The sequence below is a fragment of the Quercus lobata genome, chromosome 1 (assembly GCF_001633185.2).
Source record: "Quercus lobata isolate SW786 chromosome 1, ValleyOak3.0 Primary Assembly, whole genome shotgun sequence".
Taxonomy (NCBI): domain Eukaryota; kingdom Viridiplantae; phylum Streptophyta; class Magnoliopsida; order Fagales; family Fagaceae; genus Quercus; species Quercus lobata.
Genome location: NC_044904.1, coordinates 31,070,057 through 31,180,898, shown reverse-complemented (window position 1 = coordinate 31,180,898; position 110,842 = coordinate 31,070,057). Strand labels below are relative to the sequence as shown.

The window sequence follows — 110,842 nt, the reverse complement described above, 5'->3', positions numbered from 1 at the left end:
ATTTATTATTCTCCTAACGACTATCAAATGAATAATAAATCTCACGACTTCTATTTACATCAACTCTAAATCTTAAGAGAATAATGGACCTGATCATGAGGTGTAGGTTGCTTTGATATATCAAGAGTGAGATCTAAAAGATACAATCAAAATCTCAGTATGTTGAGCAGCCGCATTTAATGTTAATGGAACATATATTCTCAAGATAGAATTCATAATCTCTTAACGGAGATATAAAATATTCTCTTAAGATAAGTTTAATGGATTTGGTTATTTAGAGTATTGGGTCCAACCACTTTAATAAGGAGTTACTAAAGTATATATTTATGAAAATTGGATTTTATAAATATATTATGAATAACATAAAGGGTTAAACCGGGTATTCAAGGATTAAGATGCAGTAATCTTCAAAGTGGTAGTCAACATTTATGACTTTGTATTACTACGAATATTTTAATGAAGGGGCTGAATGTATAATAAAGTCTTGGGATATAATTTATTAATTAGATTTTATTTAATAAGATTTATTAAATAAGTAACTACTAAGGTAGTTATAAAGTATGTATGATAAAAAGAAAAGAAATCAATTTTTCTCCACAAGTAGAAGAAGAAGGATTTTTCCTTGAGAATCTATGTACAAAAGACTAATTAAGAGACCACACATCTTGGGCACCATGTGGAATTGAGATGAAGATTAAAGGTATTCTCATATGTTGGTTTTGAATTTCACTGCATCAAAGTACGCTTCCTATTCTTTGTTCTAGAATTCAAGGTTACATGTTATCTTTCATGAATGAAGTAGATCCGTGATTGTTGCTTCCACTGTGTGTTTTGTATGAGATACAAAACCAGATTTTCCAACAGTTGGGACCTAGATATTTTCTCCTCAAGTTATCTCTTTAGTATGAATATTCTAAAAATCATTAGAGCATTAGCATCCGAGTGGCCAAAAAAATTATATTTTACCACCTCAAAAGTTACTTTATCTATTATACCAACTCACTTTACAATACACCTAACATCCCAGTTTCTATATTTATACCATCTCATTTAAATATTCATTTTTATTCTTTCTTTATTATTTTTTTAATTCCAACGGTCATATTTTCAAATAATCGTTATACTAACAGTCATATTTTTTAAAACTCGACTCGACTTTTCTTAATAGAGATTTTTTTTTTTTTAATCGAACAATCATATTTTTGGAAATCCATATTTCTATGACAAAAATTTTTTTGGAAAAAAAAATGTGTTTAAATTCATTTATGCAAAACACACTATATATTGAACCTATCAATATCCATTTACGTAAAACACATTTTCTTGTAGGTCTATGGTTCCTTGTTCTCTCTGTTCCCTCTATGTCAATTTTCTGTTTGTCTCCGATTAAGTCTTTTTTGGCTTTTTATGCCCTTTGACAATCGTGTCAAAAATGGGCAGAAATTTGAGTTTTGAATGTCATTCATCAGGGGGAATAATAGATTTAGGGGGAGAACTTCATGTTAAAGGGAGGAAAATCTTTGACGTAACTAACTTAGGGGGAGAGTTGGTTTGATACACTATGATATTGATATATTTTGTGTTTTGCATCTTTTGGTTTTGTAACCATTTTCTTACATCATGTGGTGTTTCTATATATGATGATGATGCATGTATTTCACCCTTTGTCTCTCATGTGTTGTTTCTTTTCTATCTTTATAAACATGTTTCTTCTTGTATACAGCTTGTCTATGTTTCACACTTGATGCCTTGATGAATTTCGTTTAAGTGTTTCAGTTAAGATAGGTTGCAAGTCTACCATTTCATGATCTCTCTTCTTGCAAAGTTTTTCAAGAGTTCGTGTTAAGGTTAGATTTATGTACTTTTGTATGTTATGGGATAGTTGTGTTAGACTTCTCTCATAATTTTTTTTTTTTTTTGCCGTTTTGTCACAAATTGCCAAAGGAGGAGATTGTTAGGGTCATATTTTGTTTGTAATTGGCTAATCCTTTGACAAAATGCACTTTACTTGAAATTAAAAATATCTAAGATGAGTTTAGTACTTCAAGAAACATGTTTTTCAAGTAAAGTATTAAAAGCATGAAGATTGGTCCAAGAAACAAGTGAAGAAAAACTGTTCATTAAGTCTCAACAGATAGCTCAACAGATGTCTACTATCGAGACTTAATGTGAATCTCAAATAAATAGCTCGACAACAGCTCGATCTATCGAGAATTATGATTACAGAATTTCTAGATCTGAAATTCAGCCTTGTTTGGGGTTCCTTTTCTCACAATCCTAGACATATATGAGGCTTATTTTAAAGGTCGTCACACATGGATAAAGAGACTAAGAGACTTATATTCCCTATGTGAAGCTACTGCATTTGTATGCCATAGGGTTTTGTAACTGAGTGCTTCCAGATCTTCATTGTTGATGAAGTGAAGAACTTTGTAACCAACAACATATGTTCAAGTTGCTGGAGTTAGTCACATACTTGGGATCCATGCAAAGGGTTAGTCACAAATTAGAGGTTTGTGCATCAAAGGGAAAGAAGGCTACCACAAGATCAAGTCTAATTGGGTATTGGAGTAAGGTTCAACTATAGGTTGGTATTTCGGGATAGGCCAAGGTAGTTGATAAGATTCTTTATACTTGTAACCGCTTGATTGTTGATTAGTGGATTCTTGGGAGTGGTGACCTTAAAATCACCTAGTGGGATTTTTGCCTTGCAAGATTTTCCCCATTTATCAACAAATCACCGTATCTAATTTATTTTCCACTACACTTAGTTTTTTTGGTGATTTTGTTAGTGCCTTCACATTTTGCATGCAAATTGAACTTAATTAATCAATTTGGGTAATTGAATAATTAATCAGGGTCAAGCTATCTTAACCCAACACATCAATATAAAAATCAACCTGCCAAGAAGTTGTTTCAGTTGAACATTACTACCAATGTAGTCTATAGAATACTTACATACATATTATATCAAATTACAATAAAAAGTCACATACATAATGTCTCACATTCAAGTTCCTACAAATCGCCTTGTCTTTGCCATAAATGCTCAATGATGTCGGATTGGAGCTGAGAATAAATTTCTTGGTCTCGAATGCGCTGATAACTTTGGATGAATGTAGTAAATTCATTTGTCTATTCACGTGACACTTGATCTAAGGAGTTTCATCGAGCTGTTCATAATCGAAGTCAACTGCTTCATTTTCATCTCGCTCATCTTCAATGATCATGTTATGGAGAATTATACACGCTTTCATTATGTCTTGGAGTGTTTTAGGGAAGAAAAATCTTGCTAGTCCACGTACAATTGCGAATCTTGCTTAAAGTACTCCAAATGCACGCTCTACATCCTTCCTATACGCCTCTTGGGCTTTTGCAAATAATTTTCTATTTTCTCCTTGTGTTGCTAAAATTGTTTTCACAAATGTTGACCATTTTGATATATGTCATCGGCAAGATAGTATTCCATTGTGTAATCATTGTCATTGATTGAGTAATCAACAGTCAGAGCACGTCCTTCTTCCAGCTCAGAAAATATATTAGACCTTTCTAAGACATTGATGTCATTCTTTGACCCAGGTAACCCAAAAAATGCATGCCATATACAAAAATCATATGATGCCACTGCTTCCAAAATAATGGTTGGCTCACGAATATAACCACTAAACTGACCTTTATATGCAATTGGACAATTTTTCTATTTCCAATGCATGCAATCAATACTTCCTAGCATCCCTGGAAATCCACGGCTTTCACCATGGGCCAACAATTTAGCAATGTCTTCATTATTTGGCGACCTCAAGTATTCCTCAGAGAAAATATCAACCACTGTTGCAACAAATTTTTTTCAAACTTTCCATTGCAACGCTTTCTCCAATCTGCACATATTCATCCATTAAATCAATCATTACCCCATATGCAAGCATTCTAACTGCAGCGGTCATCTTTTGAAATGAAGATAAACCAAGCCTTTGGGCATTATCTTTTTTGGATAAAGTGAGTTTCATAAGCTTCTACCTTAAATTGAATACAGAGAAAAAGAGAACGACTCATTCTAAATCTCCTCCGATATAAATTAGGAGGATATATTGGTGATTCAGCAAAGTAATCAAGATAAAGTCTTTCATTACCTGCCAAATGATTTCGTCTGATATATCGACGATGTTTACGTTGTGATATTGAACTCTTGAGACGTCTATTCATTATCTCATCCTCATCTGAGTCATCAAAAAGCAATTTGCGAAACAGAGAGCAACCCATGGACACAACCTTCAAGAAAAAATTGTTAAAGAATTATCAATATAAATGAAAGAAAGATAAGCAAAACAAGTTCTATAATATTCGTTTGGGGGCACTGAAACTACTTAGTTTATGAAATATAATATAACAGCAAAACTCCCAGAAGCATTTACCAAAATAACATTGAAACAAGACATAAGTATAAGATTGAACATAGACATAAGTATAGAAGATATGACATCAATCATAGAAAATACATAAGCATTTCATAAAATAAAAAAATGTTGTGATTACATAAGTGGCATAATAGAAAATACCAAGGAATCACATAAGAGTCCAGACCTTTTTTGGTACATAATAAAATACCAAAAAAAAAAAAAAAAGCTAGTACCAAAAATTAGGTTGGAATAAGACATCATTTGCATGTGCCAAACCTAGGCCTAAAATAAGCTAGTACAAAAAAATTAGGTTGGAACAAAGACTTCATCAATATGTGCCAAACCTAGGCCTAAATAAGCTAGTACAAAAAACAAGAACAAGACATCATCTACATGTCAAACCCAACTATTTACCACCAGTTAGTCTTGCAATGATTTCCTCTTGGCAATTTTAAAAAAAAAAGGTTCTTTGAATTTCGGTTATGCCACTTGTATCCATCATCATTATTTTTTGGTCCCCCTTTTTCATTTCAATACAAGCCTTTCCTTTTCAATCCCAATTCTTTCATCCTCTTTAAGCATTTGAATCTGAAGCCTTTCCATTTCAAAACTAATTCTTTCTTCATCTACTCAAACCCATTCCTTTTCAAAACCAATTCTTTCTTCATCTACTCGAACCCTTTCTGCTTTGATTCGAAGAGCCTCTTTTTCTTGTTCATGTGCTTCATCAATGTAGTGCAATTTCATTGCCAAATATTGCCCAAACTATTTATCACCATCCTTTCTCTTTCAATTAGCCTTTTTGGCTTTTCTACCAATCAGTCTCTCGAACTCTGTTGTGTTATCACCCCCCCCCCCCCAAACTTCACCTATTGAACTTGAAGTTTGAGGTAACCCTTTTGATCTTTCCTTAGGCGTACTCCATTTTGGTTGGTTCTTCAACAATGTTCAAATTGGAAACATGTATTGTTGGGTGATGTAGCTTTATACAAAGCCTTTGCTTGATCAAGCTAAATTACCCCCAAAAAAAATTAACAAAATTAGTATCTTCAAACTATTGCTAAAAGTTAATATTTTGACATTGCAATATAATTTATACCTTGCCTTTGTCAGTCGCACCACTTTGATTCTTTGCTTCAATTTTAGCCATGACCCCACAAACTTGTCTCCCTGTTAATTATAGACCATCGACTTTTTAGGGAGGAAGAAGAATGCTTTGTTCCATAGGTATTGTGCATGCAAAAGTATTGCCAAACTTTAGCAATAAATGTCTCTTGCTTTTGCTCATTACCACGCATGGGATCCACGCTAGTGTTAAGCCATGCTGAGACAAGGAGGACGTCTTCCTCCACACTAAAGATGCCACCCCGTGTTGCTGTCTTGGGGGTGACAATTTCAAGTTCTGGAGAAGAATCTTGAATAGACATTGCAGTATATTGAGATTTTTCTAAAAATTCTGCCTCAAAGTTGGAATCAGATTGTAAGATATTAGCATATAGGGATATGTTATTTTGTGAATCTATCCCTTTTAAATAAGTGATGTAAACAATGACACAACCTACTTATAGACACTTCTACAAAGCACCCAAAATATCAAGATTATGAGATGACAAAATAAGTCAACCAACTTAAGCAAGCATTTTGAATTTCTATCACAACTAAATTCCTAAATGTAAAGAAGACAACCAACTAAAGCATTTATGTAGAATTTCTCCCCATACTAACAAGGCAAAAATGCACTTTTGGTCCCAAAATTGATTTCGTTGCAAAATTCATCCCTAAAAAAAGAAAATCATTTTTAAAATGGTCTCTGCCGTCAACCCACTGACAGAAACCTCCTACGTGGCAGACAGAGTGCCTTGCTTGCTAATGTGGCGCAGATGTGGCCATTAAATTAATATTAAAAATAATTATTTGGCATTTTTTTTAATGCCACATCAAATTTAAATTAATAAAACATTAAAAAAAAAGGACAGATCAGAAAATTCAAAAAAAAAAATTTAATTCCTCAATTTTAGTTTTAATTAAAAACAAACAAAAAAAAATTACCTTTTTTTAGATTAAAGATTGAGGCAGAAGAATTACCGAGCGAAGAGAGCTAAGAGGGGATAATGTCAGAGAGGGAGAGAGACTTGATATGCTGAATCTAAATCTGATCAAGCACAATGGATTTGATCTGATCGGCCTTCTTGGAAGCCTCAGCAGCAAGCTCCTTGGATTTCTTGGTGGTTTTGGTGACCAAATCGGAAATGTTGACGGAACTTGTGAGAGTTTGAGATCTCCTCGCCGCTTCTTCTACCAAGCCTTTCGATCTCTTCCAAATGTCCTCCATTGTTGTTGATTTTTCTGAATCTCAAAATCTCAAATCTGAAATTCTTTGTTTGTTTATTTGTTTGTGTTACTTTTTTTAGTGGGTTCAACTTGTTGGATTGCTGGGTTTGACTTGGTGGGATTTACTAGGTTCTAAGGTGGATTTCTTGGTTTGACTTTCTGGGTTTTAAGGTGGGATTGCTAGATTTGATGGGTTCAACTTGCCTGAGATGGGTTTTTCTGGGTTTAAGATTTTTTTTTTTGGTTTGGGTTGGTTATGTTGTATTTTTGGATTAATTTGGTACTTTGGGGCTTTGGGATTTGATGATTTTGTTGGTGTTTGAAAAAATGGTGGGTTTGAGATTTATGATTTATGATTTTGTTTTTAAGCTGAATTTTTTGGGTTTTTTTGTATGTTTGTTTCTTAAAAAAAAAAATTGGGTTTGCTAGTTTGTTTGCTGGGGAAGAACATGACATTCATGTTTTGGAAAAGAAGAAATGTTCTTACGAAAAAAAAAATGTAAAAAATAAAATAAAATTTAATTATATTAATGTTTATTTTTTTAAAAAATTTGAATTTTCTGATCTGGCCTTTTTTTTAATGTTTTATTAATTTAAATCTGACGTGGCATTAAAAAAATGCCAAATAATTATTTTTAATAATATTTTAATGGCCACATCTGCGCCACGTCAGCAAGCAAGGCACTCCGTCTACCACGTAGGAGGTTTCCGTTAGTGGGTTAAAGGCAGGGACCATTTTAAAAACGATTTTCTATTTTTAGGGATGAAATTTGCAACGAAATCAATTTTGGGACCAAAATGGAAATTGACCCAAAATATAGGAACCAAAAGTGCATTTTTGCCTACTAACAATGGTTGAAACTCCAAAATGGTACCAACTAACAACTAACAATAGTTTAAATGATACCATTGGGTTGGATTGGGATACAATGCAATATTAAAGAATTAAGCTATTAAAGAAGGCTAACTACAATAAAATAAGATAGATAAATTTTCAAAACATTTAAGAACTCAAACTCTCAAAAACTTCTTTCTTTCTTAAAAAGTTTGATATGCAATTCCAAGTAAACATTATAATCATTGCTTTACATTTCAAAATCAAGATGGAACACACATCATTGAAGTATAAACATATTATCACCACACTATAGCTTACTTGAGGGATCTCATAAGTTCACTAGTACTAGAAAAGAGGGAGAGCATATTTATAGTGTTCCATAATAATCATAGATTGTCATATAAAGATAGGAAAACATCTCTTTTACAAATCCTGTTAGATGACAAATACATCCAATCAAACAAGTTATACATCAATGTAGCAAGAATCATAGTACTAATAATAAAAGTTTTTTATTTTATTTTTTGGGACAAAATTGTTAGAAAATTTATTGATGTAAAACTATAGTATTACCAAAAAAAAAAAAAAAACCTTTGGCCTTAAGCATCTTGGGTAGCACAGGAAGGCCACAGCAAGTTACATTACAACCCACCATTACTTTGCCAAGACCAAACAATGAAATAAAAAACAAGGAAAAAAAGAACCCATTCTTGCCACCTAGACAGTGAGCAAATGAGGCAAAAACAATAAAAGAATTAAAACCATAGCAGTACTGAGCATGTTTTCATAAATCTAGATATCCGAAAATGCTAGCAAACATCAAATTATAAACCAATGATCAAATAATTCAAACATCTCAAAAGAGATGTATCTTACTTGTCTACCCTTAACTATCCAATCTTAATATCTGAATCAAAAGATCAACACTTAGAGTCTACAAAATCATAACCTTTCTCTGACAATTACAGAGCTAATTTCAAACGATTACAGAGGAAGAAGAAAATAACATACCTCTGTATCAAAAGCCCAATCAAACTGGAGCTGAGAAACTAATCCGACGACCCAAACGGTGAGAGATGAAACCCACCGATTCTTCATGGTTTTGAAACCCAGACCGTTCATTGAACCGTAAAAGAGAAAGGTTCAAGATTTTTGAGGTCAAATCGTGATGATATCATAATTAATTTAATAATTAATTAAAGCCTAAATATAGATATTAAATTTATAAAACTAGCAAAATTGACTAATATATCTATATATGTGAGGGAAATTTAATGATTTTCAAGCATATATTTAATAATTAAATAAGAAAGTTAATAAAATAAAATAATAACCATGAAAATATTAAAATTTATGATTAATTTTTGAAGTAAAGTTGAATATCTTGGAATGATTTTAATTATAATTTTTTTTTTTTATTCCTTGTAAGAGATGGATAATTTAATTAAGTAAAATAAAATTATGTTAAGTTGTTTTTATTATAAAAAAATAAAAATAAAAATTGCTAAGGGGTTGGACCGCACGGTTCTTGCCACCGGTTTTGCATGAACCGTGCAGTCCAACCCCGCTTTTAGGGGTTCACAGAATTGCCACATATGCCCGGTTCTCTATGCTTAAAAAACCGGATTTCAATCCGATTCTCGGTTTTCATGGTCCGACCTCCTAATCCGGTTTGGGTCTGAAAACAATGCGATTCTTACCCAAACAATTGATGATTCCATCAAAGCGAGATGACCTAAACAATTGATGAAATTGTCGAAGCAAGATGACCCAAACAAAACCCCAAAACCGATGGAGCTTCAGTCAATCCCAGATCCAAACGAAACTCATATTTAAACCAACCAACAAACCAAATCAATCTGCGATCTGGGGATGGATCAATGCAGTGAAGAGAAAAACATGTGGAGGGAAAGAGAGTGATTGAGCAGCATAGGGAGAGCAATGGAGTTTCGGTGCTGCACGGATCCAAACGAAACCCAAATTTAAACCAATGTTTCAAACCCTAGAATTCTCGATCTGGGGAGAGAGCAACACCAAAAAAAAAAAAGTGGTAGAGGGAAAGAGAGTGATTGACATGAGCGACATGGGGAGAGTGTTGGGCTTCTACAATTGGGAGAGAGAGGGAGAGGAGTGAGACTAAGATGAGGAGCGTTGCCGTGTAGTGTGAATTGAAGAGAGAGAATGTCAGATATTTCAATTATAATAATAATAATATTTATTTTGAATCCAAGTGAACAGTTGGTTCTATATATAAGAACCAACTGTTTACAGGTTGCAAAATTTTTTTGAAACCCATACCCAGATTAGGGGTGTTTTTTGAAGTTTTGGTTGTAAAATATCAACTAGGGGGTGTTTACATCCCCAATGCTAGTGCTCTTAACAAAGTATATGCCAAATCATTTGTAGATGTCCTCACTTCATGTGCTAACTTGGATTTTACACCTCACCCATGCAATGCGTTCAATTCAGTTGCAAATTCCTCATTTAAGTTTCAACACTTGGTAGTACAGCTCAAGCAAGCACACCAAGAAGGAAATCATTGCACATACTTTTCGGGTAAGATAAGAAATAATTATAGCGATCCTCTTGTGTTGTATTTGGATCCTCCTAATTTTGTTGTAAACCAATTGCTAGCTGATGCATAGGTTGTTAGCATGGTCTAGGTACTTAAATTCTCTGTCATAATCCATTTTCACCCGAAAAAAAAGTTCAATAAATTGCGAAAGTAAAATCTGGTCATCAATAAATTTATCGACCACCATACATAATGATTTCTTTCATTCTCTTTCTATCCTGCATCCCCATATATGATAGAAACTTAAATTCTCTGAAACCTATGGCTGCATTTTGTGCAAAGATACTCCATTCTCTGAAAACTTATGGCTTCATTGGTGCAACGGTAAAATGTAGTCTACCCTTCATCCGCTTATCTCTTCTGTAGAGAGAAAATGATGCAATCAATGAGCTTTTTGGAAGAAAGAAATGTGGGGTAGGTTACTTGCATTGAGTGGTAGAATACCTGCAAAGATACTTAATTCTCCGAAAACTTATGGCTGCATTTGGTGCAACGGTAAAATGTAGTCTGTCCTTCATCTGCTGATCTCATCTGTAGAGAAAATGATGCAATCAATGAGCTTTTGGAAGAAAGAAATGGGGGTAGGTTACTTGCATTGAGTGGTAGAATACCTGCATCGTCCAATACTCAGCCTCTTCATTATCACATTTTTCACATTTCTTTTTTACCTGTCATGATAAAATCAATATTAGAACAAGTGAGAGCAGACTCCTAGGAAAGCACCATGACTGTAGATCAATATTGAAATGCAGTTACCTTTGATAACTGCACTTCCTGGTCATTAATCAAAGTTATACCCAGTTCCCTTCTGATATCCTGCAACACAACAAGGGTACATATGGAAATAAAGTTGGTGATACTTTAATTGAAAAAAAGATCAGAAGTTTGGTGCATATATATGAACTAAATCCATTACAGATGCTGCTATCAGGTCCTGAACCAAAGTCAACATTTTCATTTTTATTCCAATTATATGTGATTTATGTTTTGAAGTTATTGCTTAAATCTATGAGATGGCACTCATATTCTAAAAAGTGCGTGTGAAGTGTAAACAAGAAAAATGTGGACACCATATAAAACTGTAATTTAAACAAGGCAAGAAGCAAACAAGGCAACACCTATCAGTACAGAAGATCCTCCCTCAGGCATCACCTCTAAGATAAAAGTCCAACTTTAGACTGTGACACAGCCCCTGGGGTTTGGGCACGGTGAAACACTAGATCCAGTTATTTTTAAATGGAATGTGTCACATGTGTGAACACAAGTAAGTTGAATGGTGGATTTATTTTTCCCCAAAACTCAAACCATCCAAACAGCCTGCCTCTTTCTCTTCAATCTGAGATGTAGAACCTTCAAATATTGGCTGTTTGAGAGGTTCTTAATTTTGCCAGAAACCTCAGTTGCAGAGGAGGTTGTCAATTGCAGAGTGAGGGCCTCTTATCGCTTGACGACACCAGTTTTGCCTCACTGACTTTCAGTATTTGTGTTCCAGCCAGTGTCTAAACTTTGAAAAGGATTGTTTTGTGATTACCTGTTTATTTTTGGGGATAGATTTGGATTTTTTTTTTTTTTTTTTAAATAATCTGGTTCAGTTTTATAGTTTCACATTTAAATTATCCATATTGGTTGAACATTCATAATTTCTTCGTTCATTTGGGATTTATCCAATTGTCTTTTTTTTAAAAAAAAAATACAAGAAAAGAACAGAACAGTTGTCATTATGTCCTGTGCATGTTTCTTGCCAGTGTAGATGGCTTGTTTTAACTGAAAATTCTAGTTAAAAGTACATTTTCATTGCAATCCTCACCAAGTGACAAGGGCAAATAAATATGTTAACAAGTGGGGCACAACAAAAGGTCATGCAAGAGACCATTTCATCCAGACTCAAAGTTATTAAAGAAAATGCAAGTGACGATGTCTTGCCCTTTTCTGGACAATTTGGTTAAGATGTTAGTGACTTTTACATTTATTACACTAGTTTAGTTATGATGTGTTGCTTTTTTTGCAATTTTCAGAAAGGGTCATCTCCACCAGTGGCTCTCAGTCAGCAGCTCCACAAGTAGCTCAATCAGCAGCTGCACCAGCAACTCAAAAGGACAATGAGAAGGGAAAGGGAAGGGCAAAGACAAGGTTCAATGTTTAGTGTTATATAACTTGTTTACTGTTAAAAGGTAAAGATGGTTATTGTTTTATGATTGGGTGACTTTCTTTTCACACTATTGCAGTTGGTTACTCAAATTTCAACTCAAGCATCAAGTGTGGCCACTCAATCAACTTCCATTAATGCACAAAGGTGCCAGTGAGGAGAAGTCTTAGGAAAAGGCAGCAAGTTGAAGTGTCATTGGGGATGACTGGCAGCATCTAGTTTTGAAGGAAGTGAGGAGTCCAAATAGCATTTATTTTGTAGATTGGCAACTGCTTTTCTTTTGTGACTATAAAGTTGTTCTTTCTTGATAGTTCAATAGTTACAATGAGTAAGGGAGAATTTAAACCTAGATGTCTCCATTGGATACACCAGGAGGTGCCAGTTGAGCTCTAAGGCTCTTGGCCTTTTGTGACCAGAAAGATGAAAAAAAATTAGGTGATATGTTGCATTTTTTGTGAACAGAAACATGTAAAAGCTTTAAGCAAAAGACTTTTTTGTGATAAAAAAACATTTAAGTGTTATCTGTACTTGCTGCTCTTTTTATTTATAAATATTTTTATATTATTAACTAAAGTGAGATACGCAAACAGACTGGCAGCAACACTACTTTTTGAGAAACGAAAATAGCATATCAAATTTGGCATGTTTGTATAAGCAGATTGTGAAATTGTTTGAAATTATAGGTGTTGGAACAGCACCAGATTGTAAAATTGTGAATTTGTTTGAAGACCAGTACAGGTTTTTTGGAATAGCATTAAATTGTGAGATTCACCAGTTATAGTGTTAAGTATTTTGAAATTGTAGGGTATGTAAAATTGTACCAAAAATGTAACAAACAACTGGTTAAATAATTTTTGTTAATATTTCATTCAATTGTTAACAATGCATAAGTGTTAACAGTACATCCTTTACAATCATATCCCTTAAAATTCATTACAAATTTTACATCCTTTAAAATGAATGCAAATGAACAAGTATTTTGATATGAAAATTGCTAAAAAGGAGGAGAAAAACTCTAATAACTGGTGTGAACCCTTCAAATTTGCCCAAGGAAAGAGGCGGGAAAATATCCCATTGGTAGTGTGCAATGCAATACAAAACTTTTAATTTTAACAGAGAACTAACATATTTATACTTATAACAAAACCCCAGGTGGGTTATATGTCACAGTCTAATGTTCAGGGGGTTTTTGGTACTAATGGCAAACCACAGGGGGTTATATTTATTTTTCCCAAAATTGTAATATTTATTTTTTTGAGAGTTAAAAAGTTTAACGTTATAGAAAAAATTTTCTTACAAAGATTTATATGGGATTACAGAAAAGAAAGAATTTCAAGTACTTGGAGCATTGGAGAGGCCATGGGTAAAACCAAGCCATTTGTTGGTAAATGCGGCATAGATAATTATTATATCCTATTATTAGTTCCTATCACATAATCAAGCCTCAGCCATTATGAAAGACATGATAACTTGACAACAAAACAAAATGCAAGAGCAGATCAGTTTGAGGCATACCTCTGCTGTGACCATGTAAGAAGTTTCTCTTTCAGCTACCTCTGAAGACAACAGCAACCAATTAGGAATGAACAAAATCAAATAAAAGAATTGCATTAATTTAAGAAATATTTTGCAGGGCCTAAAATATTGTAAAAAGTAAAACCACTGCCTTCAAGCAGCAGATAACACATAGGATGCTATGCCATTATTCTACAGCTACAACATCACAAACAATGGCAGCAAAATGGGGATAGGAAAGGAATGCCACTATGGAAATACAGAGAGGTTCCAGAATGCTGAGGTAGTTCTGCTCAGTATGAAATTGGCTATATATGCGTAATTGATCAATCAAGTGAATCATATACACCAGCAAAAAAAAAAAAAAAATCTATATGCACATCCATGATTTCCCAGAATGTGTAAAAGTTAGATCAGATAAATAGTATGTAAAAATATATTGATTTTTTTTTTGGGGGGGGTGGGGGGGGTGGGTGGGAGTGGAATTCTTAATAAGGAACTTTTTTTTTTTAATTATACAAGATAGAAATTTTACTTAACCTAATCTAAGTGATTATGTATGTGAAGCCCTTCCTTGAAAACTTAAATCCCGACTCTTACTCCACCCCCACCACACTAAAGGCGCGTGGCAGCAATAAGGAATTTCACTGCTAAAAATACTATTAGTAGACAATAGATGTAAATAAATATGCAAAAAACCTACTTGATTAAAGCAAATATTTATTAACAAATATACAAAACTCTTTTCCACTACTCTTTAAGTGATTTATTGAAAACAGAATCATAAAAATCTGACTGATAAGATACATACCATCTACTAAGCTAATAACAATGTAAAACCTCTCACCTTTCATACTGCGCTTAAACTTGCACAGTGGGCATTGAACATACTTGGTTGTTCTCATAGATAGTACTGTCCCACATAAGTCGCAGAACATAAAATCACGTGCATGAGAATACGCCATCAGCTCTCCTTGCTTTTCTATACAACTAATAAGAAGAAGAAGAAGAAGAAAAAATGTATCATTATTTCTACCAAAAATTAAAAAAATAAATAAAAATAAAAAGCTTCTTGTTGGAATTCTTTTACAGGCCCCCCGAATTTCTTCCATATGACACGGACACGGCAATTTGCCTGCCGTGCCCGTGTCGTGTTGCACGCGTACGGGCACGGCGTACGCAGGGGACACGGCTGTCCGCGTATCCTTCCCTTTTTTTTTATAGTCGGACACGGGGAGGAGAGGAAAAAAAAAAAAAAAAAAGAGTAAAAATCCTAACCTGAAACGCTGCCTTTTGTGAGTATCCCAAAATCAGTTTCCCCACTCTCTCTCTCGATCTCTCTCCTTCTCTCAGTCTCGCGCCGATCTTCTCTGGCTCTTCTTCTTCTTCTTCTTCTTCTTTCTGTGGGAGAGCTGATCGGCCGATCACTTCCCTCTTCTTCTTTTTATCCTTCTTCTAAATATGCCCTTACATATTTTACAGTTTTCCCCTTTTGCCCCACTTGGGAATTGGGTACTTTGGGAGACGTAAACCTAGCATGCCAGACAGGTGTTTTAATTTTTATTTATTTAGGAGTTTTTTTTTTTTTTTGGGAGAAGGAGTGTATGTTAATACTTAATATAGATTAATAAAAGACTAAAATATATATATATATATATATAATATATAGATTTTAATTCTTTTATTTTTATAAGCTTTGAATTTAATTAATATAACTGTTTTATTTACTTAGAGCATTAGCATTGGGAAATTCTTTTTCTACTTTATCTTACCATTTCAAAAAGTCACTTTTTTTGAAAAAATAAAAATGGGAATGTTTATGGTTATATTAAACCCCCGGCAGAGCACACACACTTAGGGATGTGATGCCCACCAATGGACTCCTGCTGGTAACGGGAATCGAACTTGAGCGTGTTAGGCAGAGCGAACGAACCATACCCAGCTGAGCCAAGCCCCCGTTGGCTTCCAAAAAGTCACTTTATCATTATACCATACCATTTTACAATACCTCAGCATCCTAAAACTCTATTTTTATTAAAATATTATTTTTTTTATCTTTCTTTATTATTTCTTTCCATCCATTTTTCAGTCACATTTTCCTGGCTTTCCAACAGTATTTTTTTTCCTCTCTTTCTCCCTCAACCTCTAGCACCGGTTCAACACACAAAGCCCCACACACACAGACCCATGATACACCGATCAACCTATCCAAACCCATCACCACACACACAGAGCCACACACACAAAAACATAAACCATCAAACCATCAACAAAACCACACACACACAAACATAAACCATCAACAGAGCCACACACACACAAACCATTAAACCAATTGGAGCCAACAACGGCCACCACACCCACCACCCAAGCCGCCGATTTGAAACCCAAGCCACCGATCAAAAAAATCATCACTAGAGCAAACCCATTCAAAAAAAATCATCACCTCTGCAAACATCAACAATAATTCTTTGATCAAAACCCAAACACAAACACAAGTTGAATCCCTCTTTTTCTTGCAGAGAGAGAAAAGAAACACAAACACAAAAACTCTAATACATTGATCACAACCCACCTTACAGTCAGCACCAACACTGACGGAGCTTCGTTTTTGCAAAATCTTAACCCAAACCCAAAAACTCTTGAGAATGGGTGAGGGTGAGGGTGAATTGGTTAAGATGGGTGAGGGTGTATTGGGTGAGAAATTTCGGAGATGGAGATGGGTGAGAAATTTCGGAGATGGCGATGAAGCTTCAGAGATGAGAGAGCAGATGGAGAAACAGAGAAGGAAAAGAGAGAAGAGACCATGCAAAATGTGTAAATGAGAGAGAAGTTTCGGGGAAAACATCATAAAATATTATTATTATTTTTACAATACATGCTACAGTGCAATTCTATGTTTAGAATTGCACTGTAGCAATATTACAAAAAAAATTTGCAATACTACTGTTTACAATTCTCTGATGCAAGAGTTTTTGGGGCTGCAAAAGTCAAATGACCCTTACATTTGGCATTAGCATTCCCCAATGCTAATGCTCTTACAGAAGATTTTAAAAACATGAAATTTCTTAACCAGTTAACCTTCTACTCAATTGAGCGTAATAACTAAATAAATGGATATACTGACTAAATAATAGATGAGACTTTCATTCTTTATTCAAATTTAGAAAGGGGAGGGGTTTAATTAACTAAATAAATAAACTAGACCTAGATCCTTTAATTTTGCTATATATATTTTATGGGCATCCAAACAGAAGAATTAAAAAAAAAAAAAAAAAAGTGGGATACCTTGATCTTTAGAGATTGAGCTTGGTTCTTCCATTGAAGAATATAGGAAAGATGATTTGCTTTTCAGTTAGTAAATGTAGTTTGGGGAAAGTAAGGTTTAAATACTGAATGTACATTAGAGTTTTGGGTTTGAAATTTTTTTTTTTTAATACAAGATAGAATTCTACATTAGCCTAATTTAAGTGTATATATGTGTGAAACTCCCTCCTAGAGACTTGATCATTGGCCCTTGCCCCCCACACCCCACACCCCACAAGCACTTATACTTGTAAAGTGACCATTGCACCAAGGGCGTGTAGTGGTTGAAATTTAAATATAGCTTAACGACACCTCTCTTCTTTTTTTTTAGAGATAATTACAACATGCTGTTAACCATGCAGCTCAAGAAATGAGTTTTCAAAGAAGGATTTTTCAACCCGCCAAATATTTCACAACTTCTTTACTATTTCTGTTTCAACTTTTTTTATAGGAATGTTGTTTTATAAGTCTTGTGACTTGTCTTGTGAGTATCACACATTTGGAACATCTAGCTTGGGTTCCCCCCCCCCCCTTTAAATGTAAAGTTAAACTATTAAAGTATTATTTATAGGAATGGCAACTGGCACGAATTTGGAGTAGGTATAATTATCCTTGCCCTCACCCCATCACCCAAATCCACCCTGTTAACTAAATAGAGGGAATTCTTTGCCCCATACCTACCCCTACGTGCCCCCGCCCCGGCCCTAAAGGCCCTGAACTAAGGCTCAATCTTAAAAAAAAAAAAAAAAAATCAAATTTCTGTTTTCCTGAAGCCTAAAGGCCCCAAATTAGGGCCCAATTCTAAAATCCAACCTATACAAAACAAATAAAACATAAACTAAGTAATAAATAATAAACATTCATTTTTTTAATCATAAAACAAATAAATACTCTGTTTCATTCCAGCTTCGAGCCAATGTTTTTCAATAAGCAAATAAATAACAAACCTAACCACTGTTTTTCAATCATAAACGTTCATTTTGATAATAAAAATAAATAAATAAACATAAGTTAAGTTCACATTATAAACATAAAATTAAACTAGTAACCTAGTAGTCCAATGGGTTATAGTTAGCTCAACTAGTAAAGTCTCTGATAGTGGAATAAGAGATTTAGGATTCAATCCCCGCCTATACCAAAAACTAATTAGTGTCCTGATTTGATGATAAAAAGCTATCATCATAAGCAAACGCCATAAGTTGAAACTCTCTTAAAAAAATATAACTTAGTAGTCCAAATACAAAATAAATCACACAAGTCCAAGTCTGGGACCAAAATAAATCACATAAGTCCAAGTCTGGGACCATTATAGCAAGTTCAAAAAGCTACTAAATTAATCCAACAAGTTTAGGAAATTATAATAGTTTAAAAACTACTAAATTAATCCAACAAGTCTAGGAAATTATGATAGCCAAAAAGATGTTAGACATCAACATCATCAAAAACAAAAGCGAGAACTTTAAGTCTTCAACATTAAACTAATCCCCCGTAGCTGTGACACAACTTCCATCATCTTCATTAGGATCAACATCATTAAGAATTGTTTGTATTGTACAAACTCTTGGAATAGTTGAAGGACCTACAACAAAAAAGAATTAAAAAAAAGGAATAAATTTCATCAAATTATAACTAGAAAATATAAAAATACAATTTTGATTTCATTTTATAAATACAATTGCTAACCTTTGATTTCACTTCATAACCAATTTTGAGCACACATTAGTGCCTCTATAGTCTTAGGATGAAGTTGACTTCGGTTTGGATTTAACAATCTCCCACTAATGCTAAAGATAGAATCTGAAGTAACAACTATGACAGGAATGACTAAAATATCCCTTAAAATTCTTTGTAAAGTAGGATACTTGAGACCATTACTTTTCCACCATGGCAAAATATCACAGTTCTTATTCCTTTTCAACACTCCCTCATCAATGTAATGATCAAACTCCATTCAAACACTATCATGTTTTCTTGAAGTATTGTTGACAAACAAATCAAAAGATGCAAGAGAGTTTTGGAACCTATATTTAATTTGTCCCACATCATTTAAAATAGTTGTAGGCATATGAAAACTTCCTTTAATATCTATAGGGGCCACATCTGCTTCTTCATACTCATTAGCAATTCATAACAAATATTCTTAATATTTTCTATTTTCAAATCATAATTTCTATCATAAATATCAGGATAGTAAAACTCCAACAACTTTATCTTATATCTTGAATCAAAGATGGCAACAATACCCATAACAACATCAACATCAACCCAATAAGAATGACATTCTACTTATCATCTCATTTGAGAAAAAGTTCCATTCATTCAATGCTATTTTCAACTCACACACCAAAGTGAAATGCACATTAGCTATGACTAGAGAATAACTAAGTCACACTATAGAACAACTCCAACCTCCCACAAATGTCATTGGCTACATCCTTATCCTTATCAAGTGGCAAACAAGAATAAGATGTTTCAGGTTTAGCCAAATGAGAGAAAACATCTTTATAATGCAAAGCAGTAAAAAGCATTAAGTAAGTTAAATTCTAACGTGTCTTACAATCTAAGACCAATTCTTTGGTGCATTGAACATGTAATATTTGACGTGTATTTTCATCAAATTTTTGCCTCCTTTTTGGTGATTTAGTCCAATAAATCACATTATCACGAATTTTTTTAATACCATCACCAGTAAAAGACAACCCATCTTGAACAACCAAATTCAAGATATGTGCAGTACACCTCATATGTAACATAGACCAATACAACATAAGAGAACTAATGTCAAGCTTGTTCAAGAGAAGTTTTATTATGATATCATTAGTACTACAATTATTAACAATTATTGTGGATAACTTCCTATAAATGTTCCACCTTTAAAAAAAAAAAAAACTCTACTAGGACATCAACAAGAACATCTTTTGTGTGTAGAAAAAGGACGTAGACAAACCTTGAAAATTAATAGAAATAATTGTAACATGACTCAATAAACACTATAATCAATGACATATGGGTCCGGTTTGGATTGCGCGTCTGCATCTAGCGTCTAGCGTTTTGGTTCTTTTTTTTTTTTTTTTTTCAAGCCGCTTATGTTGACTTTTAGAGACAAAATTTACTGTTCATGAACAGTGCATGCACTGTTCACGCACACATGCACTGTTCACGTATTTAAAAATATAAAAAAATGAGTCCCACGGTACTATTTACACATTTTAAAATTATTTTGCTACAGTATTTTTAGTTTTCAGTTTCAGCAAAAATAAGTTCAATCCAAACGGACCCATGGTACAATTCATATGGCTTAATAAATCATATATTCGTACTGTAAAACAAATAGTAACAGAGAATTACCTTAAAACCCGACTTTGCAAGGTCCAAGTTTGATCGATAAAGTAAGCAGTAATAATCATGAGCCTCTCTTTTTGTTAATTGAAGTTCACATATCAGTTGTGAATGCTATTCTACTTTCATTCTTTTCCATCATCTTCAAAGTCTTCTCCCTCTCATTATCATAAATGTTAAGAATGTTACTCTTTAATGTATTTCTTGAAACAACTTTAAATATGGGTTGAAGAGAATTCATAAATTCTCTAAACCCAATGTGCTCAACCACTGAAAGTGAGTATTTATGTAGGATGACCATGATAGCAAGATTACACTCCTCACTTTAACTTGATCAAAATGGTAAGTATTTAATCTCATCTTTCCATCCATCTTTTTTTGTTAATTAAGTAACACTTACTGTCGCATATTCCCTTTATCTTTAAACTTCAGCCGTGAACGTCTCACTAGATGACCATGCAAATGGCTTGTGCCCTGCTTAGGATCACCCAAGTAATACCTGCGACAGTATTGACATTGAACTCTAAGTTTCTCATTAACTTTATTTCTATTAAAATGATCACCTTAGCTTTTAGGTTAAGTATTATGAATGAGTTACTTTTCTCACTTGGCACCTAAGAAAATTAAAATGAACATTTGGTGTAAATTAGACTATAATTAGAAGCTAATTTAAATTCAGTTTATATTGCGATGGTGATTTGACTTTAATATATTATCATATATGATTTAAGGCTCAAGATAGAGATAAGAAGGAAAAGATTCAACCTAGCTAGATGGGATGAATCTTGTCCATCATAATCCACCTCCAACACAAAGGATAACTTTTAGTTGACATCAAAATAAAGTCGATTGATTAGTATCGTTTTATACACTTTAGTGTTGTGCTTTTTGATAGCTAATGCTGGCCAGCAGCCATCCATTTTGTCAATAACATATTATCATTGGAGGCTATTTTCCGGTTTTGGAGGCTGTAAACAAATATTACTATACATTTTATTCTAAATCCGGATCCAAAAGTGGATATACTGGTTGTATGGGGTGCTCTTTTTATTTTTACTTTTTAAGTTTTTGTCCTTTGTTGGTATGCTACTCCATTCAGTTTTGTACTAAACAGAAATGGGCAAAAAAATGTAGTCTATAACTAAGGTTAAGATAATCCATTAAAAAAAAAAGGTTAAGATAATCGGTTTAAGATCATGTTTTATGAAGCCAAAGTTATAAGCTGGAATCATTCCTATTTTTCCATTTTGTGGCTAAAACTTGATCACTTAAAAAAAAATTATTATGTAGTACAAATTTTTTACTAGTCAAACTTTTAACTTGGCACCATTTTATCAACAATAAGGTTTACATGGTATAGGAAATATCATAATATCTTAGCACTGTAGTGAAAATGCATATTCAGCCATAAAAAATATATATATATATATACACACACATGGGCGGCTCTACAACCAGCCCAAGGGGTTCTGGCTTGGCCTCCCAAAAAAAAATTATATATAAAATTTTTAATTTTTTTTTTGACCCTTAAAATAAAATTTTGAATACCCTGACCCTAAATTTTGTTTAAACCCAATTCAAATAAACTTAAAATATGATCATATTAGTGCTATTTTCACAATATTTTTACAATAAAAGTTAAGTGACAAGTTGTAATTGGCTTTTTATCTAAACCCATAACTGACATCACTTTTTTATATGCTTCTAACAACTTGCCATCTACATTTTATTGCATAAATGTTTTGTTAGTAGCACTACTCTTAAAATTGCTCCATTGTTAAAAAAAAAAATTTCGCTCTGGACTCTGGCTTACTTTACTATTGATGGTAGAATGAAACTCTTTTTTCCTACACTTTTCTTCTTCATCAACAAAAAATTACACCACTTGTACAATCAACTGATCTGTATTTAAATCTATAATTATTTTCTCATTCTCTCTTTCTCCCTTCTACATTTTCTTTCTATCTCATCAAGTAGTTTAATAAGTGTTCTACAGTTTTTTGAGTCCAAAAAGTCTTTTAGTGCTTACTCCAATTCCAAGAGAATGACCACATGTGTGGTTAAAAATCCATACACTTCAAAAGCAAAATCTTATATAAGTTACTATTTATTTTCTTTAGTTTAACGTTTACTCTCAAACCTACTCTTAGGTGTGTTACTATTCTTCTTTATCATATATTTTTATTTAATTGATATTATATATGATTATTATTAATTTTACAAATATTATGATTAGTTATTTATTTATATTTATTTATTTATATGCATTCTATTGTTGTTTTCTTACCGATCTTTAAACTATTAATAATTTTTTTAGACTATTTTATAGTATAGTTGTATTGTATACTATTTAGAATATTATGTTAGATTATTGTGTGTAATATGACAATTGTATATACAAAAAAAAAAATAAATAAATAAATAAAATAATCATTCTATTTTTTACTCCCAACAACAAATTCCTATATATATATATATATATATATTGTAGTGGAAATACATAATGGGGACCGAAAATCTTCCCTTTCAATTAGAGGGAACCCGTAATTCGTCACTTTAGTGATTATGAATGATGAAGACTAATAGGGAATATTTCCATGAAACTAATGAAAGGAAACCTATAAAAACAATAATGAAGTGTGTGTTTGGCTCCAACTTATAAAGGCAACTTATTTTACTATTACAACTTATTTTTGCTACTATTTATAGCCCCACTACACTTTTTGGTATTATTCATGCGTCCTACTATATTATTTTAACTAACTTTTATCTTTATCTACAATACTTTCAGAAAATGTTTTCAGTTTCAGCAAAATAAATGAATCCCAAACGAACCCAAAGACAAACAAATTAAAATGATGTGAATACTACCGTATAAAAGAAAAAATCATAATTGCCATAAAAGGTGTTTTTTATAGGATTTACCAGAATTTTTTTTTTTTTTTTCATAACTAGTATTTTGTCTCTTTTTTTCCTATGATGGATCTATTTATGATTAGTGTAATATCATTTTATATGAGGGTAGACCTCACAAATATGAGACCCATCTCCATATAAAAATATATGAATCATATAAATGCAAAAAAACTCAATATATATCATGTCGACCGAAAAGTGTTATTTTTTTATCACTATTTTTTTATGTGATGACTGAAAATTATTCGCATTATTTTGATATTTTAACTTTTTTCATTTCTTTTATAGAGAAAAGTAAATTCAATATATATATATATATATATTTATATACATATCACTCAATATATTCCAAAATCTTCCTTTTGTTTGGATTTTTCATAAATTTTTACTCTATATAAATTTTTTTTATATACATTCAATATTTGACTGATACTTTTCAAATATGTCGGTGAAATATTTTTAATAATATTTTAAAATATTCATGGCATTTCTTATTAGAAAAGCAAAGATATTGCGAATTCTCTGAATATCTCTGCAAAGATAAACCGTGCCAATGGAGAAATTAATTGGGAAACCAAAAAAAACAAAGTCTTGATTGAGGAGCGTCAAGATAAAAAGCAGTCCTGACCGACAAAAAGAAATACAAATACCAGCAGCTCCTAGAGGCAATTTAAGGTTGTACAACCCAAACTTTCAACCATCTAACATGATTAGGTACAGGACTTTTACAAGTTTACTAGTTAGGGTGGCACATACCTTGCATGTGCTACCTCTTAAGTGAGAAAATTAAGGTAAAATTTTTATTTCAAGAAGTATGAAATTATATACATATATAAAAAATGTATGTCATACAAAGTTAATCTCATTTGTATAAGAATTTTGATAGTTAATCACATACAAAGTTATGGTAGCTATTTAACATATGGCATTTATGTTAAAACCCCTTTTCCTCTCCCTTGTGTGTGTGTGTGTTTGTTTCTCAAGAAAAAGAATAGGTAATTGTCCCACATTGTTTAAGAGAGAGTGTTGTGTGTAGTATAACTTGTCTCACCCTCCCTTAAAAGTTATCATGGCTTTTGAGTGGAGTTATGGTATGCCTTTGTATTAGAACCCCTTTCCCTCTCCCTTGTGTGTGTGTGTGTGTTTGTTTCTCAAAAAAAAAAAAAAAAGCTCATCATCAAATACCTTTAACCATACATAATGAAAATTTTGTCATTCTTACTTTCTTCTTTATCATTCTACATGAGTCTAAGTGCAATGTTTAGCTTACTTTGTTTTTAATGAACACCCATTTTAGGCAAGAAAAGGAAAAAGAAAAAGAAAAAGAAAAAGAAAATGCATGTGTCATTGAATTTTCCATTAGATAAATTTGAAGTTTCAAAGGATTAAACTTAGAAAATCAATGTTTTTTGGGTAATAAATAAAACACCTTATATCACAATTCCAACTTTCTAAGCATTATTAGCATCTAAAACTCAAAATACGTAAAGAAAATTTTTTAGATGTTAAAATTTAGTGAGAGTTGATGAAACACAAATTCGTCAGTAAGAGTGGGCAGATGAAATCCCCTGTGGTATATGAAGGTTTGCTCGATGAGGGCCATCGGTGTGGTGCCTGCCACAAAGTCTCCGATGCCAAAGTTAGGATAATAATCAAACAAAGTAAAGAAGCAAAATGTACTTTCAAGTATTTTTGCATATATCCTCCCTTTCGTTCATTGTATGAAAGCTTTATACCTGAGGCCTTTATGGGCTAGCCGTTGGGGTTGTTAATGCTCTCTGAAGTAACGTCCCTGGTCCAGTAATGAGACCTTTAAGAGGCTCCCAACGGTCTGCTTGGTCGATTTCGTAACTGCTCGGGTCATTGATTGACTGCATTGAATGACTCCCTGCCTTCGTCAATGATGATGGCTTTCTTCGTTGTTTCTGATGACTTCGTCATAGATGATTCCTTCGTCATTAATGTTATCTTCGTCAGTGGGATGTAAAATCATCATTCCTGTCAGTTGCCCCCCAGGTTCTGGGGTCGTCGATGACATGTCATGACGATCACAGAAGATGAAAAGTTTTTCTTGTGACTGTTGGGGTTCTGTTCCGCTTTTAATGCTTAGTGGCGGCGCTACACGCAATCATGGCCACATGGCGCGTGATGACCTGTGGAATTAATGGTATGACCCTTGGGTTTCCCACTGGTTTTTCAATCGTTTTTGGCCTAAATGTAAAACTTCTCCTTTTTAATTTTTCTTCTACTTCTCAGAGAGCAAAGACAGACAAATTCCCCAGTGATACTCTGAGCATTTTCTTGGGACCTCCAAATTATCTTGCACTGTGCTTTTGCTGTTCTGCCATTGGAGGTGCGTTTCTCTTTCCTTTTTCTTTCTTCTTTTTTCCTTTACTGTAGCATGATTTCTGATTTTCTATTCCCTTCTATTTCTCTTCTGTTGTTGGTCTTTGTTTTTCTTTTGGGGTTTTAGTTTTGTACCGTATTTTTCTGCCCTACGATTTCTTCATTTTCCATGGCTGATAGCTTGGAGGTTAGGATAGCTTGCCCATCGATCTCCTTCCTTTTTGCGCATCTAGGGGGGTCTTTGGGTACTTACCCATTTTTAGAAAATTTTGTGTACGAGGGCAATAGTCTGAGCGTGGTTTTGGGCGAATTGTTGCCCTTGCTCCGTCAATCGCTCAATTGGTTCGAGGGTTTAGGAGGGAGAGGATTAATGTCTGAGGTTAGGTCCAGTGACCTTGAGACTGGGCTATCATCCAGTGGTGACCCGGCTGAAGGAGATATAACTGTCTCTGGCCCTCGGGAGGTTAGGGCTTTTTATGCCCTTAATGAGATTTGTGGTCTGGATGCTGAGACCATAAATAGATTCAAGGATAGGTTTCAGTTTCCGTCTAGGGGTCGTGTTCGTCTACCTAGGGAAGAAGATAGGGCCTGCCACTTTTTTCCAGGTGAAATATGCTTTTACGAGTCAACTTTCACCTGCGGGCTTAGGCTCCCCGTCCACCCGTTCCTGATGGAACTTTTAGATCACTTTGGTATAGCTCCCGGGCAGCTCATGCCTAACTCGTGGAGGATCGTGATCAACTGTATGCAAATATGGTTGGCCTCCAACGGGGATATGATCAGGATAGGCGAGCTCACTTACTTGTATCGTTTGAAAGAGTCTAAGGAGTGGGGGTATTATGAATTAATCCCTTGGGAGAGAAAGACTAGGATCGTCAAGGGATTGCCCTCGTCATTCAGGTATTGGAAGTCGCACTTTTTCTTTATGTCTGGGGACGACTTCGAGACTCAATCCAGCAGTGATTGGGGTGATATCCCGAGGTTGCTCCGTCGGTGGAGAACCCCGGCCTTAGGTGCGTCAGTATTTCTCCCCGTCGTTTTAATTTTGCCAACTTTGAGGCTCTGGTCTTGCTAACTTCTTTGTTTCTTTGTTTGGTATAGTTAAGAGACGGCCTGGACTGAAGAGCCGGTATAAGGAATGCATCGAGACTGCGATCGGGTACGCTGAGACGATTGAGAGCTGGGACGAACTGGTTGACCCCCGGTCTCTTGCATTTTACAATCTCGGTCCTGACCCGTCTCCTTTCGTTCTTCGTCAGCTTGGCATTGAAGGCAAAAAGAGTAAGTTTTAACTTCGTCAATGCTGATTCTTCTTATGTACACTTAAGCATTCTTGACAGGCATTTTCTTCTTGCAGAGATGACGACAAAATTTAACAAGGATATGTACGCAAAGATGAGATCAAAGAAGGACGAACCACTGTCCAATCTGGGGAAGAAGGCTGTGCGAGTTACCGGGAAGGGTCCTGCCTCCATGCCCCTTAGTATCATTCCTTCCATAGCTTCTGAAACGATGAGGACTGCCTCCCCGACCGCTTCAATAGAGGAGATTCCTACTCCCGGCTCCAAAAGGCCGCGTGTGGCTAGCAAAGGGAAGGAGAAGACTGATACTCGTTCATCCATAATATGGGATGACGAGATGTTGGCCGTAGAAAGAGCTCACGAGGTCGTCACTCCAGCGGACTTGAAGGCTCTTTCTGACATGTCCTTAAACGATGTGGCCTCTCGTCATGTTCACAAACTCGTCCAGGTATGGAGTTCTTCCTTCTACATTTCATCATTTTTTTTTTTTTTTTTTTTTTTTTTTTTTTTACAGACGACTTCATAATTCCCTCCAGGTGTTGGGAGAGAGCCTTCATATTACCGCTAAATACCTCACTCAAGGGGCCAAGGTGGCGTCTCTGACAACCCGAATGGAGGCCTTGGAGAAAGAGAACTCTGACCTGAGGACGAACCTGATCAAGAGTATTTTAGACATTACACAATGGAATATTTTAAAAACCATAAGCTTTCATTTGGGTTTAACTGAGAGAATAACAATATGACATATTTGCTATTTTCCAAACTATTAATGGAAAAATTGCTTGATTTTAAAGTTTAAAGAGGAATTGTGAACTACTCCAAATATAAAGGATGAAAAGTGTTTTTATTCTAAGTTTTGATTTTTTGGTGTGTAAAATTGTGTTTTTACTTAAAATTCTACTTAAAGATAAGAATACAAAAAAATCAACCCAAAAAAACTGGATACGAAATTGTGAATTTTGGCTCAACAATGTTGACTAAACCAAAAACAATTTCTAGAAATACAACGGAATGGTACAACATTTTCATAATAATAATACCTTTATAATTTTGTTATATTTTATTTTGACTTATAAAGAATTGACACTTCAACAATTGTTAATATATTATGATAACAACAAGGTGTCTTAACATTTTCATAAGAGAAATGTTATGTCTACAATATTTTTACAACAAATCATAAGTAGTAGGTTGTTACAAGTTATTATTGATTGGCAAAAAAGTAATTTCATTGATAAGTTTAAATTAGAACTAATAACAATTTATCACCTATAATTTGTTATGAAAGTGTTGTGAGAAATGTTGTAGATGTAGCACTTCTATTTTCACAATACCTTTATTTTTAGTTGTGGTTGGTTCCAATATGATATTTATTTTAACCTATAAGGAGCTTACACCTCGGTAGATGTAAAAATATTTGTGATAACAAAATTTTATGGCGTTTTCATAATCTAATACCTTTATTATTAGTTGTAGTGGATTTCAATCTGATATTTTATTATTTTATTTTATTTTGATCTATAAGAATTTACGCCAAGGTGATCACAACATTTTCACAATATCTTTATTTCAATTGTGGTTGGTTTCAGTCTCATACTCTACTATTTTAATTTATTTTATTTAGACAAATAAAGATCTAACACCTCAACAATTGTTAAAACATTGTGACAAGTTATTGTATCAACATAACAACTCTTAAACCCAAATCCGCATTAAAAAAAAATAAAAATAAAAATAAAAATAAAAGAGCTCAAACAAACTGGGCATAGTTGGGATAAAAAGAAACAAATGTCAACTCACCAAACCAAAGCCACTTTAGAAAGTAGCATAATTCCAAAACTTGAATAAACCAAAAGTTACTCTTCCTTGGCATGATGGCTCTTTTTATATAGTTAATAGACATTGTAAATACACTAAGGATGCGTTTGGTATCGACTGAAAAAATCAATTTTTTTTTTGCTATTTAGCTTTTTTTTTTTTTCTTCTACTATTCAGTTTTTTTTTTTTTTTTTGCTACTAAATCTCATTGTACTTTTTGGTATTATTCATGAATTTTACTGTACTATTTCAACTAGTTTTTAGTTTTATCTACAGTATTTTCAGTAAAAAGTTTTCAATTTTAACTAAATAAATTGTTCTCAAAAGGATCCAAATGTGTACAACATTATACACATTTTGTATATCTATAATGTAATATAATAAATTTATATTACTAGTACAATATAAACTAAAAATTTTGCGAAGACATGGTTGTAACTTAAGTTCGTTAATGCAAAAAAAAAATTACTTTTAAGTTGTAACTAATCACTAATAATGTTTTATAATCATACTTCCTTGTGTGATGGAGTATTTCACTCTTTCTTCTTCTACCCTTTTATTTATTTATTTATTTATTTTTTTTTTTTTTTGGGTTGAGATTTTTCGTCAACTTTATAGTCTTTATTGGTGCCCAATGATAGAAACATGATGGACACGCATGCAATGTGAGATATGGTCAACGACATGTGGATGAAGTAGCTTTTCCTTTCGCCACTTCTAAATTACCCCACATGTCTAGCTTCGTTTTTCGGCCGCAACAGAGTTAATTTTAGACACGGGTGTTTGAGAGTGATTGGCATTAGCTGAAGATTAGAACAAGCTGGCGGCTGAGTTTATACCACATGTAATAAAACTATGAGAGACTAATTCCCAGAAGGTTCAGTAATATGAAGATGACCCTTTGACCCTACTACATCTTTTCTGAAACAGGAAAGCATTTATACTATATACCAAGTTTATATTATATGTCCATTTCTTTAAGGTAACCACCAAGTCCATCTCTTTTTAGCTTCATCATTTATTATTTGATTTGTTCTTTTGTTCTTATGGTGATGTCTACTTTAATGCTATTGTACCTTTATCTTCGAAATCTTGAATTCCTGTTTCTGGGTTTTTCTCAATTGTTCATTAGACTCTATGTTTTTTTTATTTTTTGTTTCTTGAATGAGAAAAAAGAAAAAAATAACTTCTGCAGCCCAAACTGAGCCTAATACTATCACTTGGCTTCCTAGCCATAGGTTTCAATTACTGCTAGATTTCTTCATTGGTTCCTGTTGATAGTTGGTCCTTATATATGGATGCACTTCTTCAAGGTCTTTTTCGTTCAATAAATGAAATTAAGCTTCACCACGCATCAGCTTCAGTAATGTCTAATCAGGATCTTGTAGAAGGGTTTAAAGACAATCATGAATTTGCTAATCCACCTTTCAATCTTCCAACCAATCTACACCCTCCAAGTGTATCAAGTTCATCTAATTCAGGCTCAAGCTTGGATGGAGATTCATCTGAGAACAGTAGCTTTTCCAATTCTATTGTTCTCAACTACATAAGTGAGATACTTCTAGAAGAAGACCTGGAGGGTAAGCCTTGCATGTTGCAGGATTGTTTAGCCCTTCAGGCTGCTGAAAAATCCTTCTATGATGCCCTTGGTCAAAACTATCCCTCCTCACCCGTGCAACCCCATCCTTGTTTCAATCAAAATGCTGAGAGCCCAGATGATAGTTTTGAACAAAGTAGCAGTATTGTAAGCACTGGTAGCTATACTGCTGTCAAACACTCGTTTGAGTTCAATTTTAACCATGATCAAAGTAACTTAATATCCTCTGATCATATGCCTTCTCCATTTGACACCAGTGAAAACTCCCTTCTAGTACCACATTTGTTTAGTGACATAAAGTCAGTTAAGCAGATCAAGCAAGAGCTTTCAAGTGGTAGCAATCCGTTTTTTGATTGGGAGAGCAACCAACCAGTGCCTCCAGAGCCAAAGGAGACAATTGGGGAGGTAGTACCTAAGGTACCAAAGAATGGGAACACACTCAATGGGTCAAGGGGACAAAAAAATCAAGGCAGAGATAATGATTATACAGAAGAAGGGAGGAGAAACAAGCATCCAGCAGTTTATGTTGAAGAGCCTGAGCCAACAGAGTTGTTTGATAAGGTATTGCTTTGTCAGCCTACTGTTGATTCTGTATCATTTACTCCTCATGAAGCAGCAGCATCACAAAATGAAGAAAGTGGGAAGACAAAGAAAAATGGGCGATCAGAAGGATCTACCGGTAAAACAACACGTTCGAGGAAACAAGTTAACAAGGGGGAGATAGTAGATTTATCTACTCTGCTAACTCAATGTGCTCAATCTGTAGCAAGCAATGACCAAATGACTACAACTGAGCTACTTAAGCAGATTCGGCAGCACTCTTCTCCCTACGGTGATGGAACCGAAAGGATGGCTTATTACTTTGCTAATGCTCTTGAGGCACGCTTGGCTAACCAGCCTCCATTGTATATGCCCCTTGCAAGTAATGAGTATTCAGCTGCTGAAATCTTGAAAGGTTACCAGGTATATATTTCAGCATCCCCATTTAAGGCAATGTCAAATTTCTATGCTAACAGAACAATACTGAAAGTAGCAGAGAAAGCAAAAAGGGTTCACATTATTGATTTTGGCATTCTCTATGGTTTCCAATGGCCCTGCCTTATCCAACGCCTTTCTGTTAGACCTGGTGGACCTCCTAAGCTTCATATAACAGGAATTGAGTTTCCTCAACCAGGCTTTAGGCCTGCAGAAAGGGTTGAAGAGACAGGCCGTCGCTTAGAAAATTACTGCAAGAGATTTAATGTCCCATTTGAGTACAATGTCATTGCAAAGAAATGGGAAACTATTGGATTGGAGGATCTTAAAATTGACAGGGATGAATTAATTGTTGTAAACTGTATATACAGGTTAAAGAACATACCTGATGAAATGGTGGCAATGAATTGTCCTAGAGATATTGTACTGGAATTAATCAAGAGAATCAATCCAGAGATTTTTATTCATGGGGTTGTTAATGGGACATATAATACTCCATTCTTTCTTTCACGATTCAAGGAGGCGCTCTTCCACTTTTCTGCATTGTTTGATATGTTTGACGCCACTGTACCTCGCGAGGACCAACATAGGATGGCTTTTGAGAAAGGAGTATTTGCAAGGGATGCAATGAATGTCATAGCATGTGAGGGCTTAGAGAGGGCTGAAAGGCCAGAGACATACAAGCGGTGGCAAGCTCGGAATCTGAGGGCCGGTTTCAGGCAGCTTCCACTAAATCTAGAGCTCTTGAATGAAGTGAAGAGAAGGGTAAAGTTAGATTACAATAAAAATTTTGTGATTGACAAGGATGGTCAGTGGATGCTTCAGGGATGGAAGGGGAGAATTATCCATGCTATCTCCTGCTGGAAACCTACTCAGGAGTAAAAATCGATGCCGCTTATGAGTTATGACCAGTTAGAAATGGTGGATTTCATGAGGTCCTATGTGCCTCTTCTTTTTCCTGTTTCATATTTGTATCACATTCATATTGGCATAATCATTGCTGATGCCTTTTTTGCTTACTTAGCTGATGTAACAAAAAAAATTCAGTGTATTGCAGAGTTGCAGTCAATGTCGAAATTCATGCATTCAATTCTGGCGTATGTAATATAGATAAGTGAGAAGTAGATATGACTATAAGTAGTCTTTTTGGCATTGTGGCTCACCATATATAAGATAACATTACAATGTGAAAACTGAAAAGCATTCAGGGTAGCCAATATCACTAAAATACTAAATGCCTTGCAATTATAAGAGAATGCATAATTGTTGCTACTTCTCTTGGCATCATGATTCAACATATTCGAAGATAATATTGCACCACGCAAAAGTGAGAATGAAGTTTATGACAGTATATTCTCAGTAGTTTTCTGATAACTCTTTCTATATTTGAAAGGGTGTAGACAAAGAGTAGTACAAGGAAAGGCTTCTCTCCTCAATAATTGTTTAGATGAAACAAGCCAAGCTCAATTGTGGTAAAGATAAAAAGTGACCATAAAACATCATAAAAAAAAAAAAAACAAAGCTCATGATACAATTATACAAATGTGATGATATATACGTGAACGCAAATTGGAGTAGGCTCAAAAATTTTCAAGTTATAATGACTAACAATGTATCGGTGCACATACAATTCAATAATTATATTATTCAGGTTATTCACATTTTTATTTTAAAAAATATTAAGGGAATATCATTTTTAAATTCCTTAATTTTGATAAACAAGCTAAGCTTAATCTTATTTCGAATCTATTGCTTGTTTCAGGGAAAACCTTGTGGCCTCAAGTGCACACACTGTTTAACTGGATTCAAGTCCTCTCTTTTTTTTCTAGTGTAATGGCTGGCATGGTTATACATTGCCTTTAGAGAAGTCAACTACCAAAAGTTTGACTCATAGAAATGAGTAGCTATTGCAGTTCTCAACGTCAAATCTAATTGGCGAATTTTTTTTTTACAATTTTTGTCTTTTAAGTTTTAACTACTAATATAAAAATGATGTAATTCGAATAATAACTTTACCATTTTAATAAATTATTAAAAAGGGTATTGCCCTTTCAACTTACTTGGAGAGCAGGGATCGTTTCTCAAAAAAAAAAAAAAAAACTTGGAGAGCAGGAATCGCATTCGACCGAGTTTCCACGTGCACAAAGACCATGAAACGAAACTGTACTACTGTCAAAATATTTTAATGAATTATGACATGCAATTAAAGTTTGCATTTGAGATAGTGATGATAAGGGCCTACATAAAAGTAATTGACATAATGATTTTTACAGGTAGGGCAAGCTGTTTATATAAAATTCTAGAGGGTCTTAAAAGTCAAGTTAGTCCAAGGAAAACATTATAGAAAATAAGAATAAAAAAATGTTTCCAGGTTAAAGATCCATGCTAGAAGGGATGTATCTGAATTATAGGAGACATAAAAATCCAACATTAATTTGACTGCCAGAGTTGTTTGTAAGTGCGGTAGACTGGTCCAGCAGCCACCCACCAGCCACACCCAAAAGACAACATTTTTTAAGCTTTTTTATCTTTGATTTATATGCTGTTAGCAAATGAATACATCATAATTATTTTGTTTTTTAGCTCCAAGGTGCAGGGGTCTATACCAAGAAATAAAGAGAGACTTCTTCAATTGAGACCTTAAAATAATTTGGGATTAATTCAAAGTTTAAGTTATACATGAATTTGGACTTCAATTATGTGTGCCTAACTTTGGTCTAAAGTGGTTATGCACAAAGTTTTTCTTTTCTTTCTTGTTCTTGTTGAAATTTTCCTTTGATTTAAATATAATCAGGATGTGGATAATCCTTGTTTGTCTCAACCAATTAATTTCATGATCTGGTTAGTCAAAACCCAAAACAAAAATAGAGAGAGTGGGTGAGAGACATAAGGCTTGGGCGATAAGCTAGGTAGATTGAGAGGGCTCTCCAAGAAATCAAAGGCTAAGCTATTTAAAGTTTGTAGTCAAAGTTGATGTCACTGGAGATTAGTCAAACGATACTAGGTGAAGAATGACGGAGACTTTTTTAAATAGCCGAGGAACACAAATTAGCTGTTATTACCACCAGATGCGGATCTCAGATAAGTCCCAACATTGGAACACTAAATCTTCAAAGAATGTGAAATAATAAAGTGTACAACATTAAAAAATTAAAGGATCTATTCAGCCAAAAAAAAAAAAGATTAATGGATCTTCAACTGTACTTTTAATGTTTTTGGGAGAGTTATTGTTCCATATGATATGAGTTACAAGTAAATGTGAAACAGTTTGTATTATCATGCGTAAACTTTATTAGTTTCTTTCACAATGATGGGAACTAAAAATTAGAGAAACTAGCTGCAGATCTCGTGCATTGTGCATAATATTTTTAGAGTGGTCTCGTTAATTTTATTTTCCAGTTTAGACTATTTTTTAAATAATAATGTATTCATGATCATATTTTCATTTGTTATAGTGAGGATAACAAATGTAATATATAATTTTTGTCATACCAAAATAAAAACAATACATTTTTTTTTTTTAGAAATTCAAAAGATTGAAAAAATATTAATTTTTTAATAAAAATTCTTTATAACATTTTGTTATCATTAAGAAGTAACTAAAATTTGGAAATTATTTTTTAGCTTCTAAAAAAAAAAAAAATTTTGCAAACCCAATTTTTTCCTATTGTACAATAAAAAACACTGAGAAATGTATCAAAAAAATTTATAAAATTCAACAAAACTACAATTCAAATAAAAAAGAAAGGAAAAAGTCAAACTCACATCAAGGTCAAACTCATTCTCTCGGATATGTAAAACATTTCAAATGTGATGTGATCAAACCAAATATTATGTTAATACTGTCATAATCTAATCTAACATCTAATCCAATATGCGAAAAATGAATAGATAAATAAATAATTTTAAACTTGAAATTGAATTTATTTTCTTAAAAATCTCCAAAAAAAAAAAAATACACTAATGAGGTAAGGAAAATGAGCAATACAAAATATTTGTAAATGATTAAAAACAATTACTCACGCATCTAAAAACATCACATAATAAAGATATAACAATTTGGTGTTAATTTGTTAAATAATATATTTACAACTAGTGAAAATACACAAAGACCATCTTCTTCAATTGCACTAATTGTTCTTCATCATATTGTCCAAACTATCCCACTGTTTTCCAAATCAACTAAAACCTGACAATAACACAAAATATAGACATATTATAATATAATTTTCTCCCAAATCTGGTCAACAACATTAAAAGTATTTAGTGTTGCAAATAAAATGATAAAAAAAATTATTTTTATCAAGGAACACATATGAGTTAGTCAATAATAAGACAATGGGTGTATAAACTTCATTAAAAAATCCAACAAAAAATGAAAAAAAAAAATGCGCACGCAAGAGAGAGAGAGAGAGAGAGAGAGAGAGAGAACCTTTTTGTGTGGGAAAATAAAATATGCATTGTAGGGTCACAATTTGAGGCTCAAGTCCAAAATATATGGAGTCTTGGTCCAATGAGCCCAATACAATGAATTTGTAGAGAATGGGTCAAAGAACTAGGTCCTAATGAATTAGACAACGGCTAGTATTGAATTGTATGACGATCAAACACAAACCAAGGATGCTAATATCAATAAACTTTCAGTCTGAGGAGGTTAAATCTATATATGATGATCACTCTAGAATATCAGAATGGTCCAGACTGCTATCTTCCTTTTTTCTCTCTTTTTTTTTTATCCCCCTTTATGAAAGAGTCCTTCACTTGAAGCTTCTATGTCATTGAAGCTTCTTAGAATGTCACTTTAATTGCTGAATTATATATTTTGAACCCTATTCATTAAGCCCGAGGAGGATGTACCCTTCGAACAACCCTTCATTTGCTCTGTGCTAATGGGACCTGGTTCAGGAATATCTCATAATTATTTACTTCTCCTCAGACCCATTTGTATCCCCTGATAAAGTCCAAGGCCTAATATACGATCTTGGACCCTTGTCTCTATATACATAAAATGGGAAAGTGTAACAAATTTATAGTAAGAGGATGAGAATAAAAAGAGATAAAATGGTAAAATTATATGTAAAGTTAAAACTGTCTAAAAGAAATATGTATAGATAATACTTAGTTATAGCATTAAAATTAAAGTAAATAAATATATAAAGTTAAAACCATTTAATATGAATTTGTAAAGCCAAAGAATTTATATATTTAATAATATCAAAAAAATTAAAAGTAAAAGATAAATATGAAATAAAATAATAATATGAAAATGACATAGAAGATGAGATGGCTTAACAGTAGCATAGTAACAATAAATACTACGCTTCAACTTTTAGATATATACATAGATTTAAAATAATTAAAAAAAAAAAAAAAAAAAAAACCTGATGTTAACAATTAACTAACAAAACTTATTATTAGATTTGACCTAAACAATATTTTATTTAATCGACGTATCATAATTTAAAATGATATATATAACCCTGTTACATAAAAGTGAGTCATAATCAGAAGGAAATATATATATATATATATATATATATTTTTTTTTCTTCAAAGATTCTAGATAGAATTGATTAGATAAAAAAATTAGTTGTAACTAAACCGATAATCAAGGTTTTTAGCTTTATTGATTTACTTCATTATAATCTCCTGTTTTTTTTTTAATTTGCCGACTTTAATCAGTGGCCCGTGAATGGGCCATGCTCATACATCACTCATCCAAATAAAAAAATCTAATAAATCCTGCGTTCACATTGGACTTTGGTCAAATGACTTGTTGATAAGAATCAAAACACACCATCTTCATCTGATACGTTTAGAATACATTAACATTGTTCCGCTTTGCTCCAACACACTAGTAGAAGATTTCTGATAAAAAAGGGCTGGCGGCTTGCTTTGTCTCACTTTATGTGTGCTTCCCAGAAGGTTCAGTACCACTACTATCAAGATCATTGCTCTATATAGTGCCTCATGATCTTCCACTTCTTATCAGATACTCTTTGCTTCACTACACTGATATCTGATATCTCCTAGGACTCCTCTAGTTTTTGTTTTTTAACTTATATCGTTAACTTCAAGATATTCTTCTGTGTTTTTTTATTTTTCCCTGAAAGTTCATCTTAATATATCTTGCAATTCTGCTACTGCGACAGACTTGAATAGGTGAATCTTCAATCTTTTCTCTTATCTTTCAAGCTTCTTTATACTGTGATATTTCACTTAGATTTCTTTAAAGTCAAATTCTTTTATGGATACCCTTCTTGAAGAACCCCAAGGTCCTGAATTCATGAATGTGAATTCATTCAACCATGGCTCAGTTACACTACGCTCAAAACAAGATCTTGCAAACGGATTTAAAGTCAACCATGAATTTTTCCAAGAGCCTTTCCTTCCAACTAATCCACTTCAGGATCCTGGTGATGATTCAAGTCCATCTTCAACTGGCACCAGCCTGGAGGGAGATCCAGCAGATACTGAAATTTCCAATGCCACTCTCAGGTACATAAACGAGATGCTTATGGAAGAAAACTTGGAGGCTAAACCCTGCATGTTACAGGATTGTCTGGCCCTCCAGGCTGCTGAAAAGTCATTCTATGAAGTCCTTGGTCAGAAATATCCTTCATCCACTGATCAATTATATCCTTGTTTTGATCAAAACATTGGGAGTCCAGATGGTTATTTTGATGGGAGCAGCAGTGTTGATAGCAGTAACAGCTATACTATTACTAGTGCTGACAATCTGGTTGAATCCAATTGGATTTATGATCGGGGTGAATTCAAATCCTTTACTATGCAATCTTCTGCTATTGACTCCTCAGGATACGCCTCTCTGCTACTGGATTCATTCAGTGAAAGACAGCCAGTTGAGTCCCATCCACATGGAAATCATGAAATCATTGATTTGGAGAGCAGCCCATCAGTGTCTCCAAAGCAAACCACGGATGCTGCGGAAAACGCAGACATGAATAGGAGGCACACCTCACCAAATGGGTCAAGTAGAAGGAAAAATCATCAGCGTGAGGATTCTGACGATCTAGAAGAAGGAAGGAGCAACAAACAATCAGTGAATTATGCAGGAGATTCTGAGTCACTAGAGATGTATGATGAAGTATTGCTTTGTCCCGGTGGAATCAACGATTCGAAATCATGTGCTCTTCGTGACTCTTCAGGAAACGGAGCAAGCAAAAAGTTGCAGCAGAACGGGGATTCAGGAGGATCTAATGGAAAAACAACACGTTCGAAAAAGCAAGGTAACAAAGGTGGAGAAATAGTAGACTTTTGGAGTCTGCTAACTCAATGTGCACAAGCTGTGTCAAGCAGTGACCAAAGAACCGCAAATGAATTACTCAAGCAAATAAGGCAGCACTCTTCTCAGTTCGGAGATGGAAACCAGAGATTAGCCCATTACTTTGCTGATGCCCTTGAAGCACGCTTGGCTGGCACCAGGGTGTCAATGCATCCCGTTGTGAGTAATGGGACATCTACTGCTGATATCTTGAAAGCTTATAAGGTATACATATCCGCATGCCCTTTCAAAAGGATGTCAAATTTCTTTGCTAATAGAACAACTATGAAACTAGCACAGAAAGCACCAAGGCTTCATATTATTGATTTTGGCATTCTCTATGGTTTTCAATGGCCTTGCCTCATCCAACGTCTCTCTGAAAGGCCTGGCGGAGCCCCTAAGCTTCGGATAACGGGAATTGAGCTTCCCCAATCAGGCTTTCGGCCTACAGAAAGGGTCGAGGAGACAGGGCGTCGCTTGGAAAATTACTGCAAGAGATTCAATGTCCCATTTGAGTACAATGTGATAGCACAGAAATGGGAAACTATTAAATTGGAGGATCTCAAAATTGATAGGGATGAACTAACAGTTGTTAACTGTTTATTCCGGTTAAAGAACATTCCTGATGAAACAGTGGCAATGAATAATCCAAGGGACACTGTCCTAAAGCTGATCAAGAAAATCAATCCAGATTTATTCATGCATGGGGTCGTTAATGGAACATACAATGCACCCTTCTTTGTCACGCGATTCAGGGAGACACTGTACCACTTCTCTTCTTTGTTTGACATGTTTGATGCCAACTTGCCTCTTGAAGATCCTGGGAGGTTGCGGTATGAGAAAGAGATAGTTGGAAGGCAAGCCATGAATGTCGTAGCGTGCGAAGGTTTGGAAAGGATTGAAAGGCCAGAGACCTACAAGCAGTGGCAGGTCCGGAACTTGAGGGCTGGGTTCAGGCAGGTCCCATTAGACCAGGAACTCGTGCAGAAAGTGAAGAAAACAGTGAAGTCAGAATATCATAAGGATTTTGTTGTGGACGTGGATGGTCAGTGGTTGCTACAAGGATGGAAGGGGCGTATTATCTATGCTTTTTCTTGTTGGAAACCAGCATAGGAGTTCCCATCAAAAAAAAAAAACTGCTTAGAAGTTTTGTATAGTATTGCAAATCCTATGTTTGTTTTTGGTTGTCTTTTGGCACCGTCACTAATAGCTTTTACTAGTACTGATGCTTGGTTTGTTGCTATCCTCGACAATATAACAACGAATTATTGTATTGCAATCAATATTTCCTTTTTGTTGAGTTCATGAGTTCAATTGTAATATTGTTCATAGCCATAAGGTAACCCCCTTCCTTCATGGATTCAAGCCTCCAAGGCATACTCAACAATTTGTCCTTTTTTTTCTTTTCCGGGTAGCACATGTTCCATTGTTTAAGACTAGAAACAACGGGTGTGATAATCTGAGCAGCAAGCTACATCAAAATGGCATCAGGAATCCTAAAGTCCTTTTCACCTATTAGGTAGGGGTGGGGGACGATGATAGATGAGCAACCCATGTTAATCTATAGTATTGTACTATTGTCATCTAGACTTTTCATTCTTTCATTCTTTTATACAACACAAAATGCTTCAAGTAAATTATTTCTCAATGAACTCAAGGGTTGGCCGAGTTGGTTGGACTCTCGGTCTCAAGGTGCTTGTACTGAGCTCGACTGGGTGTGCTCCCCAGTTCGAGTCCTATAATCTGCACTTTGAAAAGAATTTCCTGAGCCAGCGCTTTACCCTTCATGGACCCACCCAGCGCGAACAGTGATTAGTCTCTGGTTGAAAGCCTTGAGGATACACTGTTCGAGAGCAAAAAAAAAAAAAAAAATTATTTCTCAATGCAAGCTATGCCATGGACTAATACCAAAACACAATAAATAATGCAAAGAGTCTTATTATTAAGTAGCACTGTCTGATTCTTCCATGGAAGAAAACTTGAGTTTGAATCTCTTTCCCTTAGTTGTTGTAAACAACATGAAAAATAATTAAAGCCGCAAGATACCATGCAAAGGGTAGACTGAAAACAGTATTGATGTCATTCATTGATGCAAGAGGAGAGGAGTGACTAATCTTCTGTAAACTATGAGCATTTACCCCGGGGTTTCTTTAAGGTAAAAGAAAAACAAAAAAGGTGCAGAAGCTTTAAAATGACCTCATTCATAGCAACAAAACAGCAGGCTATTTGAGTACAATACAAAGTTTTTTTAGAAAGGAAAACCGACTCGGAGACATCTTGAAAAGCCATGGACAAGGGTGTGAATATGATTCATATTATATGATATGTTACTCTTAGAAAAGAAAAGTTCTATAATAGAAAATTATGAATAACGCAAAACCAGATAGAATGCCATCAAATACGTTGGAAGTGGTTAATGTGCTACTCAATACTATATTTGTAACGGAAAAAACTAGCAAAGTTTAATAGTTTATCTATATCTGAATATTCAACTGTAGTCATTGGTGGAGATATTATATTGCCCTAAAGCCTACACACTAAATTCTGAAAGGCTTGAAAGGAGCAAGAGCTAAATTCCACCTTCTAGAACTAATGACTAGTTAAGAAAAATATCATCAATAAAAGAGATATTGATTCAAATTTTGGGAAGCAAATAAAAAATAAACTCAAACAATTGTGAACTTGAATAACTAATATATTCATCATCTATTGTTTTGACTTGGCGGTCTAAGAACACTCCATTCCAGCTTTTCACCTCTTGGATTCTTGAAAGATCCTTTACCATTACTCATTTACTTGATGATGATTGTTGATTGCCTTAGAACATTTTTTGGTGATATATTTAGGTATCATGTTTCAGATACCACTTCATACCTTTTTTTTTTTTTCTTTTAAGGCCCCATTAGCATCAAAACTCAATTTATCAGTGTTCGAGCACCCTGCTTCATCCATTAATGATCCATTTTCACTGTAAAATTCAAATAGACACAAAAAATATCAGATGTGTCAACATTGCAAATAAGAACATTTTGGAATGCATTTTTCACTAGGCATGTATGCAAGCACATAGTCTAAATCTTATTTCAGATCTCTCAATATCTATTTGGCTGCATGGATTTATTCAAATTTTATGTACTATTGACAAATATATCTATATAATAAGTCTGTATGGAAGAAAGTCAGCACCAAGATCTCCCTTGAAAGCTTCAAAACTAGAATAAACTTTATAAGAAACTACTTTCTGTAAACTAATTAAAATGGGTAATATGAGATGTATACCCTCAAATGTCTTCAGACCTGTGAAATGAACTTCATATGAAATTTTACTGAACTCAGAAAAAGTACGCAGACTAAATGCATTCCAAAAGTATAACCATACAACCCTTCTGAGGGGGAGAAAATTATATAAAATGATGCAAACTGGGTAGAGTAAAGTGGCACAATTTTCACTCCAATGAAAACAAGAGCAAGTAATCAATATTAATTCAATTTTTTCAGAACTAAGGGATGTCTGCTAATTTGATCCATTGATTCACTCACTTATTTTATGAAATGACCAAACAATCTGAACTTCACTCAACAAAGCATTATGCCTTCCATCCCATCTAAGGATTCTTGTTTTTCAATTTTTATTGGCACTACGGTTTCAATATTCAAATTATTGGATTGAATCGGCAACATTGATAGCAGCAGAAACGCAGAATGCAATAACAGAGTTTTGAAACAATTTGCTCAACCCAATTTGAGAAAAATATCATCTTTTATGCAAAGTTTCTAAACTTTAGTGACATATTTGTACAAATAACAAAAGTCAATATCATTAAATAATTTGAGAAGTCAACCCACCTCAAAGATATTCCACTTTGACTACCAGAAGAAGTGGCAGACACTGGCTTTGCTGCTGCTTCATTCAGGTTCTACCACCACATGGCATTGCATGAGGAGAAAAAAAGCTAAAGGAGAAGCACAGGAGGTGAATAGTCATTGGATATTTGAGGTTACTTGACCTTTGCGTGAGGAGAACAGAAGCCAAATGAGAAGAACAGGAGGTGAATACTGAATAGTCATAGGATATTTCAGGTATCTTGACCTTTCTGCTCGCATCAATAGAAGGATTAAAACTTTGAAATGGCATGCAACCTATAATTGCTCCAGGATGGGGATCACCCTCCGTCATTGGACATTTGAGGTCACTTGACCTTTGAGTGAGGAGAACAGAAGCCAAAAGAGAAGAACCGGAGGTCAATAGTCATAGGATATTTCAGGTATCATGACCTTTCTACTCGCATCAATAGAAGGATTAAAACTTTGCAATGGCATGTAACCTTTAATTGCACCAGGATGGGATCACCCTCCATCATGACCACACTGCAACTAAACAGATAGCTATTCAAATGGAACAAAGCAAAATATGAACAAAAGCATGTTGCAAAATAGAAGTAAATAAGCAGCTTCAGTAGGTTGTTGCAGCTGTTCTATTATCCAGTATCCACAGAATCCATTGCTTGTATCTAAGTTTCCCATTATGTGTTGAATATTACAGGACATCAAATATATATATATATATATATATATATATAGGCTGCTCTTACTTTACTAAGGGATACTGTAGAAAATTTTGCATGTCACTAACCCTTTTTCTTTTCTGAAATAGTAAACAAATTGCTCCTTTTTTGTAACATTAAAACTCAATAGTCTGCAGTTGTGTGATATATGTCCAAAATGTAATTTCAAAAATATTGTATGAAAGTGAATTTAACCTATATCATTCAAAAGCCTTCAAAACACCAAGAAATTTCATTCTCAGTCATTGCTACACCATCCACAAAGAGCTCAACTGATCAGGTATATATAAAATCTAAATGAAAAGGCTACAACCATTTTAAATGCTGCTAAGAAATCTGTGTCACCAATCATCATCCTCAAAATGGTGGGATGCACAAACAATGGTTATGGTCTACCAATATCTAAGAACTATGACCACGGACATAACACGGGACACAGAAATTCTTTAAAAATTAGGACACAATACAGCGGGGACACATCAATTAATTAATAAATATATACTTTTAGGTATATTTTTAATGCATATTTTAGGTTTATTTCAGTTTCTAGAAATGAGTAATAACCATCAACATTTTTAAAAAACATATCTAAAATTAATTTAAAGAATAATAGATAACAAAAAGTGCATCAATAACCATTAATGATGTTTAAAGTATAAACCAAGAGTACAAATAACCTACAAACAATTCAACTAAAAATAATAATAAATGCAACTATTAGGCCACTAATACTACAATTACATAGTGATAATAATTTAAAAAATTATAATTAAACTATTAAGCTATTAAATTATTAAACTAACAAATTTTTTACATTTTCATGTTTACCATTTAAATGGCCTCTCTGTAAAGTTTTTTTTTTTTTTTAAATAAATTTTCAGTTAAAAAGAAAATGCTTACCCTTAAAAAATTATTCACAACTTAACAGTAAAAAAAAAAAAAAAAAAAATGTGACTAATGGGTTAGTTGGGTTAACTTGGGTGATTGCATGATGGGTACCAAGGGACCTTGGTTAGGACTCAGAAAAAATAGTTGAGTAATGAAGTTAAAGGAAGAGTATGGATCTAAGGGGGGGCTAGCAGTGAGATGCTGCAGCTTACAGTAATGCCACTGTTGATGTGCTTGTCGAGGATCACCGTGGTCTCCTAGTGCTGAACAAAGTAGGAGAAGAGATTGCAGAGGCCCTCAGTGGTGGTGTTTCAGCCAAGCCCATGGATGAAAAGATTCCGCTGAAGCATCCAAGTTCATCAGGGATCACCAAACCAGTATAGGTCTCAGGTGCAGATCCTTTTTTTTTTTTTTGCTTTTTTATTATTTTTTTTTTTTTGGCCATCATGTCTTGACTGTGTCCAAAATTTTAAAAATTATTATTATTATTATTTTCACTGGACACACAGGCAGCTGTGTCTGAGGCGTCCATGTTCAAACATGGACAAGCTTTTTTTTGTGTCCATGCTTCCTAGATAAATATATACAAGAGAATTTTTTCAGAAAATAAATAGCGGGAATTGAATAGTGTGTACATGTTCATGTATGAATTTTCCCATTTTTGAACCCATGAGTGATCCCTATCTATCAACTTCGTCTTTTTCCTAGTTGAGAAATGAAGTTTCATCTCATTATACATTTATGGGTGCTCAAAATTTAAGAACAAAAGGTGAAAGCAGGTGCTGCAGCCTGACATAAGCTAGAACTGCTAAGAAGATTTCATAGAAAATTAACATTCTCATCAATCCAACTAGGTAGAGAATAACATCCCATGATTGATATCCTTACACCATGGGAGTTTGTCCTAGAAACCTTCAGATAGCAAGATTAGTTATACTTGAAACCTGCATATCCTCATAATGTAGCCCCACAAAAACACTTGTAATGTGCAAGAGTTCTTATTGATATTTCCGGTATGGTTTGAAGCCTGAAGAGAAAAGTTAATTCAGAAGTCAACATGGTCTACAATCTGCATCTCTTTCTCCAACCCCCACCCCCCTTTCAGCTAGAGCTTCTTACATTATGAAACTTACATCTCATACAACCTTCAAGAAAAGTGGTGTAACAGAGGGTTGTCAATTAGCAAACTTGCACCATCTATGCAGCCTATAGATTACAATGAGAAAAAAACAACCACATTGAAAAAATTGATGCATCTTCCGGTGGTTATTTCTGCTGTTACATAATCACATTTTGGGCTCATCATGATCACTTTTTACTATATGATCCAACATGCTATTTCAGATGTTTGACTACATAACATGTATAGAATCAAGGTAAGCCTCTAAAACAGCACACAGAAATCATTGCATTTGACATTGTGAATATTCAATTTACAAAGCTTATGGCCTTTGCACCAATACATAATGTGTTTGGTATACGGCATAAGGGTTCCTAGTCTACAACTTCAAGGGGCTTAGCTTGACATCTAAGAAGCCTTTAATGGCATCATAAGGCCTTTGGTTTTAGGCCTTGAAAGAATCTCAATTACAGCATCTAATACAAGTAGGCTAAGGCCATCTGTTTTGACGAAAGCATAAGGGTCTTCCTCCAAAAAAAAAAAAAAGCAAAAAAGCCACTTCAAAGTGATAGCTTATATATGGGACAACAAAACCTGCTAAATTGCAGTTATCAACCATATTACACAATCAACAAATCCTATAATCTTTCAAGATTTCAGAAACCAGATAGGAAAACAATGCAAAAAACCATTTTCACATGCATGACTGCACATCAAGCAAATATTCAAGAAGCAAAACAACAGGGAGCCCTTTATAAAATTATAGCAAGGAATAAAAAATGAAGGAAAAGTATCACTTTCCTCTCTCAGAACTTCCATTTACATGGAAAAAATAAAACCAATCAAGTTTATAGTTTTACAGAGCTTGAATTTGATAGCAAACATAAAAATTGAAGGAATACCCAGATGAATTAATGCAAAACCCAGTTCAAATCTCAAGTGGGTTTATCTAAATTTCGCAAATAGAAGCTCATACGGAAAATAAGAGCAAGTTTTGAATTTTGTTATACCTCAAGAGTGCTGGTAAGCTCCGGGCTCGACCATTTTAGGCTCATGAACAAGTTCTTTTGTTGTTTACTACTTGGAAGTGAGAAGCGCTGGACGCTTCATAAGAAGAGTGGCCGTCACGTTAGACATGGCAAGCGGCAGGTCGGGTCAGAACATGTAGTCTTAAACGGGTTGGAAGCAGGGACGGGTCAATCAGTTTTGGTTACAAGACACGGCAAAACCGACTGGTCGGGTCGGGTTAATTGGGTTGCGGATTAAAAATGGCTTCGAGTTAGTTGGGTTGCGGGTTGGGTCAGGTTGTGTTGGGTTGACTCATATTTTTCACATGTTTATATTATTATAAAGAAAACAATATGTATTTGTCATTTAGAAAGTCATGCAACAAATTATTTGTTGTAAAATACATTATTTTGAATTCACCACATATATCAAGAATGAACTACACTTATTAGTACTTATTCAATAATTTTAAAATTATACAAATCGTAACATTGCTATCTAAAATAAAATAACACAAAGATAAGTAAAACAAATACACAAATTTTATTTCTACATAATATCAACATATCAAAATATAAAACAAAATTACAAATGACTTATTGGATAATTCATTTAACAAAGAATAAAAACATATAAGAAATTTACAATTGTGGGACCCAAATGATTTATGGGCCAGGCCCATCTACCCGGAGAGAATCCGAAGGCCCAAGCCAAGGAGGGCTATGGCCCAAGCTCGACAAAATAGCCTTGGGATACCGCCGAGGACAGCTCAGTCCTCGGCAGACCCAAAGTCCCCCCTGAAAGAAGGGTAAAACGGTATAGGACTGAAACTAGGAAGAAAGATCTAAAATATCCAGGGAAAGCTGCCCTTACTGCCATTCAATGCTCTGAACCTGACAAGGCCGCATTCTTTGGCTTTTACAACCACCCTCAACGACTTTGAATATGGGCTGATGGAACAAGTATCAATCTTGGAAAGGTTGACCCTATACGTGGACGAAGGACAATGAACGCAGGCAAATATAAAAGGAAAAACAAGTAACCTAAAGAAGGGGTTGGGAAAAATGGCTAAAAACCAGAGCCTCCCAGCCCACCTCCAGGAGAAAGACTCCAAGGGTGAAGGAAAACTTAAACTTGTACGAACACCGTGAAAAACCCACTGCCTGTCAACCTGGGCCTAGCCTTCCAAACCCACGCTCTACAAATGATATTGTTAGGGGCCTTTTTACGTGCGAACCCGACACTGTTACGGTCCGCCACGAATCGAGTCCTTACAATTGGCGCCGTCTGTGGGGAAGGCTTGTGTGTAGGTATAGGATGTGGGTCGATAGAGTTTCTTCGTTATTTCTAACCGTTGGTTATAGAGTTCTAGTATAAAGTTTTGCTAGGGGTTACGTTTCTTGACTAGGGGCTCGACTGAGGAGCTAACGCCCTTAAAGCCAAGGTCCCCCGTAAAGAGCAAACTAGGTACTTGATAGCGTTAATCGTATGGATGAACTTTAGGGGCTTGGTTGAGGAGCTAACTCCCATAAAGCCAAGATCCCACACAAAGAGAAAACTAAGTTTTGGACAGAACCAGGGCATTGCATGGTCCACGGACTCAAGCCTATGGGGAAACCAACTACCTGGATGAGGAAAACTAGGTTTTGGACAGAACCAAGGCATTGCATGGTTATGGACAGAACCAGGGTGCCACGGACTCAAGCCTATGGGGAAACCAACTACTTGGATGAGGAAAACTAGGTTTTGGACAGAACCAAGGCATTGCATGGTCCCACGGACTCAAGCCTATGGGGAAACCAACTACCTGGATGGAGGAAAACTAGGTTTTGGACAGAACCAAGGCATTGCATGTCCACGGACTCAAGCCTATGGGGAAACTACTTGGATGAGAAAACTAGGTTTTGGACCTCAGGGCATTGCATGGTCGCACGGACTCCAAGCCTAATGGGAAACTAAACTACCTAGATGGGGGACTAAGGTTTTGGACAGAAACCAAGGCATTGCATGGTCCACGGACTCAAGCCTATGGGGAAACCAACTACTTGGATGAGGAAAACTAGGTTTTGGACAGAACCAAGGCATTGCATGGTCCACGGACTCAAGCCTATGGGGAAACCAACTACTTGGAGAAGGAAAACTAGGTTTTGGACAGAACCGGGGCATTGCATGGTCCACGGACTCAAGCCTATGGAGAAACCAACTACCTGCATGAGGAAAACTATGTTTTGGACAGAGCTAGGGCATTGCATAGTCCTCGGACTCAAGCCTATAGGGAAACCAACTACTTGGATGAGGAAAACTAGGTTTTGGACAGAATCAGGGCATTGCATAGTCCTCGGACTCAGAAGCCTATGGGGAAACCCAACTACTGGGATGAGGAAAACTATTTTTTGGACAGAATCAGGGCATTGGTCCACGGACTCAAGCCTATGGGGAAACCAACTACCTGGATGAGGAAAACTAGGTTTTGGACAGAACCAGGGCATTGCATGGTCCTCGGACTCAAGCCTTATGGGGAAACCAACTACTTGGATGAGGAAAACTAGGTTTTAGACAGAACCAAGGCATTGCATGGTCACGGACTCAAGCCTATGGGGAAACCAACTACTTGGATGAGGAAAACTAGGTTTTGGACAGAACCAAGGCATTGCATAGTCCACGGACTCAAGCCTATGGGAAACCAACTACTTGGATGAGGAAAACTAGGTTTTGGACAGAATCACAGGCATTGCATGGTCCACGGACTCAAGCCTATGGGGAACCAACTACCTGGATGAGAAAAACTAGGTTTTGGACAGAACCAAGGCATTGCATAGTCCACGGACTCAAGCCTATGGGGAAACCAACTAACTTGTGATGAAAACTAGGTTTTGGACAGAACCAGGGCATTGCATGGTCCACGGACTCAAGCCTATGGGGAAACCAACTACCTGGATGAGGAAAACAGGTTTTGGACAGAACCAGGGCATTGCATGGTCCACGGACTCAAGCCTATGGGGAAACCAACTACCTGGATGAGGAAAACTAGGTTTTGGACAGAACCAAGGCATTGCATGGTCCACGGACTCAAGCCTACGGGGAAACCAACTACTTGGATGAGGAAAACTAGGTTTTGGATAGAACCAAGGCATTGCATAGTCCTCGGACTCAAGCCTATGGGGAAACCAACTACCTGGATGAGGAACCAACTATCTAAAAAAAAACTATGGCACATAAATCTCGAAATCCATCCGAAGAGAACTCCGCGTTAACAGATGGGTTAATACCTTGATTGCGCGGATTCCTCGGTCTACCCTCAGATCCCCAGTATCAAAGGGGTTGATGCGATACGGCGCAACATATTACCCAGAAGCACAACCGAAGTCCCTGGCTACTCGGCTACCTTCTCGGACGAATGACTTAGAGTCTATCGTTCTCGAACATCGCTTTAGTATGCATCGCGCAGCACTCAGCGGTTTTCCCGGTTAGTTCCAAGAGTTTAATTTATTGATGATTAACCTTGTTATACTTGATAATATTTGTAAGTTTAAACTAGTAGGAATCTGTGTTAAGGCATTTTTCTGCCTAGAATATCATTAAGGGCAAGCTTATATTTAATATTCATGCATAAAGTAGTGGTTACGGAGAAGAAAGATATGTATAGAGAAATAGACACATATTTTATTAAGACAAAGGAACAGTACAGTGTACAATGAAAAGCTGAAACAAAGCCTACATTGAAGCTAACTACGTAAGTAACGAAAAATACAAGAGAGTGAAGATAAAGCCGTGGAGGTGGCACAGAGGAGAAGTTGGCTACTGCCTCGAGACCTTATTCCTCCTCAATGCTTTTGCACGCCCATAACTCAGGCAGCAAAAGAACCCAACTTGGGGCCTGCACCGGTGAAGAAAAGGTGCAGGGGACCTGACCTCAGGCTAACACCATCTACAGAAAAGGTGCAGGGATCCGGAAGTTGGGGAGCCCCCGCAAAAATTTGCCTGCTACAAGGCAGACGGAGCTGATGGCGGAAATTCCTTTTTCTGACATACCAAAAATCTGGCATGACCAGAACCTGCTTCGGATTTTGGCTAAAAGAAGGAAGAATACCATCTTCCTCCTGTCAAGACGGAGGACTGGCTTGAATCTGTGCCATCCTTGTCCATACCGTATCACCTTGAGGATTCGGTGCCTCTGAAGCGGGCGGAGACCTTTCGTCCCCATCCACGCCTCAAACATCTTGCTTTGAGGCAGTGACACTAGAAAGAGAGATCGCGGATATGGAAGAAATATGGTTCTGAAGGGAACAGGAGAGTTCATGTGCAAGTGAAGTGACCCCCTATCCCATTTATACCCAGAAGTAAACCAGTGGCATTTAATTCACGCAGCGTCCCAAGGAACGCTACAGACAAAACGTCTCTGGCTCGATTTCCAACGTCGTCTGCGGCCCTGAGGTTAAAGGAGTCTCGAGAAGGCGCACCTCGAACACTGGGACGCCAAAAAGTACCGCGTGATCAAAGACTATGGAAATACCTCTTAATTTGTGGGCCCAGTAAATTCGCGGCCCAGGCCCGTTCAGCATATGGGCCCAGGGACAGAACCAAGGCCTTGCATGGTCCTCTGACTCAAGCCTATGGGGAAACCAAGTACAAAAACGAAAAAATCACAAGTTTTGGACAGAACCAAGGCCTTGCATGGTCTCCGGACTCAAGCCTATGGGGAAACCAAGTACAAAAACGAAAAAATCACAAGTTTTGGACAGAACCAAGGCCTTACATGGTCCTCGGACTCAAGCCTATGGGGAAACCAAGTACAAAAACGAAAAAATCACAAGTTTTGGACAGAACCAAGGCCTTGCATGGTCCTCGGACTCAAGCCTATGGGGAAACCAAGTACAAAAACGAAAAAATCACAAGTTTTGGATAGAACCAAGGCCTTGTATGGTCCTCGGACCCAGGCCAATGGGGAAACCAAATACTTGGACAAGGAAAGGTTTGAATTTTGTAAGATGGGTTACTTGATAAAAATGTCAGGTCACTTCATCCACGGCTTAAACACCATAAAAAGGTTAAGATCAATAAAGTTGTGAGGAAGGTGGTGAAACGCCCCAGCATTTAGTCGTATAAGAAGGCTGTTCATTTGGTGGGTGAGATATCTTCAAATGGTTATTCCTCACATGGCATCAAATCTTCGTTTTACTCCTCGGCTAGCATGGGGTAAGTATTACTTTTCACTGGTCGGCCTTATTGTGCCAAGCGTTTTTATTAAAGTTATGGCGACATCTTTTTATTATCAAGCATTTTGGTCTTATTCGTCATTGATTTAGATGCTATATTATTGTGCCGAGCAGCGTTTGTGAATTTAAAAAAAAAAAAAAAAGGCATAGAGACAAAACATGCGAAATAAAATAACAACAATTTTTATTAATACGAAAAATTATTACAACGTACAAAGGAGGGCTCAAACGAGCCTATACAAAATGAGAACTGCCTAAGCAACAATTACATCCGTAGTACAGATAAGTAAACTGGCAGGCGTCTTTTAAACTCGTCTTCAAAGTCTCTCCAATCTCTGCCTCAATACTGCTCATATTACGATAAGAACCTTCTTTGGAAAAAAAATGAAAGAGAAGGAAATAGTAAGGAAGAAATCAATGAAGAAGATGGAGGACATGAGTAAAGAAGGAGGAGAAGAAGAGAGAAGAGATGAAAAGAAAGAAAAATGAGCAAAAGAGGGAGAAGTGAAAGCACCCGGATAGAACTGGTGCTGGGAAGACTAAGAAAGGGAGACGGAGGATAGCACCAGTGAAGGAAGAGAGAAAGAAGTAGAGACATTTAGTCCCTGCCTCAATCTTGACTCCCAACACACTGGAGCCATACTAGGTATGCTCATAGGAGAGCGGTTGGTACTGATGATAGGTGTTCTCGACTCAGTCACGCCGAAAGTTTGACGTGACAAGTTCCTGCTTCGGATTTTGACTGAAAGAAGGGTGAGGTTGATTTTGAGTCTTCGCCATCCCTGTCCCGATCGAGCCATAATGAGCTTTATTGGAACATGGCGTTTATGGGAAGGGTTTGGCTCCTGCATCACTCGTTGTTATGATAAAGTGTATCACGATTTAGTTTGTGAACTAGTGGGCAAAATGAACCCTAGGGGAGGCCAAGTATTTCAAATCTCAGAAGGATGAGAAGGAATTCTTTACAAAAACAAAAATCTCCTCCTTTCCTTCTTATACAGAGGGTGGAGCGGGAGACATTTAATAAGTTCAGATCTCCAAAGGAATCTGCCAACACAAACATGCCGGTTCCGTTTCTCCACCCCATCAAAACAAACCGCCGAATTAAAGTAGTCTCGTAAATAGCGGTCATTAAAAGCACGTTTTGGGAAACCCAAACGGTAAGAGCGCATCAAGCGCGAAATCAAAAACTGTCTCATAGACCGGCGCATTTCTTGGACAGATGAAGAGCCGCCAGCATTATTAATAGGCCAAATTGATTGGGCCGTGGGAAGAGGTTCGGCATCACCAAAACCCCCCTTTCCAACCAAAAGGTTGGACAGTCGGGTTTTGAGGGGCTATTGTGGGGCCCAAATGATTTATGGGCCAGGCCCATCTACCCGGGGAGAATCCGAAAGCCCAAGCCAATGAGGGCTATGGCCCAAGCTCGACAAAATATCCTTGGGATACCGCCGAGGACAGCTCAGTCCTCGGCAGACCCAAAGTCCCCCCTGAAAGAAGGGTAAAAACGGTATAGGACTGAAACTAGGAAGAAAGATCTAAAATATCCAGGGAAAGCTGCCCTTACTGCCATTCAATGCTCTGAACCTGACAGGGCCGCATTCTTTGACTTTTACAACCACCCCCAACGACTTTGAATATGGGCTGATGGGACAAGTATCAATCTTGGAAAGGTTGACCCTATACGTGGACGAAGGACAATGAACGCAGGCAAATATAAAAGGAAAAACAAGTAACCTAAAGAAGGGGTTGGGAAAAATGGCTAAAAACCAGAGCCTCCCAGCCCACCTCCAGGAGAAAGACTCCAGGGGTGAAGGAAAACTTAAACTTGTACGAACACCGCGAAAAACCCACCGCCTGTCAACTTGGGCCTAGCCTTCCAAACCCACGCTCTACAAATGATATTGTTAGGGGCCTTTTTACGTGCGAATCCGACACTGTTACGGTCCGCCACGAATCGAGTCCTTACAACAATCTTGAAAATCAATTTTATAATCTATTGTCAATTGTGGTTGGCACTCTATTTCAATTTGAGATATACATTAAATTTTGATCGTTTACTTATTTATATACGGTCTCTTTTATGAATATCATATCATATCATAATTTATTTTGAAAAACCATTTATTATGGATATAAATTGTTAAAAAATAGGTCTAAGCATTCATAATTTATGTTATTTTGATACTTTGGCTTCACTATTTTCACACTTATGAATGTTTCTCACACATGTTTACAATTTTAAATCTATGTTTTTAATTGTACTATAACCAAATTATCTTAGTATGTACTTTGTTATTTGATATCTGATGATGCCTAGATCGTCAGTCAAAGATGATCATCCAGATTGATGTTGTTCTGAACCAACCCGATCTCCAAGAACGAGTTAAAAAAAGAAAAGATGTAGATCACCGGTGTGGTGCCTGCCAAAAAGCGTCCGATGCCAAAGTCAGAAAAATTAACAAAAGAGAAGTTAAGAAAATAATATGCTAGAGTTTCAGAATTACTTTGTATCCGCCCTTTGGATTTCATTGCTATGTATTTATATGTACGCACACGCGAGTGATTTCTTCTAGCCGTTGGTGGAGCCTTGATGGAGACTTTATTCTCTCCTGGTAACGCCTCTGCGGGGTGTTAATGGTGGATTGCCCTTCCAACGGTCTGAGGGTTGATTAATGCTTTTGTAACGGTTCATTGATGAGTGAAGGTGGATTTATTCGTCCTTGTTCGACGACCATTGCTGCCAAGACGAATCTGGATATATTCCTCGTCCTTGATCGTGGTAATGGACGACGATAATATGATCAAGCCTATCAGCTACCCCCTTATTCCGAGGTTTTCCACCACTTGGACGGTCATAGGAATACGAAAGGGTTTATTGGTTTATTTATTTATTATTTATATACATATATATATATATATATATATTTTGCGGTTATGGCGTTTGGGGTTCTGCTCCGCATTGATTGCTTAATGGCGGCTTTGACACACTTCGCGGCCACGTGGTTGATTTTGATTGGCCAGGGGGTCTCGTTTCCGGTGAGAACCTTTTCAGGTTTCCCGCACTTTTCAAGGCAAAACCTTTTGATTTTTGGCTTTCCCCTTTTTCACTTCTTCATCTTCTCTTTGCGATTGGTTTCTCCGACTCCCTTAGTTGCGTATTTTGCTCTTAGTCTTCTCAGTTTCCTCCCTAATTTTCAGGTACGCCCCTTATTTACGCTTTCTTTCATTTCTGAATTTTACTTGTATCTGTGTCATTTGAGTTCTTTTTTCTTTCTATGCTTCCCTTTCTTTCTTTTCGAGTGGTGTCGTTTCTCTTTAATGGTGGATAACTCTAAAGTTAAACGTACCTCTCCTTCCGTAGCATTTCTTTTTGCCCACTTAGGGGCTTTAGTGGAATCTTCTAGCGACCCATTGGGTACGCTTTCGCCTAGTGATTCATACCCACAAGTTGAGGAATTTGTTTTTAGAGGCAGTGACTTAGGTTTAGCGTTGGGTGATTTATACCCTTTACTGTACAAATCTCAGGTTTTGTTTCAGTCTGTTCGAGGGATCCTAAGGGGGGGAAAATATGGGGTCTGAGGAGGTATCAGGTGACTTAGAGAAAAGTTCGTCTTCTAATATAGGCGATGAAGGGGTCGGGGTAGATACAGCAACCTCCGTGCCTTCTCACGCGCCTTCGTCTTCCCATTCTCCTGCTCCGGCCACTGCCCGTCCTTTCCATGCCCTCAAGGAGAAATGTTCCTTGAAAATAGAGGTCTTTAGCAAGTTCAAAGATAGGTTCCAGTTTCCCGAGGGGACCAGGGCTCGTCTTCCCAGAAAGGGTGAAAAAGCTTGTGCCTTCGCTCACGGGGAAGTTTGCTTTAATGAGGCTGCGTTTTCGTGCGGCCTCAGATTTCCCGTCCATCCGTTCATCATGGAGCTTCTTTGCCATCTAAACCTTGCACTAGGGCAACTTATGCCCAACTCGTGGAGAATAGTCGTTAGTTGTATGGTGATTTGGACGACCATCGCCGACGGAGATATGATCACAATCAATGAGTTCGTCCATCTATACCATTTGAAAGAGTCCAAGGAATTTGGGTATTATGAGTTTGTACCTTGGAATAGGAAGTCGCGTCTAATCGTTGATCTTCCGTCGTCCTTTCGTTACTGGAAGTCTAGATACTTCTTTGTATCGGGTGACGGTTGGGAGACATTGTCTGATGATTTTTGGGGGAACGTTCCTAGGCTGCTACGCCGGTGGGAGACTCCTTTGATTGGTGCATTTGCTCCTCATGAGATGCCCCTCTCCCTCTTTTTCTTTTTCTTTTTTTTTTTTAAAAAAAAATTTCCTTGCTTTTGTATTTTGCAGTAAAAGAACGTCCTAAGCTTGAGAGCAAGTTTGAAGAGCGGGTTCAGGCGGCAATCAAGTACGCAAGGACGATTGACGGTTTTGGTGAATTGATCGATCCACGCACTTTAGCTCGTCACTGCTTAGGGCCAGAGCCTTCTTTCTATGTCCTCAGCACCCTTAACCAAGAAGAGAAAAAGCGTAAGTTGTCTTTGCAAATGGATTCATCTTATCTCCTTTTTCTTCGTCTTTAACTTCTTGTTTTCTTTGGCGTAGAGATGACAACCAAGTTTAACAAGGAGATGTATAAGAAGATCAAGGAGAAGAAGAATGAGCCTCTTTCCCATATTGGTCAGAGAAGGCTGAGGATCACGGATAAGGAAAAGGAGAAAGAGGTGGTGGAGAGAGGTTCGTCCACACCTGCCTTGGACCTGGATGAGGGTCAAGCTGCTTCTCCTGGTATTTCTGTTGAGGAGATGGCCTGTCCCTCAAAAAAGCAGAAAGTGGTGAATAAGGGAAAAGAGAAAATTGGTTCCAGTGTTTGGTCTGATGCCGAGACGACTATGGACCGTGCTAATGAGCTCCTCACTCCTGGGGAGATGAAAGAGATCTCGAGCGTACCCTCCCACGAGATGGTGAGCCGTCACGTCCACAAGCTCGTGCAGGTAATCCTTCACATCTTCGTCTTCTTTTTCTTCGTCCTTAATTGTTTAACTGTTTTTATTGACTTTGATGGGACTTTCTGTTGTAAGGTGTTGGGGGAGACCATGCATATCACCACCCAATACTTGGTAAATGAGGAGAAGGCCATTGTGGCCAACTTGAAGGTGGAAGCGCTTGAGGCTGAGGCTTCAGGCTTACGAAAGGATCTGATCACAGCCACGGATGCTCTCAATACTTCCAAGGGACAGATTCAAGTTTTGATGGAGCAGCTGGAATCTGAGAAGCAAAAGGACGAACTCCTTGCAGCAGCTGCCCAAAAGATGAAGGTTGTCATGGCCAAGGTCGTCACTGCTTTCCAGACCACAGAGGAATACAACACTATCTTGTTCCAGTGGTACTTCAAAGGCTTTGAACTACTCCGGAGATATCTGATCAAGCACGGCCCTGGCACGAACCTCGAAGACTTGGATTTTGAAGTCGTTGACAAAGAGATTGAGGAGGACGAGGTAGCTCAAACAGCAGCGTTTACTGGTGCGGAACCTTCCCAGGCGAACAAGGACGATGATGTTGCCCTCCAAGCCTGATTCTGCTGCTTCTTATCAAAGATTTTTATTTTTATTTTTTTTTTTATTTTTTTTATTATTTTTTTTTTTTTTATGTATGTCTTAAGGTCACTGGACAACTGGTATTTGGATACCCCACTTGTTTTTTTTGGGCCCTTTTTTTTTTTTTGAATAGTTTGGTTTTATATAATATGTTTATTGATTTACCTTTACCTTCTAGGTTGGTTGTTCTCTTTCGCTTGTGTTGTGTTAGGATCTATTTTTGGATGCTTTTCTCTCCCCTTCAGGGACTTAGAAAAATTTTGTTGGCATACTTCACTTATCCTCGTCCTTTTGTGGACTTAGAGGATTTTGTCCCAAGAACTTTTGGGGAATCATATCGTCGCTTTAATTAGGACGGTGTACATATCATCATACCTTTCAGGACAATGTACGTCTATATAAGGGATCTTATTGTCCCTTTGTTTAGGACAATGTATATCCATTCAAGGAATCTTATCGTCTTTTTTATTCAGAATGATGTACATCCATTTAAGAGATCTTATCGTCTTTCTTGTTTAGGACGATGTACATCCATTTAAGGAATCTTATCGTCTTTTTGTTTAGGATGACGCAAATCCATTTAAGGAATCTTATCGTCTTTTTTATTCAGGACGATGTACATCCGTTTAAGGAATCTTATCGTCTTTCTTGTTGAGGACGATGCACATCCATTTAAGGAATCTTATCGTCTTTCTTGTTTGGGACGATGTACATCCATTTAAGGAATCCTATCGTCTTTTTCATTCAGGACAACTGTTTCGATCTTTCGGGGAGGGAAGAATTGTAGCGCATGGTTTGTTGGGTAACGTTTGTGAAATGCTGAATAACACTTATGAAATGCTGAATAATACTTAATGAATTCTGAATAATCACTTACATAAGAAGGGAAGCACAAAATTAAATTGGGTTTTACAATCAGGCTATGGTTCCTTTTCGTAATACCTCTTTAGATGTTCGACATTCCATGGACGTGGTAGTCTCTTTCCCTCTGAGTCTTCTAGATGGTAACTTTCCTGGCATGAATAATGGATGACTCTGTGGGGCCTTTCCCAAGTTGGGCCAAGTTTGCCTTGTGTTGGATCTTTTGTTGCAGGAGTGACTTTCCAAAGGACGAGATCTCCGATGTTGAATCTTTTCAACTTCACTCTTCGATTGTAGTACTCGGTCATCTTCTGCTGGTACTTGGCTATTCTTTGGGATGCTTGGTCTCTAACCTCGTCTAGACAGTCCAGGTTCTGCTTCAGTTGATCATCATTGATTTGCTCGTCAAAGAATTCTCTCCTAAGGCTAGTGAGCCCTACTTCGACCGGGATGACTGCTTCTGTGCCATACATCAGATTGAATGGTGTTTCTCCTGTTGGTGTTCATGCCGTCGTCCTGTATGCCTATAAGACACTTGGTAATTCCTAGGGCCATGCTCCCTTTGCCCCCACTAACCGGGACTTGATAATCCTGAGCAAGGTCCGGTTGGTTACTTCCGTCTATCCATTAGCCTGAGGATGTCCTGGTAATGAATACTTGTTTTTGATGCCCAAGCCCGAGCAAAATTATCTGAATTTCTGGTTGTCGAATTCATGACCGTTATCTGATATGATCGTTCTGGGTATCCCGAACCTGCAAACAATATTTTTCCACACAAAATTTTGTACCTTCGTTTCCGTGATTGTTGCAAGGGCTTCCGCTTCAACCCACTTTGTGAAGTAGTCAATCGCAACGAGCAGGAACTTCATTTGTCTCTTTCCCTGTGGTAAGGGACCCATGATGTTGATCCCCCATTGTGCAAATGGCCAAGGTGAGGAAATTGTAGTCATCTTTTCCCCAGGGACTCGTTGAACATTTCCGTACCTTTGGCAACTGTCACACTTCTTCACGAAATCGGCTGCGTCTTGCTACATCGTCGGCCAGAAGTAGCCTGTTCTCATGATTTTCCTGACAAGGGACTTTGCCCCCATGTGGTCTCCGTAGATTCCCCTGTGTATCTCTTCCAAGACGTATCTGGCTTCTTCCTCTTCTATACATCTCAAATATGGTTGGGAGTAGCCCCTTTTGTAGAGCTCGTCATTAAGTATTGTAAATCTGGCGGTGCATTTCTGGATCTTCTTGGCTTCTTCAAGATTTGATGGTAATCGTTCTTCTCGAAGGAACGACAGAATTGGGCTCGTCCATCCTGGGCTGGTGTGTACTGAGAGAGTTTGAAGTTCCTTGATGCTAGGGGCGTTTTGTTCTTCCAGCCTCCAATCATACATTTTCCCCTGGTTTTCTGTTGAGGCGCTTCGTGCTACCTTGTCAGCTTCAGCATTCTGATCCCATGGGATTTGAACGAACTCTGCGTGATTAAAGGTACTTACCAGCTGGTTCGTCAGTTTAAGGTACTTCTGCATCCTCGTCTCTTTTGCTTTGAATTCTCCTCTAACTTGCCCTATGACGAGCTGTGAGTCACTCTTGAGCACAATATTTTCAGCTCTAAGTGCCCGAGCTATTTGCAGTCCTGTCAGCAAGGCCTTGTACTCTGCTTCGTTATTAGTTATAGGGAATTTGAGCTGGACCCTATACTTGAGAACGTCTTTTTCAGGGGAAGTAATAACAATGCCGGCTCCGCCTCCTTTCTGAGTGGACGACTCGTCAGTGTTTATCGTCCAGAGATCTTCTTGGTCGCCGGTGATCTTGGGGGTGGTGAACTCTGCTATGAAATCGGCCAACGCCTGAGCCTTTATGGTTGTTCGTGGTCGGTATTCTATATCAAACTGGCTGAGCTCGACAGCCCATTGCACCATTCATCCTGTTGCTTCGGGTCTGTTCATTGCCTTTTTAATGGGTTGGTCCATCATTACTATGATAGGATTGGCTCGAGGCCACTATCAGGGTGAAGGTGATCTTCTCTATGCAAGGATACCGCGCCTCGGCACCCTGGAAAGCCTGGCTGACGTAGCATACAGGGAGTTGCAACCTGTCTTCTTCTCTGATCAACGCTACGCTGACGACCGTGACAAATACAGCTAAGTATAAGAATAAGTCTTCACCTTCTTTTGACGGACTTAAGAGTGGAGGGTTGTTCATATAGTGCTTCAACTCTTGGAACGCTGTTTCGTATTCCTCCATCCAGGCAAACGCTTTCTTCAAAGTCTAGACATTTGTCTGTGGCCTTCGAGATGAACCTGTTGAGGGCTGCTATTCTTCCTGTAAGGGATTGCACTTCTTTGACCGTCTTGGGTGAAGACATTTCTAGGATGGCCTTGACCTTCTCTGGGTTTGCTTCGATCCCTTTCTGCGATACCATAAACCCGAGGAATTTCCCTAAGGAAACCCTGAAAGCACATTTGGACGGGTTCAGCTTCATGTTGTAGTGCCTGAGTGTGTTAAACGTCTCCTTAAGTTCATCCAAATGATCCTCTTCCTCTTTGCTCTTGATGAGCATGTCATTCACGTATACCTCCACATTTTTCCCGATCTGTTTCTCGAACATCTAGGTCACCAACCTTTGATAGGTGGCCCCTGCGTTCTTAAGTCCAAAAGGCATGACCCTGTAACAGTAGAGCCCCTGGCTGGTGATAAAGGTAGTCTTTTCTTGGTCTTCTTCAGCCATTTGTATCTAGTTATATCTGGAAAATGCATCCATAAACGTGAGGAGTTTATGTCCTACGGTGGAATCTACCAGCTAATCAATTATGGGTAATGGAAACTGTCTTTTGGGCAGGCTTGATTAAGATCTATGAAGTCGACACACATTTTTCACTTCTCGTTTGCTTTCTTGACCATGACCATGTTGGCCAACCACTCGGGGTAGTGGACTTCCCAAATAAATTTTGCTGCGAGTAACTTATTTACTTTGTCCATTACTGCTTTGTTTCGTTTGGGGGCAAAGACTTTTCTTTTCTGCTGGACAGGTTTCTTCTCTAAGTCAACGTTCAGGCAATGCTAGATGAGACTTGCTAAGATTCTTGGCATATCCTCATGGCTCCAAGCAAATACATCAAGGTTATCTTTCAGGAAGTTGACGATCCCTTCCTTTGTCCTGGGACTCAGATTGTATCTATTTGGGTCGTCTTTGCTGGACTTCCTTCAACCAACTCTATCATTTCTAGCTTCTCAACGATCTCTGGTTTTTTTTTTTTTTTCTCGATTGTCAAGTGTTGTTCTCTCTTAATGCCAGGACGGCCTGGTAACACTCTCTTACCAACACCTGGTCTCCTTTAATCTCTCCGACCCCCTGTTCCGTCGGAAACTTTACCTTTAAGTAGTACGTGGAAGTAGCAACCTTCCAGCAGTTGAGAGTTGGTCGTCCTATGATCACGTTGTAGGACGAAGGTGAGTCCACTACCAAGAAGTTGTGCTGGTTGGTTACCTGGAGGGGGTACGAGTCGGCGGTCACTGTCAACATCACCATTCCCCTGGGGTATACCTTGTCTCCACTGAAACTGACGAGGGGGGACTCGAAAGGACAGAGCCTTTTTGGGTCTAGCTTTAGTTGCTGAAAGACGGGAAGATAGATTATGTCGGCTGAGCTCCCACTGTCAACCAAAACTCTCCTCGTGTTGAACCCCTCGATCATGGTCATGATGATAAGTGGGTCATCATGAGGTTGTTTTATACCCCTCGCGTCTTCTTTTGAGAAGTACATGTCTCGGTTGGTTCGTCTTTGTTTCAGGGGAGGTAGACTGTGAACACTGTTTACCTGCCTTTGATGTGACTTCCTGAGGGATTTGAATGATCCCCCTGTGGTTGGTCCCCTGGCGATGGTCTTTATCTCCCCTAATGCAATATGTGGACGAGGTGGTGGGCGGTCTTCATCTTTCCTTGAACCCCCGTGCTGGCCTTTCTGGCTGTACCTGCTGGAATCTCCTATTTTTACATATTGTTGTAGTTTTCCATTCCGGATAAGTTCTTCAATCTGCTCCTTCAGATCCCTGCAATCCTCTGTGTAATGCCCATGGTCTTTGTGAAAACGGCAGTATTTCCTCTTGTCGCGCAAATTAGACGATGAATGGAGTGGCCTTGGCCACTTAAGAGATGATTCGTCCCTTATTTCTGTTAGAATTTGGTCAACAGGCATCACAACGGTGTGAATTTCGTTGGACGAGGGTTCTTCTCCTCCCTCCGTCTATTTCCTTCGTCATTCCGTCGATTAGCCCGATCTCTTTTTTGTCCTCTTCAATCATCCTCCTTTTCCTTATTCTTTTCCTTGCTTTTTTCTGCTCCATCAATGGCTGCCAGAGCTTATTCAACATTCATATACTTTTGTGCTTTCAACAATGCCTCGGCTATTGTCTTGGGGGGATTCTTTGCCAGGGAAGCCACGAAATCTCTGGACTTCAACCTTGCCTTGAAGGTCGTGAGATGTACCTTGTCATCCGCCTCGTCTACTTCCAGCATTTCTCGAGTGAAATGCGTTACATAAGACCTCAATGGTTCCTTCTCCCCTTGTCTGATGGTGAGCAGATGGTCGGCAGTCCTTTTTGGACGTTGCCCGCCTACAAAATGACGGACAAAGGAATTGCTCAATTGCTCAAAGTTATCGATGGATGACGTTAGCAACTTGTTGAACCACTTCCTGACCGCCCCTTTGAGGGTAGTGGGAAAGGAGCGGCACAAAATCTCGTCAGGGGGCTGTTGAAGACCTAGGGTCGTCTTGAAGGTATTCAGGTGATCCAGGGGGTCTTTTAGCCGGTCGAAGGGCTCCAGCTGTGGTAGACGGAACTTAGAGGGTACTGGGCACTCCTGGACGACCATGGTGAAAGGTGAATCCGTCTTCCTGACTATCTTTTCCAAGCTTTGGTCCGTCTTTCCTTTGATGACGTTTCTCAATTCATCCATCTCCTTTCTCATCTCTCTTAGGAGATCTGAGCTCGCCTCTTCTGGAGTGCTGTTTCATCTTTTGTTATTGTCTTCGTCGTCACCCCTGTTGATGTCTGCACGGTTACTGTAGCTACCGTTGCCTCATCTCTTGGTTTTGCCTGATGAGTTCTTCCACAATGGCTACGAGCGACTGAATTTGTAGGGTCAATGCGGTAGGATCTGGGTTAGTACTGGATTCCATCTGGACTTGCGAGTTAATTGGGACAGATCACGTGTTGAGTAGCAATCGTTCCCCACAGACGACGTCAAACTGATGATGCCTAGATCGTCAGCTAAAGATGATCGTCCAGATTGATGTCGTTCTGAACCAACCCAATCTCCAAGAACGAGTGTAGAAAAGAAAAGATATAGATCACCAGTGTGGTGCCTACCAAAAAACTTCCGATGCCAAAGTCAAAAAAATTGACAAAAGAGAAGTTAAGAAAATAATATGCTAGAGTTTTAGAATTACTTTGTATCCGCCCTTTGGATTTCATTGCTATGTATTTATATATACGCACACGCGGATGATTTCTTCTAGCCATTGGTGGAGCCTTGATGGAGACTCTATTCTCTCCTGGTAACCCCTCTGCAGGGTGTTAATGGTGGGTTGTCTTTCCAACGGTCTGGGAGTTGATTAATGCTTTGTAACGGTTCATTGATGAGTGAAGGTGGATTTATTCGTCCTTGTTCGACGACCATTGCTGCCAGGACGAATCTGGATATATTCCTCGTCCTTGATCATGGTAATGGACGACGATAATATGATCGAGCCTAAGTTAGGACCTTACTAAGTATTTTTTTTATTGGAGGTGAATTTTTACAAATCTACCCTTGGATTACATCTTCTTCTTATATCTTCCATGCTTGCAAAATTTCTAGAAAATTAAAGATCAATAGCTATATCATTAATAAATTGTTTAAATTGCAAGTTTTTTAGTTTAAAATTATGCATACATATAAGCTTATAGATCATATAATAAATAATATCCGATTGACACAGAATTTAACATATGTATTAAGCGCATAAAGAACATGCAATTCAACGATTAGATTTTCAAAATATATAGTTATGTTTATTTTATTGAGTAAAGTTGTAGCCTAAAACTACAACCAATTTTGTAGCTAAATTTTGTCCTTATTTAAGAGTGTATTATGTATAGTATAAGTTGTCACACCCTTTCTTAAAAAGTTACTATAGAGTTTATGGTGTGCTTTTGTGTTAGAATCTCATTTCCTTTTACTTGTGTTTTTAAATATATATAAATAATAAATAAATAAAAACATGGATTTAGCTTGCCTCAAGTAATTTTTCAACTAGACATTTCAATTTCTTATTAAAATAAAAGGAGATTATCCATTTAAAAAACTATTTGAGATAAGTGAGACCCAAAGAAGATAATTGATAAAAGTAAAAATTTTAAAAGACAGTAGAACCTAAAAAGTATTTACATCCCTCCCAAAACCCTTGACTTTGACTAAAACAATAGATTTTATTTCATTCTTATTCTTTAAAAAAAAAAAAAAAAAACATTTTTTTTGTGTTTTAAAAACTATTTTTAGAATATAAACCTATCCTAAGCATTTGATTGACCCAACCAAAAAAGCGATCCAACATAGAACAACCTTCTTCATACAAAGAGAAAAAAAAAAGGGAAAATTGGGATGGTAAAAATATATATGTGGTTCCACGACCACGTACAATGGAAGCCATGAGCGAAAAAAGAATGTTTATAAGAAAGCCGTTGTAGAAGAGCTAGACCATTAGAAAAAATATATGGTTTCCATTCTTGGCTCTTTTAACCACCACTTTCTACCATCAAAATTAGGGGAGGGGGTTGGGTAAGGTTTGGGGTTTTTTTACCCAAATAACCTACCCAGTTTAAGAAATCCTCAATGGCTCAATCCAATCCTTGACAGCTCTAAAAATCAATGTAACTTATATGTTGGTGTTTGGGTCATTTTTTAGAAGAGCTAATAAATAAGGCCCATTGACCTGGGTTCAAAATAATAGGAAGTTAAGCCCACTATTAACTCTAGTATCACATAGAGGCTAGTGATGCGTAGCAAGAAAGATAATGCATTAAGAAAGCTCTTTTTATCCTTCTCTTCCTAAGAACTAAGGCTTTTGATTGTTGGATTTTAGGAAAAATGGCAACCTTGAGTGTTGTTCTTGATTGGATAATAGGATTAACTGCTTTAATGATTATTTTGGGAAAATCTTTGATCAATCTCACGTTCTTGGCTTTGCCGGGTTGAAAAAAACCCTTAGGAACCTTATTGAATTTGTGGGATGCGGTCAGAATGCATTAGAATCGGCTAGCCTATTTATTTTAGCTTATGGCAAATATTTTAGCTTTAATTAGTGTCTATTTTTGAGTTTGTGGCCGGTACATGGTTCTACTCATAAGCCTTAAGCTTCTACAATTGTTCCAAGCTCACTTTATGAAGCCTCGGTTAAGGTTCATGAATAAACCTAAATAGGTTCATTCTTTATCCTCCAAACTCACTCTTTCAGTTTCCCATTAAAAATACATGACCTTGGGTCATGTATAAAATAAAAAGGATATAAGTAGAAATAATTTAGGTTTGGCATTTTGGGGGGTTTGTAGTGACCATAAACAATTGGTTAGGTTCTAAAAAAAAAATTTCTCTAATTAAATTCAAACGCATGACTGGATTGAATATACTTCTTCTTGGGAAAATTAATAGTGTTGGGGTTGTATGGCTAATATCTATATGTTTTAATTTAATTGAGGACCTAATGCATCGTACCAAAGCAATCCTATCTAAGATTTTTTTTCCTTAAAAAATTTTTATATACATATTATAAAGGGATTTTCATCCATAATTATAATTAGTTTAATGTTTTAAGGTGAATGTTTCAAAAAAAAAAAATGTTTTAAGGTGAATAAGTATAAACAACTAGCAAGTCCCACATGATTGCCAAGCGGATGCAGTCATATTTAAGTCCCACTCCCGGAATCATGGACTTAAATAAAAAAGAATGTGAAAAAATAAACAATACTGTATAATAATATAAAAAAAGAATTCCTGAAAATTTATATATAAACAAAGAATCTACATAGATTTTATTGGAGAGAGAAATCAATTGTTTACAACACCAAATAGAGGAGTCATTATTTTATGGGAGAGGTTTGTATCCAGTGGTCAATTTCATTGAAGACGCTAAGATACAAACATGTAATCAAAACTAGACACCTGGCTGCATCTCAACGTGTCCAGTGGCTAGTTCCACTGGATACAAGCACAACCCTTATTTTATCTACTCGACCAATCACGGTGATGGATGCTGTTCAATAATATATCATATAATCTTGGCTATGAAAAGGATGACTGTTTAACTTCATTCCCACTTCCCAGAATGATCAATACCATGAAGATGACTGTTTAACTTCATTTAATAGGAGCTCATGATCCTTTACCATCTTAAGCCTTCCACATACTCTTTGTTCAGCTACGTTGGTGTCTCCTAGGCTCTCTTCTATACATATGTTTATTTCTCCCATTAGCTTCAAGATATTCTTTTCTGTTTTCCTCATCTTTCAAGACTCCATGAAAATTTCATCTCAATAGATCATGCGTTTCTGCTTCTATCAAATGCTACGTAAATCTTCTATCTTTTCTTCATCTTTGTAGCCAAAAACAGGTAATCCTACAAGCTTCATAGCCACAGGTTTCAGTACTACATATTTCACTTACAGATTTCTTGAAAGTCAAATATTGTGAGATCTGGTTCCTATCACTTATAGATCTCTTTATGGATAATCTTCCTGAAGACAATCATGAATTTGTCCCGGATCCTTTCCTTCCAAACAATACACAGCATCCTATTGAATCAAGTCCATCTATGGGCACAAGCCTTGGGGGAGAGCCCTCATACACGAGCTATCCAAGTGTTCTTCTCAAGTACATAAATGAGATGCTTATGGAAGAAGACTTGGAGGCTAGGCCCCGCATGTTACAGGACAGTCTAGCCCTCGAGGCTGCTGAAAAATCATTCTATGAAGTCCTTGGTCAGGAGGATCATCCATTAACTGATCAAAACAACGAGTGCCCAGATGCACTTGTTGCTGGGAACAGCAGAACTCATATCAGTAATAGCTATTCTGTTGCTGACAATTTAATCAAGTCTAGTTGGAGTCATGATCAAGGGGAATCCAATTCCTTTTGTATACAAACTTCTCTTATTGACTCTCAAAATGAAAACCTTTTGCTACCTAATTCATTTAGTGAGATGCATTCATTTGCACAAGACAAGGGAGGGATGGGCATAGCAGTTAAGTCCATTCGACATGGCAAATATGAAGTCTTTGATTTGGAAAGCATCCCACCAGTGCCTCCAAAGTACACCCAGGGTATGGTGGGCAAGCAAGAGAAGAGCTTCACCTCACCAAGTGGATCAAGAGGAAATAAAAATCATCAGCGTGAGGATACTGACAACCTTGAAGAAGGGAGGAGCAACAAACATTCATTGGTTGATGCTGGAGAAGTTGATTCTGAGCTGCTAGAGAAGTTTGATAAGATATTGTGTTGTCCTGGTGGAGACAGCGAGTCTGCATCAAGTGCTCTTCATAAATCTGGAGGAAATGGAGGAAGAAAAAAGTTGCAACACAACAATCATTCAAAAGGATCTCATGGTAAAACAATGCTTTCCAAGAATGAAGGTAAAAAGGGGGTGATAGTAGATTTTTGGGGTCTGCTAACTCAATGTGCACAGGCTGTGGCAAGTAGTGATCAAAAAACTGCAAATGAACTACTCAATCAGATTAGGCAACACTCTTCTCCCCTTGGAGATAGGCACCAAAGATTAGCCCATTACTTTGCTAATGCCCTTGAAGCACGCTTGGCTGGCACCAGGATCCCAGTTTACACACTCCTTGAAAGTAATGGGACATCAGTTGCTGATTACATAAAAGCTTACCAACTATGCATAACAGTATGCCCTTTCAAAAGGATGTCAAATTTCTTTGCTAATCAAACAATTAGAAAACTAGCAGAAGCACAGAAGGCAACAACACTTCATATTATTGATTTTGGCATTCTCTATGGTCTCCAATGGCCCTGCCTCATCCAACGTCTCTCTATAATACCTGGTGGACCTCTCAAGCTTCGTATAACAGGAATTGAGCTTCCCCAACCAGGCTTTCGGCCTGCAGAAAGGATTGAGGAGACAGGGCGTCGATTGGAAAATTACTGCAAGAGAATTAATGTCCCATTTGAGTACAATGCCATAGCACAGAAGTGGGAGACAATTAGATTGGAGGATCTCAAAATTGACAGGGATGAACTAACTGTTGTTAACTGTATGTATCGGTTAAAGAACATTCCTGATGAAACAGTGGCAATAAACTGTCCAAGGGACATTGTCCTAAACCTGATCAAAAGAATCAATCCAGATTTATTCGTGCTTGGGGTTGTTAATGGAGCATATAATTCACCCTTCTTCCCCACACGATTTCGGGAGGCACTCTTCCACTACTCTGCATTGTTTGATATGTTTGATGCCACTATGCCTTGCGAAGATCACCAAAGGTTGCAGTTTGAGGAAGAGGGAATTGGGAGGGGTGCTATGAACGTCATAGCGTGTGAAGGTTTGGAAAGGGTTGAAAGACCAGAGACTTTTGATAGATGGGAGGTTAGGACTGTGAGAGCTGGGTTCAGGCAACTCCCAATAGATGAAGAAGTAGTGCTGGTAGCGAAGAAGGCAGTGAAGTCAGAGTATCATAAGGATTTTGTCATATACAAGGATGGCCAATGGATGTTACAAGGATGGAAGGGGCGTATTAACTATGCTATTTCTTGTTGGAAACCAGCATAGGAGTTCTAAATGGTAATGCTCATCCAAGGTTAAGGTGTTTTGCTTTTGGCATTGAAACTAGTACTGAACTACTGATGCTTAGTTTGCATTCAGCGAATGTAACGACTATGTTTATCGCATTGCAATAAATATTTCCTTTCTTTCCTCTTCCTTTTTTCGATAATCTTTTCTTCTATAAATCAAAACTGTAAATATTGTTAGAGAAAAGTTAACATTGGTTTAAGAAGTATTTTTAGAAACTTTTTAAAGAAATATGTCATGACACCCTTTGAACGTTAAAATAGTGGCTATTACATCCTAAACTTTTATTTTAGTCAATTCACTCCATAAACTTCACACATTTGCCAAATTAATACGTACTGTTACGTGAGTGTTACGTTACATTCATGCTTACAAACAAAACAAAAATCAATTTCACTTGTTTGAGAGTGAGAAACTGGGTTTCAATTTTTTCTAGAGAGAGAGGATCTCCCTCAATGGAACCGCCATGGATCTTGTAGTCCATGGTACTAACAGCGACGTTCGTGGTCCCACCGCTCCCTGCAACAATAACAACTACCTTGATGCCTAAACTAATAAGCCATTGCAATTAACAGAGATTACAAAGACCAAAGCCTTCCAGTTTAAAAATTATCCATTCGAGACACAATTTCACGGCAATCAAAATGGTCACACACGGATTTTAATTCCTACGGTATTATTATTATATATGCAACGAGTGCAAAAGGAAAAATAGAAGAAGAACCAAAGCTTAGGTGATGTACAAATTGTAGTCAGATCTATGTTTTTTTTTTTTTTTTTTTTCCTTCAAGTTGTAACTAAAATCTCACACAGCTCACACCCAAAACCAGTAAGCTTTCAAATCTGAAATCTAAGCCTGTAGAATTGATGCATAGGTGGATGTTGTAGCATTAAGACTACTAACGACAAGAAGTTTAATGGCCATTGCCCCAACATTTAGAGAGTGCCAGAGAGTTTTTTTTTTTTTTTTTTTTCAATTGTTTATGGAAAAAGAAAAAAATTATTGATTTTTTTAACAATTTTTTATATTTTCTATAAAAAAAAATTATATTAAAATTTATTGTAGTGAAAAAGTAATCACATAGATTTTCTCCTAGATTTAAGGTATGTAAGACAACTTTTATTTATTTCTTTCCAGGCAAGCGGGACATAAACATCAATTTTAAGGCTACAATTAATTATTGTGAGAGAGAAGTACTAAGTACATAACATTTTTATAATATTTTTATAATAAATTATAAATGATTAGTTGTTATTTGTTTAAATTTGAACCTAATATTAAAAAATTAATATTGACTGTACACTTGAGATAAGAATCAAAGAATCTCATTCTTGTCAAATCCAAGTTTTATTTAGAATTAAAATATTTTTTATGTGGGTATTTTTTATTTAAATATTCAAATAGTTTTAATGATGCAAATAAAGAAAGGATTAGATTTATATTTTCGGTAAAGTCAACGTTAAGTTCGTGCAATTCTTATAAATAATTATAAATAAATAAAAAAATACGTGCAGATTTTTCTATGTTCAATAATTTAATCTTTCTATATATATATATATATATATATATATTTGACAATAATCTTTTTCTATACTTTGTGCGTTAAGCGTAGATAGAAGCCGCAAAATTTTCTCGTAAGGGTTTAGGTTTCTGCACATATTTTCTTTCAGGAACAGTGCCTGAAGTATGGGACTTGATGAAAACAAAAAGCTTATTGCGCCTGGCTTTGAGTTCTGACATGCTATCACAATAATAATAATGGTTGCTTTTCCGTAAGGCCATGTGCTTTAGGCAAGTAATGGTGACAGGTGGCAGAGATTAAAAAAAGAAAAAAGTGTTAGAGGAATAGTGTCCAGGTGTTTTTGTTTTTCTTCTAGTATGATATAGTCCAAAGAGTTTTAGCCTTATCTCTAAGGCATTAAAAAAGGCAGAAAAATGAAGAAGATACGTTAAGGGTTTGAAGGTTGGTTTAGAATCCATTTATTTCGTTAAAATTGAAAAAATTTTGTTGAAAGTAAAAATTAGCTAAAATTAAAAATTAGTTGAAATAATATAGTAAGACTCAGGAATAATACTAAAAAGTACAATGAGACCTATGAATAGTAGTAAAAATAAACTGAATAATAAAATAAGTTAGCAAAATTAATCATGCCAAACAAATACTAAGAATATGAGAATTTTTGGGTATGAGATATTAGTGGAATATTATTGGATATTTTTAGTAGTTTCTCTTTTGACTAGGTACCATTATAAGTTTTTCTTAATTATTTGATTATTGAGTAAATGATGCCTGAAAATTATTTAAGTGATATTTAAGGATTTTAGAGGAAGTGTTAGAGAGAAGTTCTTTTGTGGTGAGCTAGCTGAAGTAAGTAATTTTATCCTAATTTGTTTTATTTTGCTTACACTATTATATTTTAACTACTAAAATTTCTTTATAATTGTTACAATTTTATTTAATTTTTTTAGCTACATTGATTTAAAGTAAAGAATAAATAATTATCACTAATATATTTGATTACTGAATATATAATTTTATATATATTTATGTGTGGGGCCCAATAATTTGTGACCCTGACCCACTTTTACATTGGGACCTAAGGCCCGAGCCGAGGAGGGATATAGCCGAGGACATATAATAAAAGTCCAAGTAACCTTGAGACATGGTTGAGGATGACTCTATCCTCGGCATCCCCGAGATCCTCCTGAAAGAAAGGACAAGAACGGTATAGGAACAGTTTTGGGTAAAACCTAAAATATCTGCGTTGATAGAAAAAGGACCCCTGGACAGTATGGCGACAAAGGACAAAGGGAAAACTGCCATTACTGCCATTGACTACTCTACACCGGACAGGATCATACTCTTCAGCTTTTACAACCACCCCCAACCACTTTGGGTATGGGCTGATGGGACAAGTATCAATCCTGGAAAGTCGAATATAAAAGGAGAAGTAAGCAATCCAAAGAAGTGGCTGGGAGAAAAGGCCAAAAACCAAAGCCTCCCAGACCGTATCAAAGAGAAAGACTCCTCGAACGAACATGGTTTAATTCTGAATGAACACCATGACCAACCACCGTTCGGTGACCAAGCCCTAGCCTTTCAAACCCACGCTCTACAAATTATATTGTTTGGACCCTTAACGTACGAACCCAAATCATTTTAGGGTCATTGCAAATTGAGTCCTTATAATTGGCACCGTCTGTGGGATGGCTTGTGTGTTGGCACAGGCGGTGGGTTGAGAAAGTGCCCCCATCACTCCCAACAACCTGTGGTAGTGCTCTACAATAAAGTTCCATTAGGGGCTACGCTTCGAAGCGTCAGTAGCGCGGATGGTTCTGGGGGCTTGGCCGAGAGGCTAATCCCCCCAAACCAATATCCCACGGCTTGACCGAGGGGCTAATCCCCCCTACTTAAAAAAATATCTAAGTTTTGGACAGAACCAAGGTATTGTATGGTCTTCGGAATTAAACCTATGGGGAAACCAACTACTTAAAGAAATATCTAAGTTTTGAACAGAACCAAGGTATTGTATGGTCCTCGGACTTAAGCCTATGGGGATACCAACTACTTAAAAAGTTAAGTTTTGGACAGAATCAAGGTATTGCATGGTCCTCGGACTCAAACCTATGAGGAAACCAACTACTTAAAAAGCTAAGTTTTGGGCAGAACCAAGGTATTGCATGGTCCTCAGACTCAAACCTATGGGGAAACCAACTACTTAAAAAGCTAAGTTTTGGACAGAACCAAGGTATTGCATGGTCCTCGGACTCAAACCATGGGGAAACCAACTACTTAAAAAGCTAAGTTTTTGACAGAATCAAGGTATTGTATGGTCCTCGGACTAAAGCCTATGGGGAAACCAACTACTTAAAAAGCTAAGTTTTGGACAGAACCAAGGTATTGCATGGTCCTCAGACTCAAGCCTATGGGGAAACCAACTACTTAAAAAGCTAAGTTTTGGACAGAACCAAGGTATTGTATGGTCCTCGGACTCAAACTTATGGGGAAACCAACTACTTAAAAAGCTAAGTTTTTGACAAAATCAAGATATTGCATGGTTCTCGGACTCAAACCTATGGAAAAACCAACAACTTAAAGAGAATTCTAGATTGCTCAGACCTACAGGATGATTATATACTAAAAGTTGGATTAAGACCTAGACGGAATGAAGATCCCGACCTGTCCTTGGATCCTCAGTTCTAAGGGAATTGATGCAAACGAGCGTTTAAGTTCGGTACGATCGTGCTTTAATCCTCGGACCGGATGCCAAAAATGGCTAAGGCTATGAAGGATATTAAGAAGGTGACAAATCACCCTAGTACTTGGCGACCTGCATGGGTAGCTCATTTTGGGTTACCCCTCCTCGGATGATTACCTCCTACACAGTACCAAGCATTCAGCTGTCATCTTGGTTAGTCTTGGGTATGTAACCTTTTTCAGGTCGGCATTATTATGCCTAATAGTTTCAATAAGCTCGTTTTTTCAGGCCGGCATTATTGTGCCGAATAGTTTCAATAAGCTCATAAAAATATCTTTTTCTTAACAGGGGTTTCGGCCCTAAGTATCGTTCAGAATAAAAAAAAAAAAAAAAAAAAATCATATAATAGCACATCCATTCACAGCATAACTATTGCAGAAAAGAAAGAATACATAGAATAAAATAATGTCAATTTTTATTAATATAAAGAAATAGTACAGCATACAATAAGGGGGCTTAAACAAGCCTATACAGGAAGCTAATTACAAAAGCAAAAAAATATATATATATATATATATATATATACAATAAAACGACAAATCTTTTTAAACTCTGCTCCGGTAGCGATCGTGTATGAGAGGGTGACCTCTTTGATGGATGAGGAGAAGAAGAGGAAGAAGTAAAAGCACCAGGATAGATCCGGTGATGGGAAAGAAGAAGAAGAGGAGGCGAAAGGAGGCATCAGTGAAGGAAGAGAGGAAGAAGCAGGGATATTTAATCCCTGCGTCAGCCCTGACTCCTATCACGCAGGTGCCATATTAGCTATGCTCGAAAAAGAGCAAATGGTATTGATGATAAGCAACCCCAGCTCCGTAACACCAAAAATTTGATGCAATTAACACCTGCTTTGGATTTTGGCTGAAGGAAGAGGAAAAATATCTTGAGTCTCTGCCTACCCTGCCCTGACCGAGCCATCTTAAGTTTCGGAGGGACCCGGTGCTTCTGGAGAGGATGTGGATCCTTCACCCCTGCTTTTGCTTCAAACATATCACACTCTAAAGATTGATTATGCTGATAAGGGAAATTTTGAGTGTAGTTGGAGGTTTAGGACTCTAGAAAGACTAAAGGGTCTGTGCGTGAAGAAAGTGACCTCTTGCCTTGCTTCTTATACAAAAGGCAAGACTGGTGGCATTTAATCTATACAGGTTTCCAAGGAAAGCTCATAACGAGATAATTCCCGCTCAACTCCCAATACCGTTTACAAACTGTTGAATGGACGTCGCCTCGTGAAAGGAGCATATTAAAAACGCGCCTCGTACACTGAAACGGCAGAGGCACGACGTGAGTAAAACTAAAGGAATGTCTCGTAACCCAGCGCATTTTCTAGGCAGATGAAGAGACACTGACATTAATGAAGGAAAAAGCTAGGCAAGCCATGATACAGGCCCGACATCACTAAAACCCTCCTCCCCGACCAAGAGGTCGGGCAGCAGAATTTTGAGAGGCTATTGTGGGGCCCAATAATTTGTGGCCCTGACCCATTTTTACATTAGGACCCAAGGCCTGAGCCGAGGAGGGATATAGCCGAGGACATATAATAAAAGTCCAAGTAACCTTGAGACATGGCCGAGGATGACTCTGTCCTCGGCATCCATGAGACCCTCCTGAAAGAAAGGGCAAGAACGATATAGGAACAGTTTTGAGAAAAACCTAAAATATTTGCGTTAATAGAAAAAGGACCCCTGGACAGTATGGCGATAAAGGACAAAGGGAAAGCTGCCATTACTATCATTGAATACTCTGCACCTGACAGGACCATGCTCTTCAGCTTTTACAACCACCCCCAACCACTTTGGGTATGGGCTGATGGGACAAGTATCAGTCCTGGAAAGTCGAACCTACACGTGGACGTTGGATGAGGGGTACAGGCTAATATAAAAGGAGAAGTAAGCAATCCAAAGAAGTGGCTGGGAAAAAAGGCCAAAAACCAGAGCCTCCCAGACCGTATCGAGGAGAAAGACTCCTCGAACGAACATGGTTTAATTCTGTATGAATACCATGACCAACCACCGTTCGGTGACCAAGCCCTAACCTTTCAAACCCACGCTCTACAAATTATATTGTTTGGGCCCTTAGCGTACGAACCCAATATCATTTTGGGGTCGTTACAAATTAAGTCCTTACATTATGTATTTGAATGAGATATATTATTGTTTGAACTGTGATTTGATATATATGATTTTGGACAATCTGACTATATTTGACTCTGATAACCAACCAATGGGGGGGTTTTTCATTATTACTCTAATACCCAGCTAATGAGGGTTATTCATTAGTACTGAAACTAGTTCTATCTGGGGCATCACAAGCTTATCATATTTCTGGACCCAGCTAATGTGGGATATACATTAGCATGAAACTAGTTTCATTTGAATCTAATACTTAGGGGATATAGCGTGACCATAGTCATAAGGATTGTTAAGAATATGAATTATGTTTGAATATTTGAACTGCTTCAAGTCCTTGAAATTACTTATGTGTTTTTGGAACCTATTGTAATTATAGTTTTGATATATGGAAAACTAATTATTTTCTAATCCACCTATGATATATTTATAAGATTAAAATATTCGATCTATGTACAACTTATTATTTTACAGATCTATTTGCTTAGTAGAACTTATTAAGATTTGGGTTACTTATTGAGTTGTCAACTCACTCTCTCTTTCCCCTTTCAAATTCTGATCGGGAAGAGTAGCATGTGTTTGGGCTTCCACTAAGATGTGCATATGAGTGAAGTTTAGGAATCATTGAAATAAGATTTGGACTTTTATGTTTAATATTGTCTTTTGTTCAGACAATAGTCTCAAAAGATTTAGTTTATTTTTCTTTGTGATGTTGGAAGATTATTTTTTTGGAGATCTTTTGAGAATTGCATTATTGAAGACATTTTTGGATTTATTGATGAAATTTTCTTTGAGGATAAATTTTTAGTTATTAAGAAGGTTTTTCACACTTATAGAGTGCAAACTTTATTAGCTGTTGTCACGTGCCTAGCTCTTGGGTTTGGGGCGTGATAATAAAGTTACAACATATTAATCAAAGTTATTAATATTATATTCGTTTCTCATTTTGTTGATACCTTGGTATCCATACAGGAGTGGGATATATTATATTCTAAAGATAGTCTTTCTCTTTCCCCTGGCTGGTAACTATCAAAATATGACAATTATTAGATAAGCAAGCTTCATGCCCTCATCGAAATCATGCCTTCATTGAAATTGCATCAGGTACCATTCTTAGGTTTCAGCTTAGAATACAACAATTTTTTATAATCTTTTTTGCAATTATTATCTTGAGAAGTTATAATTGGAGTAATATCATTTTCATATATTTCATAATAAAATTAAAAAAAAAAAAAAAAAAAAAAAAAAAAAACACCATCACTTTCATATTATTAACATTCTTTTATTAAAACCAATGACTATGCAATATAGAATAAATTTGTATCTCTAAATTTAACATACTGGTATGTAAATCTCATTTTCTTACATTAGATTATTTCTCAATGCAAGATATGTCACGTGCAATAGAAATACCTACGCATTCACATCTGGCTCGTCAAATGCAATATTTAGCCTTAGGTTTACTTAATCCACCAAAAAACACCTCGCATCAGACTCAACAAAGTAACACAAAATTTTAGAAATGAACAATACCTCAATGAGCATTGTTCATCGCCAATGTTAAAATAAAATGTTTATTTTTTTTAATTTGTTCTCTTTGACCCCTCTCTCAACACCACTTTCTCTTATTGCCATTGACAACCAAAACCCACCTCTCAATCTCGTCATTTGGCTGCCTCAACCACCACCTTGAATCAGCGAGATATTTGTCATCCTTTGGCCATTTGGCCTCTACAACCACCATCTTTAACGGTTGCTGTTGATTTTGGTTGTTTGTGAAGGAGTTAATTTGGGTTGAGAGAGAGAGAGAGAGAGAGAGTTAGTGGGTAGAGTCGATCTGTGTTGAGGAAGGGAGACAGAGGAAGAAGAAAAATCAATGGTAGGGTTGATCTAGGTTGAGAGGAAGAGAGATGAAGAAAAAAATCAGAGAGTAGAGAGAGAAAAAATAGCAATAAATAATGAATAAAATAAATTTTAAAAATACAATATTGAATTTGATGTAGGAGTATCTACTATCTACAAATGAGCTAGTAAATATATATTTTTTTTAGACCAAATTTGACTAAAATGGTACTGAGGTTGATGCCAAATGCTCTAAACGCTATATATAATGCAAAGGGTAGCCATTAGAATAAAAACATCATTGATGTCATTCAGTGGTGTATGAGGAGAGAAGTGGCGGAAGTGGCAAAGTCTGTAGACCTTGAACACATCAGAGTTTATTTTAGATTTAAAAAAAAAAAAAAAGCGTAGTAGCTTTACACTGACCTCAATCATTGCCACCAAACAGCAGCCTATTTAAGAACCACCTTAAGTTTTTTACTTGCTTGTCTCTCAACATACCAGGGAGCTATATATATCCAGCTACCTTCATTTGGGTTTCAAAATCCAAAGCAGGAAAACTGCCTCCAAACCATCTTAATGAGCTATGCAGAAGATTAAGACATTCTAAAACAAAGTTCTATACTATAAAATTATGGATAATGCAAAACCAGATGGATTAAGTTGACCATCAAATATGTTGTTCAAGTGAAAAAATACGTTGGTGTTCAGCACTAGAGATGTAATGGAACAAAATAGTACAGTTCATCTAGATTTGAAAAGTTGACAGTAGCCATTGGTGGAAATATTCTATAACGCCCTAAAAAATTACACACCAGATTCCAAAAGGCTTGAAAGGAGCCTAAAAAGCTTTCTAAAATTAATGACTGGCTAGGAAAAATATCATTAACAAGAGAAGAGACTATAGATTCAAATTTTGCGACATCGAAGCAAGTCAGAAAGAAGTTCACACCATTGTAAATGTGAATGTTAAATATGCTCACCCTCATTTTTTATGAGACTTTGATGGTCTAAGAACACTCCAGTCCAGCTTTTCACCCTTTGCCTTTGGTTTCTTGAAGGAGCCTTTACTACTACTACTTGGTGATGATTGTTCACTACCTTGAACATTTTTTGGTGTTTTTTTTGGGTACTGTGTTTCAGATACTACTTCAGACTGTTTTCTTTTAAGGTCCTCGGCCTCGGAACTTAATTTATCAGTGTCTGAGCTCCCTGCTCTATCCGTTGATGATCCATTTTCTCTGTATGATCCAAATAGAAGGAAAAATATCAGTAGTGTCATCAGTGCATATGAGAATCACTTGTAAATGCAGTTTTCTTTAGGTATCATGTATGGAAGCCAAAGCACATAGCAATAAATTTTATCTTCAGATCCTTCATTATCTATTTGTCTGCATGGATTACTGTTTGAAATGGCGACCCAAATCTTGATTTTCCCCCCTTTATTTCATCCCAAATCCTACAATTCTTTTTTGCCATTAGGAACACTAAGTTCCTTACTATTTTCCAGTCTTTTTCCACCAAACCCTAACCCAAATTATTCAAAAATCTCAACTGTCCAGATCTGCAAGGTCTGATTTGGCTTTGTTCCTCTTTGTCCTACATCAACATCTCTCCTCTTCAAAATGAGAAATGTTATTATCTTTGTAAGAAACTACCTTTTGTAAACCAACTAAAATGGGTAACATGAGACGTATATCCACAATAAATTCAGACCCAAAAACTACATACGCAATCTTACCAAAACTGGAAAAGTACTTAGACTAAATATGTTCCTGAAATATATTATTATCCAACCTTTCACATAGGGGAGAAACTGTCATATACATTCAGAAAGGTATATATAATCACACAAACTGGGACAGTAATCAGCACAATTTCAACTCCAATGCAAACAAGATTATTCAACATTAATTAAAATTTTCAGAATTAAGGGATGTTTGCTACTTTGATTCATTATGCAAACTGGGTACAGTAATTGGCACAATTTTTAACTCCAATGCAAACAAGAACAGTTATTTAATATTAATTAAAATTTTCAGAACTAAGGGATGGTTGGTACTTTGATTCATTGATTTATTCACATGTTTTATGAAATGACCAAACAATCCCAACTTCACTCAACAATGCTTTATGCCTTCCATGCCAAATAAGGATTCTTCTTTTCAATTTTTATTGGCTCTACAGTTTCTATTAATTACAGCCCTAACATAATATAAAAAATTTCAATATTCAGATTATTGGATAGAAAAAATAAATTACTGCAATATTCAGATTATTGGATTGGTTAGACAACCTAATAGTAGCAGAAATGAACTGGGACAGTAATCAGCACAATTTCAACTCCAATGCAAACAAGATTATTCAACATTAATTAAAATTTTCAGAATTAAGGGATGTTTGCTACTTTGATTCATTATGCAAACTGGGTACAGTAATTGGCACAATTTTTAACTCCAATGCAAACAAGAACAGTTATTTAATATTAATTAAAATTTTCAGAACTAAGGGATGGTTGGTACTTTGATTCATTGATTTATTCACATGTTTTATGAAATGACCAAACAATCCCAACTTCACTCAACAATGCTTTATGCCTTCCATGCCAAATAAGGATTCTTCTTTTCAATTTTTATTGGCTCTACAGTTTCTATTAATTACAGCCCTAACATAATATAAAAAATTTCAATATTCAGATTATTGGATAGAAAAAATAAATTACTGCAATATTCAGATTATTGGATTGGTTAGACAACCTAATAGTAGCAGAAATGCAGCATGCATTGACAGAATGTTGCAACACTTTGCTCAACTTAGTTTAGAGCAACTTAAATATTTTTTATGACAATAATCTCAAAGTTTCACATTGAGTTGTTCAACAGCAAGGCAATATATTTTTCACGATATATTTGTAGGAATAACAAAAACATAAGATAATTTGAGAAGTGAACCCACCTCAAAGATATTCCTCCACTTTGACTTCCAGAAGAAGTGGCAGACACAGGGTTAGATGCTGCTTCATTCAGTTTCTATCATGACAAGGCTTTGCATGAGGAGAACAGAAGCCAAAATAGAATCACAGGAGGGGAATAGTCATTGGAAATTTCAGGTCACATGACCTTTATACTCACATCAATAGAAGGATTAAAGCTTTGAAATGACATGCGGCCATTAATTGCTCCAGGATGGGGATCACCTTCCATTATCACCAAACTGCAAGTATACAGACAACCATCCAAACAAAACAAGTCAAAAAAAAAACGAGCAAAAGCATGTTGGGAAATAGAAGTCAATGAGAAGGTCCTGTGGGTAGTTGCAGCTGTTTTATTTTTCATAGAAAATTAGCATTCCATTGCTTATATATAAGTTTACAATTCTTTTTGAATATTAGAGGAGATCAAACTGATGTTTGCAGAATATGAAGCCTATAAACACAGGATGTTCTTACTTTACAAAGGTCTACTGTACAATGTCTTGCATGTCAACCCTTTTTTAAAAAAAATAAATAAATAAGAACATTTATATTAATAAAAAAATCACTATACAATGACTGAAGGAGAGCCTTTGAAGCATACAAGCTTAATACTCAACCACTCTGTGAAAAAAAGGAATCCAAAAGGTCACATACATTTGAAGGTCTACATTCCTCTAGTAACATCCAAGAAAATATATTGACAAAAGCAAACTTTATTCTCTCAACAGAAAGCTCTTGTCCGTAAAATGTTATGCTTCTTTCCTTCCAAATGTTCCACACTAGACATGACGGAACTACTTTCCAAGCCCTTTTTTGTTTCCTTTTCTTTCAATTTTTTTTACGGGTGATAAAGACTTTTCGTAAAGAATGAACAAAAGTACAAGGGAGTAATCTAAGAAATATACAGGTTGTATATCCAATCCTTTTTTAAAATTTATTTTGATAGGTATTGCCAATGTGCTACAGTGGATTTCATAGTTGTATATCCAATCCTTATAAAAATACTAAAATAGTAATCTAGTTGCTCCTTTTTTATAACATTAAAAGCTAAATTGGATATCACAGGGCATACAAAGTCTGCAGAGCTGTGATACATGTCCAAATTGACTTCAAGAATATTATTAACAAAGTGACTTTAACCTATATCATTCAAAAGTCTTTTATTAACCCAACATCAAGCAATTTTATTCTTAATAGTCACTCTACCATCCACAAAGAGGGTCACCGATATGGTATATAGAAACTGCACTTCAAAAGGCTACAACTGTTTCAAATGCTAATAAGAAATTTGTGTTACCATCCCCAGATGGTGGGGTGTATGCATCTCAAAAAATAGTAGTCTAAAGATGTATACCGGATAATTTTTTATCAGCGACTAAATAGTGGAGATTTATTTATTTTTAACAATTAATACTGGGAATTGAAAATTCTGAACATGCTTTTATATGAATTTTCCCATTAAGAACCCATGAAGAGTGAACCCCATCTATCAACTTTCTCATTTACTAGTTGAGAAAAGAAGTGACATCTCATTAAAATTTTAAACATTATGGATGCTCATAATGTTACAACAAAAGGTGAAAGCAGGTGCTGCTGTCCTGACATAAGATAGAACTGCTAAGAATATTTAACAGAAAACTAATATTCTCATCGATCCCTCTAGGTAAAGAATACTATCCCATGATCTATATCGCTTACACAATGAGAGTTTTTGCTAGCAGCTTTCAATGCCAAGATTTAATTGTGCTAGTACGCAGATGTCCACATAATCTAGCTCCACAGAAACACTTGTAACATACAACATCTCTTATTGAGACTACCAACATGATTTGAAGTCTGAATACAGAAGTTGATTAAGAAGAATGCAAAAGTTGATTCAGAAGTAAAAATGGTCTATAAATGATGAAGAACGTATTGGGAAAAAATAGGAAATACGAAGCAGAATAGAAAATTGAAAAATCAATGCTTCATCACCAAGAGGGGATCATTATTGACAGTTTCTTCAAGTCTTGTCACCCACCTAAGATTCAAACTTGTTCCCCACCCTAGTCCTTACAAGGTGTCATGGGTTGACATCTCATCCATAGCCATCAAGGAGAGAGGTGTCTCATCCCCATTAAATTCATGTCCTACAAGGAAGAATTATGGTAAGATGTCATTCCAATGGACGTGGACACATCATTCTAGGCAGATCTTGGCTCTACAAACTAGATGTCACAATTTATGGTCGATCATATTCTTGCTCCTTTACACTTAACCCCTTCCAACCCAAGTCTACCACAAAAGGAAAGAAGCAAGAAGAAGGGTAAGAATCTTGGCTACTAAGGAAAATATTACAGATTCCCTGTTTTCCAATCTCCCAAATTCCTTTGGATTTATGATGTGTAAGCCATTCCCTTTCCCTTTAAAGGTGAAGAAACAAGAAATGTTTTTAATAGATACAATAGAATTTCAAACCATGACATCTGCTCCATGATGATTGCTCTTATCATCAGGCCAAGACACCAATTGGCTTTTGGTGTAAGCAAGATTCAAACCCCAAATCTCTTATTTGAAGATAAGACTTTACCAATTGAGCTAACTGAAAACTCACAAAAGAAACAAGAATTTGATCATTTGATTGTTACGTCTAGGTCATAGGGCCAAAGCCTACTTAGAATGATGTGTCCCAAAGCACATCACACCATGTTTCATCCTTTCAAGGAATAATTTGAATGGGGCCAAGGCACCTCTCCTTGATGGCTATGGATGAGGTGACTACCCATGACACCTAATAGGGACTAGGGTGGGGACATGTTTCAATCCTAGGCAGGTGACAAGACTTGAAGAAGTGACGTTAATGCAGCTTGCAGTATCAAAGATGTCGCAGAACGTAAATCCTAAGCTTCATTGCTTGAGGGGGCTTGGAATGACACCAAGCTAAGGGAATTTTTCATCAGAAAATTATCACTAAAAATGTAATGTCTCAAACCATTATTAAAGACTCTTAAAAGGCTTCAAGGATTACATGAGGGCACAATTCCATCCCAAAAATCCTCACTCATAATAAAATCCAAATTCAAAGTTCAAAATGTCAACTGATATCTAAATGAGAATATCTGAAAGAATAAAACTCTGAAGTAAATGGTGTCCCAACATGGAAAATACAAAATAATCCCTAAGTAGGAAAGAAAGTTTCCAGAGTCTGCACCAATAATTTATATCTCATTTTCTTCAACTTGTTTTCCGACTATAATCGAACTTAAATGCCTCACACAACCTTCAAGAAAAATGGTGTGAGATGCAGTTTTCAACTAGCAAACTCGTACCACCTATGCAGCCTATAGATCATGATGAGAATGAAACAAGGATATATGACCCATCATGCTATTTCAGATGATTGACAATATGTATGGTAAGATTGCCTACCAATCACCTCTCCCAAACCCTGTAGAATCAGGAGCTCTGCACACTGGTTACAACCTATTTATGGCATAAGGGTCCCTAGTCTACAACATCAAGGGGCTTAGCTTGCCATATAAAATGTCTTTATTGGTAAGATAAAGACCCCTAGTATAGGCCTTAAAAATGTCAATTACAGTATCGAATACAAGCACACTAAGAGCATCTGTTTTTAAGCAAGCATAAGGCTCCTTAAGAGAGCAAATTATGCGAAAACACCACTCCAAAGTAACAGCGTACACGTGGGTGATGGAGAACCAAAAAAAACCAGCTAAATTGCAATTATCAACCAGATCCAGTTCATAATACACAACCAGAAAATCCTATAATGATTCAAGATTTCAGAAAGGAAAAATACAACTTGTACTTTAATGTTAAAGCAAGCAAAGTTTTACGCACATCGAACTGGAATATATCCACATATACACATCACACCAAAAAAAAAAAAAGAACAGAAAAATCAAGAAGCACAAAACAATAGAGAGTTCTTTATAAATTATGGCAAAGAACAAAAAAGAAAGAAGAATACCACTTTCTATTCACGATACTAGGGGAACTGAAATTCCCAACAAGTTTGACCTCTTCTTCTTTCTTGGTATTTTCTTCTCTCTGAGCTGCCCTTTGCATGAACTATCGAAATAAAGAAAAGAACACCCCCAATATAAGATCATATGTTTACAAGGCTTGAAATTTATAACCAAAAAAAAAATTAGAGAATGCCCAGATAAATTTAAGTAAAACCCAGTTCAAATCCCAAGTGAGCTTATCTAAATTTTGCATATAGAAGCTAGTATGGAATGTCTCTTCAGGAAATAATAGCAAAGTTTGTAACTTTTTGTTTTACCTTCAAGTTCCTCAGAGTGCTGGAAATCTCACGCTTGGCCATTTTTTAGCTCCTTGGATGTCACCAGAAGTGCTCAACTTTAACTCTCTCTGTCTCTCTGAAATTCTCTCCTCTCCGTGGAAGAGACAAGGTTTCTGCTCCCTAGCTTTGCAATAGGGACAACAACAATGATTTTATTGCTGTTGTTACAGTGTTACAGTAGGTTTAGTATTGGGCTTATATGGGCCTAGCATTGGCCACTATTAAACCTAACTCTTTTTTTTTTTAAATAAACTCTGAATCCAATTTCTTGATTATTGTCTTGTTGATCACGTATGGGCCCAAGCTAAACCAAACCTGGCTCAACCCCAAAATCAAACACCAACGTTGACTTCAGCCTATACTACTAATTTCAGCGCCTAATAATACATAGCACTAGAATCCTAGGCCAACTTGGGTTTAGGTTGGTCCACTCCAACCGACCTTATATTGAAGGCACCCATATAAAGTTAAAATTGCATGTTTTAATTTCAATTAGTTCAATTGGTAAAGTCTCTAATAGTTAAATAAAAAATTTAAGATTCAATCCTCCCCTACATCAAAAATTAATTGGTGTCTTGGTCTAATGATAAAAAACTATCAACTATTATAAAAAACGAACATCATATGTTGAAACTCTCTAAGTAAAATAAAATAAAATAAATTTTTTTGTTATTAAATAAAGGGATTCAAAATTCAAATCACGCTTACACCGAAAAGCAATTAATATCTTGGCTTAATTATAAATAGCAATTAGTTCAAATAGTGACACTGATTTTAGGTTAATTTTATTTTGAACATAAGTCTATATTTGAATTTATTACTAAATTAAATTATATATCTAGGATTTATTTTCACAAGTTAGATATATTGATTTTTATTTATGAACATTTAGAAATTAGATTACCAACCTTATATTATTAGAAATTGTATTTGTGGGGCCCAATAATTTAAGGGCCAGGCCCAGTTGCTCTTGGAAAATCCGAAGGCCCAAGCCGAGGAGAGCTGTGGCCCAAGCTCTACAATACAGAGCACAAAACAGTTTTGGGAGGCAGCCGAGGACAGTTCAATCCTTGGCAGATTCAGAATCCCACCGGAATAAAGGGGTAAAACTGGTATAGGAACGAATTTGTAAGGAGATCCAAAATATCTTGGGGGAAGTTATCCTTACTACCCTTCCAGATAAGACTCTGCACCTGACAGAGCCGTACTCTGCAGCCTTATCAACCATCCCCAACAATTCTGGGATTAGACTGATGGGACAAATATCAGTCTTGCAAAGATTGACCCTACACGTGGACGAAGGACAGTTAACGCAGACGAGTATAAAAGAAGAAAGTAAGTAAATCGAAAGGGGGACTCCCATTCCACCTCCAAAAAAAGGAGACGATCTGGGTGAGAACATCTCAACAACACCTGAGATTACAGAAAAAACCCATCGTCGGGTAACCGGGGTAAGACCCTAATGGTCCGAGGATCAAGTCCGAGGAGGCCCATCCCATAGGATGCGATGCCGTAGGGCTTAAACGTTCAAGCCCAAATCCTTTTTCTACACGAATTTCTCTAAAACCAGGACCGGGCACCGCCCCGTGACCAACGGCTAGCTTTTCAAGCCCACTCTCTACAAATCATATTGTGAGGGATCTTTCATGCGCGAGCCCAACATCCTTATTGGACCGCCAGAGAATTGTGTCCTTACAGTATTATTGTTTTTACCATGAAACATACTATTTGTCTGACTAAAATAATTGAAACATATTATTATTATTATTTGATTATCAATAAAGTTTAAATAACCCTTCAAAAAAAAATAAAGTTTAAATAATATTTAAAAATATTATGAATTTATTTCCAAATTTAGATGATACAATTTAAAGTCTATAAAAATATAACTAAATTGCAAACTACACTCCTAAAGTTTGAAAGTGTTTGGATTTTACACCTTAAAATTTCAGAATTTAGATTTTATTCCCTGAAATTCTATTATGTTTACATCAGCAGCCCCCCATCCATATTTTCTGTAAAGTGTCACATAAAATAATTAAAAAGTATATGACATAATAAAAATGACATGACATCAATTTTAGGTGAACTAAACATGTGTGACAAGTTTATATGACACTTAATAGAAAATATGGATGAAGGGGCTACTAATGCAAGCGAACTAGCATTTTAGGGAGCAAAATCCAAATTCTAAAACTTAAAAGTGTAAAATCCAAACACGCCAAACTTTAAGGGTGTAATTTGCAAGTTAGCCTAAAAATATATTTTAGAATTATATGATACATATACATACACAAACACTTTCAAAGCAAGCTCCAAACTCAAAAGGTTTTTCATGACTTTTGAGTGAAGTTTGTAGTATGCTTTTGTGTTGGAATTCCTTTCTCTCCCTTGTGTGTGTTTGCTTCTAAATATATATATATATTTTTTATTATATGAAGGTGAGTTTCAAGGTTCAAAATTGAATTTGGGAGGAGAGTGGGAGTCTAGTTTATGGTGTGTTTTTGTATTAGAATTCATTTCTCTCTCCCTTGTGTGTTTGTTTCTCATAAATAAAATTTTTTTTTTTAATCTTATATATGAAGGTGAGGTTCAAGGTTCAAAATTGTATTTGGGAGGAGAGTGGGAGTCGAGAACCCATGACATTGAAGATTGGGTATCCGTTTGGATACCGATTATCCCGCGTCTGCGTTTGCATTTTTCTTTTTAAGTATGTTTTGTGGCTGTGGTGCTTTTCCAGTAGGTCCCATGCACTGTACACGGGACCCACAAATATTTTTTTCTCCAAAATTTTTATTAAAAGTGAGTCTCACGGCACTATTCACATATTCAAAAATTATTTTACTATAGTATTTTCAGTTTTTAGTAAAATAAGCGATATCTAAACACACCCAGAATATGAGATGCCATTAGGTTAGAAGCACGTGGACCAAGAATATGAGATGCCATTAGGTTAGAAGCACGTGGACCAAGGTTCAAGTTACTATTTAATATTTATAAAGATAAAACATTTATGGGAATTTTATTTTTTATTTTTTAACTAATTAATCAATCGTAAAGTAAAAAATAATTTCCAGCCGTGCTTGTCAGCAGAGTTTGTCTTTATTGGTTTATTATTGGGTTTAAAAAAAAGCTTGAGAAAAGTACAATTATTCCTAAAGGGAAATCTTCAGGCACTCTCCACACCAATAAAAGTAAACAATCTAATATAATATAAATATATATATATATATATATATATATAAACTCAAATGTCACATGAAAAAAGTTAAGTTCTATGTTAGGTAGTTGTTTTCGTTGGTATGGAATTCTATGTGGATATGCTCCAAAAGAACCCAATTCCTAGTAAGTACGAAAGTACTACAAAATATAATATTCTCTATTCATCAAAAAAAATATATATATATATATATATATATAATATTCTCTTTTTATTAAATATCAAATTTTATAATTATAATAGTTATTAATAAGTATGTATTAAGATTGTGTTTATAATGAAATTATCTATTTTGGCAATTTAAAAAAATATGATATAGTAAAATTCTAATAGAATATTGTATTGGTCGAAAACAAAAAAAGAATGTGTAAATATAGAGGGTTTTATATATATAATTTAAATCTAATTGCTAAATATAAGCAAAAAATATTGATAGATACCAAAAAAAAATTATTAAAAGAAATAAAAAAAAATCAAAATCTATTTATAGATATTATATATTATTCGTACCTAAAAAAAAGTTTAAATCTAAAATAAAAAAATTGTAAAAAAAAGTCCCAAACAAAGCATCAGGCTCAAGCCCACCCCAAAAGTCAAAACACCTCTTAGGTCCAACCTTAGTTAATGTTTTGAAAACAATGAAACTACTGTGGGCTTTCCACGAGTGCCTTGTATGCTATTATTGTTGAGAGGTATCTACAACCGACTTTACCGAGGTGTACTGTATACATACATGTTGACACTCTCTCTTAACCTATAAAAAGCCACGGTAATCATCACTATCAAAAACTTTTCACTTCACTGCCCTTCTTCTACGTTTACAATTCTGCAACCTTCTAATACCAAGGTTCAAATTTATTTTTTATTTTTTTAAATTCTGATCTATAAGCCTCTACAGCTCTACTTCTTCTTTTACATTAATCACTTATCTGGGTTTTTTCTTTTCTTTTACCTTTATTTTCAATGTTTTTTGGGGGCATTCAAATAAATTATGCTTCTTTTTTGTTTTTTGAGTATTGGGTTGGTAATGGAATGCTATATGTTTGATGGGATCTTCATCATGAACTCAACTTTTTATGCCTTATGATTAGTTTTTGTTTAGATTGACCATTGTTGTGAATTGGTTTTGTGTTTGACAATTGTTTGCTTATTTGTTTGTTTGGATTTTTGACAGACTATAAGCAATCTTATAGTGGCGTGAGAACCTCTCAGACCACTGATCATGGTATGTTACTAACTTTGTATTCTTTGTGGTTTGTGTTTGCTAAATTGTTATCCTAAAAAAAGAAGGAAAAAAAAAAAAAAGTGGGAACCATATTGGATTAGGAAGGTGGTTTGTACTTTATTGATTTTGAACTTGGTTTGCATGTCTTGTGGAACAAGTAAGATTTCAGCTTTGGGATGCTTTATTTCTGTGACAGCAACATTTGGTCTTATTTGTTGAGCTTATATGTTTTTAGTTTTCAAATTTATCTGTTGCTTCTTGATACGGTTTTGATCAGAGATCTTATTGTTTGTTTTGATTGTTGAAGGCTTACGAAAACCGCCGTTTTTCAACCTTCGAGCACAGTTATCGTTGTTACCCTGTCTCTTTCATTGATAAGGTTTGAGAATTACCTCTGCTGAATTTAATTTGCTTTATTATAAGAAATTCCATTTTTAAATGAAATTGGTGGAATCAGTTCTGTCGCACTCTACTAATTGTGATGAGAAGAGTCTCTTTAAATGGGTCATTTGATTTGTAAGCTTACCAAATTGCATAATTGACCTTGTCAATGTCTATAATTTATGAAATTGTTTCATATTATGGACATTATTTGGCCTTGTACCTACTCATTGGTTAGGCTCTTGATTTTTTCTTGGTTTCGGATTCCAAATTAATTATTTCTCTGAATCTTTGCAGCCACATCTGGAAAAGGGTGATAAAAGTACGTTTACTGCTTGACTAATTCTGCGATACTATCCTTAATCTCTATACTTATTTCTCTTAATTCTCAATACTTCTTGAGGCTTAAAAATTACTTATAGTTTTCTTTTCGCTTCCAGTTATTATGCCTCCCTCAGCTCTTGATCGCCTTGGTAAGTCAACAATTTAACACCTCCTTCATTCTGTTCCCTTATGCTGATGCAAGTAGGTTTGCTTTTAAGCAAATCTCCTTTTATTTATGAAAACACCAACTATGACGTGGGTTTTTTTTTTGGCACTCCAGCATATTTACAAATAGAATACCCTATGCTATTTGAACTTAACAATCCTGCTGCTGGACGGGTTACTCATTGTGGAGTCCTAGAATTCATAGCTGATGAGGGACTAATATATTTACCATACTGGGTATGCTTTTTGTCTGTTTTATCTTTTGAATCTTCTGTGGTTCTTCAGAAGTTTTTCTTCTTATTTAGTGCTTTTTTTTATATTGTTAGATGATGGAAAACATGCTCCTACAAGAGGGAGACGTAGTGCAACTGAAGAATGCCAGCCTAGCAAAGGGAACATATGTTAAGCTGCAGCCACACACCAAGGATTTCTTAGATGTCTCCAACCCCAAAGCTATGTTAGTCAATGATTTTGCCATTTACATATTTGCCTTAAATCAGCCTTGATCTTTTTGTACATATAATTATGCTCTTTATTTATCTTTTCCATATATTCATTTGCAGCTTGGAAACTTCATTAAGGAGCTACTCTTGTTTAACAACTGGTGATACTATCATGGTTGCTTATAACAATAAGAAGTATTACATTAATATAGTTGAAACAAAACCCTCCTCTGCAGTCAGTATCATTGAAACGGACTGTGAGGTTGACTTCGCCCCTCCTCTTGATTATAAAGAACCTGAAAAACCAGCAAAATCAGCACTGTTGAACAGGAAACAATCAGAAGGTTTGTTACGTCATTTGTCTCCCCCTCATTTTGACACTTGTTCACAAGGTTTAATAATTAGCCTCTTATTCTGAATTTATTTTGGCATTCCAGCTGAAGATGAGCCAGCCAAAAAGATAGCCAAGTTTAGCCCATTCACTGGTTTTGGGAGACGTTTGGACGGAAGACCCTCAACAGAATCAGTTGTGCCAGATTCTTCTCCTATTCTTAAGCAGCACCAATCGGAAGCTCAGAATGGAACCAAGGATTCCAAGTCATCAAATCCTGCTTCATGTCAACCTTCTGGAAAGCTCGTGTTTGGTTCAAATATAAATCAATCCGAAAATGAAAAATCAAAGGTATGTCTTGCTTTCTTGTGATATAAGCTGCCCTCAATTTTTCTTATACATCTATTGGCCTACTTATTGTGCAGTTGGTGCTAAAACTGATCTCTTGCATATTGGCTTTTGTAATGTTAGGTTGCCCCAAAAAACAGCAGTCAAGATCCACCTCAGAAGGAAGAAGAGCCAAAGTTTCAAGCATTTATGGGGAAGAAGTATTCATTGAAAGGCTAATTATATTTAAGCTTCTCTTACCCCCATTGCTTTGCTAGATAGGAGGTAGAACCAATCATTTGGTCAATGGAAGATCCTAAATTCCTAACCCTACAGATGTTCTGCCCTAAATTTTTTTCCCCATTATATATTTATGTTCATATGAACCCAAAGTCAATGCTATAGAAGTAGTATGAACTCTGATGATTCAAACATTATATTTCCATACTCATTGGAGTATATAAAATTTATTTTACATCAATGTGTCTACTGATTGCAAAGTAACAGTTCTTTAAGATGGTGAGGGTTTCATTATTTATATTACACAAACCAGAACTACTTATGGTGCACAAAGATCTTGACATGCAATGACTCACAAGCAGTCTCCTCCAGAAGGCTGTTTCCTCATTGCTAGTTGGTAGTATAAACATCCACAAAAACCGAATCAGTGAAGGACTGGAGGCCTGCCAATGCAATTTACAACCCTGAATTTGTTTTAAAAACTATTTCCCATCTGAATAGTAGCAAGGCGCAATTCGCAATTCACAATTACAAGTACATAGGGCAAAATCATGGCTGCCTGATTAACCTGTCTATAGGTCTAATAAAGCATAAGATATTTTATTACCATAGGCTTTAACTACAATATGATCAGCATCACGAGCTTAATTCAAATTTTACTCAATTGGCTTTGATTAACCAGTGAATTAGGGAGCTCTGAATGAAAGGATTTAGGGCCCAATATCACTTTGGTGGACCTTTTATGGTAGATTGGCAAAATACCATTAATTCAAACTTTCATACTTCTCATGCCTCCTTATGGATCTCAGATATGATTTTAAGACCCTTGACTAATTGACTTTGGGTTTCTTCTTACTAGTATTCCATATCTTTCTCGGTGGGGGCCAATCAAGGAGAGCCTGCACCTTCCCCTCATCCATCATTACCATACCCTTGCTGACTTTATGCCCTAGAAACAAAATCTCTTGCTGGACAAACTTACACTTCTCTTTTTTAACAAACAATTGATGTTCCCTCAATTTGGACAGCACCTTCCCAAGGTGTTCCAAGTGATCCTCCAAGGATTCACTATATATTACTATGTCATCCAAGTAACCACAACAAAATGATCCACATACTCATAGAAGACATCATTCATCAAATTACAGAATGTAGCAAGGGCATTTGTTAAATCAAAAGGCATAACCAAAAACTCATGAGAACCATACCGAGTCACACAAGTAGTCTTGGGCTCATCCCTTTCACAATCCTCACTTGCCAATAACCTGATCTCAAGTCCAACTTTCTGAAGTAAACGACTTTGCTCAATCTGTCAAAAAGATCTTGAATCAAAGGGACTGGATACTTGTTCTTCACAGTCACTTTGTTCAAGGTTTTATAGTCCACACACATCCGCAATGAGCCACCATGCTTCTTCTGGAACAGAATAGGAGCACCATAAGGAGCCTTGGAGGGCTAAATGTAGCATGCATCCAAAAATTCTGCCAACTGCTTTCTCATCTCAACCAACTCCATTGAGGACATTCTATATAGGGCATTCGAAGGAGGCTTTGATCCAGGAACCAACTCGATCCTATGATCAACAGCATGCCATGGTGGAAAGGTCTTAGGCAATTCTGGAGGTATCACATTAGCAAACTCCTTCAACAGTCCAGCCACAGCATCTGGAACTTTGACATACTTGTCCTGCTTCATCTCGATCAATGTAGCCAAGTAAGTCATCTCACCCTTCTTCAGCCCATGCTCAACCTACATGGCAAAAACCATTGGTTGTTTCCCCTTACTAGTCTTGTTATTCCCTGCCCCACACCTAACAGGAACATAGCATGGCTACTTCTCATCAAGGATTAACAATACTCCAATTAATGGTAGTAAGGTAGCCTTAGCAACCACTAGGAATTCATCACCCAAAATTACATCAAAATCATCTAACTCCATGACTAGGAAATTCACCTTTCTTGTCCATTCGCCAACCTTAAACTTCGCTCCATAAGCAATTCCCAACATAGGTTTTGCCTCTAAGTTTACTGCCTTGATCTTACTTGAACACTTACTCACTTTCAGACCAAACCTTTGGACCATCCAATCAGCAAAAAAATTGTGGGTAGCACTAGAATCAAGCATACCCTCAGCCCTATTCTCGTTCATCTCCACTTGAACATAAGACAAACCCCTAGAAGTACCTCATGCACGTAGTGCATTTAGCAATTGCAAGGGGTTCACTTTGCTGGGAACGTCTTCATCGAACTGCCCACCACCATCTTCAACAACCATGGCATTAAACTTCTCATGCTTTGGACAGTCTCTTGCATGATGAGGGCCATTGCAAATGAAGCAGCCAGCATTAAGCTTGGGCTGTTCTTTACTTGGTTGAGAGGTAGAACTCTTTCCTTTGCTCTTGTTACCCAAAATTTTCTTCTACTTATCCTTCTTCTTGCCATCCTTCTTCTACTTGTCTTTGCCTTTGTCCTTGGACTTGCATTTTTCCTTATCCCCACTGGGCTTACTGAACTTATAGTCCACTAAGGCATCTGCAGCAGACATAGCAGTAGGCAGATCACACACTGCCTGCCACTTTAACTCTATTTGTGCTCAAGGTTGCAAGCTAGACATGAAATTGAACAGTTTGTCCTCCTCTGACATGTTCTTGATATCCAACATCAAAGAACTGAACGTCTTGACATATTCTTTCACTATACCGGTCTACTTCAATTTCTTTAAGGCGTTTCTTGCAACCCAGGCAGTGTTAGTAGGCAAGAACTGGTCCTTTAATTATTTTTTAAGGCTTCCCATGAGTCAATTTTTCCTCTACCAACATCTGCATTATATTCCACACAGGTTCTCCACCATAACTTAGCATTCCCTGAAAGATACATGCCAGTAATCGTCACCATCTCTTGACTAGGCACCCTGGCAACCCTGAAGTACTGCTCCATATCCCATAAGAAATTCTCCAAATCCTTGGCATTCCTGGCACCATTAAAGGCTTTGGTTCAGGTACCTTCACTTTGGTGGCCACTTCCCCTTCCCTAGGCAGGCCACTCATTGCTCTCTTCAACAAAGCAATTTTTGTTTCAAGTTGGCGTTGGGTCACCCTTGCTACCTGGTTCTGGGTGTCCAGTACAACAGCTAACTCTTCAACACGAGTCAATGCAATATCCCTCTGTTCTGCAAGATCATTCCTCACCACAGCAGTTTTTACAGAGACAGCTTCTAATCTGTCACACACAGAAAGTTGTTCCCCCTCTCTAGGAACTCTGAGTATGTTCTCCAAGACAATCACCCTTGCCTTGGTGTCTGAAGACATGCAACCTTGCTCTGATACCAATTGAGATCCTTCCTTGGATTGGCTAACTACTACAGGAAGTTTATCCAAGGGTATTCCAAGAAAGTTGCTCCTCTCACAGATTTGCTAAAAAAGGACAAGAAATGGGTGTGGAGAGATGCATGTCAAGAAGCTTTTGAGAAGCTGAAAGTTGCTGTATCGAGTGAGCCTGTGTTGCGTCTACCAGATTTTGAGTTTCCCTTTGAAGTCCATACTGATGCTTTTGACAAAGCAATTGGTGGTGTGTTGGTGCAAGAGAAACATCATGTTGCCTATGAGAGCAAGAAGTTGAAAGAAGTAGAGCAGAAGTGTTCGACTCATGAAAAAGAGATGATTGTAGTGGTACATTTTTTGCTGGCATGGCGTGTGTATCTACTAGGGCCTAAGTTCGTGGTGAGAACAGACAATGTGACTAATACCTTCTTTAACGCACAAAAGAAGCTGTCACCCAAGCAAGCTAGGTGGTAGGAGTTGCTACAAGAATATGATTTTGTGTGGGAGCATAAACTAGACAAGCACATTGAAGTAGTAGATGCACTTAGCCGCAAATAAGTGCAAGAGTATGTGGCTGCCTTGACTAGAGTGGAGTCAGATTTTGTGGATAGGATCAAGGAAAGTGCTAAGCTTAATGCTACCTATCAGAAGCTGGTGCAAGATGTGACTGCAGGCCTTGTGAGGCGTTATTGGCTTGAGGATGGGTTGTTGTATGCCAAGGGTGGCAAACTGTTTGTTCCAAGTGGGAAGATCCGTAGGGAGTTACTGAAGGAAACTCGTGATCCACAATGGGCAGGACATCCAGGTAAGGATAGAATATATGCATTACTGTCCCGTTCTTACTACTGGCCTAAAACAGTATTGGATATTGAGTTGTATGTGAAGACTTGTCTAGTTTGCCAACAAGACAAGGGCTTAACTCAAAAGGAAGTAGGTTTTCTGCAGCCTCTTCCTCTACCAGAAAGTCAATGGGTTTCGATTTCAATAGATTTTATTACTGGTTTGCCAAAAGTTAAGGGGATGGGTTCAGCTAGCCAGAAGAATTGGCTAGACTTGTTGGATTCTGCGCAGTTTGCCTACAATCTGCATAAGTCTTCATCAACTGAGATGAGTCCATTCGAGTTGGCAATGGGGCAATAGCCTCTCACACCTCATGAGATTGTTAAGTAGCGTTCAGAGGGTAGGTGTCCTGCAGTGTACAGATTTTCCATCAACAAGCAAGAGTTGATGTAGGAGGCACGAGATAGCTTGTTGAAAGTGCAGAGGAGAATGAAAAAGTATGCTAATAAAGGGAGGAAGCCTCTTGAGTTCTAGGTTGGGGATAAGGTGCTGTTGAAACTGACATAGCAGATTTGGAGGAAGTTCAGAAGTGAGGCAATTCACAGAGGTTTGATTCCTAAATATGATGGTCCATTTGAGATTGTAAAGAGAGTTGGTGCTATGGCTTACAAATTGAAACTGTCAGAAAGATTGCAGATTCACACAACAATTCATATGAGCTTCTTAAAGCCTTATTATGGGAATGCAGAAGATCCTGCAAGGAATGAGGCAAGGCAAGGCCTACTTTCATGGTTCAGTTTGATTGAGAAGTGGACAAAATCCTTGACAAAAAGGTGACAAGTTATCGAAAGGGAGGAAATAAGATAACTTACTACTTAGTGAAGTGGAAAGGGGCGGTTAAATCAGAGGCAAGTTGGGAGAAGGCATCTACATTATGGCAATTTGAGAAAGAGGTGTCGGAATTTGAGGATACCTTACTAACGAGGAAATCGGCTTCTTTTGGTGGGGGTGGTTTGTTAAGAGCTTTACTAGTTGCTGATGATGGCATGAGGAATTGGAGTACTTGGACAACATCAGGCCAGTCACTTGGCTCAATGTTTTCTCAAGATACTAATGGCTTCTCATGCCTATCTAGTGAAGTTCCTAACTGATCTTTGAGGGGGACAAGTCCAATCTCCCTGCTGGATTCAGAGTGATAAGCACGATGAAGGGCAACATATGGAGGCACCTTACTCCACATGATGCCCCAAGGCCATGGCAAAGAAGGGCCATGGTAGACAGAGACGGATTTTGATGTTGGGCAGCAGTAGATAGTGCTGACCCTATGGGATGGTGCATAGCAATGGTGGCTTGACTGATGGTTGCTTTGTGTGTGGACTTGGTGGCTTAAGCGCAAAGCAATGCTGGGCTACCGTGATGATGATTTGTTGTGCCAGGTATTGGGCTAATTGGTGCTGGCAAAATGCATAGACTTATGTGAACGGGTTGATGGCAGTTACTTGATGTGCTGTATATGGGCATGCTGTGTGGGCCGTGATGTTGATGAGAAGGGCTTGGGAAGAGGGCCAACCCTTCTAAAACGTGTGTGGGTTGCTGGAGTATGGACAGAAGCCCTATGATAATGTACTGAGACATGGGCTGGCATGTGTAAAGTGTGCAACAGCAGTTATCAGTAGTTACCAAGCAGTTCCTAACTTTCTGGATGTTCAGACCTACTGTGTAAGGCTGGAAACATGAAGAGCAGGCCAAAACAACATCAGTTGAAGGTGTCCTAAGTCAGACCTCATGTGATAGCAAGTCCTAGACAAGGGGGCAATTACTTGGTTGTAACTGCCGTGACAGTTATTTCTGTGCATTTATCCTAGGCTGTTAGGGCTGTTAACAGCAAAGTGTGTAATTTTGGCTTAGAGAATTTCGTGTTTATTCTCCAAACTTCTTTTGTACTTGATATTGAGTAATAAAGGTTGGGGTTGGTGCCCTGGAAATACTGTGTGTTGTGTGTGTGTGTGTGTGATTTCCTTTAATAATTCTGTTCTGAGTGTTCTTGCAGTGTGTGTGTGTGTGGAGTGTCGGCTGAGACTAAGTTAGGGACTTAGTGCCATCACAGACAAAAAATTTAAAAGAAAAATTGACCCTGTGACAATTGGTATCAGAGTAAGGTTGCCATGTCTTCGGACACCAAGGTAAAGGTGACTGTCTTGGAGAACATACTCGGAGTTCCTAGAGAAGGGGAACAACTTTCTGTGTGTGACAAATTGGAAGTTGTCTCTGTAGAAACTGTTGTGGTGAGGAATGATCTTGCAGAACAGAGGGATATTGTGTTGACTCATGTTGAAGAGTTGGTTGCTACACTGGACACCTAAAACCAGGCAGCAAGGGAGACCCAACGCCAACTTGAAACAGAAATTGCTCTGTTGAAAAGAGTAATGAGTGGAAATCAAAGCCCTTTAATAATGCCAGGAATGTCAAGGATTTGGAGAATTTCCTGTGGGATATGGAGCAGTATTTCAAGGCTACCAAGGTGCCTAGTCAAGAGATGGTGACGATTACTAGCATGTATCTTTCAGGGGATGCCAAGTTATGGTAGAGAACCCGTGTGGAAGATGATGCAGATGCTGGTAGATGGAAAATTGACTTGTGAGAAGCCTTAAAAAAAAGAATTAAAGGACCAGTTCTTGCCTACTAACACTACCTAGGTTGCAAGAGAAGCCTTAAAAAAATTGAAGCAAACTGGTACAGTGAGAGAATATGTCAAGATGTTCAGTTCTTTGATGTTGGATATCAAGAACATGTAAGAGGAGGACAAACTATTCAATTTCATGTCTGGCTTACAGCCTTGAGCATAGATGGAGTTAAAAAGGCAGGCAGTGTATGATTTGCCTATTGCTATGTCTGCTGCAGATGCCTTAGTGGACTACAAGTTCAGTAAGCCTAGTGGGGATGAGGAAAAACACAAGTTCAAGGACAAAGGCAAAGACAAGCAGAAGAAGGATGGCAAGAAGAAGGATAAGCAAAAGAAAAATTGGGGTAACAAGAGTAAGGGAGAGAGTTCTACCTCTCAACCAAGCAAAGAACAGCCTAAGCTTAATGCTGGCTGCTTCATTTGCAATGGCCCTTATCGTGCAAGAGACTATCCAAAGCTTGAGAAGCTTAATGCCATGGTTGCTGAAGATGGTGGTGGGCAGTTTGATGAAGAATTTCCCAGCAGAGTGAACCCCTTGCAATTGCTGATTGTACTACGTGCAGGAGGTACTTCTAGGGGTCTGTAATAAGTTCAAGTGGAGATGAACGAGAATGGGGTTGAGGGTATGCTTGACTCTGGTGCTACCCACAATTTTGTTGCTGATCGGATGGTCCAAAGGCTTGGTCTGAAAGTGAGCAAGTGTCCAAGTAAGATCAAGGCAGTAAACTCAGAGGTAAAACTTGTGTTGGGAATTGTTTATGGAGTGAAGTTTAAGGTTGGCAAGTGGACAAGAAAGGTGAATTTCCTAGTCATGGAGTTAGATGATTTTGATGTAAATACTATGTGTGTTGTGTGTGTGTGTGATTTTCGTTGATAATTCTGTTTTGAGTGTTCCTGCAATGTGTGTGTGTGTGGAGTGTTGGCTGAGACTAAGTTAGGGACTTAGTGCCATCACAGACAGAAAATTTAAATGCAAATCTATGTGATGATAATTTCAATTTTACATGACAATCCACCAATTTTATCTATTTATTTAAAATTGAGTTGTACAAGCACAATGATTTAGCATTTATAGGTCTCAAAGTAAATTTATGGCCCATAATGTTATTTCTTATTTTTATATCATGCAACTTTTGAGAATTTTTATGTAAGGACGAACGGCTTAAAATTATGTTATTTATGGTTTTATTATTATTAATTATTATTTTTCTATTTATGTAAGGTGAGTTGGAATTTTATAAGTGAAAAAGAAACAAATTATCATGTCTACTACTATTCTACTAGTAAGGTGAAACGTTACAAATATTCTATCCTCAGTTTATCATCAATATTCCAATTTTATCTTTTTTCACAACAAACTTCTTAAATAATACATTCTCAAAAAAAAAAAAAAAAAAATTCTTAAATAGCCAAGATTCTTGTAATTTAGCTAGAACCTTCTCATATATAAAGTGCTTGGGGATTTAGGAGGAAAACGTTTGAGATTTAGGGTTAGCAGCATATTGTAATAATCTCAAAAAAAAAAAAAAAAAAAAAACTTAAATAAATTCTTCTAAAAAAACTTTCTTAAATAAGTTGTCAAAAGTCTTGTAACTGAATTGGTTGGTTACTCGTGGTGTTTTCAACTTCCAAAACATCTAGATACAAATCCTACCTTATTTTTAAGTGAATTTTCACATTGAAATTCTATCTTTCCTTGTATTTCAATTTATCTATTTCAATATTTTTATTTTTATTACACTCGTTTTATGAATATGTTACTTATTAACAATCCAACAATCAATACCACAAAGTATAGTTAGTCGTACAACAGTCTTATAATAGTCTTATTTTTCTTTTTAGCTTAATAAGTATTTTACGATCACACAATACTCATAATGAGCTTTTTGACTTCATCCATCTTACTCTTGCCCTATAATTCACATCCTCTTCAATCTCTCAATATTTATGAATTATTGATCAAAGATTAAAAAAAATTATTGCTCTTTGGTATCTTTTGACCATAAAGTCTTACATTCCCATCATCTTTGTTTCTACGGCAAATTACAACTTACCCACCTGTGGTTTAGCTGAAATTTAAGTTGTCAACTTGTGGTTTAAAATTTGATACTTTACCCACCTCAAGTTTGACCAAAATTTAAGTTGTCTATCTTTGATTTGAAATTCCATGATACAAGTGTTCCGATAGATAGCTTTTTATCTTGTATTTTTATGTTTTTTGTGTATTTGGAGGAGAGAGACATAAAAGTGAAATAAAATTACATATTTAGCTCTATTTTTAATAAAGGTGAGTTGTAGAAATCTAATTGACCTAATCTTAAGTGGGTAAAGTGTCAAACTTCAAACCACAAGTAAGTAACTTAAATTTCGGCCAAATCAGAAATGGGTAAATTATAATTTACCCGTGTTTCTACTTTTATTAAACTTACATTCTATGTTCTTTATTTTAATTTTACTTAACTGAAGGCCTTTAAATTCTAAAGGGTCTCACCAAATTTCGAACTTAACATTAGCTCAACGTCTAGTTTCTATAGTATCCAAAATATTTTTTCTTGAAATATAGAGCATCCTTTTCTTAAATAAATAAAAACTCATGCTAATGATAATGGATCCCATACCCTCCATTGTAATGAGACAAAGTATTACTAAGTTATAAGACACTTACCCCAATTCACATCTTGTCTACCTATATATATATATATTTGGATATAGCCAATTATAGGTCTATGGTGACATGAATGCATCGATGCAAAGACCTATTTTGGACAAATTGTTTAATAATAGGATTGGTAAGAGTTCAGCATATGATCAACACAATAGATTAAGCTCCATGGATTAGCCTTCTGTTATATTCCCATCAATAAAAGTTATATTCTCTTTGCTTGCAGTTGCGTTAAGCCACTGGGCGGAATCATGAACCAGAATTGGAATTTTATTATTATTGTTATTACTGAATTTTTTATTAACTTGTTTTCACATTCGTAGAGTGTAAAAAGCAAGTGAATCTATTCTGGAAGCTTCAATATAATGACTCTTAACTGGAATAAGCAAAAACAAATTTGATAATTGAATCCAAGCAAATCAACAACTATTTCTTTACCTCTTAGTTCAGAAGTTTTATTTATTTATTTATTTTTTGTATCAACTTTATGGGTCATGGGTCATGCTAACGAGTGCTCTTAGAGCACTCCTTAATGATCCATTTTAGAAAAGTTTTGATACCACTTTTATGGAAAATAAAAAAAACTGTCAAAATATTAATTACTTTTTTTTTTTTCATTTCCCATAAAAACTTTCTTTAAATTGATTATTAACCAGTGCCTTAAGGACACTCATTAGCATTTCTCCTACTTTATTATACAGTGAAAAACCTCCTTCGCCTCTCCCCTCACCTTCTCATCCTTCCTCTCTATGACATTAGGCTCCATAGAATATTCTGCCCTCCCAATAGTCCAGAACTGAAACATATGCAGACTTGCTTGGAAGGTATTGTAAAGCTGAAGGAAACAAATTTAAAATATGATCTTCCATGATACAGTTTTTTAACCCTCAGTGCATTTGAAACTCTGAATTAGCCTTCTGTTATAAGTTGGCCAAAAAACAAAATTACAATTTTACCAAGAAAAGTGAGTTTTAAAATATAAAAAAATAAAAAGAAAGCAGGCAGTGGAACTGGAAAGAAAATTATGTTAGAAATAGAGGTGCATCATCATCCACCCCGCATATAATGGATATAGTTTAGGAAGTTCTATTACAAGAAACATGGATTTGGTAACTAACAAGTCACATGACACATAAATTATAAAGACTTCAATTATATTAGTGATAGGAGATCTAATCTATCTAGAATAAATACAATCATGCATCTAGGGGGTGGTAAAAACTTTATTTTCTTTCACACCACAGCTAAGCCTTCACATATGTCTCAATTGCAACCTTTCCTGAATACGCAATGTTTTCAGACTTCCCTTCAGCTTCCCAGAGCTCTGGCAGTGCTTCCCTGATATTATGTATGCTCTCCAGTGCATGATCCACGCCTTCAATGCGCTGAGAACTGCCCACCTACAGCCATGCATATATAGTTAAATTAGTTCAATAAGCACTATTACAATAATCAAAATGCAGGAATTTTATTCATCATTTGAAATAAATAGCTAACCATCACAGTGTGAAGGTCCAAACGCTTCGCAGTCTGTAAATTACGAATACTATCATCAAAGAACACCTGCAAATTAGCGAGAAATTACAATGTTAATAAAAGATTAGTGGGTGGCAGGCAAAAGATTCAAGATATGGAAAATATGCAGAAGACTAATAGAGTATGGTGAGAAAGTAAATGGCCCTAACAATCAGTATCAGGGAGGCTTTACATGGAAGAAAGATGCAAAACAAAAGCAAATCCCACAAACTGGATTCAACCTGTTCACACCGCAGAGCTAAAAAATTTCCAGGGAAATGAATTAATATTCTTACTGTTCTTTGAGGGTTGATATTGGCTATCTTGAAAACTTCTTCAAATGACTCTTCAAATGGTTTGCAAATAACTGGGGTCCTGGGAAGTACCGAACTATCATTAGGTTCACTCATATACTCATTTGTCCCTGAAATGGTACTTGATCTTGGGACCCCCAATTCTGTGTCATCCTCTTCCACAGGAACATTCTCTTTGTTGGTTGGATTCAGAGTTTCAAAGCATATAATCCTTTCAAAGCAGTCCTCCAATCCGAGCCTGCTAAGCACTCTAGCAGTATGGGCCATATCTGAATTTGTAAAGACCTAAACAAGAAGACCATACATCAGCATGAGAAAAAAGCTACATGGCAAGCTACTACCCAAGATACCCAACCCCAAGACCCCAACCGTTAAGAGCACTTCGAATGTATAGATTGGGAGAAAGAAACTCACAACTTTCCGAATAGGCAGGCTAAGCAAAAGACCCCTCAGTACAGGGTCAGGTTTTAGCAAATTGTAGGGCAATCTTCCATGAACAAAACTGTTAAAGAGGAAAGTAAGAGATAACAAAAGTTGTAATTTTTACGTTTTGAAGACAATGAGAGAGAGAGAGAGAGAGAGAGAGAGAGAGAGATTGGTACCCATGGAAGTCATCATAATCAAAGTTATATCCAACAGCCTGAAAAATAAAAAGAGAAATTCATTATCATCCTGCCCTACATTATACATATTTTCAGAAACAATTTTTGAAAAAAGAATACTAAGACCATAGCATACCCTGAGACCAGCCATCGTTGTACCATAATCCTTGTACAACGAAAAACATAATTCAGGAACCTTTTTCTCCTCTATGCCAAGTTTCAGAAGCATATATTCTGCAGTAGGGAATTCAGAGAAGGGTTAAGAACTTAAGACTTTCCTTTATTTCCAGAAGAATTAAACATTTCAACTACAATGCATGCATTACCTTGAATATTCTTGGTGACTTGTACCGACAAACCAGAACTAAGAGGGTAAAGGGTGTCATCCAGATCTGGAAATTAGATATACATATCTGGTTAATATGCTCCTCATGGCAAGAAAATTGAAAATGAAAAGGAACTCGTACAAAATGCTTACCGAATAGAAGACACTCAAATTTTGGCTTAGAAGCATGTAGGTACCGATCCTCATTTTCCATTTTGAACTAGAATGCTACAAATTAGAAAGACTGTATAAAGATAATATTTCAAATATGGCTAAAGCATGAACTTTGTATCTTAACTAATTTTTGGCATCATCTCACTAAAATAATTTTCATACTCAGAAATGTACAGAAATAAATTATAACCAAAGAAAACTATTTCTTGAAAAATAACCACAACAGAAATAAAAAATGCACATTATAATTTTCTAGACATCAAAATGTGGATCTGCATAAAAAAGAAAACTTGCAATAAAAAAATGGTGACTTTATTTAAACTGCCACAACGTGGAACATCAAAAAAAAAATTTTCTTTTTTTTCTTTTAGTAATTTTTAAAAAGCCCTCATAGACTTAGAAATTGACTGAAGCAATTAAGATTGACCGCAAATTAGTATATCAACAAATATTCAAACTTCATTAACCGTAGTTTTGAATTTTGACATTTCAAATTCCCGAGAAACCAAACACTTTGCTCCCAAATCAAAATCTAAAATGCCTCAAAACTCCAATCAACCCAGATCGCAAAACTGAAACCAAAGGCAACAGGCATTGCAAGATTTGGAAGAACAAAACCCTAAGCATTTGTCAAATCTTAACAGAACGCATCACACACATAAAAAAGTAAAAAAAATAAAACAAACACATAACTAAATAAATAAGAGAAACCCAGAAACTGCAACAATGATATACATATACTAGATATTTTGGCAGCAAGTAATCAACTTTAACACATAAAACTCAAAAAGAAGACCAACCCAGATCAGCATTTAACTGACATAACTTGAAATACAAGACCACAACAACAACAACAAAAAAGAAGCATATAAACATCTTACCTAGAAGTCTGTAACCCAAATCAACCAGATCCAAATGGAACAATGCTACAACAACAAAGAAAGAGAGACAGAGACAAAGAGCGAGAGAGAAATTGGGAGAGTGTGTGGTTTTAAATAGAGAACCGTTGAACGCGTTGAATGAAAGCGACCAGAAAAGTATGTATAGTGTACACACTACACAGTGAAAAGAGAGAGAATCTTCTTTTTTTCTTTTTTCTTTTTTGAAAAGAAAGAGTTTTCTTTTTTGTTTGCTTTGTTGGAAAGAAACTGAAAAGGCAGTTTGACTTAGTATTACGTGGTCGCATAGAAGTTTGACACGTTCTATGTTCTACTAAGGTTTTGTGCCGCGTCCCAATGACACGTACCCATTAATGAGTACAGATTTTTTGTTTTTTGTTTTTTAATTTTTAGATTTTTATTTTCTTCTTTAGAAAATACAAATTTAGCAGCATATTACCGTATTGGTTTCTCTATAAATTCTTGGTTGTATTACGTACATTTGTTTTGGACATAACAGAAATAGTTTTTTTTTAAGTAAAAATAAAAAGAGCTAAATACTTTAGACACCCACATTAAAAAATAATAAAAAAATACATTGTTTTGTTGGGGGGAGGGGGGGGGGGGTAATGTATTAACTATAAAGTTCATAGACCAAAAATGAATTGACCCATTGTGATAAATTAACCAATTAATTTAGGCAAGTTAATTAATTAAGTTAATTAATATGCAAACGCGTGGTAGTACAAACAAATCACCAATAAACTAAGTATGTGGCGGAAAATAAATTGACACAATAATTTGTTTACGAATGGGGAAAACTAACACAGCAAAAACCCCGGGTGATTTTAAGGTCACTACTCTCGAGAATCCACTATTATAATAACAAGCGGTTACAAGTAAAGGAATCTCAGTATCTTATACCAACCTACAATTGAACCTCTTACCCCAATACCCAATTAGACTTGTTCTGTAGTGAGAATTTCTTTTTTTGATGTACGGCTCCCAGTACGTGACTAACCAATTGCGCGGATCCCAGTACGCGACTTCAATCACCAACTAAAGAAGGTTGTTGCTACAAGGTTCTTCAGTTCATCCCAACGATGAAGATTAAGAAGATGCTTGGTCACAAAACCCTATGGTGTACAAACTCAGCAACTTCTTCACAAGAAAGATGAACTAGGGCAAATTCTGTCTCCGGTCACAATTTGCCTGAACAAACTTTACTCAACACTTGTGCAACTTGTAAACACTTTGACAGCTCTTAAAATAATCCTCTTATATGTCTAGGGTTGTGAGAAAAAAAAGTCCAAATACATAATCACGGATTAGAGTCAAAATAGAATTGAAATTCTGTTTTTCATAAACCTCGACAGATACCCTATCTATCGAGTTGCTGTCAAGACACGGGGTTGAACAGCTCTTTAAGCTCGATAGATGGCTAATTGTCGAGCTTTAATGACAGACACTTTTCAGTTTGAATCTTGGACAGACTTGTATGGTTTCAACACTTGATCTTGAAATAAAATTTCTTGAAGTATTAAACACATCCTAGATCTACTCAAATACAAATAAAATGCGTTTTGTCAAAAAATTAACCAATTACATAAAATAGTGACATATATTTCTAACAAGTAAATCACATATGTCCTAACAAAAATAAACCATGTCTATGAGTCTACCAGTTACTAATTTACTAAAAAAAAAGCTACTACCGTATTACACCCTATAAAAAAAAATTGGCTATTGCTGTGACACACGTACGCGGTTAGCCAAGCTTGTAATTTACTTCAAGTTATTCAACAATCTCAGGCGTTTGGGTTTGAAACTTTGAATATGACCAATTTATTTGTCTTAACTTTGGTCATTATTATGGGCCCAATAACTTAAAAAGGGAAGATAAAATAAAATAAAAAGACCACGAGGACATGAATCGATTAAAAAACTGTCTTCTAGAATTCAGTTATTATCACCAAGAAATTTTTTTTTTTTAATTGATCATCACCATGATGTTTTGGATGTATTTCCCATTTAACCCTATTACATCATTAATTCGTACAACAATTCTTATAGGTAGGGCGACGGGTTGGTTGAAAAAATTTCAATGCGATGTCAACCCACCAATCTCTAAATCCAGTGAATTGGTTAAATTTCTTAGTGGTTTCAACTCAGCGGGTTAACAAATTCAATCGACTAAATAAAATATTTCAAATAAATTGAATAATTTTTTCTCCCTCAAACAAAAAATGAGAGAAAAAAAATTAAAATTTTTATTAATTTAATTAAAAATATTAGATTATTTTTTTATAAGAATGACTGAAATTTTATCACACTAACAAGAAAAAAATTTCAAAATCTAAAATTAGATCTAAACATAGAGTAAAATTAATAACAAACTTAGAGAAAACAACTAGAGTTTATTAGGGAAGAGAAATCTAAAAATAAATAAATAAATAAAAGGGAAGTGAAAGAGATGAGAGAAATAAAGTGGGTGTGTAATTGAGGTAGAGTTTGCAACATGACAAAGTTTATGTGTGTATATTGTGGGGTCCAATGATTTGAGGCCCTGGCTCATTTATTCATTGGGGTCCAAGGCCCGAGCCGAGGAAGGTTATAGCCCAGGATCGGTAATACGAGTACAAATAGTCTTGGGACACAGCTGAGGACGATTCAGTCCTCGGCATATCCGAGGTCTCATTGGAAGGAAGGGCAAAAACGGTATAGGAACAGTTTGGAAAAAATCTAAAATATCTAGGTCAAAAGAGAAGGATACGCTAGAAAGCATAACGACCAGGGAAAGCTGTCCTTACTGCCATTCAATACTCTACACCTGACAGAGCCATACTCTTCAGCTTTTTCAACCACCCCCAACCACTCTAGATATGGGCTGATGGGACAAGTATCAGTCTTGGAAAAGTCGATCATACACGTGGACGAAGGATAAGGAACACATGCTAGTAGAAAAGGAAAAGTAAGCAATCCAGAGCAGGGGCTGGGAAAAATGGCCAAAAACCAGAGTCTCCCAGCCCGCCTCCGGGAGAAGAACTCCCAAGGCGAACACGATTTAACTATGTACGAACACCACGAAAAACCCACCGTCTGGTGAACAAGGCCTAGCCTTTCAAACCCACGCTCTATAAATGATATTGTTTGGGCCTTTTTACGTGCAAACCCAATACTATTACGGGTCGTTACAAATCGCGTCCTTACAATTGGCGCCGTCTGTGGAAAAGGCTTGTGTGTTGGCATAGGCGGTAGGTCGACACAGTTCCCTTGTCATTTCTAACAGCCGGTTATAGTGTTCTAGCGTAAAGTTCCACTAGGGGCTATGATTCTTGACTAGGGGCTACGCTTTGTAGCGTTAATCGCATGGATGGTTCTAGGGGCTTGGCAGAGGAGCTAATCCCCCTAAAGCCAAGGCCCCATGCCAAAAACTGAGTTTTGGACAGAACCAAGGTATTGCATGGTCGTCGGACTCAAACCTATGGGGAAACCAACTACTTGGAAGAAAAACTGAGTTTTGGACAGAACCAAGGTATTGCATGGTCGTCGGACTCAAACCTATGGGGAAACCAACTACTTGGAAGAAAAACTGAGTTTTGGACAGAACCAAGGTATTGCATGGTCCTCAGACTCAAACCTATGGGGAAACCAACTACTTGGAAGAAAAACTGAGTTTTGAACAGAACCAAGGTATTGCATGGTCCTCGGACTCAAACCTATGGAAAAACCAACTACTTGGAAGAAAAATTGAGTTTTGGACAGAACCAAGGTATTGCATGGTCCTCGGACTCAAACCTATGGGGAAACCAACTACTTGGAAGAAAAACTGAGTTTTGGACAGAACCAAGGTATTGCATGGTCGTCGGACTCAAACCTATAGGGAAACCAACTACTTGGAAGAAAAACTGAGTTTTGGACAGAACCAAGGTATTGCATGGTCGTCGGACTCAAACCTATGGGGAAACCAACTACTTGGAAGAAAAATTGAGTTTTGGACAGAACCAAGGTATTGCATGGTCCTCAGACTCAAACCTATGGGGAAACCAACTACTTGGAAGAAAAACTGAGTTTTGAACAGAACCAAGGTATTGCATGGTCCTCGGACTCAAACCTATGGAAAAACCAACTACTTGGAAGAAAAACTGAGTTTTGGACAGAACCAAGGTATTGCATGGTCCTCGGACTCAAACCTATGGGGAAACCAACTACTTATCAAAATCAAGTTTTTGACAGAACCAAGGTATTGCCTGGTCCTCGGACTCAAACCTATGGGGAAACCAACTACTTATCAGAATCAAGTTTTAGACAGAACCAAGGTGTTGCCTGGTTCTCGGACTCAAACCTATGGGGAAACCAACTACTTATCAGAATCAAGTTTTGGACAGAACCAAGGTATTGTATGGTCCTCGGACTCAAACCTATGGGGAAACCAACTACTTATCAGAATCAAGTTTTAGACAGAACCAAGGTATCGCCTGGTCCTCGGACTCAAACCTATGGGGAAACCAACTACTTATCAGAATCAAGTTTTGGACAGAACCAGGGTATTGCCTGGTCCTCGGACTCAAAGCTATGGAAAGGTCGGCTACTTAATAAAAATTCTAAGTTGCTCAATCCTCGGGTCAAATACCAGAAAAGGTTAAAGCTATGAAAGTTGTCAGGAAGATGGTGAAACACCTTATTACTCAGCAACCTGTAGGGGCTGTTCATCTTTGGGTTTTATGTCTTCGGATGATTACCTCCTACACCGCACCGAGCATTCAGTTGTCATCTAGGTTATTTTGGGGTAAGTGTTGTTTTCTCAGGTCGGCATTATTGTGCCAAACAACTCTATTAAGCTCATAATAATATCTTTTCCTTAGCAAGGGTTTTGACCCTAAGTGTCATTTGTTCAAATCGGTATTATTATGTCGAACAGCACTCGTAAGTTCATAATAATGCCTTTTTCCTTGATAAGGGATTTCGGCCCTAAGTGTTGTGCTCTCAGGTCGGCGGTATTGTGCCAGACCGCCCCAATAAGCTCATTATAATATCCTTTCTTTTTCTTATTAATATGGATTTCAGCCCTAAGTATCATTTGTTCGATTCAGTATTATTAAGTCAGATAGATGCAATAAGCACAGAGTAAGATCTTTTTATTAACTGGGATTTTGGCCCTAAGCATCGTTCAAAGTATAGAAATAAAAGAGAAGTCGCAAAGCAGCGCGTCTATTTACGACATATTCATTCCAAAGAAGAAGAGATAGAACATATGACATAAAGAAATGATAATTTTTATTAATATCAAAAGGTGTTACAGCGTACAATGAAGGGCTTAAACAAAGCCTATATGAAAATGAGTTACAAAAAAAAAAAAAAAAAAAAAAAAAAAAAAAAAAAAAAAAAAAACAAACAAACAGAAATCTTGTTAAGCTCTGCTCTCAAGTCCTTCCAAACTCTGCCCCAGTGGCACCCATATTGAGAGGAGGACCTTCCTTGGCGGGAGAGGAGAAGAAGAGGAAGAAGGAAAAGCACCAGGATGGATCTGGTGGTGGAAAGAAGAAGAAAGAGGGGCAAAAGGAGGCACCAGTGAAGGAAGAGAGGAAGAAGCAGGGATACTTTGTCCCTGCGTCAGTCCTGACTCCTAACACACTGGTGTCATGTTAGCTATGCTTGTAAGAGAGCGGCTGGTACTGATAATGGGTGACCCCAGCTCAGTCGCGCCAAAGGTTTGACGCGACGAGCCCCTGCTTCGGATTGTGGCTGAAAGGAAGGTAAGAAGGATCTTGAGTCTCTGCCATCCCTGCCCTAACCGAGCCATTTTGAGCTTCACAAGAACATGGTATTTCTGGGAAGGGTATGGTTCCTTCATTACTTACTCCTATCTCGAATGTATCACAAGTTAAGATGTAACTAGCGGATAAAGTAAACTCTGGAGGAGGCTAAGGGTTTCAGATTTCAGAAGGATTAAAAGGGTCTCTATACAAGAGAAATAACCTCTTGCTTTTCTTCTTATATGAAGGGTAGAACAGAAGGTATTTAATCTGTCCAGATTTCCAAGAAAATCTGTAAACGAGAAAATACCCATTCCACTTCCCCATACCGTCAATAACCATCGAATTTAAATGGTCTCGTAAAGGGAAATCATTAAAGGCGCGTTTTGGATAATCAAACGACAGGAACGCATCATGAATGAATTCAAAGGAATGTCTCGTAGCGCGGAATGTTTCCTAGGTAGATGAAGAGACACCAACATTAATGAAGGATAGAGTTAAACGAGCCGTGATAAAGGCTTAGCATTACCAAAACCCTCCTCTCCAACTAAGAAGTCGGACAACAGGATTTTGAAGGGCTATTGTGGGGTCCAATGATTTGAGGCCCTGGCCCATTTATTCATTGGGGTCCAAGGCCCGAGCCGAGGAAGGTTATAGCCCAGGATCGGTAATACGAGTACAAAATAGTCTTGGGATACAGCCGAGGACAATTCAGTCCTCGGTATATCCGAGGTCTCATTGGAAGGAAGGGAAAAAATGGTATAGGAACAGTTTGGAAAAAATCTAAAATATATAGGTCAAAAGAGAAGGATACGCTAGAAAGCATAACGACCAGGGAAAGCTACCTTTACTGCCATTCAATACTCTGCACCTGACAGAGCCATACTCTTCA

General features: G+C 36.6%; 8 protein-coding genes and 1 long non-coding RNA gene across 10 annotated transcripts; 4 read left to right on the top strand and 5 right to left on the bottom strand.

The window, feature by feature from the left end:
- Window positions 1–10,230: 10,230 nt before the first annotated feature.
- Window positions 10,231–15,315, bottom strand: LOC115986668 (DNA-directed RNA polymerase I subunit RPA12). The gene is made up of 7 exons (XM_031109904.1): window positions 15,081–15,315; window positions 14,650–14,792; window positions 13,803–13,843; window positions 10,898–10,957; window positions 10,753–10,809; window positions 10,586–10,672; window positions 10,231–10,501 (listed from the first exon to the last, which is right to left on the bottom strand). The coding sequence occupies exons 2-6, from the start codon at window positions 14,765–14,767 to the stop codon at window positions 10,598–10,600; spliced, it is 351 nt and encodes a 116-aa protein (XP_030965764.1). The 5' UTR covers window positions 14,768–14,792; window positions 15,081–15,315; the 3' UTR covers window positions 10,231–10,501; window positions 10,586–10,597.
- A 14,290-nt stretch (window positions 15,316–29,605) lies between these two features.
- On the top strand, window positions 29,606–32,490 carry LOC115986660 (scarecrow-like protein 30). The gene has a single exon (XM_031109893.1). It carries the CDS (start codon window positions 30,123–30,125, stop codon window positions 32,280–32,282), a length of 2,160 nt encoding a protein of 719 aa, XP_030965753.1. The 5' UTR covers window positions 29,606–30,122; the 3' UTR covers window positions 32,283–32,490.
- A 4,685-nt stretch (window positions 32,491–37,175) lies between these two features.
- Window positions 37,176–40,028, top strand: LOC115986651 (scarecrow-like protein 30). Its single transcript, XM_031109881.1, has one exon. The coding sequence runs from the start codon at window positions 37,648–37,650 to the stop codon at window positions 39,796–39,798; it is 2,151 nt and encodes a 716-aa protein (XP_030965741.1). The 5' UTR covers window positions 37,176–37,647; the 3' UTR covers window positions 39,799–40,028.
- Window positions 40,029–41,351: 1,323 nt separating this feature from the next.
- LOC115986648 lies at window positions 41,352–44,030 on the bottom strand. Its single transcript, XR_004090811.1, has 2 exons — window positions 42,532–44,030; window positions 41,352–41,653 (listed from the first exon to the last, which is right to left on the bottom strand). It is a non-coding gene; the product is annotated as an uncharacterized LOC115986648 (long non-coding RNA).
- A 17,176-nt stretch (window positions 44,031–61,206) lies between these two features.
- On the bottom strand, window positions 61,207–62,133 carry LOC115952442. The gene has a single exon (XM_031069617.1). The coding sequence runs from the start codon at window positions 62,131–62,133 to the stop codon at window positions 61,207–61,209; it is 927 nt and encodes a 308-aa protein (XP_030925477.1).
- Window positions 62,134–66,696: 4,563 nt separating this feature from the next.
- On the top strand, window positions 66,697–68,757 carry LOC115952431 (scarecrow-like protein 30). Its single transcript, XM_031069608.1, has one exon. The coding sequence runs from the start codon at window positions 66,697–66,699 to the stop codon at window positions 68,755–68,757; it is 2,061 nt and encodes a 686-aa protein (XP_030925468.1).
- Window positions 68,758–77,645: 8,888 nt separating this feature from the next.
- On the bottom strand, window positions 77,646–84,447 carry LOC115986639. The gene is made up of 5 exons (XM_031109860.1): window positions 84,266–84,447; window positions 83,951–84,051; window positions 80,138–80,219; window positions 79,962–80,035; window positions 77,646–78,247 (listed from the first exon to the last, which is right to left on the bottom strand). The coding sequence occupies exons 1-5, from the start codon at window positions 84,305–84,307 to the stop codon at window positions 77,992–77,994; spliced, it is 555 nt and encodes a 184-aa protein (XP_030965720.1). The 5' UTR covers window positions 84,308–84,447; the 3' UTR covers window positions 77,646–77,991.
- A 3,726-nt stretch (window positions 84,448–88,173) lies between these two features.
- Window positions 88,174–91,162, top strand: LOC115986626 (ubiquitin fusion degradation protein 1 homolog). 2 transcript variants are annotated; one of them, XM_031109848.1, is made up of 10 exons: window positions 88,174–88,275; window positions 88,681–88,731; window positions 89,039–89,110; window positions 89,410–89,434; window positions 89,553–89,585; window positions 89,717–89,838; window positions 89,928–90,058; window positions 90,165–90,388; window positions 90,482–90,726; window positions 90,847–91,162. In XM_031109848.1, the coding sequence occupies exons 2-10, from the start codon at window positions 88,729–88,731 to the stop codon at window positions 90,940–90,942; spliced, it is 951 nt and encodes a 316-aa protein (XP_030965708.1). In that variant the 5' UTR covers window positions 88,174–88,275; window positions 88,681–88,728; the 3' UTR covers window positions 90,943–91,162. The 2 variants fall into 2 exon arrangements, with proteins under 2 accessions (XP_030965708.1, XP_030965700.1); XM_031109840.1 differs by having other exon boundaries at window positions 88,193–88,353.
- Window positions 91,163–101,391: 10,229 nt separating this feature from the next.
- Window positions 101,392–104,397, bottom strand: LOC115986618. Its single transcript, XM_031109828.1, has 9 exons — window positions 104,198–104,397; window positions 103,296–103,370; window positions 103,144–103,209; window positions 102,954–103,051; window positions 102,818–102,855; window positions 102,630–102,717; window positions 102,198–102,500; window positions 101,884–101,949; window positions 101,392–101,786 (listed from the first exon to the last, which is right to left on the bottom strand). Exons 2-9 carry the CDS (start codon window positions 103,354–103,356, stop codon window positions 101,631–101,633), a joined length of 876 nt encoding a protein of 291 aa, XP_030965688.1. The 5' UTR covers window positions 103,357–103,370; window positions 104,198–104,397; the 3' UTR covers window positions 101,392–101,630.
- Between the last annotated feature and the right edge of the window lie 6,445 nt (window positions 104,398–110,842).

Coding starts and splice junctions, on each gene's coding strand:
- LOC115986668 (XM_031109904.1), bottom strand. CDS start 14,767: ATGGCGTATTCTCATGCACGTGATTTTATGTTCTGCGACTTATGTGGG. Junction 13,844..14,649: donor GTTTAAGCGCAGTATGAAAG/GTGAGAGGTTTT, acceptor TGTTGTCTTCAG/AGGTAGCTGAAAGAGAAACT. Junction 10,958..13,802: donor CTTACATGGTCACAGCAGAG/GTATGCCTCAAA, acceptor GTTGTGTTGCAG/GATATCAGAAGGGAACTGGG.
- LOC115986660 (XM_031109893.1), top strand. CDS start 30,123: ATGGATGCACTTCTTCAAGGTCTTTTTCGTTCAATAAATGAAATTAAG.
- LOC115986651 (XM_031109881.1), top strand. CDS start 37,648: ATGGATACCCTTCTTGAAGAACCCCAAGGTCCTGAATTCATGAATGTG.
- LOC115952442 (XM_031069617.1), bottom strand. CDS start 62,133: ATGCCTGTTGACCAAATTCTAACAGAAATAAGGGACGAATCATCTCTT.
- LOC115952431 (XM_031069608.1), top strand. CDS start 66,697: ATGGATAATCTTCCTGAAGACAATCATGAATTTGTCCCGGATCCTTTC.
- LOC115986639 (XM_031109860.1), bottom strand. CDS start 84,307: ATGGCCAAGCGTGAGATTTCCAGCACTCTGAGGAACTTGAAG. Junction 84,052..84,265: donor GCACTCTGAGGAACTTGAAG/GTAAAACAAAAA, acceptor TTATTTCGATAG/TTCATGCAAAGGGCAGCTCA. Junction 80,036..80,137: donor GCTTTAATCCTTCTATTGAT/GTGAGTATAAAG, acceptor TTGTCATGATAG/AAACTGAATGAAGCAGCATC.
- LOC115986626 (XM_031109848.1), top strand. Junction 89,586..89,716: donor CTCAGCTCTTGATCGCCTTG/GTAAGTCAACAA, acceptor TTGGCACTCCAG/CATATTTACAAATAGAATAC. Junction 90,389..90,481: donor GAACAGGAAACAATCAGAAG/GTTTGTTACGTC, acceptor TTGGCATTCCAG/CTGAAGATGAGCCAGCCAAA.
- LOC115986618 (XM_031109828.1), bottom strand. CDS start 103,356: ATGGAAAATGAGGATCGGTACCTACATGCTTCTAAGCCAAAATTTGAG. Junction 102,718..102,817: donor GATTATGATGACTTCCATGG/GTACCAATCTCT, acceptor CCTCTTTAACAG/TTTTGTTCATGGAAGATTGC. Junction 102,501..102,629: donor GCCTGCCTATTCGGAAAGTT/GTGAGTTTCTTT, acceptor CTTCTTGTTTAG/GTCTTTACAAATTCAGATAT.